The sequence below is a fragment of the Sycon ciliatum genome, chromosome 1 (assembly GCF_964019385.1).
Source record: "Sycon ciliatum chromosome 1, ocSycCili1.1, whole genome shotgun sequence".
Lineage (NCBI taxonomy): Eukaryota > Metazoa > Porifera > Calcarea > Leucosolenida > Sycettidae > Sycon > Sycon ciliatum.
In genome coordinates this window covers 21,756,340-21,900,518 of record NC_088643.1, presented here as the reverse complement: position 1 = coordinate 21,900,518, position 144,179 = coordinate 21,756,340, and the positions used below count along the sequence as shown (strand labels likewise).

The window sequence follows — 144,179 nt, the reverse complement described above, 5'->3', positions numbered from 1 at the left end:
AACACCTTGGGGCGGCATTCAAAAAATAAAGTGCTCAGTCTCCAATATAACACTGTGTAAATTCATTATTTGTACCGGCGAAAAACCCTGAAATGTGTGTGTCTGACATGAATTTGGCATGGCAACAAGCCTCTGAAATGAGGTTGAAATAATAATGGAAACAGTCTCCAATAAAGGAACATCTCCAATAATAGCACGGGGCGGAGGTACATTGAAAAAATAAAGGACCGTGCTTATATTAGAGATAATACGGGTATCGATGCATACAATTAAATTAAAAACATTCAATGTTTTCACATCAATATCAGACGAGGTAACCGCAAAATGGCAAGGATTTGCTCCTTCTGTCATTTCCTGATGCAAACTCGGACATCTTAGCATGCAAATGAGGCGCAACAAGGCTTTACTGCGACTTAGGTTTACCGCTTCCACAATTATCAGGCTCTTCATCTTACCATGAGTAGACGCAGAAGTTTCATTGCTATATTCAGAGTATGTAGATGTAGTTACTATCCGCACGCGGAAGTAGTATTCAGTCTGTGGCATCAGGCCGGTAACTGTAGCGGTTTGGACTTCAGCAGGGGAGTGGGGAACTCTGTTGACCTTCCAGGTGTCACCATTGTACGGCCTGTACTCTACATGGTACTGTACGAAAGTGATGTTTGAGCTGTTATCCATGGACCAGCTAAGGGTGATAGAGTCGAGTCTGATCTGCTTGCTGTCCACGGGGTTGAACACTGGTCCTTTTGGGCGAGCTACGACAGCACACACACAAGATTGAAGCAACAGCATGAAGTGCAGGCTCAACAGTAGTAAAAGAGAGAAATTCTTGAATTTGTATTGGTGCGATACGCACAAAGGCTTGCTGGTAGTTCAATAAAGGTTGCTGGTACTTTAACCCTTTATGGGCTGGCAAATTTGTACAGGACAGAAGCGACATGCGAAAATCAGTAATAACTCGAAATCGGTGTACATTAGCCAATACAACACCATACATTTTCGGAAAGTAGATAGGTTAAGCTGTCTAACAACATCCTCACCGCCACTCTCGCTACTAGCAGTATCAGCAAATCTATCAGATAAAATTTAATTGTTTTCTTTAATTTCTGGGATATCATCATCACTATCACTGTCTACTTCGAACTCATCGTCATCAGACTCGTCAAGTGGGTCGCCAGAACTGTCCTCGTCAGAGTTCCAGTTCAGAATCATGCCGATGGCATCGTCCACATCCATGCGGAGGACGTTTCCGCGTCGTGCCATGACAGTACTCATACTGCAATTTCAGTGCTGCATGCTTGCGCAAGCTCTCGATTTTTTCTTGTGCGGCCGATTTGGTCAACATTTTGAGTAGGGACCCCTGGCGAATTTAGCACCATTGGAAAGATATGGATTTCGTCTTTCGATTTGTGTAAAAATATCGCCGAAAACGTGCGGTGCCCCCAGAACAATTCGCGTTTCAAGTTTCGATCTCATTAGATCGAAACTCGTACAGTCCGTCCACAAAGGGTTAAGCATACCTCTTTAAAGGCTCTTTTGTCTTCTACCCTCGCAGACATTGCCCTCTGTGACCTTCTTGAGGGGCATACAGGAACTCAATATCCCTGCCATAGCTACTGGAATGCTCCTAGTTGCAATATATTTAATTAAAGAAACCAGCTGCCCAGGAGTTTCCACGCAAATCCCCTCTGGGGCAATTGGAGAGTGTCTGCCATTGTTAAAATTGTGGGGCCATTGATACAATATTTGCCCAAAAAATCCGGCCAATGCTGCCTGCATCGTAGTCGACTACCATGAGCAGCACTGGCCTGATTTTTGGCGAGTATTGTAGCAACATCAAGACAGGCGTGTAGCTGGCAGTGTTTCCAGGTTGCCCGGACCCCCTCCCCCCTTGGGCTGCAGTGCAGACACCGAAACCTTTGAAAACTGCAGCAAAACTCTCCTGAGTGCGTGCATATGCAGTCAGCAGAAGCACAATGCGACAGTGCGGTGCATGCTGCAAGCATGCACTTGAGTGAGGTGTGACACTATGCTCACGAGTGGTTTTTCCGTACCAACTAGCTGCACAACTACGGTCAATGCAAAAGTTCTCTTCCATGTTAATACAAAATTCTTAGAAGTGACTGAACCACATTCATTACTTGTAGTACTCCCTCATTGATTTGTTTCCGTCTTCTCTTTGTGGCTTGTTCATGATTGTATTTTCCTCTTCCTCCTTTTCTTATATCACTATCTTCATCATTTTGCAAGAATCGTAGCAATATGCCCAATGAGAAGGCAGATTTTGCTTGTGCTTCTGGTGAAGTAAAAATAAAGCCAAACAAACAACCACAGCACATTGTAGTAGTGTAGGAACGTGAAGTCCCAGATTGGGCCTCGCAGGAGCTTGGAATTTGAAGATACGCTAAAGATTTTTTGCTGGGCCTCTGCCCCTGCCCCCCCCCCCCCCCCCCCCGCCAGGGACTCGGCCCCCTTGACTGCCAGTGTATGACTCACAAACGCGGCGTGGAAAGCTCAGGAATTACACCCATACGTCTGATGATCCAGCTCTGCAGAGTCATGGTGCAGTAGCAGCGCATGAAATAACGGTCGGACATCGGACATTTTCCGACCATTTTTGGTCGTTGTCCGGACGAAATATCCGTGCGACTGACAAAGTGTCTGATCGATCCTAGACGAAAAAAATACTCCATAGACATTTCAATGCAAGTGGGCGCAGGCAAACTTTCGTTACCCGGCCAAATCTTGATCAAATTCAACAATCAAAGGGTCTACAAGTGGTAGAGAAAATTCTCCGCTATCGTCTCGAACAGGTCTGAAGTCTCTCTGATGAAGTTTGAGTTCAGCAGTGCATGAAAAAAAGGGATTTTCCCAGCTTGAGGACAGGCAGCACATGCCAGGACTGGCACCGCGGGATTGCGCAAAGCCACGGCAAGATAAGCTTCCACTCGCAAAAATAATAACTTGAGCAGCTCCGAGCTAGATTCAGCGGGTGTGAAATGGCTGAGTGAAGGAGACCGATTTCTTCTCAGATCTGAAATTGGACTCGCGTTTGGAGGGCAATGTGGTGGACAATGAGTAGTGATCTTGGCAAGTTTGGGCTCATTGCATTTCTCAAATCTAGGTCTTTCCAACGAGCCCAAGGTCGTCAAAAGCGGTAAAATAGAAGAAACGTTATGTTGGAAATTGAGTGCGCATTTTCAGGGAAGAAACTCCGTGCTGTCCTTCATCGTTGAGTGAGAAGATTGAAAACATCGACTTTCAAAGACATGTGTGGCACAATGTTATGTCCGGGCATGTCTGACCAATTGAAGAAGTGTCAGGACATTATATCAGAACGACCATAATTTCTCATCGCATGGCCTGCAGTAGTACTCCAAATAAGGCACAGTCAAGTCGTGGTTTTCGCCGGAATTCTGTACTGATTTCCTGGGGAAATTCTAAACCATAGAAAAGGCCTAAACCTGGCCATATCTCTAAATATTTAACAGCTGTGCCAATTGTTCCGAAACCTTCACATAACAATTCGTCATGCCCACGCAATCTTCATACAGTTTTCTTGACAAACTTGTTTGCTTAATATTCGAAACGCTTATCTGAAACTCGGATGTTGCACCAATAATAAATGTAGAAAGGAAAAGGACATACGGATACCAGTTAAGGTACGAGTTCTGTCAGTTTTGTGCCTAGTTGTTGCACTTTCTGACTGTATATAGTACCTAGTTCCAGTGGTGGACAGTTACTCGTATCCATATGTCCTTCTCCTTTCTGCATTGTATAATCGTCGTGAATTAAACCAAGAGTACACAACACCCAGGAGTGTGCAACTTCAGCTATGGGGTCTGCGACGGCAGAACTTCACATCACATGATAAACCTATACACATGTGCTGCACCCTGAGCATGATAGATACAGGGTTGTACGCAACCCTGCTTTGGGTTTAACTCTTTGCTGGTCACTTCGCACTATTTGCGAGCATAACCTGTTGAACCTTGGCACGTGATGTGAAGTTCGGCCGTCGCACCACTACATAGGGGGTGTGCAGGCAGTTGCACACTCTTGGCGGTTATGTACTCTTGATTGAACGTACAGCATCTCGAATGAAACCCGATACAGTAACACCGGTGTAATGGTGACCACTCGGATATGGCAATCACTTTTCCTTGTCACGGACGCATTCACATTCAAAACAGCTCGGATAAGACGACCGCTCGCTCAACGCGACCAACGACCACCCAGCCGCGACCGCGTTGCACCCTACCAGTACAATCATGTACATGTACCCACTGGACTGTGCACCACACATGCTAGGTCTACACATCAGCGCAGGAAGAAACAGTTCTGTCCGCAGATTGAGCATCAGCGCAGGAAGTGTAGGTGTACACGGTGCATGTACGACACTTGACAGGTCTGAGGCCCCAGGCAAATGAGTCGTGAACATAGTGTGTATGTGTGTGCGATGCACCGATCAAAATGATATTATCGCATGTACGTGCAGTGAGCGAATAAGTTCAAGTGACCCACTGAGCCTGGATAAGAAGACCACCTGGCCAAGGTGACCACTTTTCCCGTCCCTTGAGCGATCGCCTTAGACAGGTTTCACTGTACATTCAGATATGCCCCCCCCCCCCACACACACATGCACCCACAGAACATAGACGTTTCTCTTAAAAATTGACTCACGTGCAAAGCTGATGGTAGTAGCGAGGCTACTAGTACCGAGGAAGTTGGTCGCATGGCAAGTGTATTGCAGTTTATTTTGGGCCCAACTCTGAGCTGAAGGGACAGGGGAGGGTCCGCATGCTGAGCCATCGCGTTCAAACATAGTACGGGTCAGGTGAAAGTGCCAGGAGGATATGTTTTCTTGACAGGGAGTAGTCCAATGAATGCGTGGTTGTGGAACACCATCTCCGATACAATCCAGCCAGTAAGAGTCATGTGAAAGGATTCCAATACGGGTAGATACAGCAATTTCTGGCTTATCTGCATTCCGGAAAAAAGTGCACATGCACGCACGCACTCGCACACGCACACACACACACACACACACACACACACACACACACACACACACACACACACACACACACACACACACACACACACACACACACACTTAAATCTCAAGCCTTGCAGTATATATTATCAGCGACATAGGTTTTCCAATGCTCACTGGATTGATATCTGTTCGTTGCAACCAACCTTCCGTTTTTTCTTTCCTTTCTCTTTTTCTCTTGTATCTATTTTTCCACAATATCCTTTAACATGTTATTCACAGTGGGTCCAATGTTATTAGGCATTTTGCCTGTTTTGATTTCCACTATAAATAAAGTATACAACAACAACAACAACAACAACAACACACACACACACATGCACACACACATGCACACACACGCACACGCACATGCACACACGCACACGCACATGCACACACGCACACCTCAGACCTCAGACCTGCCCATCGCGAAAGCGATGATAGCGAACAGCTATGTTAGACATAGCAACTTGTGCTGGGACTACACCATTCAACAGCTTGCAAGGCTGATGAATTGACCGCCACTAATTTTAGCCTGGTATCCACCACACAGCTGATTGAAGTGGCTTTTTCTGGCCAGTGAATCCCAATTTTTAATTTTTTAATTTTTTTAATTTTTTTAATAATTATATATTTTTTACACACACACGCCACACCACATACTCCGGCATACACTGGCTGTTGGTAACCACCCAGGAGAATGAAAGAAGAGCTAGGAGAATGAGAGAGAGAAGAATGTGTGTGCGACCATAATCGTCGGGAATTGAACCCGCAACCTCTCGATTGGAAATCGACAGCACATACCACTGCACCATAAGGGACACGCACACAAGCACGCACACACACACACACACACACACGCACGCACGCACGCACGCACGCGCACGCGCACACACACACCAATTCCAGTTTTTATTATGCTTTGCTTGTAAGGAAACGGATGCCCTGGGCATGACCAGCAGGAGTGATTTTGGCCAAATTTTGCAGATGCGAGCTCCACACGAAAACATGCCAAGTGTGACCTTAGTGCGCTAAAGGTTCTCACGCTGTACAAACTTCAATGCACTCGGCCGTGCGATTTTCCTTTCCCTGGCTGTAAAATCAAGGTGGGGTGCTCTCACAAGACGCGGTGCTCTCGCAGTACTTTATGGCGTTGTCATTGTGTACCAGCAGCTGGCAAAGATGTACAGTTGAAAACAAGCACCGTCCACACCAAAAACGTAGCCGGTTGATAAATCCCGAGCACACAATTTTAACTTTGTTCAGCCTGGTTTAGTACTTCATCTATATGCACACCACAATGAACAGTGAAGCGATAACAAGGTTTACTTACATTGCACACGTAGTCCTTGAGTGGCATTGCCACCACTTGTACCGCACACAAAATCTCCAGTATTGTTACGCTGGACATTAGTCAGAACATGCTCCAAGGACGATGATCCATCTTCCTCTGCCACCAAACGACCCGTGCTGTCCCACAAATGTATCTTCATCGTGGAATTGTTTTCGACAATGCATCGCAAGGATGCATTGTCCCCTTCATTCACTACAATAGGGCCATTGGTTGGGAATTGTGGAGCACCTAGACGTTCAACAACCAGGCACATGTTCCAACAATACAATCAATCAATTAACCATTTCACCCGCAATGACATGCGTTCAGCCTTTTACATACTGCGCAATCTGGCCCGACTTCCCAATGACATATTTTAACGTGCATTGATCAGTATGTACAATATAGTATATGTACAAATCATCATAACTCTGCGAGGAATTATCGGATCGTAGCAAATGACAGCTCATTGGAAAGCCGGCGAGCAGAGCTTTCAGCTGATATGTTGTTTATTGCGATAGGACCAAGGATACATGAGCGCCAAAACTCGAAACATGGATGTCCTGAAATTTTCTTCAGTGCGGTACGCACTTTCAGCACAGGCGCGGCATACTCTCCCAGCTTGGGGGTTTCCCTGTCACACAGCAGATGCACAATGGGCGATTAAAGAGTAACAGTGTCCCCCACACTCTCTCAAATTCAAACCACAATTTTTCATGTCACTTTCTGGAAATTCCTGGAATTTTCAGAAGATCTGACCAATACCCACAACTGTCGCGTGCACTTGAGTCACAGCAACTTAGTTTTCTGCTCGTGAGCCATGCAAAACCAATGCAGGAGTAGCTGGCCAGCTCGCCCATGCATATGCCAGGCAGTAATTTCATCAATGTTGAGATATTGATTTCCTCTAACTCTCAAACAGTCCCAAAGTCAACAAGCTGCTGTATGCTGGTGTTCCATCGATACTTAAAGTTAACGTCTTTGGGAAAACTTCAGCCGTTCTCCGAGAGGTTGGGTTTCATTGCTGTTATTTCTTACCGTCTACTTCCTCCTCCCGCCTGGAGCTGCAATTGCACCCTGGAATCACTTGAAAGGTGTTTCTAGTTGGCTCTGATGAGCTAGTTTGAACTGCTAGATACATAGTTATAGGTATGCTGGTATGCTGGTAACTTTCACCCTTCTAGAATGCAGAGCAATGAAAACATTTGTGGCATTAGGCCGGTTTTGTGGTATTTGGGGGCGTTTTCGCGGACTTTAGATGCCTTCATTTTGGCCGATACTCCAGTAGACAACTGATAATTTGAATATGGTGTATCTCGGAGGTCCTCTGCTTATTTTGAACATCTTCAATCAACGATTTCCGCCTGTGCAATGTGCATACAAACGAGTTTGTAAATTTCGAAGAAGGTAGAAACGAGATAAGTCACATTTCAAAGTGCTTCATGAGCACGGATAATACCTTCTGCACAGAAAATAGCACCGATAATTCGAAATGGCTAGTAATGTGCTACAAGCACTTGTACGTGTTTGCTACGTCGCTGACATCAGTTCTCATGAGAGTCGAAGTTGCTGCACAAACATGCTATCTCTACTCAACATTTAAAAATCTTTTCAATTCTCGTCAAGGGATGTCCATGAAGCGTAGTGTATACGAGATGAAGTAGGGGGCAGCCTTATGAGACTATGGAAAACTGTCAACGACTGACAATTGACATTTAATCTACTCTATCAGACCTAAAGAAAAGGGAGTTTGTCAACTGACAACCGCTCTATTCAGTTGCTATTCACAATCGCCGCATGCGCTGGATGAAAAATTCTTTATTGTGACGTCGAAAAATTATCCTGAAATTCAAAACAAGCGAAGTGAGGTATTTCCATCCTTCTCTAGACCGGCATAGAGTGTCACCTACCTGGAAGCTGCACGGTAATAGTAAGATTGTGTTTGGCACGTGCTTCTGGATCAAAACTGAACTTGGTACAGACGTAGTTCCCAGCACTTTCTGCCGTCATATTAAACCTCAGTGCGACTTCAATAACACTAGCGCATTCACATGAGGGCAAACAATAGGACAAGAAAAAAATCAACAAAAAGCAAGCAATTCATCAACAGGGGCCACCAAAATGATGTCGTTCAGACATTTGCACATACATGTAGCCCACAAACACAACAAGACAACCAACCGCATGGCGTTCATTGCCGTACAGGCTACAGCTGCCACACTGTGAAGTGTGTGTTGTGCATGCATGCGTGTGCGTGCGTGCGTGTTGTGCATGCGTGCGTGTGTGCGTGTTGTGCAGCAGTAGCAGCATGGTAAAACGCCGAGCAAGAAGGATGTGCACACTTTTCACCAGCAGCCCCCATGCAAAAACGCTGCTGTTGCAGTTTGGTAACTGCTGCAGTTCTGCTGGCAGCTGCCCCTAAGCACGATTGAGGAGAGCAGTCTACCATGCATGCTTCAGCGACCGTTGAAACAACAGACCTCCTGTACAACCAACTCTGGTTCTGCTCACCTTGGGCGAGGCTGCTAGAAACAAGGCTAGACAGTTCTCCATTTCTCGAATTTGACATGTTTCCCGACAGTCAGGAGTCGAATTTTGAGGTTCCGAATTGTGAGTTTGCGAGCTGTTCTACAATGCGCAAAATTCATTTCAATTTCTCACAACCTTCACTAGCTGCTCCCTGTCCGGCTACTACGGGGAAACTAAAAGAGGCAGTCGAGAGTCTGACTGTGGGAAAGCCGCTGATGATGGTTAAACGATTCAAACAAGAAGCCAAATATAACTTTCAACTCTAGACTGCCTCTTTCCGCTCAACTTTCCCAAAGTCAGACTACTCCACATACACTCAAGCCCAGTACTATAAAACCGGAAAGTCTAACGAGTCACAAAGTCACGTTTCAACGACCAATTTTTTTTCTTTATTTGAAGAAATGTTATGGGGAGATGTCTGTGCATACAGATGGGTACCGGGTGGCCGGCCAGGTAGCCATCGTTAAACTTACTGCACGTTATCATGCCAAAATTACAAGAACGTTTAAAAAAATTTTGGTCATTAAACTTTCTGTTTTACAGTGGTCTAAAAAATATTTCGAATTTCGAAATGCACATCTCCACTGACTGCAGCAACAGAAACTTTGACATTATGCCTTATGTTAGAGACCATCCGCAAATACCTATTTTTCGCAATTGTGTAGTGCTCAGGGCGCGCAATTACTTGCTACCAACTACATGTAAATGCAAGCAGCTCGGACCACTCCACGCAAGAAGATCCATGAACATGTGCTGGCTTTGCAGTGCCTTGAAAATTAGTTCTCATGAAGGTGTGAAAATATCTGCTTGATACTGCATGTGTACAGAGTTTGGTTAACAAGTACTCCTTTTGTTTTCGACATCAGCGTAAATTATTTCACTTCACCATCTTGTCAAAGCATAGGCTTGTGGATCTTCTTATTAGCTCTTCTCTTTTATACAAGTAATGGTAGCTGCTGCAAGTTCTGACCCGTAGAGGCAGGATGTATTAGAGATCTCCTGTTTCAAGGAGCTTGGCATAGTGAGGGAGACACTCATCTCCTTCGGCTCTCCTGTCGCCTTTGCCTCCCCACAACCAAAGTATCCAGGCGCAGATTGGTCTCCTGTGGGGGGGGGGGTAATCTCCATTCAAATTGGGAACCAAACCCACAACTGTATGGTGGTTGGAAGACGGATGCTTTAACCGTTTGCCGTCCGCACACACCCCTACCCTATATCTCACGGTCCGCGTGATACTCGGCTAGACCGAGATTTCGGCATCCAAAGGAAGGCTGCCACCCTCAAGGATCAAGGTGCAGACCCCTACCCAATAATCGTGGTATATCATAATTGCACTACTGTTTCAAGACAGTATTCTTGCTACGGAATCATGGCCATTCCGTTCCTGGGATGCAGGAACACAAAGATGTTAAGCTTCCCTGAAATAGTAATTAGTTTGAGGGAGTTGCAAACATGAAAAATTTACTGTCACCACCGGGACTTGCACCAGATCGGAGTGCATTTTTTCAGTTTTTCTACGACGTTAAGGCTCGCCACGGCGGCATCGTATCTCCTAGAGACTTCGGACGACTTCGACATGATAGTCAAGGTTCTTCTCGAACCCCAGATGCTCTGTTTATGAAAATCGGTTATGGAACACCAGAGATATGTATACTAGTATGTGCACCTTGTGTGTCCTGCTTCCCATCCATAACCTTGGCAATGATGCAAATCCCAGATGTACATTCCACCAGTGCAGACAAAACCTTGCTTTCCAGATTTTCCTCAGCTTTCCGAAGAGTTGTGTCGCCATTAATGTTCCCCTGGCCAATCTGAACTGACCACATGTACCTACTGAGAAACACAGCATCTCAAACCACTCACGTTCCATTATCCTTCAACTCTACGCCACTACGTAAATAGCGTAGTTTGCCATCCTTCGACATGCCATACCAGGCTAACTCAAGATAATGATCAACGCTAGCAGACTCCACGCGGCAGATTAAAGCTACAGGTTCTCCCTCCGCTCGAGCAATCGTTGATCGTCTCATGTCAAGAAAACGAACTGAATCCGCAGAAAGCAAACAGGCAAGAAAACAATCAGGTGACCAAACAGTAGAACCACTGCTAACACACTGCAACTCAATCGGCCAATCACAAGATTACAGACTTGTTTCCATGGGAATTTTGGTCATCGCTGAAACACATGTACAGTCAGCCTCATGAATAACAACCCCGGGTATAAACAACCCCGGGAATAACAACCCCGGGTATAGCAACCCCGGGTATAACAGCCCCGGGTATAACAACCCTGGGTATAACAACCCCGGGTTATAACAACTCGCAAATAACAACAATCTTTTTAGACCTTGTGACCAAATTGACTGCATACTCTTCTTTTTACTTTCAACCTCACAAATAACGACATCGTGAGAATAAAGAATAAAACTACATGCCCGACATCGCGCAACATCTAAGCTGCAAACATTGCCCTAGCACATCTAGCTACAAAGCGAGCTGTGGTAAAGCCTTCGATTATGCGAGGAATTCCTGATTCTCAGCACACGGCCAACTTCAATTGTGCGAGGATTTCCTGATTCTCAGCACTCGGCTAATGTCAATTCTGCAAAGATTTCCTGATTCTCAGCACATGGCTAACTTCAGTTATGCGAGGATTTCCTGATTCTCAGCACGCGCATGGCCAGCAATCGAGGACATCTGAGAGTTGTAATTTTTGTACTCCTCCGAGGTGTGATTTTTGGCGTGCTGGGCCTAGCACAAGGAAGCCATCTGCAAAAAAACTGCAGAAAATGTTGTTGTTTGATCCTTTGGTGTAATCTTTGTTTCTAGTCGAAGCTAGTTGCTGTTTGGAGCAGAAACGCTGAAATTGACTATTTTCTGCATGTACTCATGCATGTACTCATGTACTCAGGCATGCAGTCTCACTCGTATTTTAGCTCTTTTTCTGGAATGGATGCTGCTCTGCGCCCCTTGGTGAACATTTCCTGCGCTCGTGGAGCAGCTGAAAAGGACCACTGGTATGTCTGGTTCCTGGTTTGAAAGTGGAGAGTCGACTTTTGTGCCTTGAAAAAGGAGTAGAGAGCGATAGAGGTACGTCTGTTGCTTATTTCTGAGTGCTCCTCGTACATTTTTGATCGTGATAGAAATTCTCAGACCAAAGTCAGACCAAAGTCAGCGCGATGATGGTCGTACAGTTTTCTTGTGGATATTTTAGTTGTTTCATCTCGTATCTATGTCAGTATCGTGATGGTGAAGTGGAGAGGGTGATTTTCTTCCTCTAGGCTTCGTTCGGCCGACTTTGCTTCGTCCTCGTTGAAAAGTGATCCTGAAAAAAAGGTCGATTCGAAAAATTATGTTGATTTTCAATGTACGTGATGACATGCGATTGCTGGCTATGGCCAACTTCAATTATGCAAGGATTTCCTGATTCTCAGCACACGGCCAACTTCAATTATGCAAGGATTTCCTGATTCTCAGCACACAGCCAACTTCAATTATGCAAGGATTTCCTGATTCTCAGCACACAGCCAACTTCAATTATGCAAGGATTTCCTGATTCTCAGCACACGGCCAACTTCAATTATGCAAGGATTTCCTGATTCTCAGCACACAGCCAACTTCAATTATGCAAGTGTCATGACCCGGATCAGACTCGTCGTGACAGCGACCATGCATTGAGTTCAGCAGCCAAAAGCTGGGCTCCGAAATATTCTAGAGTTCTGTAAGAACCATGATTAGTCCTGCGAAGGATTTGGCACTTTCGTTAGTTGAGCAATCATGGCTTACAACTCGTGGCCTAGAGTCGCAAGTGTTGTCGTACGTCGGCAACACCTTCAGTACAAGTCGTCAGCATTGTACTCACTACACTGTTGAGCTTGAGGGGACCCTGCTTAGTCCTGCAAGGGAGGTGATACCTTTGTTAGTCGAGCAAGCAAGGCCCCTCTTCTCGCGTCGTACGACGTAAAGGGTCCTGCAAGTGCTTCGCGCACTGCGGACTCCGTTATCCCTTTTTTGGGAGAGGTCACGGCTTGACCGTGAAGCACCCTACGGGGCAATGAGAGTAGCCAGTGCAGGCTGTCGTAATAAAACGACTCATCCGTGTTCCATTCCCGTGCATGGCACATGCATGGTGCGACGGCACAATGACAGCTGTCGCAAATCACACTGAGTATTACACGTGTTTGTTGGTGATTCCTGGTTAGCTGCTAGCTTTTTCCTACTCGAAGATGTTGCCGCCGCGAAATCTGGGGGTTTGTGTTCGTCCTGGCGAAAACCGTGTTTTGATCCGTTGAGGGAGACGAGAGATACAGTGCGAAGACGTACGATCTGTCCGAGAATCGGCGAAGAAGAAAGCTTCGCAGACGACCCGTAGTGGTTGGGAACAGAATGGAACATATACCAGTCGATGCCTGTCATGGTAGGGATGACTGATACGAAGTTTTAGCCCCATGCTCCCCAGCGCTTTTTAGCGCCCGACGATAATTACCAAATTTCATCGATTTTCCATGTGGATCAAAGCATAGTCTCCTCAATCTTCTCCAGTCGAGCTGAGTCTGGACGCTACAATGTCGAGACGCGAAAAGAGAACATGCATGAACACACAGGAGCATCACATGCAGCTGCATTCTGCCTTGACGAAGCTGAGAACAACACCAGCACCACGCATTTGGAAGACATTTCGAAGAAGACGAAGAACTACATATCTGCGTTCAAAAAAGCCTCTGCACTGTGCAGTATCATGCCAGTATGCATGCGTGCATGCGCGAAGCACGCGGTCCGCGGATCAACTTCGTTCAAAAATTATTGTGCCACACGGGTTGCATGATTTGTGTGCGATCATGGCCTTTCTTCTTGACAAACAAAACTGAAGTTTTTCGATCTTCAAATCGCCATAGCGTCCTTGTCATGACTCCAAATCAGCTGAAACTTCGCAGGAGGAATGAAAATGCCATGCTGAATCGATTGGTACCATTTTCGAAGGGTTTCCTTGAAAAATAAAATTTAGCCTGCACTCGCTAATGAGAGGGAAGAGCCTACGGGCAGGAGATGAAAGGTGACCCAATCAAGACAGCGTACAAAGGCGGCGTGCTCTGGCTGCAGCAACTTCCGACAGTGTACTCCAGGCCCCCGTCGCACGAAGAGACTCGGAGTCCTTTCATGTAATGTGGGTGAGCGAGCTCCCCGTATTGATTGATCTTTGTACTATATTCTAGTTTGGCTGATTGCACATATTGCACCACTGTTTGTAATATAGAAATAATCCTTACGCATTCTTGCCGCTGTATACTTTTGATCACATAATGTAGCATATATAAGGAGCTGTTTTGCTAACATTCATCCTCGATTCTCGGGGAGCTCACTACTCCTCTCGATTCTGAGAGAGTCACTCCGACTCTCTCCTGCTTTGGGTCGTTTTGACTCTACACACTTGATCTTTCGATCTAGTACTGCAATGGTTCAAATAAACACTGTTCAAGTGGAATTAGAAACCTGTCGTTCTGTGTGAGCTAGCAACTTGGATGCCGACTATATTGGTCGTCTACCTGGGTAGCCACTAGACTGATCTAAGCCAAGTCACAAACCCGCCAAAGCGCGGCCATGACACAAGGATTTCCTGATTCTCAGCACACGGCCAACTTCAATTATGCAAGGATTTCCTGATTCTCAGCACACGGCCAACTTCAGTTATGCAAGGATTTCCTGATTCTCAGCACACGGCCAACTTCAATTATGCAAGGATTTCCTGATTCTCAGCACACGGCCAACTTCAATTATGCAAGGATTTCCTGATTCTCAGCACACGGCCAACTTCAATTATGCAAGGATTTCCTGATTCTCAGCACACGGCCAACTTCAATTATGCAAGGATTTCCTGATTCTCAGCACACAGCCAACTTCAATTATGCAAGGATTTCCTGATTCTCAGCACACGGCCAACTTCAATTATGCAAGGATTTCCTGATTCTCAGCACACGGCCAACTTCAATTATGCAAGGATTGCTCAATGGTAGTACATACTATCCATATAGCTATGCCATCCTCATGCAGATGATCATGAGGATGCCAGTTACAGTGAAACCTGTGACTAACGACCACCCCTTGGGGCCAGAGAAAGCGGTCTTTAATGGCAGGTGGTCCTTAATTAGAGGTTTGCACCGCACAACCATTATGAATGTGAGACCGCCCGTGCCCGGCGAAGTGGTCTTTAGTACCAGGCTGGTCGCTAGTCACGGTGGTCTTTAGTTACAGGTTTTACTGTACTTGGCTCGGCACATCCTCCACCACAACGTGTATGATCTGACTTCTTTTCGGTAGTTTAGGTTTCGTTTGGATCGAGTAGGGTGACAATCGATCGAGAAAGACCTGAGGTCCGATGAGAAACCCACAAACACGAAAAATAACTTCTGGAACAGGAAGGAAAGGAGATGCTACTCAATCATGTTGACGAGTGAGATGAAGTTGTTTCAACAGATCGTGTTAGAACTCGGCTCAACCTCCATCGATCGTCTTCAAATTTGCTGGTGTGGTCCATCATGTTGAAGTCACTCACTGTATGCGGCTCTTAATCTTCTATCATGCGTAGACCAGTCCTGGAAATGCAAGAAGGTGACCTGTGTCAGCGAAAAACTGCGAAAATCAAAAATTCAAATTTCCTCCAGGCGGAGTGCGCACCCTCGTACCTAGGATGCTGTGGCCAGGACCAGGTCTATGATAACAGCAGTGTGGGCCTGTGCGTGGAAACATTGGATTGTTTTGCCTGTTACAGAAACTCGAATATGTCTGCAAGTATCACCATCAAAGCAAAAACACAAGACTGACAAACAGCTGTCTTACGTGTAATAGCCACTTCCACCCCGGTGCGGAATGAAGAAAAATGTGCGTCGCTGCGTGACAATATTCCACATGCGTAGGTATCCTGTCTTGCACCCGTCACATTGAACTGAAGTGTGACCTCGCCAACACTGCCACAAAGTACATCAAGGAGAATGAAGAAAAAAAACATAGCAATTTCTGCCAACGTGGTGGTTTCTCTCCCTACTCTGGTGCACCACGGACAAGTAAGTACAGATGAAAAGGCAGCAAAAACATACTGTACAGGGGCGCCGAACACGGTACGGTCACTACGGAATTGACCGTACCACTACTTGCCCCAGGTACCCATGAATCAATAAAATACACTGATCTGGGCTCTAAATTTCCAAAATCTCAGCAACCCCTCCCCACGAGTAAATTGTACTTCAGATGGCTGACCGAACCGCACTAAAATATCTTCTGACGGCCCTGCTCTATACCCTACAACAACCACTGTTAACAACATAGCTTACAACAACTGGCATGCAAGTGTTGGAACAACACCTCTGTTGTTCCCTCCGCTGGTCCAGACAACCTGGTAAAGTGAGATCGCCCTCGCTCTGCTTGCTCCTCTTTATTAGTCATTCAGAGTGGATGTTTTTAGTGGTGTGCACGGGTAGTTGGGTACCCGTGAGGACCTCGGGTAGACGGGTACAGAATGGTACCCGAAAACCCGAAGTCGCAGATGACATCATGTACAGTGCACGTGTACAAATTCATGTAAAGACTCCGCATGTCTACCCAGTGTGTAAGGGAAGGAGGGCGTTGTGGTGTTACCATGGAAACATTACCCGATCGGGTACCCATGCTACCCGTGGAAAACTTCCCGAACCCGATACCCGAAGAAAATGCTACCCGACTCAGCGCTAATTTTTTTTCATCGCTCCCCTTGAAATTTCAGCTGCACTTCTCAATTTGCAGCCGATCCCACTCGACCACACCATACTATTCTAAGACGAATACAACAGATGAGAAAAAGGTGGAGGACGCACTGCATGTGATATGCTGTCATCATCATCACATGTCATGGTGAACTTTGTTTGTTTGTTCATTTTATTTTATTTTTTTACTTCACCAAGTGAACAGGCATTTCTGCCTTCTCACCAGGTCCGCAGACCTAGTTCCAACAAAATGATGAAGAGCATGCAGAAGAGTAAATGAAATTTATAGTGTTGAAACGATCTCACCGGATACTCGTTAGCTCGCTCGCCAGAAACTCGGCTCGTTTGTGCGGCCAGCTCGTTTGCACTAACAAACACCGTACACTGTACTCCGTACACATGGCAGTACATGTCGACCGGGGAGTCGTGAAATATTTTACGACTCCCTGGTCGATCGAGAGTCCAGTCCCGCGCAAAGTGAAAATCACTCGCAGTTACAGTGACTGTATGCCTGCACGACACTTGAGCTGTTTCAGTTGTCGTTGCAGCTTTTTTGGTGGACTCTACTGATATGATGTCTTGTTCCGCATCTGCTGACCTGTCGCAGGATATGCTTCGGTCACCTCTCCATTCGAGTGAAAGTAAATAGTTACGCTCAGTCGTTTGGAAGTTTTCTCCCGCGATGCAGCGAAGACCAGGGCTACTTGCAATCTTTGCAAAACGGTCTATTCTTACAAAAGGCTACTCGACGACGGCGCTGAAAAGACATCTCGACACCAAACAGCAGTCCGAAGTGAAGCAGCAGCAACCCAAAATGCCGGCGGTGATAATTTGAACCAGCTGAAAAAAATCGAACTTAGAAAAAAAATTTATTCAAAAAATCATATTTGCCACATCAATGAAACTCGTTAGCTCGCTCGATAGCTTGCTCGTTAGTGGAACTGATCGCTCGTTTGTTATAGATACGCTCGTTTCAACACTAGAAATTTATGTAGAAGATTATTAAAATCATGCAGAAGATTTTATGAAAGGGGATAAAAATGATTGAATCACAAGACGTGGAGCATACATTTCATGAAGTATGGACAAAGAGCATGCAGAAGATGAAACGGAAAATGATGGAGAAGATGGTTAATGATTATGGACATAGTACTAGTTGAGTGTGGAAGGAGAGAAAAATCAAGCTTGGGTTGTAGATATAATTTGACAGAGAGAACAAAAGGAGAAAGACAGAGTGTGTGTGTGTGTGTGTGTGTGTGTGTGTGTGTGTGTGTGTGTGTGTGTGTGTGTGTGTGTGTGTGTGTGTGTGTGTGTGTGTGTGTGTGTGTGTGTGTGTGTGTGTGTGTGTGTGTGTGTGTGTGTGTGTTGTTTTGTGCTCCTTGGGAGCAGGTTACACTTTCTGAGCTCCGTGTTCTTGGCTTTCTCCCAAGTTTTCTGCCTGCCCAGGGCGACTCTGGCGTAGCCAGAGTCGACCCTGGAGCACCCTCGCACACTGCCAAGGTAGTGCTGCATGATTGGAGCGCGGAATCGCGATGTAGCTTGCAGGACAATTTACTTCGATATTGTCACTGCTGCGTCGGCCGTGGTCCACCACTCGCAGTGGAGTAGCTGTCCCTCGAGTGCTGTGAAGAATCCAAGCTCGAAGAATGCAGTGGTGGGAATTGCGGATTGGCTGGTGGAGTGCTGGAACAACTCGTTGTCTTCAGTGGAGTGGACGAGCGAGTGCGGAGAGGAAGGTCCCAATGGCGGAATGGTGGGAATTGAAACTTCAATCTTTCGTCGTCATGAGTGCACTGGTCAAGCGTTGTGGAAGTCTGTCGGATTTGTGAGGCCTTGCCCTGCCGCTTACATCGTCAACGTGGAAGAACTGCTAGTGGAGTCCTGGTGGGATTTCGGATGCCCACACTCCTTTTGCTTGGTGGATTCTTTCGTGGACAGTGTTTTTTCGTGACGTGAAATTTTGATTTTTTTTTCCTTCCTGTTCATTTTCAGTCGTTGTCACTGTAGCTGTCAGGTTGTTGTTACAGTATAGCAGCCGTCCGTTCTGCTCCATTGTTTCATCTGTTTTGCCAGTTCTGCTAGCTGATCCTCTTTATTTGCCACTGCCCCTCATAGTGCTCATGCTTGGGTGGAGGGCGGCGTGACCCGTTTAGGGTAGCTGTATCATAGTAGTAGTAGTAGTGTGTGTGTGTGTGTGTGTGTGTGTGTGTGTGTGTGTGTGTGCGTGTGTGTGTGTGTGTGTGAGAGAGAGAGAGAAAGTTACATTTGTTAGGTACCTCCTCCCGTACCTTTTCTAGCTGGCCTGCATGCACTTGCGTACTCACCTTTTGTCTCCTTTTGTTCCGTTGGCCTGGGTAGCTACTTGCGCGCCCATAATTGCCGTAGCTACCCAGGCCCTTTATCTTGCCGTTCAGACTTGCTCTCTTTCTCACTCTTCAATAATCACCATGTAGTCGTTTCGTTCGTCTTGGTCTCTTGTCCCGTCTCTAATAAATGTCGTTCCACCAACCTACCTGTTCCCGTCGTGATGTCTGGATAATGTGTCGTCAGTCGTCCTTTTTCGTATTCAACACACTTATAAAGACAGGTAAGTCTAACAAATGAGGACTGAGACCTCTACAACAGGGTTTTTACGCCTGAAAGCAGGTGCATGATTTAACAAGCAGGTTGTCAGTCTAGATTATATGCACAGATGGAGAAAAAATGCGCAGAATTTTTGTAATGAGATGAAAAGCAGAAATAATAAGAAAAGATGAAATGAAAACCTGCTCACAACCCCGCCCAGCCTTGCGAACTGGGTATGGTGGATTAAGAATCCGGGTTCAATGCTCGAGCAAGCGCTCTCCACTCAAGGTGTTCACAGCAACTGATAGGAACTCATATGGGGAAATTATAGAAAAGAAATAATAAGATAAAGAGAATAAATTTCAACGCACCTCAATAAACGGAGCCCCACATACAGTATCTCAGAAAAGTGGATCTTCCGACCAGTGTTTTTGTTGACGTCGCAACCAGATGATGTAACTGCTTCGTAGAGACGTCTTACTGCACAAATTACAAATAAATGTTATTCTTCGATTAGAAAACCCAAGCGCTTTCAGAGCCCTCCGAAGAGAGTCCGGGATGAAACCACGCACACCCACCTCAACCGAAAAAGAAACGACCTGCCACCCGTTTGCTCGGCATTGATCGGCCAGATCAGCACAAACTGTCAACTCCATCCAGAATACAATCCTACGACTCGTAGAGTACAGAACTATATCTGGTCTTAGGGTGGTAAGAGCAACACAGCTAGGGAAAGAAATCTTTGCACTAACTGAGTCAACAAGAAGTTTCCAGTCTGAGGCCGCTGACAGGAGATCAGTCGTAACCAACTTTCGTCTGGGCTGAACGCGAACTGGCTTCTCCCCCGCCTTGAAAAACGAGATGAAGTCAAGCTCATTTGAATTTTCGGTCTGTACGGTGTTTGCAGCAGTGCGGATTCGAATCTCCTCACGCATGTTCCTGACGATGACCCCGAGTACGTTGTCGTGCCTCCAGGTGTAACGTCCCTGGTCCAGCGCTATGCGACAAGCGCCAAGCACGTGGCGCGTAGTACAGGCCCAGGCACGGCACAAACTACAGTACGGATCCACTACGGTGTTTCCCCAACAGCGTAGGTTCATCGGAGAAGGTAGCACGTCGAGGGTTGATGCGAGAAGAAATTTCAAATCCTTACCAGTACCGCCGTACAAAAGGGATTTCCACGAGAGGTCCTGCCACATCACCGATGTCCACTCCAACCACTTGCCTTGCACCTGAAGAGTCTTCACCCTCAAAATCTGCTCCTGCGCGTTGATCTCCTTAAATGTTTGAAGGAGATCCTTCCTCGGGGGTTTGGAATGCTGCTTCGGAGCACGAGCACCCAACCCTGCACGATGACTTGACGATGACGGTGGACGGAGAGTCCCTGAACCGACTGATGCCTCTGCACACTCCAGCTCTATTGTCGCCGCATGCCGCTTTGTCAGCTTCGCATCCTTACTCCGACGCAGAGTGTACAGCGCACTCATGCGCGCGTCCCCACTCGATCGAAGAATGTGCCATTTGATGGACTGGCACTTTTCCACACCGTAGGAAGGTAGTGGAGGCGTAAGCCAAAGCGTTTGCGACTGCCAATAAAAAGAATGGCAGAGTTTGCGCATCGAGGTAGGCCTGACCATTTCTTCAGAAATGGTGAACACATAAAGTGCAGTTCACGAACAAAACCTTGTGTGAGTTCAAGAACCTGGAAAGACCAAGAAAGCCTGGGCACTACAAGATGATGGTAAAGCCATAGCTTGTGGTGGTCTTGAAGCCAAGAGCCATCTACTTTTTGCATGAGAGATACAGTGAGTTGACGGATGTCTTCCCGCTGGGTCTGCTCAGAGCAATCAGCATGCAGCCTTCGCCCCAGGAACTTGAACTCTTCGGTGTCAATGAAAGCGATCTTCCTCCCTGAGATCGTCAGGCAGGGATCGTAAGGTTTGTACCGGCCATCTACAAGCTTTGCTGCACTGCTTTTGCATTTGTGCGGCGCCGCCTGCATACATTGGGTCCACGAGAGAAAGTCCTCCGTGACCGCAATGAGTTTTTGACAACCTGCACTAAATTTGCTATGGAGGCCTAAGTCATCAGCAAAAGCTGTTTGGGACACTTGCAAAGGGGCAGATTTAAAATCATAGGAGAGGCAACTTAATTCAGGGGCTGCAAGTGAGTCCAGCAGAAGCTGGAAACAAATATTGAAAAGGACCGGGGACAAGGGGCACCCCTGGAAAACACCAATGTTGTATTTAAAGGTGGGAGTGTGTGGTTGTACGACGAAAGCGCAAAGACTGTCGTAGTAGGAAAAAATTAATTTCCTGAATTGCAAAGGAAGGCTGTAGTGGGTTAGAGCATAGTGTATCAGATTGTGGCGCACTGAACCAAATGCATTCTTCAAATCTATCCACGCAATGCAAATTTGGCGTTTTGCCGTCTTTGCATCACGCATCGCCTCATAACAAAGTGATGTATGCTCTAAAGCACCCAGCCTTTGCAGGCATAAATCCCTTCTGGTTGTCACCATCGAAGAACTTATTGCCTAGCATATGTTTCAAGAGGCGCTTTGCAACCAAGGTGAAAAAGATTTTCCCGGACGTGTTTGCTAGAGCAATAGGTCGGAATTTCGAAGGATCATCAGACACCTCCCCCTTGGCCAGGAGTGTGACACACGCTACCTGCCACTGCCTTGGAATGATCTTGCTCTCCCAAACCCGCCCAAAGATGGTGAAAAGAATGGATTGAAGGGAGGGACAAAGCTTCCAAACTATGTAAGGTATCTTGTCAGGACCCGGTGCAGAGGTGTTGCGACACTTCTTCAAAACATTCTGAAATTCAGTCCATGTAGGGGTCCCTCATCGACTGGGTGGGAGCAATCCCAGGGCTTCCCTGCACTGGGGCAGGATTCGTACAAAGTGGCACGATCCTGGTCTGCATAATGTATGTTGGAAGTACTCAAAGCAGGTAGTGTCAGAGAAAGTGGGTTTGACATGGTTGGTTGGTTCAAACAATTTCTTTCCGAAGGCATATGGGTCCTTGAGAAAGGCATCCTGGTCCCTCTTGTTATTGAAATCGACTAGTCCCCCCCCCCCCCTCACACCATTCTAATCCATACTTGATTGACTATGAGCCACCAAAGTAGTGTGGTATGCTGCTTTGCTGCTTCGAATTTAGTTTGACCGTACTTTTTTTCACAAGAAACACAAACCTCGAGAACAAAATACTGCATGATAGAGGTGGCTGCAGTTGCAGCTGTGGCGGTGAAACGGGAGTATCTCCGCCAACCTGAGGTCTCGGCTTCAGCGACATTTCGGTGCACCGAACTGTCCAATGGTCTCGCCGTCGCACCTATCTGCTCCGTTTGGATGTTATTCTTTTTCTTCAGCCGTCCAGGTAGGAAGGTCGTTGGCCTGCATGTTGGAAAGGTGTGTGAGCTAGGTGTCAAGTCATTGGACGTTACAGTACTCCTCGTCAGTTTGTGCCAATTATTTCTTAATGAACTGCAAGGAGGAGAAACATTGCATCACAGGCTACTCACGTGGAATTCTGCGTAAACTGTTGGTGGAACCCATTTGAGATACCATCTTGAAAGTATTGACTTGATGATGTCCATACCATGTAGGCATCCTGTATAGATGTGATATCGGCAATGCAGGTCAGCACTACAAGTTCTCCCTTGAAAGTGTCAATCTTCGACGGTAGCGGGTTGAGAAATCTTGACTGAGCTGGATTCCAAACAAGGCAAATAGATAAGGATACATCAAGTGAGCAATAAACAGGAGTACGTTAGGGGCGATCCGTAAATATAGATATTTATTCCCGTAGCTATGCAGAAGACGTTACTTCAGTAACGTCTGGCGCTAGCCAGGGTCCACACAGCTTTAATTTGGTATTTGTGTGTTTGTTTGTGTGTTTGTTTGTGTCACGCCTGGCGCTATCCCGTATCTGACGGCAAAAAATCATAGGGATGTTATAAATTTTTCAATTCTCCTATTTTTTCAGCCATATCCTGGGATTCGAACCCGCACTATCGCCCTACATGCATTCCCCCATACACTTCGCATTCATACCCATTCTTCCAAGTTGCTTCACGTTATGATCTTGCGTTTGAAAGCCCTATTCGAATATTGCGGGCAGCTGTATGTGGCCAGCTGTGTTTGATGGTACGGTACGGGAGACGGTGTCGTATTACCCTCGATCGTACCTGTCCCGTACCTATCCCTACCGTACCGTACCATCAAAGACGGCTGGCCACAATGCATATTCAAATAGGGCTTTCAAATGCAAGATCATAATGTGAAGCAACTTGGAAGAATTAGTATGTATGCGAAGTGTATCGGGGGATGCATGCAGGGCGCGATAGTGCGGGTTCGAATCCCAGGTTATGTCTTTAAAAAAAGGAATTTTTTAAAGAATTTATAACATCCCTATGCTTTTTTTTTGTCTAGGTCATCAAGGCAAAAAAGCATAGCGTAGGGCCCTGAGCTTCCAAGCTCTCTCGTTTAGAAACGAAAACTAGTCGCTTAGGGGGGAGGGGGTTGAGCGCCTGTTTGTTTCTCGAGTAATATAGATGCACAGTTTGTATGTGCGGGCATGCCCAGAAAACTTCATATGCCCAGAAAAAGAAAAAAATATATCAATATTGATGTAAAGTTTGCATGTGTTCGTCTCTCAGGTAGGGGGGGGGGGGGAGTGGGGTTGAAGAGAAATAACTAGTTTCGTTTCTAAATAAAAATCGGTATTTACAGATGGCCCCTTATATCCATCGAGTAAGGGAGCCTCGCACACACCCCAAGCCCATGCCTGACTGGAACACATGCATGGATGCGCGCCAAAGACACAGATACAGATACAGACATAGACACACGCAGAGAGACAGACACAGACAGATATACAGACAGACTTACACAGACACAGACACAGACACAGACACAGACACAGACACACAGACACACAGACACACAGACACACAGACACACAGACACACAGACACACAGACACACAGACACACAGACACACAGACACACAGACACACAGACACACAGACACACAGACACACAGACACACAGACACACAGACACACAGACACACAGACACACAGACACACAGACACACAGACACACAGACACACAGACACACACACACACACACACACACACACACACACACCTGTCCTGTTCCTGTAGAGCCACTGCCACAGGGGTCACGTGGGCCCCGGAGGGGCATCAGAGAGGAAGATGGAGCACGCAGCCTGATGACGCCGGAGATGGTGGGGCAAACGGAACCGGCGAGAACACACGCATACATGGCTGAACGAATTACGCTGCTGGGCAGTCGGGCGCGGGCCAGTCCTCGAGCACCGGTGACGACCGCGGCCTTGCACAGACCGAAAGCAGCGGGCACACACAGCACAGTGCGCAGCACAGCAGGCATCCTGCACATAGACTTGCCGGGGCTCGGGAGGCTGAGGCTGAGGTGCGGAACAGCGGTGAACAGCTAGACCACCCTTGCTGCGAAACCAACGCCCACAATCTCCACAGTGGCAAGCCCCTCGCTGCTCAGCAATCGGCTTTGCCCGCTCAACCACACATTTGTGGCGAGCACGATCTCCAGGGCGCGAGAATGACCGATTGCAATCCGCACATACCACTGGGTCAGGCTGAGGCACATTCTCCACAGGCTCGGCGTACATAGTCCGCCAGTCAGCGCGGGACTCACAGGCGATAGGGTACCATTCCTTGGTGAGGCCACGAACTCTTAGGTCGGAGACAACACAATCCTTCCAGCGCTTGCGAGGGCCATGTGCTGGGCGACGTGTGAGAAGTGAGCCAAACAGGATCTGTCTCGGCATCCGGCTACTGTCCATTCGGGCAACATGGCCCAGCCACTCTAGGCGACGCTGTGCGACCTTCACGCAGATGGTATCAGAGTCACCCCACATCTCCAACAGTTGGGCGTTGGTCGTGTGATTATTCCAGCAATCTCTGCGGGACACACCCAGGATGGAACGGATGCACCGCATATGAAAGACTGACAAACGTTGGAGATCGTGTTGCAATGGTGTCCAACACTCTGACCCATAGAGGAGGAGCGACAGCACACATGCATTAAACACACACCTCTTGATATGCAAATCAAGGTCAGGATTGCTGAAGATGGTTCCTTGCAAGGCGCCACAAGCACGAGAGGCATGCGCAATCCGAGCAGTGATGTCCTGTGTCGACCGGCCACCGCGATGAATGAGAGATCCCAGATACCGGAACTCCGAAACACATTCGATGACCGTGCCAGCTAGCTCGATTGGAGCGCAGTCCCCAGGCGAAACATCCCTACCTGCAACCAAGAACTGTGTCTTGGTAGCGCTAACTTTAAGCCCAAACTCAGCTGCGGTCGTGTCAAACACTGCAAGTGCCGTCTCCGCCCCTGCACGAGTCGTCGCGAAAAGTGCTGAGTCGTCTGCAAACTGTGACTCAGTCGCAATGGCAACCGGATCCGTCCTGGTAGGCTTGCGGTAAAGGTTATTGTCACCATCACAATGCCGGAACTCAAAACCAACACCGGGTACATCTCGGACTCGTCGCTGCCACACAGTCACCACCGCCCACATGAAGATGTTAAACAGCACAGGTGCCATGGTGCACCCCTGACGGAGACCATTCGTGACGCGGATAGGGTCAGTTGTCGTGTTCTCTACCCGAACCACCGCCGACATGTCAGTGTGAAAGGAACGGATCACGGCAAGCATGGGAGCGGGGATACCCGCTCGGGATAAGACTTCCCACAGGCAATCCCGAGGCACGGAATCATAGGCTTTCTTGAGGTCTATAAATACAAAGAAGCCTTTGCAGTCGTGCTCAATGGTCTTCTCGAGGAACTGCCGAACACTGAAAACCATATCTGTACAAGATCGGCCACGCCTGAAGCCACACTGAGACTCTGGGAGAAAATCCGCAGCCACGGACTGGAGACGAGTCTGGATGACGCTCGCCAGAACCTTGCCCACAACATCCAGCAGTGAGATACCCCGCCAATTATCACAGCGAGATAAATCCCCTTTCTTTGGGATGGGGACCAACGTGGCGTCCACCCACTCCTGCGGGACCACCCCAGCACGCCACACATCGCCAAACAGCTCCACAAGCTTGGCGGTGAGGTCAGGGCCACCCCTCTTCAGCATCTCAGGGAGGATGCCAGAGGCTCCAGCGGACTTGCCGTTCTGTAGGCGGGAGATAGCGCGGCTGACTTCACGGAGAGTCGGCGCCTCAGCAAGATGATCAGCCTCCTGTCGCTGTGGGATGTCGTCCAGGGCATTGCGATTCCATGCACTTGCCACGTTGAGAACACCGTCAAAGTGTCTTCCCCACCGGTGGCTCTGCTCCTCTGGTGAACTACAGATGTTACCGTTCTCATCCAGCACGGCGGAAGTGCGCACAGGGGCAAGGCCTTGGGTACAAGACTGGAGGTCATGTATGCACTTCCATACGACCGCTCCATTGAATCTCGACTCTGTGGCCGCCTGTGCCTTTATCCAGTCTACCCTAGCCGAGGATATGGAAGCACGCGCCCTGGATCTAGCCACCTTAAACGCTGTGTAGTGCGAGCAGTCGCGGCTCTGGCCACTACATAGCCAGTCGGTATAGCACCGATTCCGTTCATCTAGCAATGGCTGGATGGCTGACTCTGCCTCCCGAAACCAGTCTGGTTGGCGACGCCGGGAGAAGCCCAAGACAGACGCAGCAGACTTGTCGATAGCCGCCTTGACGTTGGACCATTTCTGATCTATGTCGTGCTGTTCTTGCCATGTATCTACAAGCTCGGTTGCAATGGTAGCTTGGTACCTTTCAGCAGGCGAAGGTGAGTCCGGGTCCGAGGTGCGCACCCGCAGCTGGGCAACATCATAACGGCGGCGCCGCACATTTGCCTGGTCGCGCTCCCGAACTAATCGTCCACACGGGAGTGCAAAAGTTAAACAGAGGAGTTGGTGGTCACTTCCACACTCAGCACTGCGCGCGACCGCAGTGTCCATACACCAACGGCGGTCCTCCTGGCGCACTAGAATGTAGTCGATACAGTGCCAGTTCAAAGTGCCTGGGTGCTGCCAAGTCCGCTTGAAGAGGTCTCGCTTGGGGAACCAGGTGTTACAAATACTCAACTGATTGAATGCAGCAAATGATAGCAGGTCAGCTCCTGAAGAGTTCAGTGCACCAAATCCATGCGAACCACGTACAGTGGACCACTCATCACCCTGCTCACTAGATCCAACTCGAGCATTGAAATCGCCAAGCACTACACAATGGTCAGTCTGGGGTACATCGTACAGAGTGCGTTGTAGATCGTCATAAAATAGTTCCTTGCATGCCCGCGACGCAGCAAATGTTGGAGCATAAACGCTGACCAGAGTGAGCCAAACATCCGGTCCATCAGCTGCACAGTACTTCAAACGTGCACTCACAATCCGAGAACTCACCGCGTTCCATACGCAGCCGCCAGCCCTCCACGCCGAAGTTGTATCACGATTCAAAACAAGAGCAACTCCCTCACCTCGACGTCGATTATCCTCTTCGCCAGGAGTGGGGCGGCCCGAACAGATCACAGTAAATCCGTTGACAGCGTAGATATTTTGTCCAAACCAGTGGGTTTCCTGCAGGCCTGCCGCCGCCACTTTCAGCCTTTTCAGTTCAGAAATAACTCGGTGAATTTTTTTGTCTTCCACGACGCGTCCAGAAACACAAGCAGTGTCGATGTCGCCGTCCCGCTCACGTTCCATGAGCCCAAACACAGCAGGCAACGTCTCCCTCTCCCTCTCTTCTCTCTGACAGATTTCATCGCGCGATGTTGTGGAAATCCGCTCGGGGGCTTGTCAAACCTCCGCGAGCGGCGACGTCGGGTACAACTAAAAGTGACGGCACCAAATTGCCGTCCCGTCTCTCAGCTGTATGCTTCCCTCCGTCATGCGCTTTCCCTGGCCTAGAGGCGGCCCAAAGAGGGCCGCCTCAGGCCTCCGTGAAGTTTACAAAGGTCGAGGACTTCCACACACACACACACACACACACACACACACACACACACACACACACACACACACACACACACACACACACACACACACACACACACACACACACACACACACACACACACACACACACACACACACACACACACACACACACACACACACACACACACACACACACACACACACACACACACACACACACACACACACACACACACACACACACACACACACACACACACACACACACACACACACACACACACACACACACACACACACACACACACACACACACACACACACACACACACACACACACACACACACACACACACACACACACACACACACACACACACACACACACACACACACACACACACACACACACACACACACACACACACACACACACACACACACACACACACACACACACACACACACACACACACACACACACACACACACACACACACACACACACACACACACACACACACACACACACACACACACACACACACACACACACACACACACACACACACACACACACACACACACACACACACACACACACACACACACACACACACACACACACACACACACACACACACACACACACACACACACACACACACACACACACACACACACACACACACACACACACACACACACACACACACACACACACACACACACACACACACACACACACACACACACACACACACACACACACACACACACACACACACACACACACACACACACACACACACACACACACACACACACACACACACACACACACACACACACACACACACACACACACACACACACACACACACACACACACACACACACACACACACACACACACACACACACACACACACACACACACACACACACACACACACACACACACACACACACACACACACACACACACACACACACACACACACACACACACACACACACACACACACACACACACACACACACACACACACACACACACACACACACACACACACACACACACACACACACACACACACACACACACACACACACACACACACACACACACACACACACACACACACACACACACACACACACACACACACACACACACACACACACACACACACACACACACACACACACACACACACACACACACACACACACACACACACACACACACACACACACACACACACACACACACACACACACACACACACACACACACACACACACACACACACACACACACACACACACACACACACACACACACACACACACACACACACACACACACACACACACACACACACACACACACACACACACACACACACACACACACACACACACACACACACACACACATACACACACACACACACTCACACACACACACACACACACACACACACACACACACACACACAGACACACACACACACACACACACACACACACACACGGAAGGTGGCTACAGTCATGCCTATCTACAAAGAGAACGGCAAGCCTGCGCAGCCAGCCACCTACAGGCCTATCTCCCTGCTGCCGGCTGTAGCTAAGATTCTGGACGCCATCATCGCCAAGCACCTCACCAGCTTCCTCAATAGGCAGGGATTAATTACCGACCACCAATATGGCTTTGTCTCCTGCAAGTCCACACTCGATCAGCTAATTGTCCTGTCTTCAAGAGTGGCTAAAGCACTTGACAAGCACACTGACTACCACGCTCTATTCTTGGATTTCGCGAAAGCGTTTGACAAGGTACCGCACCCTGTTCTTCACTTGGTTCACTAACTACCTCGGAGACCGGTCCTTCTGTGTCAAAGTTCTCTCTGCCAAGTCGCCGACCCACCCCAGTTTCTGCAACCGTTCCCCAGGGACTACTGATGTGCTTTTATTTGCCGATGACAATACTCTTGGGAGAGCAGTCGGAAGACATAACCAACAACCAATGGTCCACCCCCTCCAGGCCGCCACTGATGCCGTTTTGCAGTGGGCTGATTCAGTCGGAGGGTGCTTCAACCCCTCGAAGTCTTGCACCGCGCAGTTCTCTCCTAGAAGTCATGCAGAACATGCCCACCCTACTCATCCGAGCCCCGCACCTGAGTATGCAGGGAGATGATATGTCTGATGCAACAACCCACCGACATCTTGGAGTTATCCTGGACTCTAACCTTGTCTGATGTAACAACCCAACGACATCTTGGAGTCATCTTGGACTCTAACCTCGACTTCACCAGCCACATCGCCACCATCACGACGCAGTTCCGCCAGCGAGTGGTCCTGCTGATCCACATGTCCAAGAGTATCACACCAGCAGTTGCCAGCCGCTTGTACACTGGATATATTCGACCTGTGGTTGAATACGCCTCATCCCTCTGGCAATTTCAACTCTCCAGTGCTTAGGTTACTGCTCTTGAACGGGTACAGGCAAGAGTGGCTCGTGTGATTCTGCGGCAGTGTGGTGTGTATCCTCCTCAAACGGAGCCGAAAGCCTCGCTTTTCGCGCACCTCCAGTGGCCCAGCCTCGCATGGCGAAGACAATTCGATGCCTTCTTGAGCCCCACCACCTTGTCCATAGCCAGATGACGACCCTGGAGGACCTAGGCTACACAGTATCACACAGCGCCAGGCATCCCCGACATCTGCTTCCGCCTGCTAGAGCCAGCACACACACACACACACACACACACACCCATGCCACCTTTCTCTTTATCACCACTGCCACACGGAACTCCCTCCCGGCTGCCTTTCGTGCTGTATCCAGCCCAAAATGTTTTATCGCTCTTGTCCGCACCGCACCCACTTTGCTATCACCCGTTATGAGCCCTCTGGTTTCATTCCACGTAGAGTAGCGATGTCATAGAGCACTGTGTTAAATTACTACCACCCCGCATCTTTCTGTCTTTTCTTTTATCCTCCCGGTGGGTTTGTATACTTTCAAGTAAGACCATGATTAACGTTTTGCTTTGAGGGGGGGGGGGGGTGGGGGAGAGAGCACAGTCCACCGGGGCTTGTGCTAAGTTGTGGCCTGACAAGAACGGTGCAGTTTGGTTTATTATGGCCCTGTGCACTTTCCGCCGCCGTAGAATGCCACCTGAATTCTCTTATAAAATAGAAGAAAAAAAGCTATCAGTGCACCTCTTCAGTTCCGCCAAGAGTAGATAAACAAGAGTGTGCAACTCCGGATCTCTCCTGCATAATCTGCAGATACCCCCGCTCACGGCAGAATTTTTTGTTGACGTCACCTTTTATCAGAAGAACGCGCATTTTGCCGCAGAGCAGTGTGAGAGCACGTGCTAGGCACCAACCTTGTAGTGTAAAGCCGGCCAAGAGCACGAGGGAAAACTATCAGAAAGACTCGCAGCGCGTGCGTCGTCGAAAAGATTACGTCAACAAAAAATTCCGCCATGGGCCTACCCATCCGCGAGTTGCACACTCTTGTTTATCTACTCTTGGTTCCGCCTACACTCCAGGTGTCTGGTCATTTTAAAAAGTTTTTCGACCAAGAGTGGTACAAACAAAGTTATTTGCTTTTACAGGTGTTTTGTTGTGCGAAACTTTAGCCACTAATGATGTTCTCCAGAACAACGAAACGTCTGGAAAAGGTTTGTGAAAACTCTAAAACTGTTGACCACTCTCGATCGAAAAGGAATTTTACTTCTTTGCCTTTTAGGCCACACTTTGTTTTTTCTATGTTTCTCGTCGGCAAATTTTAACAAAAGGTATGCGGGCGGACGGAAAAAAACAAAAGCCAAGGAAAAAACAAGACCAATTTCTACTGAAAACTGTATACATTTTACTTGTATATGCGTGATTCATACAAGACACTGCGTATGACATGTATAGAGTACATTGTACAATCATGTACATGTAGTCCAATACATGATTGCACTACATTATCACATCAGCCCACGAATATCAGGCAAACTGCAACAATGAGAGTATAATGTTTGATGAATACGAGATGGCGAAGAGAACATACATTTATCTGCTATTTCATCAACAAACGTTTTCCCACTGGTCATTTTTGGTTTTGTTACTTCAACGTTCTTGTGTCCGCTTATCAAACTCTTGTCTCCACGCTGCTCATCTTTTCCTTGCCATGCGTCTATTGCTTGGATTTTCTGCCCACGACATCGTTCCACAGGCGCCAATTGCCACGGAACTCGTCCGACTTACGGTATTCCTGGGACCCACGAGGCTCAGCTCAGGCAGTGAACGACTGAAAGCTTCGTCATGGCAGCCTTATCGCAGAGAACGTATAGGACGGGGAACGCTCCTTTGCTGCTGTGGTGCAAACGTTTACGATTTTGATTGACGCATCTAGCTGCTGCAGCATGTGCAGTGTACACACATGTACGTAGTACACTGTATGAACTTTTTTTTTCTTCCGAAATTTCTGAAAACCTACGCGGGCGATGACGAGAAACATAGAAGAAACAAAGTGTGGCCTTACTTGCAGAATCTTCAGTTTGTGATTTTGGCATCCAGTGCACAGTACAGTAGATGAACACACAGTGAAACCTGTTTAAGGCGACCGCTCAAGGGACGAGAAAAAGTGGTCACCTTGGCCAGGTGGTCTTCTTATCCAGGTTCAGTGGGCCACATGAACATATTCACTATACATGTACCGGTACTGTCGGTACATGCGATACATCATTTTGATCAGTGCATCACACTGCGCACACCTACATGTACGATTATGTACATGATTATAGACGTGTTGTATGAAAGTGAAGCATTCTACTGTCGTGGACATGGAAATCTAGTCGATTGACCGGGGCCGGCGCCCTCAGCGCGTACAGACCGTTGCATGCCGTGTGCACAGTCATGTTGAGGCCGAAGCGACCAGCGTGCTGTGTGTAACGTGTACTGCTTACCCACGGCTGCATGGCCAGCGCCCTGGGGCCGCTAGACGGGCGACCGGATTTCCATGTCCACGACAGTAGGTGAGGTCAGAAATAGCACCGTGTGCAGCGCAGCCAGTGCACAGTTTGCATAGCATTCGTAGCTGAGTGGTATGTAATCCTGAGCTCATTTGAAACTAATTTTCTCCTCTTCAGTACGACAGTAGCATCGAGCAGCTGCACAAATACTTGCAATGAATTGCAGTCTAGCATCTACACCTGGTATGCAGTCTGTCCTGCGAGTACAAGAAATCAGTTGACATAATTATTCATATTCATTTTTACCTGTTCAGCATCGTTCGTTCCTCAGCTAGCTAGCTGGATCATCCCATGCCCAAGCCTCGTAGTTTCCGGCGCGGCTTTCCATCGATCTCTGTCGTCACGCTTACTCGCAGGTTGATAGAGTCAGACTTTGTTTCACCCCGCACAGTAAGTCTTTTCTTGGCATTTTGATTTTTCGCTTCGTTTCTTGTCATCTTCTCAGTCGATCGATGCCATGAGTGCCACTGTGAAGGCCAGGACCGAACATGATTCTACTCACTTCCCTCCTTGTGTAGAACTATTGGACATGGTGCCTGCATTCACCGGTACTTCAGATAATGATTTGGGCGAGGAATCATACCGAGACTGAGCGACCTTCTCTCTCTTTGTGAAAACACAAGGCCATCACGGTTTCACCACAAAGGCACAATCATGAATGTTGTTGAGTCGGAACGGGTACAAAGTACAAGCTGTTTGATTGAAAATTCAAGGCCAGTGTTCTACGCCTGCACACATGATGCTCAAATTCGAAAGCACTCCACGTGGCACTCCACGTGTAGCAAAAGACAAGTGCTAGTATAGTGCCTGTCTCGTACAGTCCATATGTGGACTCAAGTCTTCTTAGGCTGTGTTTACATGAGAAATTTCAACCCGGGTCGAGTTCAGCCCGGGTTGAAAGTCTGTACGACAGACAAAAGAGGTGAGCGTTTACATGAAGACAGTTGACCCGGGTCAAATACTGATATGCCGCGAAAAGTCCACTTCTACAGTCCTGTATGGTCACGTGAATCCGTTCGCGCGAAATTTGCATCTGCAGTGCTGTTCAAACCTGGCGCGAGATACGCACAGAAGTACGTTTGTACGATTTTCTTGACCCGGGTTGATTTCAACCCTCCCCTTGGGGGGAGGGTTGAAATCAACCCGGGGCGAAATTTCAACCCGGGTCAAGCGCAATGCGTCATGTAAACGCGCCATTCACTTTGTGCACATGGCGGGTTGAAATCTGACCCGGGTCGAACTCAACCCGGGTTGAAACGCTTCATGTAAACACAGCCTTACTTGGCTAGTAGTAGTACAGTGTACTAGACTTTATCACTCCCTGACTCACATAGATTTTTGCCATACCTACATATTAAAGCAGTCAAATATTCCTGCATATTTCACTTTAGGTTCTTAGGGCTATATTGACCGCTTATATTTGACTCCTTTTTTTGTGATTGAACACAGCCTTTGGCTAGTCGTGATACATCTAATATTGACTTCGTACTTGGTCAGTATAGAAAAAAGACCTCGGCTTCGCCTCGGTCTTTTACTCGGCTTTTATTTCCTATATTGACCTCGTACTCAGTCAATATTAGATACATTATTATGTCACTTGTAGTTTGCTACAAAGACTCATTACTTTTGAATGCGTGTTGTAGTCATGCATGCAGGGAAGTCCCCACTATCCCAGTGTACATGATTGCATGTGTGTACTACCAAGACATGTTGCAATGTTGACAAGACTCAAGACTCAAGAGTAAGCTCAAGAATCTCGGAGCTCTTGCTACTTTCAAGAGTACATAGCCCCCCACTCTTGCTACTAGTACTACCAAGAGTACATAAACCAGGGTGTGCAACTCAGGATGGTTCCTGTGGGAGCGTAATTCGTGCAGTACGTCATTTCGGACGGCATGGTAAGCTACAGGTACGGTGAAAAGTTTCGCAACCAGTCATGGTAGTGCAGGTCACTGAGTTTGCCCTGATTTCGTTTTTTTTTTTTTAATACGGATAGCCTGGTGAATTTACTTGTCGGTAGATGTACGCAGCGTACACAGTCACACAAAACACCTGTCCTAGAAGACCACTGAAACCAAGACCAAGGGATGCTATTTCCAGTGAAATGACCCTGGGTAAGAAGACCACCTGGTAACAGAGACCACGTTTTGGAGGTCCCTTGAGTGGTCATCCTAGACAGGTTTCACTGTAGTAGTAGTAGTAGTAGTAGTAGTAGTAGTAGTAGTAGTAGTAGTAGTAGTAGTAGTAGTAGTAGTAGTAGTAGTAGTAGTAGTAGTAGTAGTAGTAGTAGTAGTAGTAGTAGTAGTAGTAGTAGTAGTAGTAGTAGTAGTAGTAGTAGTAGTAGTAGTAGTAGTAGTAGTAGTAGTAGTAGTAGTAGTAGTAACAAACATAGACCCCTCTGCAGCACATGCAGGGCATGATTTACTCAAACCCAGATGCATAGCGAAACGTGCTGCACACTTACACGTTTGTATAGCAGTTTTTCATTTCGCGTAGCAGTTCTCCCGAACTGTTATCTTTCTTCAAAGCACTGTCTGAAATCCCGTCCACAAATGCTCGGCCAAAATCCCGGAGGGCACAGAGCGACGATGCATTCTCGCGGCAAACTCTGCAGTGGATGCCGATGCCATTGGATGGATCACTTTTAACCACGATCCAGTCCTCTTGGGGTCTAACTCGCACCTCCATTTCTCCACAGTACTTGATTGCACCAACATTCTCCTACTGCTACTAGAAAAGAAGGGAGTAATCTACTGGTGAACAATGCTGTATAAGTACCGGCAAAGTTTCATTTAGAAATCCTTGGCTCTCCATCTGAGTCCTACAGTAGACTATTGGTGAACTTCTGAAAAGCCAGGATTTACATGTGTATGTACAGCACTGGCAACTGAAATCCGACCCCCTGAGCGGTGGGTTCACATTCTTTGCGATGTGAGCGCACCGCTCTGGGGTCGGATTTCAGTTGCCAGCACTGTCGTACAGGAAAAAAATGTACGGACACTGAACTTGACCTCTGCTCAACTCAAACTTCGACCTTCTCCGGGTGATAACTTTGGTCTCCTTCGAGCAATTTTCACAAACATGGGCTTCCTGGAAAGCTCGTCGCCGCCGCGCGGTGACGAGGAACACGCTGGGCTAACATTTGCTGCCAGGAGGGTCAAAAGGCACACAAGGGGCACAAGGGGCACGCACTACAGCCCGGTATGAGAGCCCGGAATATCAACAAAATGACTGGGAACTAGGGGTAAAACGGTTACCCTTTAAGGTTACAAACGGACACCCGGCTTAACGGGCGGGTTATCGGGTACCCTTTAGCAGCCAATAGTAACAGTTAATATACAATAGCCTTCCGTATTTCGTGGGAGGAGGACATGCGAAGTCATGCAATTCACACCAAGTACATGTACACTACATTGCGACAAGCGCAGCATGGGTACTTACTGCATGGGCACTTACAGCATGGCCACTTACTGCGCTACATGCAAAACAGTCATATGTAGCAGCAGGATCGAACAAGCAACAACACATTCAAACTGTACATCGAACTGTACAACTGTACACGCCAGCTAATAATAGTGGTAATGCTGTACTGTGCTTTCAACAATAATAACGTACTTCCACATTTATGGGAATTTGGTATAACCCCACGCCCGTCATTGTTGTATATTCGATAATAACGTGGATTTCCCCAACAATATATTTTCATTTTTGCTATCCTCTCCCATGCCGTTGTACATAAGCGGCTTGCCGCGGATATGTCAATACTACTACTACTACTACTACTACTACTACTACTACTACTACTACTACTACTACTACTACTACTACTACTACTACTACTACTACTACTACTACTACTACTACTACTACTACTACTACTACTACTACTACTACTACTACTGTACTGTACCGTCGTACACGACTACTGTAAATATACAAATTTTCGGCAGCTATTTAATTTCGGCTATATTCGGCACCGACCCAAAACGCCTAGATTAAAACGCCGATGAAATTTTTCACAGCATCTGTCGCACTATACCATGCCCTCTACCCGGTACTCCACGCCGAAAATAAATCGCCGCCGAAATGTCAAAAATCGTGAAGTGCCGAAATTTTGCAGCGCCGAAATTTTGCAGCGCCGAAATTTTGTATATTTACAGTATTGGGTACTCGTTTGCTAACGGATCAGCAGCTCAACAAACGGGTACCCGGATCACCCCTTTCACCCCTACCGGTAACTACACCAAAACAGCGATACCCATCTATCTTTCATTCCCCTCCAAGTGCAAACATGTATGCTCACCACCACACCAGACAAGGCATTGTTGCAGGACGCTAATGTTTTCTTATGGCGAACACTTTTATGTGCATTTTTTTGTAATTTCGTGAAATCGGAGTCGTTTGGCAGTTTACGGTGTTTATACTATTTGCGAGGATGTGACAATACTAGTACACCCCTTTCATACAGTTCTTGTTTTTCTTGTCGTCAACTGAATTACTACGAAATCGACCACCGTGAATAATTTGTGAGTTTTAATACACTATTGGAATCAAACCCGGTTTGATGAACAAGATCAAGAGACACTTACCATGTACATGTACATGACCGAGTGAGAGCAGTAGACAGACTGCAAACAACAATCCCGACCGAACATCTCCGTTGCTGGCCGCCATTCCCCCTGCTTTTCTGGCTCACAGCAGCCTGCGCCTCGACCCACAGCACCGTCGCACACGGGCTATCGCTCAACGACCAGCGCTGCAGCGTAGGCGAGAGCAGTTCCACTGTACGGTTTCACTAGAGCTTACACTCCACGATGCTATCAACTGAGCAAAGGACGTGAAACGTCTATATGTGTACAAGACTTTTCTCCGATGTAGCCACAACAAACTCTTTCTCCGTGAACTGGTATTTATTTTATCACCCCTGTTACGATTTTAAAGTCACGAGAACCAAGCGGCCTTCATGGACGGGAATCTTTCGCGACACCAACATTGCAGTGTCCGGTGGGGGTTGTACATGCCCGCGCGCGTACGACCCTGCTGGCAATGGACGAGCCATGCCCCGTTGACCGTGTTCGCCTCTCGCCTTAACAATGGGCCTCCGTTTCGGTCTCCCTCATCTCGATATGGAGGAGGCTGGCCCACCAGGCACCCTGAGTGGAAGTCGATCCCCCAATACGACTGCAAGGGAATCGTTTGCAGAGCCCATGCCGGATGCCGTCCTCTGATCTTTCCCTTGTGGTCACAGTTTCCTCCTCCCCTCCCCACTCACATGAAGGAGGCGCCATCGCCTGTTTGTGTTGCGGCTGGTCACTCAGTCAGAAGAAGGATCCACGAGCGGGATTCGAACCCAGTACCCCTGTCTTTCCCGGACAGTGCCCTTGCCCTACTAGACGAGCCAAAGTCAAAGACAAATTTAGAAATGAAACTGGAAGCAGCAGGGCACCCGTTTTACAGTCCAGCAACTATTTCACCAGCTCTCGAACGGTCAGGATGTGGACGAATCACCTTATTTTCGGTGTTGTAAAATTTCGGTAAAAGCCAACCCCTGACCTTTCGGTGTAAGGATAAATTCGGTATGCATGGCACCAAAAAAAAAAAAAAAAAAAAAAAAAAAAAAAAAAACGCTCTTGCACTAATATCTCCGCCAAGGCCAAAAGGCTCCACATATGCATACATGTTATCAAGAGTGGATAAACTAGTTTATCTACTCTTGATGTTATGTATGTACAATGTACTACCGGTAGGCAGTATACAAGTAAGTTACAACTACACATGTAGTTGATTTTTTTAATTTGACAGTGATTTTCATGATTTTTACATATTTTGGTATTTCGGAAAATTTAGGTGTAATGTTAAATTAGGTGATCCAGGACCAGTACCGAAGTTACCGAAATTTAAATTACACCGAAATAAAGGTGTTATACAGTATACGGATTTAGGCTACCGGGGAATCGGGGATCACACACTCGTGGGTCCTTTCGGCCTTCTTGCAACAAAAGCAGAAAATGCGTTGCTCCTGTTCATGTTGCCATGTGACGACCAAGCCCAAACCTCAGACCTACCACCCTGCATGCTTTCCACTGGACAACAAATTTGTACGAGTTCAGTGGACTTCATTTGGGATCGGTACGCGGTTCGGCCAGTGCAGTAACTAATTATTTTATTACAGTGTTGTACGAGGTCATCTGCAATAATATTATGTAACGTGGTTGTAAATTTTCTATTTTTCTCCACTTTTCGGGACCATAATGTGTCAACTGTTGCTATGAAGTTGAAGTTTGGTCTTCTGTGGTACCCTCACCAAAAATCTGGCCTGGTCGGCCGTCTCTAAAGGTACAAAATGTCATCCTGCAGCAAGGGTGTTTTTGAGGCCATGAAAGTAGGTGTACTATTAATTCTAGTTATGTAACATTGCTGTGCTGTGCTGTGCTGTGCTGTCCGCAGATTGAGTAACATTGAGTAAAATAACTGTCTACACCCGGGAATGTCACTCACAGACCTGTGGCAAGGTACAGGCACCAGTTCTCCGAGTGTTGCAACGGCAAACGGCATTAATTTTGAATCGACCACATCTCGGCTACATAGGTACTACGGAAATTCAGAAATTGTGCTATTCTATTCAAAATTCGTCTCACTGCAATCGCCCTCCCAGGAAGCTCATCAGTATAATATTATCGTCGTGAGACGTTCTATCGAAACAGGAGTGGCAGGGACGGATGCCAAGGTGACAAACAGCAACGAAAATTGAGAACAATGGGAGTTATTGGCCATCCTTGCCCCTCGACTATAGTCGCTGTTGAATACTGCTGATAAACGAATGGATATATCGAATACAAAATAGTAGTTGAAAATACATTTCCCAACCACATATCACCACCATGAGTTTGGAACTTCGAGGCTTACCACTTTGTAACATTGCTCTATCGATTCTAGGGGCATACACATGACGACTGACCTGGGGGACATCAATATTGACATAATTTACTATTTTCATCCGATTCCTACCACTTGGGCAGGCTTCAACATGCCTTGTCGACCTTCCATGACGCCAATATTTTGTCAGCTGCAGCCTCGGTGGGAAAGCTTCAGACCGCCAAAAAAGAAACGTCAGGTTGGCCTGGAGAGACCCCAGCAATGCATAATTTACTCAATTTGTTACATAATGAAAAAGTTACATAATAGCAGATCACCTCGTAGTTCTCCACAATTCTACAAGCTAGAAATGTATCGTACCGGAACGCTGCGGGTACGTATCACTGCATGCTGCTGAGAGAGAGAGAGAGAGAGAGAGAGAGAGAGAGAGAGAGAGAGAGAGAGAGAGAGAGAGAGAGAGAGAGAGAGAGAGAGAGAGAGAGAGAGAGAGAGAGAGAGAGAGAGAGAGAGAGAGAGAGAGAGAGAGAGAGAGGAGAGAGAGAGGGAGGGAGGGAGGGAGGGAGGGAGGGAGGGAGGGAGGGAGGGAGGGAGGGAGGGAGGGAGGGAGGGAGAGAGAGAGAGAGAGAGAGAGAGAGAGAGAGAGAGAGAGAGAGAGAGAGAGAGAGAGAGAGAGAGAGAGAGGGAGGGAGGGAGGGAGGGAGGGAGGGAGGGAGGGAGGGAGAGAGAGAGAGAGAGAGAGAGAGAGAGAGCATTTTGCTGAGAATGCTCGTAAGCGACACTGGGCGATAGTTGGACGGAGAGGTGTGATCACCCTGCCGGGATTTGAGAATGGGGGTGATATTAGCGATTTTAAAAAGATGAGGGAAACTCGAAGATTGAAGAGAAGTATTGAAAATGGCTGATATAGAAGGTGCAATAACATTGGATGTGGCCTTCAGGATACTGGGAAGAAGACAATCGGGTCCTGGTGCTTTGCTGCTGTCGAGAGAGGCAAGTCTTGCCCTGACGTCTGTTACAGTGACTTGCTTAAACATACCAAATGCAGATTGAGGCGGGGGTCCATCTGGGATGTCGTACCTGGGGTTTGGATCAGTCACTATCATTCTTATGGAAGAAGGTGTTCAACTCGTCAGCTGCAACCGCAGGAGGGATGTGGGAACGACATCGATTAGTTATGTGGTTGATAGTGGACCACAACAGCTTTGGGCTCTGTTTATATTTTAGGCACACGTTCTGGAAATGGGAATTTCTGAGTCGACGGTAGAGATTGTTGCACCGAGTTCTCAGAGAGGTAAAACATCGCTGTAATGTAGTGTCAATGCAGCCACTGGCGCGATATCGACGAAAAGCTGATTTCCTCTGGCCGATGAGTGCCAAGAGCTCTGGGGTCATGAACGGGCAGTTCTTCTTGCGCGGTCTTGTGGGTCTACCAGATTGTTTGTACGGCGCTACCACATCTAGAACGGTGTTGAATTTACCCAACCATTCATCAAGCATTTGATCGACGTTTGTAGACGAGAACGAAGACAAGTTTGTATGCTCAAGCAGACCTATTAACTCTGGGAAGTTGATGTTCCTATAGTCGCGGGTCTTCAAGGTAGCATCGTAAGCAGGCAGTTGTGTATTGGACTTTACATCCAATGCTGCATAAACCAGATCATGATCAGAGAACTCGCAGGGAGACACTACTCCGTCTCTGACTGCAGCCAGATTTGTGAGGATATAGTCAATTGATGAAGCAGATGTGGGGTGGTCCGTGTCGCAGAACAAACTTTGTTCAGGAGGTTAAGGGGAAGAAGTTGCCTGTGCTTCTGGTGAAGTAAAATAAAGCTAAACAAACAAACAAGTAGCGACGTGTGTAAGCTTTGATACATTGGCCTATTGGTCTGGAATGAATCAATCTGAATGTTCAGGGCGCCTAGCAAGATAATATCCTCGCCCTGGATGTGGTGGACAAGCTCCTGAACACAGCTCCAAAATTTAGCATCGGCTGAAGGAGGACGATACAAACAGCCAAGAAGAAATGCTCTCCCAGTTATCTATCAACGTGTACATGTACATCCTTCAAAGCGGTGAACCCCTTGATAGGCGACAAGCCTCTGGGTCATCCTAATAAAGATATTATTATATTATATCTTTGCTGTAGAGCGCAGCCAAATCATCTCCATTCCATGGACCAGGATACTTGCTTTGCAGAAGTTTAAGTCAGAGCGGCTGTAAAAGGCAACTCCTCCTCCTTTCTGACACGGTTGGCCACTTGTACAAGAACATCTTGCAAGGTCGATCACATCGAAATAATGTAAAACCTATAATTGCTAATTTCTCATCCGATACACTGGAATCCAGCCAGGTCTCAGTGACTGCGAGTATGTTTAGGGCGTTATCAGCAATGAGTTTCTTAATGACGAAAACTTTGTTGCGCAGGCTGCATAATATTATGTTGATATGGCCGAATGAGAGACGGGGAAGAGGGTTGGGAGGTGGTGAAGGAGGATGTGATCTGGGGGTGAAGGGTGGTGCGAGTGGATTTAGAGAAGACATGTTTACTTAATTGTTGCAAGTGGAAGTGCTATCCTTCATGCCTGTTGTCTCCAAAAATGGGAATGATCTCACTTTGGAAAGTGTCTTGAATCATGTCCTACTTTCATAGTATTCTCAGGGTTCAAATAATTGGTGTGTCATTTTTTAACAAATTTGTAAAATAGCATCACAAACTGGGATATTCGATCATCAATGTTCTGAAGTTGATAGATATCACTTCAAGGAATGCTAGTGGATGAAAATTAATCTGTCAACTGCATTGTATGCTGCCGCAAAGCCGTGTTTTTGTATTTGTAACTAGTGGCTGTGTCGTACGGTAGAATTGGATAGGTAGCATAGCATCGCAGCCATGTTTTCGTTCTCACAGAGTGTATTCCGTGACCTACTGTTCTTCATTGTTGTCTTTAGTGATGGCAAGACGGCCTGACGTCGTCCAAAGGCCCTGCGGAAGCAATTCACTGCCCTCCTCGTCCATTCAAGGGCTTATTTTACACATTTTACACAAAATGGCAAAGCACCCACCACTAGTTTTACCGACGTGGCAGGGAGAATTAAATTATATGCACCAAATTTTCTGGTCAATGTTCATCTACGATAAACTGACTCTCATTTGCCGCAACCAATGTTTCGATACAGCCATCCGGAGCAGAGAAACAGCCAGAAGAAAAGCAAATTTTACACATTTGTTAAAAAATGCCAAATGTTAATAAAAAAGCCAAATCACTTGTTTGTTTGTTTAGCTTTATTTTACTTCACCAGAAGCACAAGCAAAATCTGCCTTCTCACTGGGCGTATTGCCACAGTTCTCGCAAAATGATGAAGGTGGTGATATAAGAAAAGGAGGAAGAGGAAAATACAATCGTGAACAAGGCACATAGAGAAGACGGAAACAAATCAATGAGGGAGTACTACAAGTAACGAATTGGAATTTGATGAATTTTTCATGAAAATAATGCAACAGATGCAAAGGTTCCAAGGTTGAGGGAATGTTGACAGTTATGTGTAAATGCAGAAGGAATTGTGATGGAGCGGACATCAGGCGGCAGGCAGTTCCAGTTCACACTACCAATGAACTGAACAGTGGATCGACCGGAAGGATCCGGCAAAAACGGGACACGAAGCAGACGTGAAGCCTGACCACGCGTGGCACGACCATTGCATTGGCATTGACTAAATCAAAGAAAGTGCGGAAAAGACTACTGATCATTTCAGCACCAAGACATCTGTGAACAAAAAATAATAATTTTTGCTGATATATCTGAGTAAGAAAAAAGCTTCTGTGAATCCCGCTTTCAAGTCGACATATTGATGATGGGGTGATAGAAGGCACTAGGCACCTGGAACACGGCGCGAATTCCGGATTTGAAAATCTTGACCAAGCGATCCAACAACTGCACTGTGAGGCAAGGATAGAAAGCCGTAGACGCATAGCAGAGATGGCTGCTGATCATGCTAATGAACCACAACCGTCTGGCTGATAAACTTAGAGCACGACCATGGCGCCAGAGCTGACCAATGGTCTGGGCAGTTCGCTTAGTCACGTTGTCCACATGCTGCTTCCATGACAGTTCGCAATCAATGACCACCCCAAGGTACTTGGCAGTAGGGGTAACCTTGAGTGCGTCTTGACCACAGAATACATCAGGAATGGCAGCTCTCTGTCCACGTGGCTGGATGACCATGACTTGCGTCTTCTTCGCATTGAGCAACAGCCTAATTTCAGCAAGCCAACGAACTCTAATAATTATGTTTTTATTTTATTTATTTATTTATGGATTCCCCAAAGGCGAGGCCTAAAAAAAGTCGAGGGGTCTCCGTTCATGGCTTACTGGGAATTATTATCTGCAAAACATATAGATTGAGAAGATGTCATCCGCAAACTCTTGGTGGATGACTTGTTCAGGCAGGATGGCATCTAAACGGTGGCACGTGTGCACTTCGTACCACGCATCTGGTTTGTAACTTTCTACTACTAGTTTCATGCCAGATGGCAATCTTCACTGGGCAACTGACTGTTCTGACTGTTCAGTTCAGTGCTCAGTTGTCTGAAGATTGCCACCTGGCATGAAACTATTACTAGTAGTAGTTACAACCAGGGAGTAGTACAATATATATATTGTACTACTCCCTGGTTACAACAAACCAGACGCGTGGTACTCTGTGACTCGTGTGTAGGGTCCAGCGGATAATGCCGGGATTATGAGACTATCAGAGCACTACACACACAACAGAGGCGAAAGGCTGTGTTAGCTGTAACTTTTAGTTTCACGCATCGGAGCGATCATCAGACAGCAGCATTTTGTCTGATGATCGCTCCGATGCGTGAAACTTTCAGTTACAGCTAACACAGCCTTTCGCCTCTGTTGTGTGTGTATACTGCTCTGTACATTCGTACATTGAGCGCTCTACTTCGAGCTTCCTGGACCGGCCTTGTTTGTATCAGAGCACTATGGAGCATTGGAAAGGAACAAGACGAGCATTATGTGAGGTTTGAGCGGCATAACGAGTTCCATAGTGGATAATGTCGGGAAATCTCAGGTTTTTGGCAACAATCGGCTAAAGCTCTAGGGGCAACACCATGTATAATAATAATAATAATAATAATCTTTATTTCAGGATTACCCAAAGGCTAACGCCTATCTGGGGATCTCTGTATTTTATCGGCCAGGGGCAGGGAGTCGTAAAATACGTATTTTACGACTCCCTGGTACATGGTACCGGGCCGGCACATGACTTTGTGATTCTGTGACAAGTAGCTACATCAGTACATGTACATCTGTACATTTGGATCATGTTACCTGACTACAGTCAACTTCGCTTATAACGACACTCGGCGGGGCATCAGAAAAGTGTCGTTATTCGCGAAGTGTCGTTATACCCGAAGTCTCATTATACGTATTACAGTTGGAAGGGACTTTGCTCTGGGCATGAAAATTCTGTCGTTATTCGCGAATTGTCGTTATATCCGCAGTCGTTATAAGCGAAGTTGACTGTACATACATGTGCTACATAAAGATAAAGTCTTTATGTAGCAATTGTAGTCAGGTAAATGTACAGGTGATGTAGCATGCCCAACGTTGCAACTGAGGCTGTTACACAAAATCCGTAACGATGATTTACGAGTTCTTTTTTAGAAATCATGGAGAGCCATGGAGGTCCGGAAGAGACTGGACGTACATTGTACGCGAAGGGAATATCAAACAGACGAAGAGGAGGTTTCCTGTTATGCTATAGGGCTTGAAAGTGCTACGTCACAGCATAGCAACAATTTCAAAAATTCAAAAATTGGATCCACTTGGATCCAGTTTTTGTATGGATCCAAGCACATTTCAAGCCGTCTTACTCTCAGCAAGGTGATGTAACCAGTGAAACTGACTGATTTGGCTACTGGGGGCGGGGTTACAACTGGTGGCGAAGTAAAAGTCACCCCTGCATACGACATGAGTGGGTTGCTATGCACCCACATACTGAGGCAATAGCAAAGTCACACCTTAGTGGATCCAAAATAGAAATCTGATGTCAACTTAGTACTCCCTGGCCGTTTTTGACGTCATCACTTTCAAGCCCTATAGGCTCTGGCCACAGCATCTCTAGCGATACTGAAGTAAACCTTGATCCATTTATAAATTTGGACCTGGATGAAGGAGCGGCTGCAAAAAGAAAGAGCTTGTTCCAAATAACTGCCTTTGCCGAGTCCAGCTCAGCAGGCTCGAAAAGAACTAGAATTTCTCATGGACGCAGTACCAAGTCGATTTGAGTGCTCAGCAGCGCGTGTCTTAAACTTTCCTGGTGAAGAACGTACAGTTCGCCGTGGACGATTGTAATGCAAGGCCTACAGTCAAGTGCTATCAGAAAAGAAGAATATATTGTGGCAAACCATTTGTCACCGCGCAACCTCAGGACAAGAAGACAGCATAAGCAGAGGATGTAGAGCGGCAAAGAAACTTCTGACCACGTGTTTTCAGGATTTCCGCAAATGGGAGGGATCTCGATCTGAGACCGTCTCCTGGGAACTGGCCTCACGTGAGCTGTTTCAGATGAAGACATTTTCCACAGAGTGGAAGCAGTGACAGCTTGTCTGCAGGCAGGAATACAACTTCCCCGATATGCTTCCAGCATCCAAATGATCACCAGCAATAATGGCTTCACCTCTCACTACATGGATAAGGCAAGGGAAAAGATTTGATACACCCACTATTCAGCCACAGCCCTGCATCAAAGTTGCAATGGGGAGCAGCCAATGGAGACGCGATCATGTCTTATAGTGCTAAGAAGTGGTGGAGCTCGTGAGAGATATTGTAGCAGCTTCAGAGGCAGATCGACTAAATGCATCCTTTCCTGGAAGTTTGACAATGTGCAGCCTTTCTTCCTTTTTTGTTCCAAACAAAGAGCATTATAGCCCTTGTCGAAGCATTATAATCAGCATTACAAGGTAGTTTTGGAGCATTATGATTAGGGCTCAAACGGTTAGTCCGATTAACCGGTTGCAGACCGGGTACGAAGAATTAACGGTTAACCGATAATGATAACGGTTACGCAGTAACTTTTCAGTCAATTTTTCAAGTATCAGGTCGTTGCAAAGTATGCACTTTCGCAGGCTGTCCCACGCGTACGCAATTTCTGGGCTGTCAACTCGGTCATATCTGGTCTCTTCGTGTGAGAGTATGTATGAGTGAGCATGCAAGAGAATGTACATGTGTGCGTTGTACTGAATAGGGTGCATTTTTTGAATGAGTATAGTCAAATATACGGTTAAAAAAGAGTCCGCAGGATTGCCGTGGCTTATAGGTTATAACCGTTAAACCGACCGTTAGCTTAGCAGTTAACCGTTAGGGGTAAAACCGTGACCGTTTGAGCCCTAATTATGATTAGCATTATACGAACATTTTCGGAGCATTATCCGCTGGACCCTACGAGGCGTGTGTGGATATTCATGACTGTGTACGCATACTTGCCAACCATACCGGTTTTCCGTCACTATTGTAGTGTCATGTGACTAGATGCATAAAGCCCATGCATACATGCATTCCGATATCATTCCCATCATCATGATCCACTTACATGATCTAGCATTCCATTCCTCCTTCCCACTTTAGCCCGTATGTATATATCTAGTAGATTGCATGTGTTCTAGGTCTTTTGTCTTATCGTAGTACAACAGTTAGAACTAAGGTCTTGGCTCTCTGGTTGGTCTGGTTAGACTAAAGTACGAAACACTACATGGTGGCAGCGGTCCAGAAGCCATGTCTTCTTCGGACCCCAGCTCAGTTCAACCCGCTTCCCGCGGATCTTCCCCCGCCGGTGGCGGAGGCAGCAATGGTGGTTCAGGTAGCTCCTCCGGCGGAGTGCCTTCTACGTCTTCTTCCGCGCCCGAGCCCGCCCAGGTTTCTCTTCCGGGGATGGTTCACCTCTCACAGGTGTCCCCTCCATCATCGTTCAATTTCCAGGCTGCAGATCAGTGGGACCGCTGGCTGCGTCGTTTTAACCGCTATCGTCAGGCGTCTGGTCTTCACACCCAACCGGAGTCGGTCCAGGTGAACTCCCTCCTCTACACGATGGGCGAGCAAGCTGACGACCTACTGGACAGCTTTCACCTACCTGAGGATGACGTGAGTAAATTTACCACAGTCACTGAGCGTTTCACTGCCCACTTCGGCAAAAAGAGAAATTATGTGTACGAACGTGCATGTTTCCATCAGCGCACCCAACAGCCCACGGAGTCACTAGATGCATTCGTAAATGATCTCTACCGCTTGGCAGATAGGTGCAACTTCAAGGCCATGCACGATGAGATGCTCCGGGACCGGTTGATCGCAGGGTTAGCAGATGCACGTCTTTCTGAACGCCTGCAAATGGATTCGGATATGACGCTGGAAAAGGCGCTGGCTCACGCTCGCCAAAGCGCTGCCATCAAGGAGCAACAAATGACGGTACGTGCAGCAGCTGATCAGTCGTTGTTTGCTGTCCGCCAGGATCAGGGGCGGCTGCGTTCTAGTCGCGATCGTCCTCCGCTGCGTGATGCTCCCAGCTCCTCGCGCCACTCGACTCCATCATCTGATTCTTGTCCTTGGTGCGGATACGAGTCACATCCCCGCGCACGATGTCCTGCAAGTCGTGTAACCTGCAAATGGTGTGGCAAGACAGGCCACTTTCAACGAGTGTGCCGCTCTTCGCCACCATCTGGTTCCTCCGGTTCTTCTGCACGACAGGGCACTCATCAGTCCCCGCGGGGCACATGTGTCCATTCTCTCTCCAGCCACAGTGATTCCTCTAGCTCGGCAGTGAGTTCTGCTGACGCATTTCTGGGCACCCTGACCCACGGCACAGGCTGGAATCTCCCTATGCTTCTGCACGGCAAGGCCATAACTATGAAGGTCGACACGGGTGCAGATGTCACTGCTATACCAGCTACAGTGTTCACGTCCCTGGACTTGCCTATCTCGCTGGCCCCATCGAACCGTACTCTCCGGGGCCCAGACAACACAAGCCTCAATGTTTGTGGCCGGTTTACAGCTGACCTGCGCACAGCTCACTCATCTCAGTCTCACTCCGTGCCCACCCAGGTGTACGTGGTCTGCGACCTCAAGCTTCCACTGCTCGGACGTCCAGCCATTGAGGCACTCGGCATCCTACCTGCTCCTGCTAACGTCCTGGAGACCACCTCTACCTCTAGTGACTCAGCTCCAGACTCTCGCTCTCCTGTTGCCGCTGAGTTTCCTGACCTGTTCTCAGGCCTAGGTACCTTCGGTCCTCTCCACACCATTCAACTTCGCGATGAGGCTCCTCCATACTCGCTCTCCACTCCTCGGCGAGTTGCTCTGCCCATGGAATCGAAGGTTATTGAAGCCCTCCGTCGCATGGAAGACGCTGGCGTCATTCGCCCAGTGTCCGAACCGACCGATTGGTGTGCCGGCATGGTCGTTGTTCCAAAACCAAACGGCAGCGTGCGCATCTGCAGTGACTTCACACGGCTCAACAAAGCCGTCAAGCGCGAACGGCACATTCTCCCTACCACGGACCATCTCCTCGCTCGCCTCGGTGATGCCAAGGTATTCTCCAAGCTGGACGCTAACAGCGGGTTTCACCAAATTCCGTTGGCGCCGGAGTCGCAGCTACTAACCACCTTCATCACGCCCATCGGCAGATTCTGCTACACGCGGCTCCCCTTTGGCATCTCCTCGGCACCTGAGTATTTTCAGAAACAGATGTCAGATCTGCTCAGCGACCTCCCTGGCAACATCTGCATGATGGACGACGTCCTCACATTCGGCTCCACCCTCGAGGAGGAGGTCGACAACCTTCGACCAGCTCTGGCTCGTCTTCAATCCGCCGGTGTCACGCTCAACAGCGAGAAGTGTCAATTTCATGCCACCTCGATCAAGTTCCTTGGCCACGTGATTGATGGCTGTGGCATCCGTCCAGATCCAGACAAGATCCACGCGATCCAGGAGCTCTCTCCCTGCTCCGATGTCCATTCCGTCCGCCGTCTGCTGGGCATGGCCAACCACCTAGGCAAGTTCATTCCGGACTTGGCCTCCATCACGCAACCTCTCAGGTCTCTCCTCGTCAAAGGCACCCCGTGGCAGTGGGGTGCTGAGCAGTGTGCCGCGTTCGACCGCATCAAGACGTCACTGAGTAACGAGCCCGTCCTGGCCAAGTACTCTCCCAACTACCACACCACAGTATCTGCTGATGCATCTTCCTTTGGCCTGGGTGCAGTGCTTCTACAACGCCAGCCCGACGCGTCCGTCCGTCCTGTAGCCTATTTGTCTCGCTCTCTCACACCAGCGGAAACGCGCTATTCGCAAATCGAGAAGGAGGCTCTGGCTGCAACGTGGGCCTGCGACCGGCTCTCACACTACCTCCTCGGCATGCCATTCACCATTGAGACGGATCACAAGCCACTCATCCCTCTGCTCGGTACCCGTGCTCTTGACGACCTCCCTCCGCGGGTCCTCCGGTTTCGTCTACGGCTACTTCGATTCGATTACAGTATTATCCACACTCCTGGCAAACAACTCGCAATTGCCGACGCTCTGTCTCGAGCTCCTCTGCGCAGCACAGATGCCGACGCTACTGCCACACTGGAGGCTGAGACCGCTGCTATGGTGTCGTACGTCACTGAGGCTCTGCCTGCCACTGCGCAACGCCTGGAAGAGGTTTCAGCATGGCAAAGCGACGACGATAGCTGTGCTCACATCATCGAGTACCTGCAGCACGGCTGGCCTGCTCCTAGCGATGCTCCTCCCGTAGTGCAGTTTCTTATAGAGCACAGCGCACATTTCAGCCTCACGGACGACGGCTTGATTCTGTATGATCAGCGTCTCTACATACCTCCCGCTCACCAGCAAGAAATCCTGGCTCGCCTTCACCAGGGTCATCAAGGCATCACCAAGTGCCGACGCCTGGCCCGCACTTCCGTATGGTGGCCATCGCTCTCGTCGGACATAGCTACTCTTGTCCAAACATGTGAAGAATGCAGTCGACACCGCTCTCAGCCACCCGAGCCTCTTCTCTCAACTCCACTCCCAGAGTTTCCTTGGCAACATCTGGCCGCAGACTTCTTCACCATCGACGGTCGCAACCACCTCCTCGTCATCGACTACTACTCTCGGTTCATCGAGGTCCTTGACATGCCCTCGCTCTCCACAGCTCGTACAGTCAGCCATTTCAAGTCACTGTTCGCTCGCCATGGCATCCCTGACTCTCTAACGACCGACAACGGACCGCAATTCACCAGTGCTGAATTTGCCCAGTTTGCATCCACCTATGGCTTCCGCCACGTCACCAGTAGCCCTCTCTATCCGCAAGCCAATGGCATGGCCGAGCGTGCTGTTCGCACGGTCAAGAGTCTGTTCCGTCAGGGCACTGATTGGCACCTCGCACTACTCGCGTACCGCAACACTCCCTTGGAGAATGGTAAGAGTCCAGCCCAGCTTCTGATGAACCGCCAGCTACAGTCACTCTTACCTCTCTCTCCAACACAGCGACAGTCGCATCCAGTCGATCAGAGCGACCTGCGTGCCGCGGATCAGCGCTTAAAGGATCGCCAAAGCACCAACCATGCCAGTCGCCATGCAGCCCGGACACTGCCGTCTCTGTGTCCCCAACAGCCTGTGTATCTACCTGATCGTGAAGAGTCTGGCCACGTGATGAGCCAACCAGCCTTGCGCTCCTACATCGTAGCAACCCCATCGGGCCAGTTCAGACGCAACCGGCGGCACATTGTCCCAATGCCAACGCCGCAACAGTTGCCGCCTGCTGGTCACTCTGCCGCTACTACCGATCCTGATCCCCCAGCCAGTCAACCTTCTACTCCGCCGTGTTCTGCAGTTCCCAACTTGCCATCGACCCCTCCAGCTCAAGACCAGCCTGATTAGTATGTCACGGCTCGCGGCCGTGTCGTTCACGCTCCCGATCGCTTCTAACTTTGGTCTCTCCAAACAACATACTCCACTCTTCTGTCTCTCCCTCTCTTGCTCGTTCTCTTTTCTAATGGCTTGCATGTGCCTGTGTGTCCTCTGTACACCCTTAGGTCTTTTCTTTGTAAGAGGAGAGGATATACATGTACAATGCACTATACTAGAATACTCCCTCGGACAGACTAGTGCTTTCAGAACTCTGTAATGGATCCCTTCTGCAACGGTCTTATTGTTTTCATTTTCAAAGTCGTCCAGTTAGGTATCTTCTCCATCTTCTTAATCTACTGCCATATTTGCTCTTACGACCTCAAAGAAAGGGAGGTGTAGTGTCATGTGACTAGATGCATAAAGCCCATGCATACATGCATTCCGATATCATTCCCATCATCATGATCCACTTACATGATCTAGCATTCCATTCCTCCTTCCCACTTTAGCCCGTATGTATATATCTAGTAGATTGCATGTGTTCTAGGTCTTTGTCTTATCGTAGTACAACAGTTAGAACTAAGGTCTTGGCTCTCTGGTTGGTCTGGTTAGACTAAAGTACGAAACACTACAACTATCGGCATACCGGGGCTTTTTGACTTTGATCGAAAACTACCGGTATAGGGCTTGAAAGTGCTACGTCACAGCATAGCAACAATTTCAAAAATTCAAAAACTGGATCCACCTGGATCCAAGCACATTTCAAGCGGTCTTACCCACAGCATGGTGATGTAGCCAGTGAAACTGACTGATTTGGCTACTGGGGGCGGGGTTACAACTGGTGGCGAAATAAAAGTCACACCTGCATGCGACATGAGTGGGTTGCTATGCACCCACATACTTAGGCAATAGCAAACCTACCTGTGAAGTCGGGAGTCCCCCAGGGATCTATACTGGGGCCTCTACTATTCTTGTTGTATATAAACGATCTACCTGACTGTATAGATGGTTTGTCACTATTTGCTGATGACACAGCCCTCATTCAGTTTGACGCTGACATTGCAAACCTGTGTACGAAGCTTCAGACTGGAATCAATGTTGTTCATGAATGGATGTTGTCATGGCGTCTGAAACCCAATATCTTGAAAACAGAAATAGTCTTTCTCCCTCAAATAGACCACCCTCCTACATTTACCCTTCCCGGACTTGATTCGGCTATTAATATTACTATTGTAGATACGCACAGGCATTTGGGTGTTGTATTTGACTCGCAATTGTCCTGGAATTCTCACGTAGATTTTGTATGCAACAAAGTTAGCAAATCTGTAGGTTGCCTGATGTCTCACTGCTCCCACTTGTCTCCCGAATGTATTCGTCTCTTTTATAAATGCTACCTCCTTCCTATCTTTCTGTACGGCGCCACTGCTTGGCATTCCCTGCTTAGTAAATCTGCTGTACAGACACTAGAAATACATCACAAACGTGTGTTGAAAATTATTTTTCGTAAACCCACTCTTTTCCCCTCTACTGATCTATATAGTTTGGCCTCCACCAGCCCCATCTCTATCCTGTCGCAGAGACAGTCATGCGTTCTGGTCCATCGTATTAAACTGAACATTGTCCCTGAACATCTCACCAAGTATAATTGGTTTACTTTCGCACGGGACACTCGCAATGGCATAGTACTTCCCAGAGCTTTGTCAACTATGTTTACCAAATCTCCTTTCTTCTCTGCATACTCGTATTGGCTCAAGCTGCCCATGGAAATGAAGACAATATCCAATATTAGACAGTTCATAGACCATGTTAAATGTCATGCCACGTTGTAGGCTCGCTCGCCTCTTTTGCTAGCTTATCTCGCCGCTCTCCGCCATGGTCAACATAGTGATACATTTCACCCCCTGATGCATTATTTTCTTCCGATTATCATCTTCTTTCCTTCATTCTTTCTTCTTCTTTTTTCTTCTCTTGCCATGGCTGGCTAACGCCCCCTCCTTTGCATTGGCTTCTGCCATTGGACGGTGAAACAATAATAAAGTCACACCTTAGTGGATCCAAAAATAGAAATCTGATGTCAACTTACTACTCCCTGGCCGTTTTGACGTCATCACTTTCAAGCCCTATTGGCACTGAACCATGAGTGTTCATAAAAAAAGGTTGTTTTGTGGTGTGACAAGGGCACATGCGGCCCTGCATTTCACAGAATCACACATGTAGGGGCGATCTGACAATAAAGAAACTCAAGTTTTAGTCCCCAAATGAGCAATGGGTTAGAAATGAATAAAAAGAAAGAAAAAAATTGCCACAAAATACGCAAAAATAATCAAAAATTGCCCAAAAAAGAGAAAATGGCCGAAATTGGCGAAAACCGGGAAAATATGGGAAATGAGAGAAAATTAAGGGAAACTGGGTGTGTGACTTGCTTTGGCTGGGTTGGCAAGTATGTGTACGTAGTCGTCATAGGCAACACTGTGTCAACCTCACCCTGCGAATAATCAGCCCATCTCCCCCGCAGCTCCATCTCTCCTTCCATCATGACCGAACATCAACTATGCCTAAATTGTAAAATAATTAGAGTAATATCCACTAGATCAAGACCATACTGTCCATACACCGGTATTGATATTTGCAATGGGAGTTGTAAGATTATAGTCTGCACAGACATGGCTGCTAACTTCCAAAAGTCATGACTTCGTATCATGCGTAACATGTACCGGTATGCAGCGTTTTGTGGACTACTCGTCGATATCTCCACAACGAGATACCTGACAAAGACTGATTCACTCGCATCTTCTGCTACATGTGCTGTATCAGCGTGAGAAAGAAATGTTCGAGCGTTTAAATAATGGTCTTGCAACGCGCAGCCTTGTATCACGCACTCTTAAGTTGCCCATGCTCAGAACTGCCTTTGCCCGTCATGGCGCTTCCTTCCAATGTGCTAAGCTGTGGAATGATTTGCACCCTCTAGCTCGCTGTGTGGATAACTCCGCCCGTTTTAAGAAACTGTTACCCCAATGCCTTGCTTTTTCACGCTAGTAATTATGACTTTCAGCTATGCAAAATGCGAACATGATCACCTATCCAATACCGGTAGTCCATATTAATTATTCATATCTTTTTGCATCTTTCCCTCGAGTAGGTCTATTGTTATTAGGCAATTGTCTGTTATAGTCACCACTATAAATAAAAATCCAATCCAATCCAATCCAAAAGAAGAAGGCGATTTCGAGCGTACAACAGTGCATTGTCATGATTTCTACCCAGCTTTTCACTGAAAACACTACCTCCAGCAATACGTCTTTGTCTTTCGCTGTCTGCATGGTTTATCTAGCCCACTTCTCAGCCTCCTATTCACTCCCCGCTGCACTGGCCCACATTCTGCTGCCACAACTCGGGGCCAAGCTACAGCTGCTCTTGTCTTGCCTGCCTGCCACTCCCGGTATGGTTTCCATTCCATTGCGTATCTTGGTGCCGACAGGTGGAATGCGCTGCCTCCATCTTGTCGCCTGGCCGAGTCGCCTGCTTTGTTTCGCGCTCACACAAAGTCTCATTTAGGGTTCCCAGTAAAAAGGCAACATTGCCTGTTGGGAAATCCCTAACAAAATAAGAAAAAATAATAATAATAATAATAATAACCTCCGAATCCTCTACCCTGCAGCTTACCAGCACTTATCAGGTGCATTGTACACAATTTTTTTAGCCTACATACTAGAACTGTAGTAAAATCATGTAGTTGTGCTCCTCCCTCCGAAAGGATGCCAAATTTTCAACCACCAAATTATGCCAATAATTATGCTGGCATAATCCGCCGGAGCCTACTGTGCGTGCAGTACGGTAAAGGACACAAGTTTGGACCACGGGAAGAGAGTGCATGCTTGTGCCTAGTTTTTTTTAGTTTTTTTTTTTACAGAATGCACAACTGGAGGGACGTCAGGCGTGGCGGAGACTGCAACACAGTTGGGGGCAAGTTGTTCCACTCGTCAATGATGCTGTAGGGGAAGCAGCGTCGCACGTAATCAGGAGAGGAAGCCAGGAGAACATTCTGTAGCTGAGACTCGTGGCGCACCGAGTGGTCGGACCGAGTTCGAGGACATGTTGGTGGAGGAAGCCGTGGTGGGACCAGCGACGTTAGGTGCGGTGGCCCTGCCAGACACATCAGTTTGTACATAATAGCTGAGGGCGGCGACCAATCTCCTTGCTGCCAAACTCTGGAGGAGGACATCAGGGCCAAGAATGTTTATGTGGAGGGCGCGTCTCTGTACTCGATCGAGAAGGCGCAGATGGCTTGAAGCTGCTCCCATCCATACCAATGGCGCATACTCTAGGACTGGCCTCACAAAACCTCTGTAGACGGTTCGTTTACCAGCACCATCGAGTACGCGAGCAGCTTTGCGCAGGAAGCCCAAGCGAGAATTCGCCTTGAGTGCTGTGCTGTGGAGGTGGGTCTTGAAGGAGAGGCCCGAGTCAAATGTGATGCCGAGGAGGTTTACCTCCGATAGCTCAGACACAGTGTGATCTCCAAACGTGAGGTCCATGATAGGCCACCTGTGCCGCTGATGGGCTACCGTCATGAGCGGTGACTTTGTGGGCTCAAAACCTGATCCGCCACTTCTTGTCCCAGTCATGGAGCGCATCCAGGGTGGCTTGTAAGCTTTTGTTACTGTTTGGGAGCAGTTCCGGTGATTCAATACAGGCGTAGATCGTTGTAGCATCGGCGAAGGTGGCCAGTGAACATCCAGGAGCTAGGCACTGCTCCGCATCGTTTACATAGATGAGGAACAGAGTTGGCCCTAGTATGCTCCCCTGGGGTACTCCCGACTCTATAGGGTAGGGGGGACGAACTCTGGCTATTCACAACAGCATGTAGCTTCCTGAGGGACAAAATAATCTGTCAGCCAGGTCAGGGCTCTGCCACGGATGCCGAGTGTCTGCAGCTTGTAGGTGACTCCGATGTGTGAAACCGTGTCGAAGGCGCCTGCGATATCTACCGCAAGAACCATCGAGCATCCTCCACTTCCAGTGATGAGAGTCCACTCATGATTCAAAGCAGTGAGGAGGTCGGCTGTTCCTACGCCTCGTCTGAAGCCAAATTGGCGTGCAGAGAGGAGGTGGTGGCGCTCAAGGTAGTTTACTAGCTGGTGATTAATGATTCCTTCCATGACCTTGGAGCAAATGGACAAGAGGGATACCGGGCGATAGTTTGCTGGCAGGGAGCGAGAGGCCTTCTTGTACACTGGTACCACATTCGCTGTTTTCCAAGCCGCTGGCTGGACACCGGACCGAAAACAAAGCGAGAAGAGAGTTGACAGGGGACGTGCTAATTCATGGCAGCATTCCTTTTAAAAGGACACGAGCTGGAATTTGGTCGGGGCCCGTAGCCTTCCCTGGGTCGAGTCTGGACAGGTGTTTACGGACAATGGGAACCCTGAAGTGCACGTCCATGAGCTGATATGGTGTAGGTGGAATATGGTCTGGAATATTTATATTTATTACAACATCTCAAGACTCGGTGGAAACACCGGCCAATGTTAAGAGAGTGGGTGATTGCCAACCACGGCGATACATAAAAGTAAGGGGAGGGAAAAAGAAAAGAGTAGCAAAATGAACAGCAACAACAACTCCGTAAAGAAAGATAATGTCAAATTAAAACAGTGGGACTCAAGTCGTCACCACCAAGGCTGCGCTTCTGCGAGAAATACATGTAGGTACCGAAGCACTCAGCCTTGGAGAGCGGGCTGTGGGATGTTCACGCTGGTTGGAATCAACAAGCGTAGGAATGTCAGAGTGTCGTTCCTTCCCGGCGGCGGCTGTAATGGTACTCCACCACTGCTTGTGCCGCAAGTTGCCTGTTCGAAGCTTCTGCTAGAGGTGTTCCTCCCAGGAAAATTGGGCTTGCTGCAGAGTTGACACAGCATTGGTAACTGCCTGGACATAGACTGCTTTCAGTGTCTCGCTGGCTTTTGAGCGGCTCCACCTCTTCCACGCTGAATGCTTGTGTGCGATCGCACTACTACATTCCGGCGTCCACCACCTGGGATCAGAAGCCCTGGTCACAATTTCCTTGTGAGGAATAAACCGGTGCATACCATCATGTACTCTAGACGATATACTAGCCCATGCGGTGTTAGGATCATCGCTGGCAGTGGACTGGTCATAGCTAGCCAGTCTGTGGAGCGGTAACACTCTCTGAGCCTTTGCCAGTCAGCCTTCCTGTAGCGCCACACAGTCCTGGATGACGATTCCTCACACTGGGGGAGCACACTCTGACTGGAAAAGTCCGCGGTGATCGTAGAGTGATCCGATCAGCCAAGAGATTTTCCTACTGTGGATGAGGTTGTTCCAGGCAGATCGGAGAGAACAAGGTCGAGGATGGCGGTTCCACGCGTAGGCTCAGTGACGAGCTGGTCAAGGCCGTAGATCTACGCTGCACATAAAGTTTCCAATGCGTCGCCTGCTGGGGTAGACCTGTTGCTGTTGAGCCAGGCGGTGCTGTGCACATTGAAATCCCCAGTGATCAGCAAGTAGTCTCGGAGATGCCGTGGACACCAGTACGTCGTGCAAACCTACCTGGTTGACACAGTAACACTAGCGACCGCGATGAGGATGATGAATGACGATGACGGCACCAACAGTCTCTGATCTGAAAATTTAATGGAAGAGATTCTAGCAGTTTTTAAAGTGAGGAGCGAATATGGGCGTGCGTTTCGCAGTCGGAAGTCTTCTGACCACAGGACAAGCGATCAGCTCCATGGCCGGTGACGTCCTTCACCATGGCCAGACCGGCAGCTCGATACAATCCGACACATTCCTCGCCTAGAAGAGGGCAGAGCTTACTGAGCATGAATGCTTCTACAAGCTCACAGGCCTCATAATATCAGCTCCATCGTATGAGCCCACAGTGACGTCGAAAAATCCATCCTTCTCCTTCTTTACCCACGCGCGCTTGTCCTTTGAACAGCGATTTACGGCAGTGCAATATTATGTCTGTTTCTTTTTGGGATATTGGGGCAAACGACTTGGCGTAGTCGAGAGCTTGCAGCAGGAGGTCTTCCGTAATAGACGGATAAAGTCGACAATGTCGAACACGATGAATGTTAATCTTTACTAAGCTCTCGACAGCCTTGAACTAGGTACCGGCGGATTATGCTCGAAAAGGTGGCAGATTCTGCTCGAAAAGCAGTGAAATTGGCAGAACCATACAAACCTTGTGGCGGGCAATTCCTCGAATTCTGCTCCATTTCTTTATCCACATACCAAACATGCATGAAACTTACCAGAAAAAGTACCGAATTCTGCTCCATTTCTTTATCCACATACCAACCATGCATGAAACTTACCAGAAAAAGTACCGAATTCTGCTCCATTTCTTTATCCACATACCAAACATGCATGAAACTTACCAGAAAAAGTACCGAATTCTGCCAATTTTTCTGCCGGCATTATCCGCACATGCCTAATAATTAAACCATGCTACTCAGTATCCATATCCAGGTGTTTTCATACATGTACCTGACGAAACTACAACTTGATGCTATTCATGAGTTGAGGGAGTTGAAAAGCGGAGAAGTATGAAGAAAAAATGGCTGTTACCATCCGTACTTTAAAAACCAGAGACAATCGCTATAGGCCAGTATTGCTGTTACCAGGGATACCACTGGATTTTGGTGTAGTGGCCATATCCAAGCAGAGACCGCACTACATTTTCTTCAGAATCTAAACTCACGTTTCCTGTGACACTTCACAGGTTTATGGCGGAACGCAGCCCTCAATGTACCCACAGACTCACAAACTACTTGATCATTTTCTTGTTTTTTTGTGTGACTGTTTAGTGTTACTTACTGCGTATGTACTGTACACCATAAATATTATGATAAGTCATTGCCTTACCTTCACTTCACTTCACTTCACTTCACAGGCTTCAGGCTTCAGTGAACTCCACCAGTCTACAACGCGATCTCAGCCGAGCCACTCCCCTTTTTAAAATTCTTTATTTCCACGATGGCCCATGGCCAATAAGGAAGATAAAAATTATGATTCAAATCAGTCCAGAATCATATAAAATCAGTCTAGCAAGTAAGGAAACCAACACATTGCAGGGGGGGGGGTGGCGTTATGATGGGGTACAGTGTGAGCTACTACAGGAGCATATGGATGATAGAATGAGGCTAGCCGCCATTGATTTAAAAGCATGCTTGCTATTTGTTTCACGCAGGTCGGGGGGGGGGGGGTAGTTGGTTGAAATTGTGAAGGGACAGGTTGATGGGTGAGTTGGTGTGTCGGTATGTGTGTGATGTTCTCAATGTGTATGTTCTCATATGTCGTAGTGCATATGGCTGCTCTGTAATTGATCGTGCAAGGTGAGGCTGTTGCAGGTGAACCCACACAGCGGCACGCCATAGTGAGGCCTACACTTAGACACATCTCTTAATTTTAAGACAAGTAAGACAACTACTTTTATGTTTATGTATCTATGTCATTCGGATCTTCCCAAGTTGTACATTGTACTGTTGAGGTACCGAATTCAAATAAATCAATACCATACCATACCAACTACACCGTATTACTTGTCAGACTCTCCAGACACGGTTGTTTTCAGTGCGCCGACAAAGCTCAACAGTGGAGCCAGTAGACAACGAATTTGAGGTACAGTACTTGAATACGTAAAAAGTTTCCTCGGAGACAAAAAATGCTAGAACATTCACGTGTAACTAACTTACTTCAGGCTCTTCGCCGGCAACATGTTGAACATTTTGCACAAGTATACGCTGTTAGCTTTTCGTCGGATGGAATACAGAAAAAAGAAAAGTAACAAGAACAGTGGATTTAAAAGTACAGCAGAGAAGTGATAGAACAAAATAATAAATTCTACTACTACTACTACTAGAACCGGCAGCGCAGCGAAGACTTCGGAAGAGTAGCCAAAGACAACAACGATAACTGAATGGCTGGCATTGAAAGAACGACAAGAAGGTGCAAGTGTGAAACAGCCTAGCAAGCGTGAAACGTGGTGCGCCAACGACAGAACCAATGTTGACGACCAGCCTACCTCAGCGCGCATCTGGTTGTACCGGCTAGGAAGGCATGGAAGCATACATGCACGTGTGAGAAACTATCAAGAATATTGCTCGTGTAGAGCCTGAATAGAGGTAACTAACTTTGTATTAAAGGGGAAGTTAAGGCAAAAATTAAAATTTCACCAGTTGTAGTCTTCGGGGTGCTGAGTCGAATGGTCTTGGTCCGAGAAAGCTGAGACGCTCCCTTCCTACTTGAATCCCAATCGAACTCGCGCACTTCCACCGAAACTGGGTGACTGCGCCCTACTAGATGGGGATTTGTATGCAAAATGTCACTAAAAGCGCCATTTCGTTCTTATAAAAGCACGGATGACCGCGATTGGCCCATATGTTGTAGTCTTTTGGACGCTGAGTCGACTGGCTTTGGTCCGAAAAGGCTGCGATGCAGCGTTCCTCCTTTATTCCCAATCGAACATGGTTGAACAAGCGGTCACGTGCTCCTGGGTGCCCAAATCACCTGGTCACCGCGCCAGCAGGCGACAACTAACTTTCACACCAAGGTTCAACTCGAGTTCAACTCGAGTGACAGGACTGCACCCAAAAAAGGTCAAACAGGCTAGTAAGTTGTACCCTGCAGGCACGGTGACCAGCTGACTGGTGTACGCAGGAGCACGTGACCGCTTGTTCAACCATGTTCGACTGGGAATAAAGGAGGAGCGCTGCATCGCAGCCTTTTCGGACCAAAACCAGTCGACTCAGCGTCCAAAAGACTACAACATATGGGCCAATCGCGGTCATCCGTGCTTTTATAAGAACGAAATGGCGCTTTTAGTGACATTTTGCATACAAATCCCCATCTAGTAGGGCGCAGTCACCCAGTTTCGGTGGAAGTGCGCGAGTTCGATTGGGATTCAAGTAGGAAGGGAGCGTCTCAGCTTCCTCGGACCAAGACCATTCGACTCAGCACCCCGAAGACTACAACTGGTGAAATTTTAATTTTTGCCTTAACTTCCCCTTTAAACGAAAGATGTTGCGACATCGGCGGTGATTTATAGTGAAGAAAGTGTCTGCTCCGAACGTCGGAGCTCGCGCTTCCTGCCGACTGACTTGACACTTGACTGACTCACGGCTGCGTCTGGTGCACACGAGAAGCCCGTCGAACCTTCCACTGGGCAAGCCTGCAAGAAAGCACCACTCCCTTCTCACCCCAAGTATCGACCAAGTAGCATAAAGAAGCATGAGGTGTTGCCAAACAGCCAGTTTGGATTCCGACGTGGTAGAGGAACCGCAGATATCTTAACGGCTCTCCAACATGAATGGGTCCACACTATAAGTACTGGCGGTTGTGTCCAGGTCCTCGCCGTGGATATTGCCGGTGCGTTTGACCGGGTATCGCACACAGGAGTGCTGTACAAAGCAAAGCAGGCCGGCGTCGACGGACGCCTGCTTGTATGGCTACAGGACTACCTCACCAACCGAAACATCCGCGTTGTGGTTGGAGGCCAGATGTCAGATGCTCAACCCATCCAGGCTGGTGTCCCCCAAGGCAGCATCCTAGGACCCAGCCTCTTCCTTCTATACACCTGTGACATTGAACAATGTTTAACTCCAGGGACGCAGCTGAGCAGCTTTGCAGACGACACCACACTCTACAGCTTAGTACAGCCAACTGACGATCTCCAACAGTCCACCGCCTCCCTCCAAGGGTCCCTCAACAGTCTTGAGGAGTGGGGCCGCAAGTGGCGTATCTGTTTTGAGCCAGCCAAGACACAGCGCATGACTCTACATCGCAAGCACGTTCCCCCCTGCACTCCACCAGTCACCTTTGGAGGTGAAGCACTCCAGGAGACAGATACCCTGAAGCTGCTGGGAGTCATGCTCGACCCTACTCTCTCCTACAGAGCGCACACTCGCAGTGTTGCACTGCGCGCCTCCCAAAGGCTGGGTTTCCTACGAAAGGCAGCACCCATCCTGGACGACCATGGTCGAGTGACGGTCTACAAGGGATTCGTGCGACCCCTACTTGAATATGCCCCACTGGCCTGGTCGAGCGCAGCCGCAACTAACATGGCCCAGCTGGACAAGGTTCAGCAACGTGCCCTGCATTTCCTGGGACCTGGAACCATCCTCCAAAGTCTTCAGCTTCGTCGGATGGTGGCAGCCCTGTCATACTTGTTCAAGCTGCACTACATTCCAGGGCCTCCCCAGGTAAAGGCCATGCTGCCACCAACCAAGCCCCCTGCCGTAGCTAGCATGTGCACACGGCAAAAACGTCAGACGCACCATGCCTTTCAGCTGAAGTGGACACCCCCTCGCACAGCCCCTGACTACCTCCTGCGATCCTTCCCCTTCTTCGCCATCACACCCTGGAACAACCTGCCTGCGGGCCTCCTGCTTCACGAGCCTCATTCAAGACGCCTCCAAACCTTCAAGGTCAACGTATGTAAGGATCTAATCCGAAAGAGATGGCTGTGGTCCACACAGTACCTGTGACGATGATATTGAGATTTGAGACCCATTTAGTATTTACCTCTCTACTACTACTTGCTTGTTATGATTATTGTTCTCTCTCTTCATTTTCCCTTCTGGTTTAGTCATTACACGTATTTATATTATTTGGTGCAATACTAGCGCCCCTTTCTCGCACCAAATTATTATTTTTGCTACCTGACCATGCAACCCCCCCTTTTTTTCGATGCCAGGTTGCAACGCTAACGCCGAGACCCCTGGTCGGTCGAGTTGCTCCCTGTACATCGGCACGTCGTCCCTACATCCCCTGTGTCTTGTCTTGTGTTTGTCTCCACATGTCTCTTTGTAGGGCTGTGTTCCCAATAAAATAAAAAAATAAAAAAAATAAAAAGTCGCACCGACCTCTTCTTCACAAGAGTTAAAGGGGAAGTGCATCGATTTTTCGAGTAGGGTCCAGAAGAAAGACACGATAAGCCAAACTTGCCAAATCGCCTATGCTCACGTTGCCATAGCGACCAGAGCAGTGATGACGTATGAAAGGCTTAGCTCCTCCACAGAGAAGGTCGATCACTGCATAAATTGGTCATTTTTCAATTGTCTTATTGTATTTACGATGTGAAAGAAGTGCTGTGTTCAATGCTGTTAGTGCCGTGAACTATTTATCGCCCTTCTCATGCATTTCCCTAGGCTGACTGTGCCTAGGAAATGGTTTCCTCCAGGACAAGATGCTTGGAATTCGCCATCTCTCCTGAGACATTTTCAGCAAACTTTCAAACCTACGACATTATTTCATTCGTCAATCTCCACCACCCGTCGTCTCACCTGGCTTCAGAAGATGTTACGAGAGATAGGAGAGTCGCCAGGAAGCATCTCATTCATCTTCAGGAGGTGGAAAGAGCAAACGGCATGGTCCTTGGTTGGGGAAAATGCTGAACGTCTGATTTGTCCCAACCAAGATTTCAGCATTTTGTTCGTCACTATTTTCGCTTGTCTGCTGGTGTCTCCGCACTCCAGCTTTCTCCTGTCGGTGTCACGTCCCAGTACACAACCGAGGGGACTACTAACAAACAGTTCACTGCACTAACAGCATTGAACACAGCCCTTCTTTCACTTCGTGAATACAATGAACCAATTGAAAATGACCAAATTCTGCAGTGATCGACCTTCTCTGTGGTGGAGCTAAGCCTTTCGTACGTCATCACTGCGCTGGTCGCTATGGCAACGTGAGTATACAATTGGCGATTTGGCAAGTTTGGCTTATCGTATGAAAGCGAGAGATATGCCATTCGAACCGATATCAAATTGTCTTTCTTCTGGACCATACTCGAAAAATCGATGCACTTCCCCTTTAACCTAAATGAACCCTGAAAGCCGCAACAAAGGTGGCAGGTACAACATTACACCTTCAAGCAGCCGAGCCAGTTGGCAACAGACCCAACACCATCAGGCCTACATGTATGTGTGCCCACTAACCGAACTAAAGGTAGCTGGCACACACACAACACCCCCCCCCCCCCCTCCACACACACACACACAACACCTCCCGCCCCTCCACACACATCCACACACACAACACCCCCCCCCCCTCCACACACACAACACCCCCCCCCCCCCCTCCACACACACAACACCCCCCCCCCCCCCATCCACACACACAACACCACCCCCCCCCCCTCCACACACACAACACCCCCCCCCCCCCCCCCATCCACACACACAACACCACCCCCCCCCCTCCACACACACAACACCCCCCCCCCCCTCCACACACACAACACCCCCCCCCCCCTCCCTCCACACACACGCAGAGCGCCAACCAGTGCACTTCCGTACAGGTACAAGTAGTTGGAATCATGTACAATGTAACATGGCAAGTGAAGAGGAGAACCCAAGACTGGCTAAGAGCGACGAAAGAAAGCAAGAAGAAGGAAAGTAGTAGTAATATGAAGGAATTCACTGCAGAGGAATAGATACAATAGATACGGTCTGGTACGTGTATCTGCCACATAAACCGGGTATAGATAGGAAAACAAACATCGGGCATTTCAATGAGGCTATTGGGGATAACAGGGGTCTTTCCTATAGCCAAAGCAGTATAATTTTTATCTCCATCATTATCTGACTGGAATATTACCTCGTGCTAAATTCTAGGATGTGTGATGGCATGGAAGAGATTCTTCTTCTATCTTGTCATATGCTAACTGTGACAGTTTACAGTAGAAGTTGAAGTATGGCATGTATTCGTGGGGTTTTCATTTCAAGCAGTTGGCCACGGACTTTGAAGTTTGAACCAACTAAAGCGTTCTTTAGTACGGGCATGAGCAACAGCACCACTCCAGTCTGTGCTGGCTAGCCAGTTGTTGTTCATGCAATGGGGAGGAAGACGGTTCAAAGATCTCCATAAGTCAAGCCGTCAGGTTACGGAGGAGGATGAGGAAGGAAGACAAATACACCTCGACACCTGTCATTCTCGCACAGTGCCACTGCTGATGTTGGTCGGATTAGCACTGCAGCACGGGACATACCAATAGCCGGACGCTATCTGTGACCTGTGAGCTTAGAGCTAGTGTTAAGGTCACGGCATCTTCGGCGGCGGTAATCACCTAGACGATAGTGTCCTGTTTCAGCGTGTCCGGTGAAGGGCTGTGTTGCTGCTGTGCCCTCGCCAGGGGTGCGAATGTGTTGGTTTGGTTGATTTCTGAGAAATCATGACCATCCGATATGTGCGTTGGCTGGCTCACTATCGGCGAGCTCTGGTACTTGGGTGGCGACGGGGAGTTCATTTCTTTGAACGGCGTGAGCGGCGGTGTCCTAGGCGGTGTGCTCGGTGGAGAAGGAGGATCAGGTATAGTTCCGAAGGCCGGCGGTGGTGACTGCTGCCGCTGCTGCTGCTGTGGTGTCTGCATTTGATTAGCAGACGGCTGTCGGGCCAAACTAAAGCTGGTGAAGGTTGTGGGCTGCACAGTACCTAGCTGCTCATCCTGGACGAGGTATTGCACAGCAAACACATACACAGGTATTGCACAGCAAACACATACACAGGTATTGCACAGCAAACACATCCACAGATTCCACACATTCAGAGGTATTGCACAGCAAACACATACACAGATTCCACACATTCTGACATCATAGTGTGAAATATCAAGAATAGAGTGTCTCCCTAAACCGGACATGCCGTATCTGGATATCTTTTCTACAGGGCACAAGAGGTTACGTATTGTGCATCTTATCGTCACGAGGGATACAATAAATAAATTATTGCCCTTGCTCGTGTGCAGTACCAGTTCCGATATCTGCACGAACACCGCCAGCCGTCAGTGCAGATCTCAACCAGTTCTGTTCTGACACATACTAGGGCAGGCCGGTATGCAGTAGATACGGAAAACATGTGCGTGCACATGCACTTGAGCTACTTGGGTGTGTGCTAGCTCATCCAGTCTCTCTCTCACTCACTCCCTCTCTCTCTCTCTCTCTCCCTCTCTCTCTCTCTCTCTCTCTCTCTCTCTCTCTCTCTCTCTCTCTCTCTCTCTCTCTCTCTCGCGCGCGCGCGCTCTTACATGTTCATCCTCCACCATAGCGCTGGCCTTGGACGGTTGCCGGATCGGTGACTTTGCCCAGCTGTTGTCCGACGCAGTACGCTGCAGTGAGAGACTGGCTGAGCTGCCATCGGTGTGCTCCGTAATAGGCGGCTTTTCCCTGCAGATAGGCGCGCGCATACACATGTACAGGCAGAATATGAATACAGAAACTATGCGGCACACACGTGTGCACTCACACAGCCTCCGGCTATCACGGAGATGGTGCTGTAGCACTGCTGATGTGCTCGCGAATGGAGTGCACTGGTGGTAAAGTAACTAACATGCATGTACGCACGTGTAGCTGGGCATTTTCCAAAATTCAAAGACTTGTAGTGCATAATCAGTGTTGCCAAGGACCTCTTAGACATTGCAGCAAGGTTCGCATTGGTGCAGTCAACTCCGGAAGGAGGCTAGTGAGTCCAAAAGCAGCACTTATCAACAAGGGACAAGTCTCTACCAAGGGACACCTCTCTACCAAGGGACACTGGGCTCTCAAAATCACGACACATCCCGGGCCACCACCATAACGTCAAGAAGACCGTGTGACAAGTTCATCTCTGAAATTATCACCGCGGCCTGGCCTGCTCCTGCCACGCCAGTTTCATTGCCCCTGCAGAAGAAGAATGGCGTGCATGCATGCACATGAGCCACGGCTTACCTAACACTCCCTGAGTACCAGCCGGACCCGGACCGCGTGGGCGCAGGAGCGCTGTTATCCACCTGCCACCCATCTGTGGAGCACACCACCAACACAGGGAACAAAACAACACATTATCCACCAGCCATTCCTCAGTGGAGCACACCACAAACACAGGGAACAAACAACACATTATCCACCAGCCATTCATCAGTGGAGCACACCACTAACACAGGGAACAAAACAACACATTATCCACCAGCCATTCCTCAGTGGAGCACACCACAAACACAGGGAACAAACAACACATTATCCACCAGCCATTCCTCAGTGGAGCACACCACCAACACAGGGAACTTAACAACACATCATCCACCAGCCATTCCTCAGTGGAGCACACCACCAACACAGGGAACAAAACAACACATTAGAGAGGTTCCGCATAACGTAATTACGTTAGTAAAAAACGTAGTGGATCTACGGAAAGTCTTACGTAAACTGCATGCGCATCTATGTTCCGCCATACGGAGTTTTAAAATCACGTAGCTGCCCTTGGCAACTCCGAACGCGGCAGTGTACGACCAGATCGACCTGGGGAGAGAGTCATAAATTTGTACCACAATCCACTTACGGACCAGCTACGTTATCAGAGCCCTATCTACGTACTCTACGTAGACAACTTTCCGTAAGTAGAGTGCAAACTCGCGAATTCACGGGTTTTCCCCGCCCACTAACGTAAAGTTGCTCAACTTTACGTAGTGCGGAACCTCTCTATTCATTGCGCGAAATCACGCGACACCTGTACATTTTCGATCTGCGGGATGAAGATGACGACGTCCATGCATCAGGTATCAGGGGGTAGTAAGATACTGGTATATTACTACTCCACGCCTCAAATCGTGCTGTCAAGCGTATGCGGGGGAGTGTAGCACGCCATCCCTTACACTTTCCAGCTCAGGGTTACCCTCGCTACCAATGGACGAAATTTCAGGGTCACAGCTTGCGCAACGGCTTTGTCCTGTGCGAATGGCCACTCGACATACTCAGCACAAATTTTCTATTGCATGCATGCACAAAATGTTCAACTTTCGTATTTTTGGCGACTTTACCACCGTCGTGGAGGCTGGTTGGTGAGGAGCAGGTAGCCATCCCTTGTGGAATCAAACACATGGTTCCACAGTGTGGCTGATTCCGCAAGAGCCAGGTCCATACGAGGAACATTCGCTTTGTCTTTTGCCATCGAAATAAGTCACTTTTCTTGTTCTCAATGTTTTTTACGTTCAACGTTTCTGAGATTTTTGAATTATTCACTTTTCATTCTTTCATACTTTATTTCTTCATGTTCACTGCCTCACTTGCCTTCTGATCTGGAGAATGTGACGGAGGTGACTGTTGGTTACTGCCTGGTATAACGGTTGTCGTGCTGTTGCTGTATTTCCGTCCTGCTCGCGACGTTGTAGATCACAAACAATTTGAAATCACATGAATTGTACTTACCGTCGTGCGTGCGGTATTAGGAAACACTGTGCAGATTAGATCGTCGCAATGTATCTATATGTGTGTCTGGTCATCCTGTGCCACGCAAGAACTCCAACCAGACGCATTCGTCCTCGGCCCTGTTGATCGATTGTCCACTCGTCTTTCCTTGAAGAACGATCGATCAAAAAAAATCGAGCTCGAGGACTTTTTGCAAAAAAACGGCTGAAAAAAGGAAGAAAAAAGGGTGCTCAGAATGAGATTCGAGTACACAACCATGGTCCCAGCAGTTTATGTGGATGTCGCTCATAGATGCGCGATTTCGCGCAATGATGATCCACCAGCCATTCCCCAGTGGAGCACACCACCAACACAGGGAACAAAACAACACATTATCCACCAGCCATTCATCAGTGGAGCACACCACCAACACAGGGAACAAAACAACACATTATCCACCAGCCATTCATCAGTGGAGCACACCACCAATACAGGGAACAAAACAACACATTATCCACCAGCCATTCATCAGTGGAGCGCACCACCAACACAGGGAACAAAACAACACATTATCCACCAGCCATTCCCCAGTGGAGCACACCACCAACACAGGGAACAGAACAACACATTATCCACCAGCCATTCCTCAGTGGAGCACACCACCAACACAGGGAACAGAACAACACATTATCCACCAGCCATTCCTCAGTGGAGCACACCACCAAAACAGGGAACAAAACAACACATTATCCACCAGCCATTCCTCAGTGGAGAACACCACCAACACAGGAAACAAAACAACACATTATCCACCAGCCATTCCTCAGTGGAGAACACCACCAATACAGGGAACAAAACAACACATTATCCACCAGCCATTCCTCAGTGGAGCACACCACCAACACAGGGAACAAAACAACACATTATCCACCAGCCATTCCTCAGTGGAGCACACCACCAACACAGGGAACAGAACAACACATTATCCACCAGCCATTCCTCAGTGGAGCACACCACCAACACAGGGAACAAAACAACACATTATCCACCAGCCATTCCTCAGTGGAGAACACCACCAATACAGGGAACAAAACAACACATTATCCACCAGCCATTCCTCAGTGGAGCACACCACCAACACAGGGAACAAAACAACACATTATCCACCAGCCATTCCTCAGTGGAGCACACCACCAACACAGGGAACAGAACAACACATTATCCACCAGCCATTCCTCAGTGGAGCACACCACCAACACAGGGAACAGAACAACACATTATCCACCAGCCATTCCTCAGTGGAGCACACCACCAACACAGGGAACAAAACAACACATTATCCACCAGCCATTCCTCAGTGGAGAACACCACCAACACAGGAAACAAAACAACACATTATCCACCAGCCATTCATCAGTGGAGAACACCACCAACACAGGGAACAGAACAACACATTATCCACCAGCCATTCCTCAGTGGAGCACACCACCAACACAGAAAACAAAACAACACATTATCCACCAGCCATTCCTCAGTGGAGAACACCACCAACACAGGAAACAAAACAACACATTATCCACCAGCCATTCCTCAGTGGAGCACACCACCAACACAGGGAACAGAACAACACATTATCCACCAGCCATTCCTCAGTGGAGCACACCACCAACACAGGGAACAAAACAACACATTATCCACCAGCCATTCCTCAGTGGAGAACACCACCAACACAGGAAACAAAACAACACATCCACCAGCCATTCCTCAGTGGAGAACACCACCAATACAGGGAACAAAACAACACATTATCCACCAGCCATTCCTCAGTGGAGCACACCACCAACACAGGGAACAAAACAACACATTATCCACCAGCCATTCCTCAGTGGAGCACACCACCAACACAGGGAACAGAACAACACATTATCCACCAGCCATTCCTCAGTGGAACACACCACCAACACAGGGAACAAAACAACACATTATCCACCAGCCATTCCTCAGTGGAGCACACCACAAACACAGGGAACAAACAACACATTATCCACCAGCCATTCCTCAGTGGAGCACACCACCAACACAGGGAACTAAACAACACATCATCCACCAGCCATTCCTCAGTGGAGCACAACACCAACACAGGGAACAAAACAACACATTATCCACCAACCATTCCTCAGTGGAGCACACCACCAACACAGGGAACAAAACAACACATTAGAGAGGTTCCGCATAACGTAATTACGTAAGTAAAAAACGTAGTGGATCTACGGAAAGTCTTACGTAAACTGCATGCGCATCTGTGTTCCGCCATACGGAGTTTTAAAATCACGTAGCTGCCCTTGGCAACTCCGAACGCGGCAGTGTACGACCAGATCGACCTGGGGAGAGAGTCATAAATTTGTACCACAATCCACTTACGGACCAGCTACGTTATCAGAGCCCTATCTACGTACTCTACGTAGACAACTTTCCGTAAGTAGAGTGCAAACTCGCGAATTCACGGGTTTTCCCCGCCCACTAATGTAAAGTTGCTCAACTTTACGTAGTGCGGAACCTCTCTATTATCCACCAGCCATTCCCCAGTGGAGCACACCACCAACACAGGGAACAAAACAACACATTATCCACCAGCCATTCATCAGTGGAGCACACCACCAACACAGGGAACAAAACAACACATTATCCACCAGCCATTCATCAGTGGAGCACACCACCAATACAGGGAACAAAACAACACATTATCCACCAGCCATTCATCAGTGGAGCGCACCACCAACACAGGGAACAAAACAACACATTATCCACCAGCCATTCCCCAGTGGAGCACACCACCAACACAGGGAACAGAACAACACATTATCCACCTGCCGTTCCCCAGTGGAGCACACCACCAATACAGGAAACAAACCAACACATTATCCACCAGCCCGATTCCTCAGTGGAGAACACCACCAACACAGGGAACAAAACAACACATTATCCACCAACCATTCCTCAGTGGAGAACACCACCAATACAGGGAACAAAACAACACATTATCCACCAGCCATTCCTCAGTGGAGCACACCACCAACACAGGGAACAAAACAACACATTATCCACCAGCCATTCCTCAGTGGAGCACACCACCAACACAGGGAACAAACCAACACATTATCCACCAGCCATTCCTCAATGGAGCACACCACCAACACAAGGAACAGAACAACACATTATCCACCAGCCATTCCTCAGTGGAGCACACCACCAACACAGGGAACAGAACAACACATTATCCACCAGCCATTCCTCAGTGGAGCACACCACCAACACAGGGAACAAAACAACACATTATCCACCAGCCATTCCTCAGTGGAGCACACCACCAACACAGGGAACAAAACAACACATTATCCACCAGCCATTCCTCAGTGGAGCACACCACCAACACAGGGAACAGAACAACACATTATCCACCAGCCATTCCTCAGTGGAACACACCACCAACACAGGGAACAAAACAACACATTATCCACCAGCCATTCCTCAGTGGAGCACACCACCAACACAGGGAACAAACAACACATTATCCACCAGCCATTCCTCAGTGGAGCACACCACCAACACAGGGAACTAAACAACACATCATCCACCAGCCATTCCTCAGTGGAGCACACCACCAACACAGGGAACAAAACAACACATTATCCACCAACCATTCCTCAGTGGAGCACACCACCAACACAGGGAACAAAACAACACATTAGAGAGGTTCCGCATAACGTAATTTTGTTAGTAAAAAACGTAGTGGATCTACGGAAAGTCTTACGTAAACTGCATGCGCATCTGTGTTCCGCCATACGGAGTTTTAAAATCACGTAGCTGCCCTTGGCAACTCCGAACGCGGCAGTGTACGACCAGATCGACCTGGGGAGAGAGTCATAAATTTGTACCCCAATCCACTTACGGACCAGCTACGTTATCAGAGCCCTATCTACGTACTCTACGTAGACAACTTTCCATAAGTAGAGTGCAAACTCGCGAATTCACGGGTTTTCCCCGCCCACTAACGTAAAGTTGCTCAACTTTACGTAGTGCGGAACCTCTCTATTATCCACCAGCCATTCCCCAGTGGAGCACACCGCCAACACAGGGAACAAAACAACACATTATCCACCAGCCATTCATCAGTGGAGCACACCACCAACACAGGGAACAAAACAACACATTATCCACCAGCCATTCATCAGTGGAGCACACCACCAATACAGGGAACAAAACAACACATTATCCACCAGCCATTCATCAGTGGAGCGCACCACCAACACAGGGAACAAAACAACACATTATCCACCAGCCATTCCCCAGTGGAGCACACCACCAACACAGGGAACAGAACAACACATTATCCACCTGCCATTCCCCAGTGGAGCACACCACCAATACAGGAAACAAACCAACACATTATCCACCAGCCCGATTCCTCAGTGGAGCACACCACCAACACAGGGAACAGAACAACACATTATCCACCAGCCATTCCTCAGTGGAGCACACCACCAACACAGGGAACAAAACAACACATTATCCACCAGCCATTCCTCAGTGGAGCACACCACCAACACAGGGAACAAAACAACACATTATCCACCAGCCATTCCTCAGTGGAGAACACCACCAATACAGGGAACAAAACAACACATTATCCACCAGCCATTCCTCAGTGGAGCACACCACCAACACAGGGAACAAAACAACACATTATCCACCAGCCATTCCTCAGTGGAGCACACCACCAACACAGGGAACAAACCAACACATTATCAACCAGCCATTCCTCAGTGGAGCACACCACCAACACAGGGAACAGAACAACACATTATCCACCAGCCATTCCTCAGTGGAGCACACCACCAACACAGGGAACAGAACAACACATTATCCACCAGCCATTCCTCAGTGGAGCACACCACCAACACAGGGAACAAAACAACACATTATCCACCAGCCATTCCTCAGTGGAGCACACCACCAACACAGGGAACAAAACAACACATTATCCACCAGCCATTCCTCAGTGGAGAACACCACCAATACAGGGAACAAAACAACACATTATCCACCAGCCATTCCTCAGTGGAGCACACCACCAACACAGGGAACAAAACAACACATTATCCACCAGCCATTCCTCAGTGGAGCACACCACCAACACAGGGAACAGAACAACACATTATCCACCAGCCATTCACGTCAGGCGAAATAGCACGTCATAGTACATTTGAGATCAGCGGGAAGAAGATGACGACGTCCACTAATTTAGTATCTGTGCACACGAATCTGCTGTGTGTGTGACTCTGTGTGTCAGCTATGATATCATCTTCTGTGGTTCCATGCCTAGCATGTACGTCTGAACCATCCTGCAAAGTTTGAATGACGTAGGTTGAGCGATCGCTCCGCGAAACATACTTTTTGAAATTCTCTCCATAGTTTATCTTCCACCATTGAAATTTTGAATTTCTTCAAAAAAAGTGCTGAGATGGGTGGCTTGCAACCTCGATATGGCTTGTTCCAGGCATGCTTTGGAGCCATCTTCTGTTGAAGTAGTGGCGGGGATCTGCCCTGCAACTGCTACAACAAAAAATGATTCGATCTGAGAAAGGGTGAGACCGCGAATCTCGGTTGAATATTGAGTATTTCAAGCCTTTTCACGACGAAGATGGAGTTCTTTTTGGAGATGGACGTCGCGGCAAGGGACATGGTGTCCGACTTCTGGCGTCTGGTGAAGCCAGGGATCATTTGTCCAGTCAGGTCGGCAGCCTAACCGTCGGTAAGCTTATGTTTGGATCCCGTTGTAAACAAGCCGTATTTGGGGTCTTGAGTGTGTGGTCGTGAGGGATCGAGGGAGCCTACAGACGGAATTGGTAGTGCTCTAGGGTCCGACCTAAAGTAGAAAGGAATTCGATTACAGATTTGGTACCGAAACCCACGTGGATGCCCCGGAAAAGTCGTCGTGGTCGTGGAAATACAGTCCAAAAACAGCAACGTGGTAGTGCTGGTTGTGAGCAGACTGATCAAAGTTCGAGTGTCAGTGCTGTCAGTGTGACAAATTTGGACGTCGCGGACGATAAAGGAACTGTTGCGCGTGCTGGTGAACACCTTGTATGCACCATGTCCTCCAAATTTGATTCGTATTTGAAACAGTATCGTGGAGCTCGCGATGACTTTGATGTCTTTTGGAGAAAGTTTATGGTGGCTGCTCAACTTCAACAATGGACAACAGAGGAAAAGCGAATGGCACAACTTCCGTTATTCTTGGATGGAGATGCCTTTTTAGTGTGGGATGAGCTCTCTGATGAGGATAAGAAAAAAGAGAACAGTGTGAAACAACGGCTGCGTGATGCCTTCACGCTGTCGACAGGCCAGGCGTATGGCCAGTTTGTTACGCGCACCCTTGGTCGCGCCGAGAGTGTGGATGCCTACGCTGCGGATCTGCGCCGGTTGTTAATCGCAGCCGGACATAAAGTCGAAGCGGACGGCAAGTCACCCATGCTCATCGAGCAGTTCATAAGGGGCTTGCCGTCGACAGAAGCCAACCAATTGACATCGAATGGTGACACGTCATCAATTGGAGCCTGCGTGGCATATGTTCGTCGCCTGCGCACTTCGGTGTCGCACATGTCGGGTGGTGTGTCAGCCGTAGCAGCGTCTTCGGTGAAGTCGTCATCCTCATCCAGCGGGCGAGGACGATCCAGTTCAGTGCTGTGCTTCGAGTGTCATGAAGTCGGGCATATTTCACGGAACTGCCCGAGTAAAGTTAAGAAACGACGAGATGGTGCTAGTGGTAACTCAGGTTGGCGTCTGATCTGTCACTTTTGCGATGCGGAGGGACACCTCAAGAAAGATTGTCCCGAGAGAGAAGCGTGGAAGAAGTCCCGCAGTAGTAAGACGTCAGCATCTGCTGCTGCTCCAGTTTCTGGTGAATCCGTTCATCACGTTCTGTGTGTGCCATCGACAAATGTTCGTCTGCCTCGCGTGTACGTCGATGCAAAATTGCCTGGCGGGGAGGAACATCGTGCTGTTGCAGTGGTAGACACGGGATCCTCCCAAACGTTGCTGTCTGCCCAGTTGGCTAAGGCCTTGCACTGCCAGCTGACCCCCTCCAATGCACAGATTTCTGCAGTCGATGGACGGCCATTGCCAGTCTTGGGCGCTACCAGAGTCACACTATCACGACAAGACTCGGCGAATGTTGTGCTGCCGCAGACAGAGGTGGAGGCGCTCGTTGTGGCAGATCTCAAGTCAGTGTGTGCAGATGTACTAATTGGCTTGACCCTGATATCAGCTGTGGGTGAGGTTCGCGTACGCTACGATGGCGATGATCTGGCGTCAGTGGTCTTTACAGCTGCTGAACCTGTCTGTGCTGCCGCAGCAAAGAAGCCAGAGCATCCACTACCGTATGTGTCAGTGGATGAGGATGAGGTCGGTAACGTCACACTTTCAACGAGTGATGGCAGCGTACGCTGGAATAATGTACTGAGCCGGTGGGAACTGACATGGCAATGGAATGATGGCGTCGGTCCTGAAGCCAGTGTTGGGTCGGGTATCGGAGAATACTCGCGCCATAAGTTGACGGCGGAGCAAGAGAAGTTGTTCCAAGATGAAGTTGATCTGTGGATCCACAACGGCTGGCTGGTCCCGCACGATACATCAGTTCATGGTCCCCCACAGTGTGTTCTGCCGCTCATCCCGCAGGTCCAAGAGCACAAACAGTCTACTCCAGTGCGACCGTGCTTGGATTACCGGTCGCTGAATCGTCTTGTGAAGTCCGAGCCTGGCAGAGAGGCCCCTATCTGTGGAGACAAGCTGCGCAAGTGGCGCAAGGCTGGTCCTGCACACGAGTATGTCCTCATGGACATCCGGAAGGCCTACCTGCAAGTTCATGTAGCAGAGCAGCTTCAGTGCTTCCAGATTGTGTTGTGGAAGGGCAAAAGATTCGTAATGCAGCGCATGGGTTTTGGATTATCTGTCGCTCCAAAGATGATGGACGCCATAGTCAAGTGGGTCCTGCGCGATGTTCCGGGAGCCGACAATTACGTCGACGATGTGTTTGTTGCGAAGAATCACCAGGTGGAAGCCGAGGCAAAGTTGGCAGAGTACGGCCTCGCAACGAAACCTGCTGAACAGCTGCCTGAAGCTCGAGTGCTGGGCTTACAGTTGCAGCAGGATGCAACCGGCGAAGTGACATGGGTTCGCCGTGATATCGATGTGTCTCTACCAGTGCGTATCACCAAGCGCAGTCTGTTTAGCTGGTGTGGCCGCGTCATTGGTCACTACCCGATCTGTGGGTGGTTACGTACAGCATGCAGCTTCGTCAAGCGTCTGTCATCCGAATGTGGCAGCTGGGACAGCGAAGTGTCTGACGTAGTGTACCAGTGCTGTCGTGATCTATCTGCTCGTCTGTGCACCGAGGATCCAGTGCGTGGCCAGTGGCATGTTCCAGTCAGTACCGGTAGAGTGCAAGTGTGGTGTGACGCATCTGACCTGGCGTATGGTGTTGTCCTGGAAGCAGGCGGTGTAACAGTGGAAGACCGCGCGTGGCTCAGGGCCAAGGACGACAAGCGGCATATCAATGTCGCAGAGCTAGAAGCCGCCATCCGAGCTCTGGAATTGGCTGTTGACTGGAACGTCAGTGAAGTGCACCTCCTGACCGACTCTAAGACTGTACACGGGTGGATTCAAGCTACATTACGGAACGCGTCCCGTGTCAAAGTGTCGGGTCTGCAAGCTCTTCTGGTGCAACGTCGTTTGGCTATCCTGTCGGACATGATCGCTGTTGCTGGGCTCAAGGTCACCATCGCGTGGGTGAAAAGTGAGCAGAATCGTGCCGATTGCCTGACCCGTGTTCCGCACCGATGGACAGCTCTCGCCAAGACTGTTCTCAAGTCTGCAGATGAGCGTCGCCATGAGGGTACGTGTGGTATCTCTGTTTCTGTGCCGTTGCCATCATTGTCATCGGTTTTTGTCTCACTTGACAAGATAGCTGCTGAACAGCAACGTGATGAATTGATTTGTGCCACTATCTCTGACTTGGTAGCTGGTAAGCCTGTGTCTGTGGCTGCATTCAAGCGTGTGCAGCATCAGCTTGTAGTCGTTGAAGGTGTATTGTACCGCAGTGTAAATGACCCGATAGATGGTGAAGTCGCAGTGCCCGTTTTACCTATGTCGCTCCGTGAAGAGGTATTGTCGTCTGCACATTCTGCTACTGCCCATGGCAATTGGGAGGCCATGTGGCGCAGTATCCGCCGTCGGTGCTATTTTCCCAAGCTAGCTGAGAGTTGTCAGCAGTATGTCCGAGACTGCAGCCCTTGTCGTTGTGCCAGCTCTATGTCTGCTGGCCCAGTTCCGAAAGTGCGTTCCGACTCGCCCAGCCGACCGTGGGAAGTAGTCCACATTGATACCCTTGAGTTGGGTGCGTGTCATAGTGGCAGGTATCATTGTGTGTTGGTCTGTATTGACTCTTTCACAAAGTGGGCAGAAATTATTCCGCTTCAGAGACATGATGCGTCCAGTGTTGCTGCCGGCCTGGTGGAGTTGTGTACCCGATGGGGTCCTCCACGTGTCATTCGCAGCGACAATGGGTCAGAGTTTTGTAATGCCATGGTCTCTGCATTGTTTGATGTCTTCGGTGTGCATGTTCGCCACGGCGCAGTTCGCCACCCGCAGTCGCAGGGCAGCGCTGAGCGCTTTAACCGTACCCTGCTGAATATGATCCGTAAGACCATTGACTCGTCGTCTGATTGGTTGACAGAGCTCCAGGTATTATTGTATTACTACCGTACTCGCCCCCATGCTGCCATCCAGATGTCGCCAATGATGGCCATGGTCAACTGGGAGCCATGTGACCTGATCGTAGAGCATCCTGTTGTCGAAGGTTCGCTTATGTCCTGGTCAGCTGAACTATCACTGAAGTGCGCTCGGATTCGTGACTTTGTCAATGATACTGTGGCCGAGTCTGATGCTGTTTTGGCTGAAGAGAGTGAGTGTCCGTTTGTCGTTGGTGCCCCAGTTCTTCTCCGTCGCCCAGAACGTCACCAGAAACGGATGACTCCATATGAACCTGGTTGGTCTGTAGTGCATATCGTGTCACCGTCTACCGTTGTCATCAGCAGCACCAACTCCAGTACCGGCCGGATTAGTGAGAAAACGGTCAATGTGGAACTGTTGAAGCCTAATGCGTTGCAAACAGAGCCAGCCCCAGCAGCACCTGCAGATGGTGCCGCTGCAGAGAATGACAGTGACAGTGCCACGTATGTCCGTGTGTTGCCAGCAGCCGAGCCCTCAGTTATGCGGGCATATGGCTTGCGTGATAGGGCTGCTATTGTACCACCAGCACGGTATAGTCACCAACTTTCCGTTGTTGGCCTGCGTGTGCGCATCTGTGTGGGTATGTGTGCGTGCGTGCGTGTGTGCGTATGTGCGTCTATTCAAGCCATGTGTATGTTCGTGACATCTTTGCCTTACTTGTTTCTGTTTTATTATTCTTGTGCTTTTATTTATAATGTCATCAGGCGGTGAGGTGTAGTATAAGTTTGTTGATGACATTCAGGTATTCATTGCATGAATGGTTATGTCATCAGGCGGTGAGGTGTAATGGAATTGCATGATTTGCAGTTCATTATAAAGTAATCAATCTTCTCCTTCGATCTTGTTCAAATAATTCTCTAAATGTACTGATGTTTTGACATCATAGTTTTTCGAAAGATTCCAATAATTTAGTTATCATATGTTGACTCGCTTTGAATCGCTGATCAGAGCATGATGATGTGATCTGATCATGCTGTGCGCCATTTTTGCTATGGTTCTTTGATGCGCGTGAGGGCATGAACCTCGCGGCATCAGGCTGGCTTTTGTGGATCTTTTTACTCTCCTTTTAGACTAATTCCTGTAAACAAGCCGTATTTGGGGTCTTGAGTGTGTGGTCGTGAGGGATCGAGGGAGCCTACAGACGGAATTGGTAGTGCTCTAGGGTCCGACCTAAAGTAGAAAGGAATTCGATTACATTCTGCTCTATGTGGTAGATCACAAACAATTTGATATCGCACAAATTGATCTCAGCATCGTGCGTACGGTATTTTATATTCAGAAAATTCCAAAGTGTCTGTGTGTGGCCGTCCTATGCCACGAGAAACTCCAATCAGGCTCCTATGTCCTCTGCCTTCATGATTGAATGTCCACTTCGTTTGAACAACGAACACAACAATCGAGGACGGCTTTGCAATGAAAAATACAGCTATACTGGAGCTGAAAAAACGGAGAAAAAAACGTGCTCAGGATGAGACTCGAGTACACGCATACTCTCCCCGCAGGTGAAACGCAAATTTTTGTGAAAAATGCGTGTCGCCGACTGACCAGTAATTTCGCCTGACGATCAGTGGAGCACACCACCAACACAGGGAACAAAACAACACATTATCCACCAGCCATTCCTCAGTGGAGAACACCACCAACACAGGGAACAAAACAACACATTATCCACCAGCCATTCCTCAGTGGAGAACACCACCAATACAGGGAACAAAACAACACATTATCCACCAGCCATTCCTCAGTGGAGCACACCACCAACACAGGGAACAAACCAACACATTATCCACCAGCCATTCCTCAGTGGAGAACACCACCAATACAGGGAACAAAACAACACATTATCCACCAGCCATTCATCAGTGGAGCACACCACCAATACAGGGAACAAAACAACACATTATCCACCAGCCATTCATCAGTGGAGCGCACCACCAACACAGGGAACAAAACAACACATTATCCACCAACCATTCCTCAGTGGAGCACACCACCAATACAGGGAACAAAACAACACATTATCCACCAGCCATTCCCCAGTGGAGAACACCACCAACACAGGGAACAAAACAACACATTATCCACCAGCCATTCCTCAGTGGAGCACACCACCAACACAGGGAACAAAACAACACATTATCCACCAGCCATTCCCCAGTGGAGAACACCACCAACACAGGGAACAAAACAACACATTATCCACCAGCCATTCCTCAGTGGAGCACACCACCAATACAGGGAACAAAACAACACATTATCCACCAGCCATTCCTCAGTGGAGCACACCACAAACACAGGGAACAAAACAACACATTATCCACCAGCCATTCCTCAGTGGAGAACACCACCAATACAGGGAACAAAACAACACATTATCCACCAGCCATTCCCCAGTGGAGAACACCACCAACACAGGGAACAAAACAACACATTATCCACCAGCCATTCCTCAGTGGAGCACACCACCAACACAGGGAACAAAACAACACATCATCAGCACACCGGCAACACAGGAAACACAACAACACGTGAAAGTCTTGCGCTTCAGGGACAAACGACTAAGTAGGAAGGAGGAAGGTGGCACAGAGAGAGAGAGAGAGAGAGAGAGAGAGAGAGAGAGAGAGAGAGAGAGAGAGAGAGAGAGAGAGAGAGAGAGAGAGAGAGAGAGAGAGAGAGAGAGAGAAGAGAGAGAGAGAGAGAGAGAGAGAGAGAGAGAGAGAGAGAGAGAGAGAGAGAGGAGAAGAGAGAGAGAGAGAGAGAGAGAGAGAGAGAGAGAGAGAGAGAGAGAGAGAGAGAGAGAGAGAGAGAGAGAGAGAGGAGAGAGAGAGAGAGAGAGAGAGAGAGAGAGAGAGAGAGAGAGAGAGAGAGAGAGAGAGGAGAGAGAGAGAGAGAGAGAGAGAGAGAGAGAGAGAGAGAGAGAGAGAGAGAGAGAGAGGAGAGCACCACTTTCTAGACTTCTTCTCCAACACACTCATGCTAGTTGTACAAGGCAGCAGCAAGCTAGCTATACACTGTGTACGCTACTACTCAACAGACACAGTGACCATGACGTTGTCTACATTACTGTACTTGGGAACATGGACAAATCAATCAAACGTGTCCAGGGTAACATAGGACGTCAGTGAGGGTAAACACCTAGAAAGATAGCAAGATTATATGGGGATGTATGACTCAGAGTCATTGACACGAACAGCGGAGTAGTGTAATGAACACACACCTGTCTTTGTCCTCCTCCTCTTGACATAAATCAGGTAGACGATCATCAGCATAATGAGCAACACGCCGAAACAGCTGGCGGCAATGATGGCGATGATGGTGGTCTTGTTGCTGTCACTGCCTCCCGATTTCACCACCGTGCTTGTGATTGTCATGGTCGGAGAGGAGACCTTCGGGGGAGCAGCTGCACACACATATGCGGCAAGGAGATGCGTGAGTGCATGTGCACACACATACACCCACACACACGTGCACACACACATACACACAGGCAGACACACGGGCAGACACACACGTACACACACGCGCGCAGACACGCATGGTAAAGAGCATCCTTCTGCAATCTGCAGGTACTACGAACGGAGTAGAGCATGGATTTGTGTGCACACGTTTAGACACACACGCACAGAGAGAGAGAGAGAGAGAGAGAGAGAGAGAGAGAGAGAGAGAGAGAGAGAGAGAGAGAGAGAGAGAGAGAGAGAGAGAGAGAGAGAGAGAGACACCCCCCCCCCTCCACACACACAGGCACACACACAGGCACACACACACACACACACACACACACACACACACACACACACACACACACATACATACCTATTTTTAACAGGAGAATAGTGCTCTGCATGTGCAGGAGTACAAAGCTCTCACCTTGTGTTCTAAATGCGCGCTCTCTTGCCAGCTCGCTTCTTCCAAAGTCATTGACCGCATATACGTTGACAATGTATGCCGTCTGTGGCTTCAGGTCCCTCAGGATATGCTCGCCACTGTTCTTGGTGATGTTAATCGCAATGTCCCCTATATCGGCTCCACCTTGCCCTCCATGCTTCAATGAGAACAGCAGTTCCGTTGCAGGGTACTCGTCCACGGTCAGATCCAAACGCCAGAAGAGCTTAACTTTGTCCGGCCCATTCTCTCGAAGCAGAACTTCCCGGAGTGGACTCGGCAAACCTGTGCAAGTGCAAAATTTCAGTGAAACCTGTCTGTCTTTAGAATTGAAAGACTCAACATGTAACCTGTCTTTAGAATTAACGGACCCATTATGCTGGGTAAACTAAGGCTTATTGGACAAACTTCAGTGAAGCCTGTCTTTTGTGTTGGGTAAACCCGGCGGGGCCTAGCCAGTGGATGTTCTACTTGTCCACATGGACGTGTGGTTGGCAAATTGGTTAGATCATTGGCCTTCCAAACAAGAGGTGGGTTTGATTTCGAAAGTGAGTGAAGATTATTTCCACCCCCAGGAGACCAATCTGGGATAGTGTACCTGACTTCGGCTGTGAAGGCAATGGCGACGAGGGAGGGGAGATGTGCACCGCTCTCAATACGTCAAACTTTGCGAAACCCGAGGTCTCCAACACCTCTTGCTCTCACAGTCAGATTTGACTATGGGCTATCTTTACCGTCAACTGAGCTGCCAATTACCCAGTGACCGACCACACAAATCTTACCTCTCCCGGTTTTGAATATCACCTGGGGTGTGAAACTGCGCGCACTGCCGTACTCGTTGTTGGCGCGCATGCGCATGCTGATGCTGGCGTCGCGCTTCAGTCCTTCAATGTTGTACTGACGCAGTCCTGGCGTCGCGGTCACGTTTGCCTCCTCCACTAGTGGCATGGAGTCCGTCTGCCACAGGATGGTATAGTGCGTGATGGGCACCAGTGGGTTCTCGTCGGTCAGACTCCAGACGATGAGCGCTGACCGTGCTCTGGGAGTCACCGCCAGCAGCACCACTGCGGGCGGATATTCTGCCACAAGAAAGAGAGAGAGGAGCGTCCCACCGGTTTGAATGCACAAGTATTTAGACCCTTGATTATTATAATCAAACTGTCATAGTGGGTGAATGAGGTCCATCTAGGCGTAAAAGGAGCCAACTTTGGGCAAAATCGGAAATTGAATATTTGGCCCGGCCATGTCCGGTGATATTTTAGTTGTTGCAGACATCGACTCTTTTAAGGTAGTCTTCCAGACTACATTTCTGTGTTCATCGGAATAGCATTTTTCTTTCACCTCCAATACAGATGACAGACACTAATGAGTATCACATGGGCTTCAAATAAAAAAATTTCATGGTTCGCGTCAGACTCGGTTTATCTATATAGATGCCGAGTTTTCCGCATCTGTAGGAACGCCACCACCCTTCAAGGATCAAGGCGCAGATGCAGCTCCTAAAGCGGTGGGAGGTGAGTAGATCAGCTCACCAGCATGTGGTCAAGGACCGAAAATCCCATTCACTGCATCCATGTTTTCCTCGTGCCAGGCCACGAGTTCCCAATTAACTCTGGGTCGCAGCACGGCTGGAAAAAATCAATCCGCTTCCAAGCAGGACTTGAACCTGGTAGAGGCGACGGTTCGATACCGGAACGGCTTGACAGCCAAATTTGAATAGACAAACCGATCATCAGCGTTGATTGTTCACTCAAAATATGTTTGTGGAAGGAAACTGGCATGTAGAAGTTTGCTCTGAGGCCAGAGTCAATCGAACTGAGCAACTCCTTTGTGTTGACCCATTGCCTCCAAGTTGCGCAATTTTTCGCTTCAAATCAGAGGTGGCTCCAAACCGGACATGTTTTAGAGTGCACGCCAAATTCACTCTGGGTCTGAAATTAGGTAATTGCTATCGCTCCACGACGGCCAGTACAGAGTAACAATAAGCCTTGTGTGTGCTTCCATTAGTTTTGATTGGTATGCGGTGCTTTATTGGCGAGAGGCAAGCCGCTGTTTACCTGCGACAAGAAGTCGATTTTTCGAAAGTTGTAAAACTCAAGTCGCGGTGGGAAGCAACACATCAAAAACTCAAATGCTTGGTATGGCGCTTCTGGTCATCGCAGAGCAATGGAATTTTGGCGCTGAGTAAAACACATCGTAGTCTCACTGTGACATACGTTTTCTAATCAAAATACCAAGAGAGAAAGTGAATATTGAGACCGTTCCGGTTTGCAACCTATGTCCTATTTGAAACCGTCGCCTCTACCCTCTGTTTCTCAATCATGGTCTTAGACCATCCCACTATGCCTGCCTGCGTCTTACTGCACCTAAAAACAAACAGCCCACTGAACCTCACACTGTCTGGACGAAGCAACTTACGGAACTCCGGCGTCGTAATGTCGTTGGACACGCTGGTCGGCCGGCCCTTGCCCTTGCTGTTGTGGACGACGAGCCGAAAGCGGTAGGTAGTCTGAGTGCTGAAGCCGGTCAGCACGATGCTGTGATCGGTGACCAGCGGCGGCGGCGTTGCCGTGTCGACGGGCGTCCAGGTCATGTTCTCGTCGTCTGTCTCCTTGTACTGCAACACCAGTCGGGTCAGGCTGGTACCGCCGTCATCCAGACCGGACCAGGTCACGCGGATCTTCTCGTGGCTGAGTGTGCTTGCCTCAAACGACGTTGCGTTGCCAGGCTCTGCGCGCCGGTGGCGAGTGGGGGTAGATATAAAAGTAAAGAACAGCAGCAGGGGGGAAAGTAGCACAAGGAAGACCCGTGTTTCAGCCACATTGCAATGAACCTAAGGGGGGGGGGGGAAAGTAGCACAAGGAAGACCCGTGTTTCAGCCACATTGCAATGAACCTAAGGGGGGGGGGGGTACAACCAGAGTCAGCAGTAAATGTAGCACAAGCAAGACCTGTGTTTCAGCCACATTGCAAAGGGGGGGGGGGGGAGGGTACAACCAGAGTCAGAACGAATTCACACCATATTCACCAGTGTGCTCCACCTGATGTCGTTGCTTACTTGTGATTGTTGTGTTGCCCGAAACTTCAAAGCTGCCGCCCATGGAAAATCCATTGTCAAAGGTGACTTTGAATGAGTACTGCGAGCCCTTCTCCAATCCAGATACTCTAACATCTCCCATAGTTTCTCCAGCACCAACAGTAACATTCTCTTGTAGTAGCATGCCTGTTGCGCCACTCGTCTGTCGTTTGTAGGACACCAGAACGCGTCTCAGTACACCGCGCTGGTCAGTCCACGTGTCCGGTAACTGCACAGAGCAACAGCACAGAGACACTCCGATATCAGGCAGGGATCACTGATACACCTCTTGCAGCTACACACTGAAGTGTTGCTCTGCAAACCGGAGAACATACTGCATCCATTTACATCAGCTTTCACACTGGGAGCTCCCTTGCCAGTTGGCGCACACACGCCAACAAGAATCCCAGTGAGACAACAGTTCCCTTACCTGCCAACGAAGCGTGATCGAAGTTGCTTCAGCCAACATCACCTCGACATCCTCAGGCGCCACAGGGTCTGCAGCAGATCAAGCATACACGCATGACAGCAGCTATAAAATACACAACCTGCCGATAGCAGTTAGCACAACAACAGCAGCACAGATGACCTGGTAAACACTGTGTCTGTTTGCAAGTAACTCATAGGCCTACATATGGCCACTCACACTCCTGCATACATACACTCACACACACCTGCACAAAGGCACGTACACACTGTCACTGCTCACCACTTGAACCTCCTCCCTCCACGTTTTCGGTTGCTTTCATTCACTTGCCGCGTGAACAGGCATGAATTTTCCTAATCATGCCGGGCAGCGCGTTTCAAAACTACATGCCCAGTCTCCCTGTGTTGACTTTCCAGACAATCATGTAGAAGTCCCTGAGCAGGCAGGGTACAGCTGGTCCAGTCAGCCAGCAGTACCCGGGTAAGACAAGTGCAGCCAGTCAACTAAGGACCACCTTGCCAGTTCAATACCCGGCAGATATGCCAGCAGTACAGCTTTCAACTTACATTCCATAGCAGTTTGTTTGCTATCGAAGCAAGGTTTGTTTGTTGACTTGACACAGCCAGGGTAGGCATAGTGGGATGGTCTAAGACCATGATTGAGAAACAGAGGGTACCAGGTTCAAGTCCTGCTTGGAAGCGGAAGGAATTTCCTCAGCCGTGCTGCGACCCACAGTTAATTGGGAACTCGTGGCATGGCACGAGGGTAACATGGATGCAGCTAATGGGATTTCAGTCTTTGACCACTTAGTGGTGGGTCTGATCTACTCACCTCCCACCGTTTAGGCGCTGCATCTGCGCCTTGATCCTAGAGGGTGGTGGCGTTCCCACGGCAGATGCGGAAAACTCGGCTTTTAGCCGAGTCTCGCGCGAACCGTGAAATTTTTAAAATTTTATTTATAGCCAGGGTAAAGCAAGATGCGCTGCTGCAGTCCTGATTGCTTCATATACTACTGCCGGTAAGGCCATGGACATGTAAGCACGTGACAAGCAAGCCATTCAAACCATGCACTGCCTTGTCTTTTCAACAACGCCGTTCTGAATGTGCACAGGGGTTTGTTCTTTCCCTCGTCTTCACGTTCATGCAAGCCTTACCAAGTGGATAGGTGCGCACAGCAGCCGTCTCGTTGCTGAAATCACTGTAGCCAATTGCATTCAGCGCTCGCACACGGAAGTGGTATTCACTCCATGGTGTGAGGCCAGTTATCATGCTGTCCAGGGCTGTAACGGTAGAGGAGGCGACTGGAACGGCGATCCAGGTGTCGTTGTCTCGCAGCCGCACCTCCACCTCGTACAGGATGATTGTGCTGTTGTGGTAGTTCGGCATAGGCCAGCTGATCATGACCGAGTCGGTCGTGACCTGCATGCTATCGACTGCTTTTAGGACCGGTGCGTCGGGTCGATCTACAAGAGAACAAAATCGAACGATCATTACACTCGTGCAGCGAACGTCCTCTTTGGCACACGCTCCGGCACGGACACCACCCCAGTCCATGTAGCTGGAGACCATTGCATACTACTAGGACCAAGTGACCAAGCACAGTGCCAGTGAGCTCTAGCATGCCTGATAAAATGTGCATGCATATGGTGGTGGTGTGTGCGTGGGGGGGGGGGGGGGTGCAACAGGAACCAGGGTAGCAATTTGCATCTCAAGTCCAGTGATATTGACACGCACTTCTCCCCCCCCCCCCCTCCCCAACACCCCGTATATTGCATGCAAGTGACATCATTCTGCGATGACGAATGAACTGTGCGCGCGCACACACGTTTGACTCTAGGGCATAGGACAACCTACGTTGCAGCGTGATGTGAGCATGGCTCCTGACACTGCTAACTGCATTGATCGCATGGCATGTGTATTGGCCCTCATCTCCAGTCATGGTCTGAGCTGAGGAGACGTTGGAGTGTCCGCGGAGTCCGCCGTGGTGCTCGTCACGTGCCCGTGTCAGCACCAAGTGGTTGACGAGTGTCAGATTGTGGCGGTGATGAGTCCAGAAGACATGCGGAGCGGGAACACCAATAGCGCTGCACGTCAGTAGGAGAGGGCCTTCGACAGGCAAGAGCTGCGATTGCGAAATGCCTGTGATTTCCGGTTTGTCTGCATTCCCGAAAAGAAGACAGTATATAATTATGCAGAGCGGTGAAACAATCGTACGATTCATTCCTCGTTCACCATGGAGACTGTATGTACAACACGGTTAGCATACCGGAATAGCACGAGCAGGTTGAACTACAGAAAATACAACAAACACACTACACAGGTTCACAATGGCGGGAAAAACTAAAGACATGATGTTGACATCAAATCTTATTATAAACAAAAAAATATTTTGTTCCAGTGATCGTGAACATGCGTGGTAACGTCCTCTTTGTGTGTTCGGCACTTTCGCAAGACAAGGGGAACTCTTACAATTGTCTTTGCACGATTAGGTAGTAGTCCTCACTAGCGGCATAGTAACTACAATCATGGCTGAAGTCATGCTCAGATGCACTAAAAATAGTAATAAAATAAGGTTCCTCACATTGTACAATTAGCTTCCTTGTGATGTTGACGTCACCAGCCATGTTGGTGGCATTGCAAACGTAATCCTCAGCGCTTCCACGTTGCACATTCGGTAGCGCATACTCCAAGGATGTTGTGTAGCGCTCCACCAGTAGCTGACCCTCACCGTCCCACCACTGCATCAGAGGCACGGGGAAGCCCGTGGAGTTGCATCGCATGACTGCGTCGGACCCTTCGTTGACAACAATATCATCAGTCGTAGTGATCTCTGGCTCAACTACAAGCGTAACACAACAACACAAAATGTACAGGCAATGAATTTGATCCAGTGACGTGCTGTTGGTTTTATTCTTAACACCCACACTTACGCACGCACACACGCACGCACACATGCACACACACACACACATGTACACGCACACACATACACACGCACGCACACACGCACGCACGCACACACGCACGCACACATGCACATGCACATGCACACACACACACACACACACACACACACACACACACACACACACACACACACACACACACACACACACACATATATATATATATATATATACACGCACACACATACACACGCACACGCGCACACACACACACACACACACACACACACACACACACACACACACACACACACGCACACAAACTACGATCAGCCAGGCCAGGTACTGGACAACAGAACCAATGCATGGTCTCTCACTACAAAGGATTTAACTGGAGGAGTGAAGAACAGGATGAGCAACTGGAAAGCTGCTGGTAGGTATGCTGAGGCTTTTCGCACCAATCCTCTTCAAAATCAGTCCTACAGTGACATTAAAAGGGAGCATATATTGTCACTTATAAAGCTTTCTGGGCGTTTGAGACAGTGACAGCGTATATGGAATGCAGCCACCTGCTCCTGGCAGCGGGCTTTACCTGCGATTCGCACACTTGTAAAGTTAGTCTCTTCAACTAGATCATCAAAGTCGCCAAGTATTGCGATTGAGTAGAGTCCCTCTCGTGCAGCCGTCATCGGAAAGCTCAGGTTCACCTGCATGACCCTGTCACAGGCAATAAACAAGGAAAGACCGCGCATCAATAGAGAAGCAGGCGTTTCATCCATGCATGGAGAAAACTCTTCTGCTCCGTACAACAATGAAAGACATTTAGAGAGGTGTGCTGCAGGGCTTCTACACACATCAAATCATGCCAGGCATTGATACCTAACAGGCACCCGCGCCATTCGATTACACGTCACCTGGACCACAAGTACATGACATTGTACATTATGCGGGAAGAGAGAGGATCAGATTGGAACATGTTGCAGCTTTTTTTTTTAAAGTTTCATGCAGAAGCAATCATCAGACAGTTTCTCCCTTTCATATTTGGAAAAACTCTGCACTTAGCGGCTTGAGGACTCCCTGGGAAGTTTTGCCACTGTGGCACACCTTTTCTATAAAAACCTGCCCTAACCAGTCGCCCTTGGTGCAGCGAAAACTTTCCTTCTATGACAGGATTCCGCTTGATCCGGGGTTGCAAGTTCGTTCCACAGCACTTTGGTGCATGACTCGAAATGCGTCCGGTCAGTATAGGATTGTGCTTGGTACAGGGTCCGGCCAACACAGGTTTTACTGTATTTGAATGTATGAATGTATGTTATCATCCTTCAAAGTAACATGCTATTATGTGTTGCTTTGCACCAAGAATCATGCATGAAACCTCAACCGTGCTAACGCTTCATCCAGAAGTACAAGTCGATGACATCAGTCATCCCATTGCTCTTGACCCTGCCATTTGGAAGCTATTGAGGCGCCAGAAACAAAACAACTCACAGTCCATTCCTAACGACGCTGATGTCTGCGGCATCACTGTGCCGAGCGATACTTGTCGGGTTTGTGCTGCTATCAGGTGCGTAGCGCCAGTTCAAGATGCCTCGAACAGCAGCTTGAGTTGCACTGATAGTCAGCACCACAGGCCCACCATCCACTTGAACAATTTCAATCGGTAGGGTGTTCAAAAATGCTGATGAATTCGACTGAGCTGGATTTCACAAAAGGGCATAACACGTCGACGAGGACACAACCAGGTGAGCAATTATCAGGACCATAGTTAGTATGCGCACCGCATATGCACACACATACACACATATACACACGCACACACTTACGCACACATACGCACATATGCGTGCACACACACATACTACCACTACTACTACTACTATAGCACGACAGCCCCATAGGGCCACATCACTCCCTTGTGACAGGGAGCCAGAGTCAGGGTAAGAGAGTCAATGCTGGCGAGCCACATGCCGGTTGAGATCTCGTGGAAGCCGAAAACATTTGTTGCAGAGCCGGCACACACACACACACACACACACACACACACGCACACATATATGCACATGCACTCGTACACACACACAGACATATTATATATATGCACATGCACACACACACACACACACCACACACGCACGCACATTCAAATACACACACATTCCCTGGCACGTGACAGTCAGCACACATGCACACCCCCCCCCCCCCCACCCACACACTGTTCAGAGTTGGATAACTCTGACTGTGCCCATATAAGTGATCCATACCTTTGGGAGAAATCCCCAGAATGGCATGCATACTTCAAATTGTTTTAACGGCATGGCCAATGGAAAAGTAGAGCTACTAGACCATCCACAGCTGCACCTTCAACACAATACAATGTCATGATTGTATCCTACAGGGTGACTGTTGAAGTGTGTCGCTGATCAGTGGGTGGCATGGTCAGTGGAGTCACTTGTAAAACAGTGAGACTGATCCAGGGTGCCGGTACTAGTTTCTCACCTGAGATCTGACTGGCCTCATACTGAATGCCATTATTCTTTAAAAACAAAAGCCCAAAATCACGATTGTATCCTACAGGGTGACTGTTGAAGTGTGTCGCTGATGAGTGGGTGGCATGGTCAGTGGAGTCACTTGTAAAACAGTGAGACTGATCCAGGGTGCCGGTACTAGTTTCTCACCTGAGATCTGACTGGCCTCATACTGAATGCCATTATTCTTTGAAAACAAAAGCCCAAAAAAACTCCAGTGACACCGATCCTTGGTGGAACTGGTTTCTCACACATCTACTGCAAGTTTCCAATCCCAATTATTCACAATGGATCTTGGCATGGTAGGAACAGGACGTATGCATCAATTTCCCCACCATCAGGTTTTGCGGGGCAAGTCCACTACAACCGTACACACCTTAATACCACCTCTGCATAAAAGGTCATGAACTTTGTGAGGTCATACACACAAATGTACTATAACGGGTTGTACCTGCCAAGTATGGGGTAACTTGCCCCGCAAAAAGGTGACGGCCATCCTAGATGCAAACCTCCCATTGCTCTAGGTGAAATCTGCATGCTTGGCATGAGAATGTTCTTGTTGACACGGCCGGAGGAATGAGTTTGGGAGTGGTCTGGGCAAGCTTGGGGGGGGGGGGCGGGGCTCTCCCCGGGAGAAATTTAGAAAATTTACGTGAAATAGACCGAATTTGGGCATCTCGAGAGGCTCCGGGAAATGCACAAAATCAGTCAAAGAACACAAACACAACTTGTTTATATCCACAAGTCGCACAGTACCGGTGATGGTAGCCGAGCAAGAGATTGAACACTGAGTGTAATAGTAAGGATCAATCAGAAGCCACACCACAGGGACAGGCTAATATGTATTATGTACTAAATGTAGAGACATGGCCTGCTGAGCGCTGTGCGACAATGTCTGTCGCTTATCCGCATGCCACGGTGCACACAACGCGCACTGAGATTGTCTAGCACATGTTGTAGACATTGAAATCCGCTGGGTTGAGAAGTCAAGCGGCCACGGCCACAGGGTGCTGGCCTTGCAGCAGCGGCGAGCACTGCTGGTCCATTTTTACAGTGTCATGGTTCATCAGTGGGTGTACGCGCTAAGGCAGTAAGGGCGCTCGGCCCCGGTTATTCCACCGGATTTCAATATCCACAACAGTACATGTATAGTGCTGCTCAAAGGCATACATGACTGCAGCACATGCAACAGTACATGTATAGTGCTACTCAAAGGCATACATGACTGCAGCACATGCAAGGCACGGGACGCTGAGAAGTAATTCCAATAAAACTAGACTACCTGATTACATTGTAGCATGAAAATAAGAACCACCAGAATATTTCCCCTTTCGTTTCTCTCGGCCACACATGGCTGCCCTATATTCTGGGTAAAGCGACCACTGAAACAAGACCGGTACAGCCCTGAGCAGTGCCAAACCTCCCAACTAGCGCAGGATATCCCCCCCCCCCCCACACACTTATTGATGCCTTCTGAAGTTTAGATGCATCTCCCCATGATTTCTGGATAGAAAACCTCTGTGCGTTGCTCCAATTTCTCGCCTAGTCACGCCGCGTTTGCTTGTCCTGCACATAACAGTTAGAGCAGTACTGGCAGTTCCCTACTGCATGGAGCAAGTCAGCGACTCTCCCCACTAAACAACAGTGGAGGTTTGCAGCTTCTAGGTTTGTACCGCTCATGCATGGTAGATCCCATACTTCAACATACTGAAGTACATTCTGATCTGTGTAGAAAGACAAGGTGTGCTGAGTGACTGCACTCTCTCTCTCTCTCTCTCTCTCTCCTCTCTCTCTCTCTCTCTCTCTCTCTCTCTCTCTCTCTCTCTCTCTCTCTCTCTCTCTCTCTCTCTCTCTCTCTCTCTCTCTCTCTCTCTCTCTCTCTCTCTCTCTCTCTCTCTCTCTCTCTCTCTCTCTCTCTCTCTCTCTCTCTCTCTCTCTCTCTCTCTCTCTCTCTCTCTCTCTCTCTCTCTCTCTCTCTCTCTGCTGTGTGCTCCCGGGGGCCCTACCAAAATGTATTGTTGTATTATAACCAGTTGGTAATACTGTCGTGGACATGGAAATCCGGTCGAATGACTCGGGGCCCGCACCCTCAGTGCGTACAGAACGTTGCACGCAGCAGTACACGTGTTGATCATATGCGAACTCACGGCTGCTTGGCCAGTGCACTGGGGCCGCTCGACCTCCGACTGGATTTCCACGTCCACCACAGTACATTGAGGACTGAGTGTGAGCAGTTCCTGCCTGTTGGCTGGCAAGTAACAAAATTCTAACATCCTACACTAATTTGATGAGGAAGGAAGCTCAAGTACATGGCTATAATATACTAATCATGCAGTTCCCTGCAGCAACACTAAGCTCTTGAAATGAGTCTGCAATCTGTACAGATGTTACCAGCTGAAACCACCAGCAACACTTGCATAGGAAGCACCAACTAGTTCAAGCATCTTCCAACCATTTGCAGCATGGAGAAAACATGGGCTATCCATTACAGGCTACCATAACACATTGAGCTAGCTCATCAGTACTAGCTGCTGGGCTGTGCAAACCCAACAGGAAGCGAACAAGCAGTTCCGAAAATGTCGACACTGCCAAATCAGCATGCCACATGTTTGTCACCGCCGGCTGCGGCATTAGCGCACAGACTGGCTGCGGCATTAGCGCACAGACTGTGCTGGTTGTCACGTCGTTCAGGGGACCATAATATATTCTTACTTCAGGATCAGGCTAGACAGCACCTGGCATTGCCTGATTACATATTTGCAATTTTACATTCTCCCCTGCAGCGCTACACAAATCATTTTCATCACTCATTGGGGCACACCGACCGTCCTCGAACTCAAAGCGTCGCAATGAGTCGCAAACCAAATGACTCCGAACCAGTGCTACACTCGATCGACACACGCAAAGTCCGGTGTCCGATTTTCAGAACGGGCACGCCTAAAACAAGGTCAAATCGCGATCAAACGGCGCAAGAGGCGTTTTAGAGCTATCCAGGCTAGAACCTGATTCGATGGAGCTACCCGGGCTTGTAAAGCAGATCTCGAGCATCATTCGAAATGTCTCTGAAAATCGATCGCGTAGAACATACACCGTAGAACAAGAACGGGGCGAAGAGAGGGTGGCTGCTGGACAGCGCTGCCAGTGCAACTACACACGCGAACAGGTTAGGACGAGTTGAAGGCTGTGCATGCAGGACACCTACATAATCATTGTATAACTAGTACTGTACTACTGGTACTGACCTAGTTCACAACAGGTAACTACACGACCTGAATGACTGGATCACGGTCGAAGCTCCGTCACATCTCTACAGCCCAACTACTCGTGTAGGTGCCGTGAAAACTAATCATGAACTACACGAAGATCTACATGATGCCACTGCCAGAACGAAGTACAAAGAGTAGTCAGTCTGCTCCCGTGAAGACAGGCCAAGTAACAGTAGTCTGATGTTATGTGAACAGTACGTGAGTACGTGAGCTGCTCGCTACATTTCGCCTGGAAGTGGAACGCGAGTGCGACTGGGTGGCATGGAGGCGGGGCTGTTCACAAAAAAATCCCAGAGGAAATCCTCAACGGCAGCTGTTATTCTCCCATCCCTGGATAACTGAGAGAACCTCGTGCACAACTAATGATTATCTTTGATACGGATTGGTGTACAGCTCCACAAAAACTCGATAGAAGTTACTCTGCCAGGCGCTCAGGTGACCATTTCACGTACAAATATCGCGGCGGCTTCCTAGTTTCATATCCAATAGTGGCAATACGATTAGGCACATAGTCATTGTCCTATTCTGTGGAAAACTGGCTCAAGCCAGATCAACATCAACGGAGCCATGGTACACAATGTAGCTAGGAACAACACTAACCTTCCACACTAACTACTTACTTACCATGCACTGTGCTCAGAACTAACAGCAGACCAACTGCAATCAGCTGCCCAGCAAGAGCACCTCCATTGCTGGCCGCCATTCTGCCTCCTCGTCTTGTTCAACACACGCAGCAACAGCACCCACTCAGCTAGTAACAGGTACACCGCCTCAACGCGCCTCACCGCCACAACGCGCGCCACTAGGATGTGGGCAGAGGGATATTTTTTTCCAGGTGTGGATCGATCCAGTACACTGGTGCTAAAAGTAACACACGGCCACGACTTCAGCACTTAGCCTACTCTTACTGTCTTAGGGCCAGGCCGCCTCACCGTCCTTTTCTCCGGCGGTCACTACACAGTAGATGTACGCAACGAATGTACAGTTTTGCCGTGGTCCCAACGACCCAAGCCTTTGCCAGCTCACTGCTATGCTTTGTTGATCATGGAACGTCGCTGGGGCAGCTAGGGCAGCTGGGGCAGCGCTAGTCAACCACACTAGTAGTACTAGTAGTAGTAGTAATACTAGTATTGTGGTGTAGACCAAGCAGGAGTTGTGGAGTGTGCTTAGTGGACTACAAATTGCACTAATGGTTTTCGCGAGCCTGTGAGGCTGTGCTGTGAGCTGCAGATCAATCAGCCGTGTCTACTGTACTCGGGGGGCACCACCTGCAAATGGCAAGAGCTTGGAGGCAACGCGTCAGGCGCTAGGCACGCCGACAATCGCCGAACGATACCACCCAGGCGACTCGCTCACGAACAGCGGAAACAGTTACACTTATGGCTAAAGCCGTGCACTGCAATGTCTGCAGAGAGAGTACAGCGAATCCGCAATGATCTCAACTCAAGGACTTCACTCACTCCGGCTGCAGTTCAACTAATACTGAACTAACTAATGTTGTTACTTCATGTTAGGTAAACCTTACCCTGTGACGGCTGCAGCATGCAGTGCTAAAACTCCAGGAAAGGCGCGCACGCAAACGGAAATAGAGAAAGATTTCGCCTACTGTATGCACTGACTACTGAGTACTGTAGCCTAGGCGCGCGTAGCGCCTACAATTATTTACAGTACAAAGAACGCTTGACTACTCCACTTGTGACAGTCATGTACTTGTAATCCGGGTACGGGTACGGGTAGGCAGTCTGAAACGGTGCGCATTGCTATGCGCAGGATCTAGGAAACAACATGTCGTTTTGAATGGTCAACGCGTGCCATGTGGACCGCTGCAGCGGCGCTGGGGCGATAAGGATCGGAGGTGCTTGGTCACTGGTAGACTACTATACTGGTCAGTGAGTTTGGGTTGGGAAGGTCTTGTTGTGATCTTGACTCTTGTCTAGACTTGACTGACTCTTGACTGTCTTGAGCCAGAACTAACTGTGTAATGAGTAATGATTATGTTACTTCATGGCAGATGCAGAAGTACAATCATGTAAACTAGGTGCACTGACTGACGTCTGTAGAGTAGTGTGGGTGACACGCGCGCGGTTGGTAGGTCAGACTCTTGAGTCTTGTCAATGCAAGACCTGAGGCTGAACAGTGAACGGCTGAATTCATGAAGACTGCAAGTCCGAAATGCGACGCGTCCGAAAAAAGCAGTATGACCTCACAATGTACACAGCCATGCGCCACAGCTGCACAGCACCAGGCGCATACAGCCTTACAGGTCACATACTTGACCCACTGGATCGGATTTCATTGAGCAGCGAGCTGCAGCGCAGTTACCGTGCTGCACGTGCTTTCTGTGTGTGTGTGTGTGTGTGTGTGTGCGTGCGTGTGCCAGCTACATGTAGTGTTACTGTTTGGTTGGTGGGTAGGTCTACGTACATGTAGGTCTACGTGCACTACTACTAGTACAATGTACTAGTAGTAGCACTAGTAGTAGTAGTGTTGTTGTTGTTGTTGTTGTTGTTGTTGTTGTTGTTGTTGTTGTTGTTGTTGTTGTTGTTGTTTATTTATTGTACATCGCATGTCAAACGGGCAGTTCTGCCCATTATGAAAGCGATGACAACCAGTAAGAATAGTCGGAAATGAAGAGAAAAAAGAAAATAGAAAAAAGAAAATGGAAGTAGAAATGGGTGTTGGGTCTGTTGCCAACTGGCTCGGCTGTTTGAAGCCTGATGATTGAATGAAGGTGTAGTAATGTTGTACCTGCCACCTTTGTTGGTTTCAGTTATCCATGAGTTGTTATATCCGGGGTTGTTATTCGTGAGGTTGGTTGGACGTTAGTAGATCAATTAGGATTGGACCAAAGCAAAGGACGAGTCCACGAATCCACAGGGAACACGTGGCCTGGCACGAGGTAACATGGATGCAGCGAATGGGATTTTCGGGCTTTGACCACTTTGCTGGTGGGCTGATCTAATCACCTCCCACCGCTTTATGAGCTGCATCTGCGCCTTGATCTTTGCATGGTGGCGTTCCTATGGATACTGAACACTCGGTCTAACTGAGTCTCGAGCAAACCGTGAAGGACGAAATACGGATAAAAAGGATTGGAAGCTCAGCATGGAGTGATAAAATTGCAACTCCACCCCCTCCCCAATGCAATGCATGCACATGTAGCAGGTTGTGGACGTTTGAAACGGTTTCCAGTGACAATACGCGCATTTATATATACACGTACTCTTTGTAGTGAACTAGATCTGCGCGTTATCATTGCAGTGATGCAGGGCCGTGTTCCATCGCCAATTAACTAAGGAGGCAGGCCATGATTCATCATAATATTTATTATCAGTTTGATCTCTGGCGAATGAAAAGGGAGAAAGTGTCACCTACAGTACTCGAGCTAGGGTCCTCGGACCTTCGTACGTGTCCAGTACATCATCATGTATTGTTATTTGGGCACTGAGCTCCTTGCGGATCTATCGTGGAGGCTTTCTTACTTGAAGTACAAATCAGCTTGTTTCAAGCACGACGGACTAGTACTCCCTGGGAGTTTCAATCAATGTTTCTTTCTTCCCAGTACAGTGCATTCCCATGCCTAGCGCAGCTCTCCCTCAGAGATTATGCCGACTGACAGGACACTGGTTTGACAGGCAGAGAGACGTGCCGCGTTTTCGCACCCTCCAGGAGTCCAGGAGTGGACAGGGTTGGCAGTCCTGTCAAAAGGATGTGCTGATGCCCACTGGACGGCTTGGCAGATCAGCGGCTTGGGTGGCATATTAATGTCATCACCACCACCATCACCGCCCGTGAAATTCTGGGCACAGTAATGAGTCATTGCCATTGTGTCTGCACACTTTATTGGTACATGTATCCCACATTAGCCACATGTATCATGTCGACCTACATGTACATGACTATGCACTTCATGTTGTAACACGCTGTCTGCATGCTCGCTTCTCACGAGCCTGCACGTAACTTGTGACGATTCCGTACCTGCCCGCAAGCAAAAAGTGGGTTTCCCCTGTCACCCTCCTTCTCTCCCTCAGTGTACGCCCGCCCGCCCTCTCACTTACGCCTGCCCACCCTCACTCCGCACTTCCACACACCCTTCATTGTAGCTCTGCTCCCTCCCTCTCACTTGCCCGCTCATCGAATCACCTATTCTGTGCTGCCCATTGTATTTTTAAGTTTTAACTCTGAGAAAAAGGGATATCCCACCAAAGGCAAAGGCCAAAGCCTATCTACATTGTACGTGTATACACCGGTAGTGCGAGTGCTAGGAGATCTGCTAATACAATGACTGTGTATCATGTAGTTATCTACATTTAATATTGTACTTTTTTCACGAGAAACCACAAACCTCAAGAGAAGAATATTGCATGGTAGAGGTGGCGAAACTGGACTGTATCGTTGCCGGCCTAAGGTCTTGGCTTCAGTTACACTCCAGACCAGTGCAGCAGGAAATATTAGGAACAGTAGATAAGAAGGAAGGGAAGGGGCAGAGTAGATCTACATGTACATGACTTTGTACATGTGTGTAGGCACATGACTGTACTGGTAACAAACTTGTATACGACATCATCACATGGCTAACAACTCTCACGGCCTGATGATGTTCTCACTGGGTCATACATGATACCCGCCCTCCAAACCCCAGTGCTAGTCTCACAAATAAGGAGAGACCGTCCCGTGTTACATACAATCATGTACAACCATGTACATAATCTTCCCAGTCTGCCTGGGTACAAAGTACATGTATGTTTACCAAGTGAATGATTTGAACAGCTGCAGACCAGTGACCATGGTGACGCCCGTCTAGATTCTAGGAATGTAAAAGCAGGCCATAAAAAAAATCAATGGATGACAGGCGAATAGAAACTCAGAAAAATCAGATAAGAGTAATGAGCCTAACTAGTAATGACGTCATGTGCTAATGATGGGAGCAGTATGCGGCGAAGAGCCTGGCAGGCATAGCTGGGTAAGGGAAATGGATTTTAAGTTCTGTATATAGAGCAGGGGTGCATGCGCTTCATAGCAGCTGAACAATTAGAAAAAAATGTGACTTGCTAGTAATCAGGAATCATTCGATCATCTGGCCTGGTGTACTGTCAACATTATTCAGCTGCAATAATTGGTACTACCATGCTACTATTGCCAGCCACTGGGCAAGGACAGCACACTGTGTATCAATGCTCTCAAACTGTATGGGCAGAGTTTGTACTTGTATCGGCAGCTTGGGCAGGAATGAATGCAAGCAGCCAGACAGCGAAGTGTTATTATGTCCAGGACTTCCAGGTTTGTCAGGATGGATTGGCTATTAATTAAACCAATTAGGACAATTCACAGCTATGAATTATAATCTGAACAGGACACAATGAATTGTATTCATGCTTATCAAGGATGAATAGCACAGAGGTGGTCACAGCAAACCGTCAAAGCAAGAAAACTGAGGAGTAGAGCGACAGGAATGACGAAACAAGTCTCAACACCAAGAAACAACTAGCGTGAAGGGAGAATGAGAAAGTTTCTGAATTGATGCAGACTATGATCAGGACTAATCCATCAACAAAATTCATTCCAGCTTTGGAGCATGGTTACCATGTTGCAATCACATGCACGCGTACAAGACTGCTACCACTGCGGAATAGACACATGGATGAGGTGTACCTACACGTGCTGTAGTTAGCGAGAAATTCATTCGATGGTTGCGCCGCTCACTGAACAGAGATATAGGCCCGCTCGAGCAAAGAAGTACACTCCGGCTGAGAAGAGACCTGCACAACATGTCCCGCATCGAAGAAACACAGAAACACAGTTGGCCTTGCTAGATGGGCTTGTAAGGATGTTTTCTTTTCTCCCTTTTTTTTACTGAAGTACACAACCACCGACCTTCAGACATGTCGGAATGTATAATGACTGGGTAGGACAACGGAAGTCAGGGTGAGACCTGACCGTACCGGCGATCTTATGTGTTATGATATCGGTCTCAGAGTCAGTGCAGTTAAAATGCACCAGGTTGGATCAAGAAAAAAGAAGAAGGAAGGAATCAGTGAGGAAGGAAGGAGTGAGATAGAGTGCTCATATGATTGGGGAGAGCAGCTACAAAGTCACGGCCTCATGTCCATGCTCAGCATATCACTGAATATGTGCAAAGACGGCATGTAGATGTACTGGTACTATGAGACTGACCAGGGAGCCTGGCCAGTTCTTGGCCGCATTAAATTCAAGTTCTAATGCCGGTCGTGTGCTGAATACACTGATTGCGATGGTCCCACAGTAACAAGCGTAAATAAAGTCCCTGGTTTATCATGGGAACAATCAATCCGGGCAGCCTCCTCAGAGTAGAACGTGGCATAGAAGGCTGCAGGCTCTGAACATTTGATTACAGGTAATAGAACGGCATATCATTCAAAATCTTACCGATAGGGACGGCGACCACTGGACAGAAGCAAACAACGGCCAAGAAGACAGGGAGAAAAATGGAATGGTCAGCAAGTCAGTTTTGTGTGGGTTCCAATTTTCCGCAATTGCTATGAAGCTGAAAATGCAGTCTGAGATAGTGTTGTCAGTCTAATCACAATGTAGGTCTCGAACAGTCCTCATTGGCTAGATATGTTGAATATACTGTGACACTATCCACCCTAGTTTTCAACAGTCCGGGACACCTGTCCGTATTGAAAGACTGCGACAGATTGATCCTCAGCTGCATGGTCACCGAAAAATGAGAGGCGGTGGACCAGTTCTTTTTAGACTGCAACTTTGAAGTACAGCTATAGTAGTGCATACTGAATGCAAACCTAAATTGTACCAGTACTAGATCTAAACAAGAAACAGGACGTAAAGTAATTGACAAGCACAGGCTGTGTCGGCATCACTCCATCTTACCTCCATACGGTGCGTAGAGGATTGTAGCCACCTACAGGGAACGAGCGCACACAAACCAAACAAACCGTCGATCAGCTGGGAAACGGATACCTAGAAGCAAATCTAATCTACTAAAAATGACCTGCGTTTCACTCGCATCAGTCCTAGTCTCAGTGCATTCCAGCAATGATTGTAAAACTTTGGAGTTTGGTAGCTGTAAACCACTATGTACTTTGTTACACGCAGCAGTACTAGCATTCATGTGACATTCAACATTGCAGTATCGAACAAAGGAAAGGTACATGTATCAGCTCAGGGAGAGAGTGAGGAAAAGATAGGGGGGGGAGAGTAGAACTGGTGAGCGTAAGTAAACTGAAGTCCATGGCATAGTGAAGCAAAGTGGATATAATGGCTGGTGATGCAAAAATATGTCTTGTCTCAGTGAGCTAAATATGGTGCGTCTGATCATCACCTCCACTGCCTTGCATGACTGGACTTTACAAACGGAAATTACATACAAACCAACAGCCGGGGAAAATGATTAATTAAATAAACTCGCCACATGGACATTTTATGGTCACCAGCAATTACTGGTGTATTGTATTCGAAGTACTTACCAAAACACCAATGGCCAGAAGGGTGCACACCAACCCAAGGATAATGAAAAGAATGGCACGACCCCGAGCAAACTTCATCATTTCTTCGCTGATTGGCATTCTGAAAATATTAAAGAAAAGAGGACAAACCATCAAGATCCTAAAAAAGCTGGAATTTCGAAATTGGTCATGGCTACAATAGCATATGCGAAATGTTGACAAAGAGGAGGTGCATAGATCAGAAGGCAAGCAGAACTATGGAACCCAAGTTTTTGCGTGTAGTGTCTGAGTCAACTGATAAGCACTGGCAATTTTAAAAGCGAACACTTCCGATAAAATAGTCCTTGAAGCGGACAATCACATTAGGGGAGTACACCTCTCAACATATCCACACATACACGTACGCACATATGTACGCTCGGGCACATGTACACACACACACACACACACACACACACACACGCGCACACACACACATACATATATATATATAATTACAATGGGGGATACTGTAGGATAGCAGTTCAAAATTGCAGCTTTAATCTTTTTGCGGAAGGCAATATAATTATACACACACACACACACACACACACACACACACACACACACACACACACCAGTACAAACAGTACAGCGTTTGCAGCTGTATGCAGAAATGCATCAACTCACAAGGAATGGCACCTCGAACACCGCCGAGAACTATACCCACGAGCCGTCCACTGCAAAATAAACAGAGAAAAAAGATGCAAGCAGCAGAGACACACAGTTACAAGAATGGATACCATTTGTCTACGATACTACAGTCAGTTTATGTTGTTAGTACCGCAGTGACCCACATGTAAGCCCATGTGCCTATAAGCGAGATTTTGCCATATTTGCTATTTTTTAAAGGTCGATTGGTGTCAGATATAGGCGCACGCGCTTGTAAGTGAGTTACCAGTGTGGAATTTGAAAAATGTGCACATGAAATCCTGTAAAATGATAATAATATTATCATGGTGGCATCAGTGTGTCACGGGGTTGAGCTCACCTATTATCCCATGCACTTATATGTGGGTGGGTGCTTATGCCCGGATATGCACATGCGCTTTAAAAATGCGCGTCACTACGGTAACCAGTGCCGGATGACCTACTCATGCCATGGGCTATCTCTACCCTTGCTCACTGCTATCATGCAACGCAATCGTGGCTGTGGGCACTCATGTGCCAGTCCAAGTGGCAATCTATTCAAGGAACAAGGAGGATGGAGGTGAGAAGACATGTTTTGCATAATCAAAACGACTTCGCACTTGCCACACACAAAGTACATGTGTATAATAAACGTACCAGTCCTTCTAGGATGGCAATAAACAGAATCAGCTGAAGCGACATGTTACGAAGGTTTTATTGAGATGTGAAGTGGTGAATAATACAACCTTCGTAACATGTCGCTTCAGCCGATTCTGTGTATTGCCATCCTAAACCCGTTGTCACCGGCTCGCTGCCTTTTCAAACTAGTCCTTCTTTTCTTTTTTCTTTCTTTTTCCAGCACTGGTGATTCAAGAACATTCTCTACTTGACTTATATACATAGCTGGGTAAACTTACAGTCTGTCCACAAAGAGAATGCAGTGTACTGTAAATATACACATTTTCGGCAGCTATTTAATTTCGGCTATATTCGGCACCGACCCAAAACGCCTAAATTAAAACGCCGATGAAATTTTTCACAGCATCTGTCGCACTATACCATGCCCTCTACCCCACGCCGAAAATAAATCGCCGCCGAAATGTCAAAAATCGTGAAGTGCCGAATTTTTGTATATTTACAGTATCTCATGATAACTGAAAGTCATTCACTTTGTTTGCACTGGGCCAAGTCATCTTTTTTGATACTTTTTTTTTCTTTTAAAACGAAGAGCACTCTATTGTGCATCCACCTCAATTTTGGCTGTGTTGTTCACAATTCCCACTTGTGAAATATATGAAAAAAGTCACACTGCATTCTTTTTGTGGACAGACTGTAGTGCCCAATCATGACAATGGACGAAGTATCACAGCATACATGTTCACCTACCCGCGTGGTGACGTTGCAGTTCCGACAAGTCACGCGATCCGTGGACGTGCCTCCACCCACACTGACGGTGCGCTTGCTGCATACGCATATACCCGCGCATCACGTTACGTGTGCACACGTTCACACATGTTCACACACACACACACACACACACACACACACACACACACACACACACACACACACACACACACACACACATACACACACATACACACAAACATGCACCCAGATCAATGATTAATTACTATAGTCACAAATCACAATAAGAATCACGGGCATATAATGAAAAAAAACCATTAAATCAATATAGCTTTTCGGCTGTTTCCTTTTCATGTATATAATCTTCTCCTTCTTTTACCATGGTTGGCTATCACCCACATCTTCCCGTTTTGGCTGCTATTGGAAGCCATAAGATGTTGAATAAATAAATATAGTACACGAACAATCGTCTCGCCAAATGAACCAATACCATAATATTCCGCCGGTACTAGCCGCAGTGGTGAATTGCAAAGGCGAGTTGATGCCCCCTCCTCCCTCATCTTAGCACCACTGTTGAGTGGACATGAAAGGCAATAATTATTATATTACCCCCCCCCCCCTCAGTGCACTGTGTCAGTGTATGTACACATACTACAGGACAATGCAAGTCCAGGAAGAGACAAATCAAGAAAGCTCAGAGAGGGTACGCTTTCCAACGGCCACCGTGCTCACAGCAGAGACTTCTGTGTGTGTTATTGTCGTGAAAGTGGACCACAAAGACTTGAGTTCAGCTCCCGATAGGGTTCTTAGTTTACAAGTTAATTTTACTGGTTTACTAAAAGTAGCAAAGTTTGCATGTCCACGTTACAACCGGCTATACAATTATACTGAGAATAGGAAGTTAGTTTCGCTTGTGCCAGGCCACCACCTTGCCTGTGATACCAGGGTGGCAGATGCAGCGCCTACTGCGAGGGTGAGGTGGTAACTCTGACAACCAATGCCCGACAAGGGGACGAACCTCGTTAGCTGCATTCATGTTACCCTCACTCCGAGTGAGTACCCAGTTGACCGTGGTTGTCGGCGCAGTTCCTTGCATGTATAGTGGTTCACGAATGCATCACCGCATTTGATAGCACAGTACATGCTCCCTGCTCCCAGCGCGGGTCTTAAACTCGGGACCTTGTGATTCGTAGGCAAGCCCACAACCACTCGGCCAAAGCGCTGGTTTACCAAGAACCCTATAACGGGAGCTGAATTCAACGTATTTAATACAGCGTGTCTGCCAGGAGTGCATGTACTTATTATGCCCAGACCTGCTTAGTAAGCAACTGGTCTTTGCAATTCCCAATCATGATACGTGACTTACCAGTTCGCCCTGGGGCAGATGATTTGCCGTGCAGTGGTGGAGCACGTCAGCAAGCAGTTGCACGTGCAGCGAACGTACTTCTTGCCTGCTGGAGGAGCGCCTACAGGCTATAACAGTAACATGCGAACCACACATTCACAAAGTACAGCACAGTGAGACCTGCAGCTAGCAACCACTGCAATAAGAGACAACACGCCTGTAGGGACTACCTGTCTGTGGGGAACACCTGTCTGTAGGGACCACCTGTCTGTAGGGACCACACCTGTCTGTAGGGACCACCTGTCTGTAGGGACCACCTGTCTGTAGGGACCACCTGTCTGTAGGGACCACCTGTCTGTAGGGACCACCTGTCTGTAGGGACCACCTGTCTGTAGGGACCACCTGTCTGTAGGGACCACCTGTCTGTAGGGACCACCTGTCTGTAGGGACCACCTGTCTGTAGGGACCACACCTGTCTGTAGGGACCACCTGTCTGTAGGGACCACCTGTCTGTAGGGACCACCTGTCTGTAGGGACCACCTGTCTGTAGGGACCACCTGTCTGTAGGGACCACCTGTCTGTAGGGACCACCTGTCTGTAGGGACCATACACCTACATGTATCACAATACCGCAGGAACGCGGCAGTGCTCGCTTACGACATAGAATGCCTGCACGTGGCAGCGCACGCACGCCCCCTAGGCTACACTCACCGTGGCCTCCTGGCACCGACTGCACGTCACCACGCGCAGACCAGAGCGGTCGGCGAACGTCAGGTTCGTCCGACACACCTGACACGCCACACGCCGACGGTTTTGCACGTCGGCGTTGACATCCTTGTCCTCCTCAGAGTATGGTGGCGGGGGCTGGGCGACCGTAGAAGGGTCTACAATGGCCACTGCAAGAAACCAAGCACGAAAGATGGGCAAGGAGGCAGTGAGTGTTTATGTTAACAGCATCATAAACGACTGTACTGCGACAGAATGTTTTTGCTACAGAGGCAAGTTCATGAAATGATTGAGCTAAGGGGGTCGTTGCAAAAGTTTACGTCACCCATGAAACGAACATTGTCTATTTGGTACTCCTTCATTATTTTCGAGAAAACTATATCATGTTCACCAGCATGATTGTCTGCATAATACATTACTACTATTGACCAGAGAAACCCAACCTCTGGAATAAAATAACGCGGCGTTACAATATTCATGGGGTTGGGTTTCTCTGGCCAGAACTGCACATGTACTGTATGAACTTCACCATCATCCATGCCCATTGCTAGGGTTTGGTGGCGGACAATAGGTGTAGAATCACCAGCAGAATCATATCTACGAGAGAATAGGTGTAGAATCACCAGCAGAATCATATCTACGAGAGAATCGTAAGTTTACAAGTAGCACGACAATCAAAATGAATCCGATCAAGCATGCACCATTGTCTAGGCCCGCTGAACATAACAAGGAAAACGGTGGGGCACAAGTTCTGCGAGTCCACCGACTAAACCAGGTTTCAACAGTCAGACGTGCACAAGGTAGCACCAGGCTGACAAGGAGTACTGAGACATTCCACGGCAAGGAAGTGAGCTTGAGCACTGCTCGGCAGTGCTAACCAACGGCCTTCCAACTTGGAAGGTTCATGGACATTAGCGATAATTCCAAAGAGGCCTTGGAATGTAGCTTGTGTTCGGCTTGATGGTGCTTACCTTCCCCTCTTTGGAATCATCACTAATATCCATGAGCCTTCCAAGTTGGAAGGCCGTTGGTTAGCGCTACCGAGCAGTGCTCAAGCTCACTTCCTTGCCGTGGAATGTCTCAGTACTCCTTGTCAGCCTGGTGCTACCTTGTGCACGTCTGACTGTTCAAAAACCTGGTTTACTAGGTGGACTCTAACGCATAACTTGTGCCCCACCGTTTTCCTTGTTTCAATTTAATATTTTCCTTGGCTCGCCAGCTGAGTACTTACTGCACACCTGAAGAGTCATTTTAAATTAACAATGATATAATTAATAGGGTAGATGTCTGTATTTCGTGTAAAAAAAAGGGGGGTGTGGCTTATACTCCAGTGCGCCTTATACTCCGGAAAATATTGTATACTAGTACCAAGAGTACATAACCCCCCAGAGTGTGCAACGCCGATCCAGCTCTGTGTAGGGTCTTGGTCGAGCGGAATCGGATCTTCTGATGTCATGCGTACACTTCACACCAGCGCAAGGCCGGTCTCGAGGCAGGGCACCATTGTTTTTGATCCAAGAGTACCCGCGACTCCCCGGGTTCCCCTCAGATGTGTACGGTATTATGACGCAAAGATCCGATTCCGCTCGACCAAGACCCTATGCACTAGTATGCAGAGCTGGATCAGGCGTTGCACACTCTGGGGGGTTATGTACTCTTGCTAGTACGTAAACAATAGTTACAATACTCAACATAAGAATTATTATTTTAAAAGGAGGCAGGGTTATGCAAGGCAAGGCTGACATAAAATGTCCAGTCTAAGATGCCATAGATGGGACACTGTTTTGTTAGCCCTACCTTACTCTAGTCTAACTAGCAGCACCGCGAATAACTAGCCAACAACTAGACTGGCAACTCAGTATTATCTATTTGCGGTTGACCCAGCACAACTACTGGATGTCTATTGTGTAGGTGCTGTACGTAACATTTAGCACTCGTCAACAATCTCTGAATAAATTGTAATACGAGCCGATGCCGATGGGCTCTGATCTGGCAAGTAATACTGAAGAGAACTGACAGCAGTTCGCTGAGAGTGTCCTCACGAGGCCCGCAAGTTCCGCTTCAGCTTCGTGTCCTCAGCGTGCCAAGCAAGAGCGATTCTCCTATCCTAGCTAACTAGCAGCCCTACACTGGCAACTGGTGCTGGAAGATATCGAGAGCAAGGACTGCCTAGCAGCGGCTTACCTTCTTCTGTAACCAGCGGGGCGCGCTCCAGATCAGCCATTTTCGTCGCAGAGTGTCAGGAAAACGTGGCTTCAAACACCGTCTTGCAGCGAGCAACACAACACGTTGTACAACGTAACCTAAGCTAGAATACCACGTCACAAATGCGGATAGACTTTCTGCCAAATCTTAGCGCGGATATGGATCAGCACACTATAGTTTTCACTTCAGCCTTCTTCTCCTTTGCTCCAGCACAGTAGCAGATCAGTTTACGACCAAACGCGAGATCAAGGCGAGACTGATCCGACTTGGCTTTTTGTTTACTTTTAGCGAATGTTCGGTATCGCAAGCAAAAGTACACCTCAGCTAGCTATAGCTTAGCCTTCATGTGACATCACGACATCATTGTGAATGTCATCGTCACTACGTCAGACTCACTATCTATCTGAGCTGTGGTCTCATGCCATGGTGCCTTTTGGTGGTGGGCCGGCAGAGCAGAGTCTAGAGCCAGCATGCAAGCACACATGCACAACCAATGGGCAATGGCAATGCACACAGAAATACATTAGCGAAATGCCATTCGTCATATCACATGATGGATATCATCAGATTCCGTGCATGCAGTGCATGTAGATCCACGTGTGCATGCTGTGTCAACACATCCAAGCATTCAGGATGCGGCGCTTTCTGCATCGTCCTTGACCTCTTCTTTGGACGTTTGGTCATTTCGAGTGCGTCGGCGCTGTCTGTTGAGTGTTGTCGAGCAGCTACATGAGTCACATGACTCGAGCTACAGCCGTACAGGTCAGTGTAAAGACAGTGCCACATCGCAGGCTAGGCTGCAAGCTAGTGCAGGCCACAACCAACACTGACAACACGGGAAACGAGTGTAGATTGTACAATGTTATGTAGGATATTGCAGACTACAATCGATCGTGTAGTCATGCAATGATGCATTGTGAGGGTCTCCTTGCTTGATACTCGCTTCGTCTGGAGGTTAGCTAGTTAGTAGTTGGCTAGGATGAGAGCTGCTGTCAGTTCAGTGAACTGACAGTACAGGTACTAGGTACATGTATGATGACATGTGTGCATGTCAATATCAATACGCATAACTACATGTATAACAGTGATGGCTTGAACCTGTCATCATGGGTCATGCTTGTCACACGTAATTGTTTGTGGGGATAGCGTGGGAGGGTTATTCAGAAAGTAGTGTCACTGAATCAGATTCGATCGACACTTAATTACTGTGCTTGACTTTACTCTTTAGACTAGTTCAGTGAAGCATCAAGAATCTGATGAGCAAGCACTTCAACTGCGGTAAGGCCGAGTAAAAAAAATTACTAGATGATCGTCCTTTTTTTTGGAAAAATCGGGGAGGGCGGGAGGATTTTATTTTTATTTTTTTACTTTTTACCCTCTCATGCACACAGTGTACACAACAACATCAAGGTTTTTTTTCTCTTTTTTTCTTTTTTTTTCTTTTTTTCTTTTTCTTTCTTCAGCAGATCGATACTGACGTTGTGATATACTAGTAGTATGTGGTCCATATAGTAAAGAAAGTATTAAACAAAGCGTGCACATGTTTCCTGCATCCGCGATCGGTAAAAAACCAACGATTTCGGCAAAAACTCACGATTTAAAAAATAAAATATTTCTTGGGGCGCTGACAAAAACTGGGGCGGACGGGGACGATCATCTAGCTTTTTTTTTTACTTGGCCTAATATTATTAATATTATTACTTCACATGTACATGTTGTTCACGAAGTGGTAGCTGGTTCAAGCAGGGAAGTAGGTCAAGTACAGTGAATGTAATGATAGTATTATAGAGTCATGTCTCATGACTGTACAACATGAAAGTATGTAATCAAGCACGCTCAGCTCAGGAGGTCATGATGGCTGAATCTTGCCCGAGCCTGCAGCCCAAGGGGCAAGGGCCGTAGGCCCGAGGGCTGCAGGCAAGGGCAAGATTCAGCCATCATGACAGAGAAGAGCGTGCTTGATTTGATTTCTTACAGCGCGAAGCAACATATTAGGGAAGGTCAAAGGTGGAAAGGTCGAAGGTCGAAAAATTATTCTCGAAATGACGTCAAACGGTTCTGAAACTCCCGAAATGACGTCAAACGGTCCTGATGGCCTGATTATGCCCGCGGCGGTAAGATCGCCTATTGGCCATGGCCCCCGGCAACGATCACGTGTCATGTAAGAATCATTAATGTTTTGTGCTTGGACAGCTAGCTATTGCCAGTATTGGCAAGAATATACTACAAGTAGTAATCAACTGTCTGGGATATACTCTTGCTAGTACTGGTACATGTACATGGTAATACCTGTTGTTGGTTTGACAGCATGAAACAAGGTGGAGGACACTGTACTAGTATTGGATTATCTAATACAGTGGTCCCTCTATAATCCGGCACCATTTGTGCCACGAAAATCTGCTGGATTAGGGAGGGTGCTGGATTAACAAATCTGATTTACTGCTGCAATGTGCATGAAGAGGACATTTTGGCTACTGAAAATTGTGCTGGTTTATCGAGGGTGCTGGATTATAAAGTGCCGGATTAGAGAGGGACGACTGTACCTAAAAAAACTGTTTGAGTGCACGATGATTCATATTGACCCATGCCATGGCAGGAGTCACTATACTCTTGCTGTGATGAAAGTACATGATTGTAATAAGTAGCCTATACTATTATGACACCTGACAGTATGAGTGTGAATCATTCTGGACCCATACATGTACATGTACATGTATGTAGCTGCAATGCATTCTTCGACACTACAATGTATACTGAGTCTGTACTAGTAGTAGTACTGTAGTAGTGATGTACAGTAGTAGGTTTTTTTGTCCCCACTGGTCAAGCGATCGCTGGTGCGCCTCCCGTGACGAGTCCCGTCTACGTCTCTCTAAACACGCATATTGATAATACCGTCTCTCTACTCGTACCCAATGTTTGAAGGCGAGAAGAAGCGAGCATACGGTGAAAGTGTCCTCGAAGTCGAGCATTGCTCCGTTACACCAGGGAGTAGTACAATACCACTCCCTCACGGCCTGGTCACACCGTCCATGTCCTGTGGTCACACCGTGCATGGGGCCCAGACGCAGCCTTAAAATACGTCCTGGCCACCAAACGCAATGCTGCCGGATTGTGGCTTGGCTGCGGTGCTGCCTCAGCCTGCCTGGCATTTTTTTTTTACAGGTGACGTTGTGTCCGATGATCACGGTCCCTTCGTCGTCCGGCGCTGCGTCACTTCGACCTCGCGACTAGCTAGCCTGTCGACCTCGGTCCAGACTGAGCCTGAGGCTCGTCTGGTTCGGCAGTCTGTGCTCCCACAGCCACTCTAAGTCCTGTTTCAGCACACGAAGCACAGAAGCCATAGGTTCGTAGACTAGTATCAAGAGTATAATAAAATTATACTCTTGGTACAGTAGTATCAAATTTTAATAACGGTGGGGGCCACGGTAATGTTATGAGATTATTAAAGATTATTATGTCAAAACAGTTCGCGCCTGGCGCCTAGTCGATGCATGGTTGGCGGTATCCGACATAGCAGGCTGGTACATCAAGTAGCGCATGGCACAGCAACGACATAGCTCACGTTTCGTCCCCGCTGGACTCATCAGGCAATCTTCTTCTTGGATGTCTTCATACAGAGCTTAACTCGGGAGAATGAAGTTGAAGACACCACTGCAGCTGTACTTATGGTTGATTATATTATGGTGGTGAAGACACACCCGGCAATATGGCGGTAAACACACGTCTGCCCACACACGCTCTCAAAGTGCTGGCACAGGGCTCTTCTTCTCACCACCACCATCATCAGTTCGCGCCTGGCGCCTAGTCGATGCATGGTTGGCGGTATCCGACATAGCAGGCTGGTACATCAAGTAGCGCATGGCACATAGAAGATGACACAGCAGCGACATAGCTCGATTGCGACGTACGTTTTGTCCCCGCTGGACTCATCAGGCAATCTTCTTCTTGGAGGTCTTCATACGGAGCTTGACTCGGGAGAATGAAGTCGAAGACACCACTGCAGCTGTACTTATGGTTGATAAATATGGTGGTAAAGACACACCTGGCCATATGGCGGTAAACACACGCCTGCCCACACACGCTCTCAGTTCTGGCACAGAGCTCTCCTTCTCACCACCAGGCACCACCATCATCAGTTCGCGCCTGGCGCCTAGTCGATGCATGGTTGGCGGTATCCGACATAGCAGGCGGGTCTTCTATGTGCCATGCGCTACTTGATGTACAATTGTACATGTATAGAGACGCTCCGTTTCCAGCGCGACAAACACCTCGCCACCAGATACATGTAGCAGGGTGAGTCAGTGTCGCTCATGCCATGGAGGTGCTGAACAAGCGCTGAGCACCGTAACGCGTTGGCCACTCACAACGTTATTATTATGGGGGTGACTTTATTGGTTTTGTGTTTGTATTATGCAGCATCCCGGGTCATTTAAGACCATGGGGAGTACTGCTGTTGTATGTGAAGAAAATATAATAAGGAAGACTGAGAAAAAAGAAAGAAAAAAGAGAGAAATACTGTGAACAGCAAATCTACAATGATGCATGTACAATCTATTATACAACTAATCTGCGAGAATGAGACTTAACACAAGCAGGTACAGTAATAGCAAGAGAGCTAAATCAGAAAACAAAATCCGTTGAAAAGTAACCGTCATCAAATCTGAAATCGAGCCCTTCAGCGACACAATAGCACTGAAGGCAGCAATATAATTCTTCTCATTCAACATCAGTGAAGCACCTTCAAAACCGGTGAATGGGGGCTGATGGTATTATTGTTGTCTTTGTTATTGGCAAGTGATTAATATTACGATCATAATATTATTTTCTGCAAATAGGTGCTTCAACTAATAGTTCGAACCATGGGCATTCGCAAACCAATGTAACTTATTAGGGTGTAATTATTATTTCATTTGAGTTATTGACCTGATGATGTCAACTGTGCCAAGGAGCGCCTCCTTTTGCAAGATCGATACACTGGCTCCGGCATCCAGTTCCCTCACAAAGTCAGCAGTCGAGGGGGTTAATCCACCTAATGCCCCCACAATTACTGGCACGATCTTGGCCCGCACCTGCCACATCTGCTCCACCTCACGCTTCAGGCCTTGATATTTCTGTATCTTTTCCACAGATTTTCGGCGGATGTTCCTATCCAGAGGGACACTTACGTCCACAAGGAACGCTTCATCTTTGCCCTTGATAATAATGTCGGGTCTGTTTGCTCCAACGGGCGCTGCTGTTGGAATTGGCACTTCCCAGTAGATTGACACATCCGTTTCAGCACTGTACACGACGTTGGTGAGTTGGTGACTTGTGTACTTATTCGAAATGTCCGATGCACCATACTTCCTGCACAATGTCCAGTGGAGATATTTTGCTAACCTGTTGTGGCGATTGATATAGTGACTCCCCGCACAAGCTGTACACGCTCCAATAAGGTGGAAAACCGTTTCCTTGTCCCTGCCACACATCCTGCAACTCGTTTTCGTTGACACACCTGTTCCTCGATTAAATATCTCTTGTAAGTTCCGTGTTGGGATAGCCTGGTCCTGTATGGCCATGACAATACTCTCTGTCGCCGGACGCAAAGCGGAAGACCGCAACCACGCAAAGGAGAGCCCTCGATCCAGCTCAGCATCCTGCAGCATAAGCCAAAATTGGCCATGCAGAGGCTTCTTTCTGATTGTCTCCTCCCGATGCCGCTGGTATCCCTGGCGTATTTGCTCCTTTGTGGCCGACTCCTCCATAACAATCTTTGCCAAATATTTCGCAGCATCACTGGAGACAGAGTATTTTGCTTTTTCATGATGGTACTGTTTTAGGAGAGCAATGGCAATGTGGTCGTGGTGGCCCTCGATGTATTTATTGATCTGGATGATGGATCGTTCATGTAGATCTACCACACTTTGGAATCCACGGCCGCCTTCGGCGCGCACCAAATGCACCCTCTCTCTGTCAGCCCGAGGGTGATGCCATCCCTTCTTGGTGAGCTTCTTCCTGAGCAAGATATCCAGCTGCTCCAATTCTACGGTTATTATTATTATTAACTTTTATTTTACTAGGGTGTTTCCCACAGACCTATGGTCTTCTTACGGGAGCCCCTAGGAAGGTTATGCATGAGCGAATAAATGAGCGGTAATCGGTACAAGTACGAACAGTGGAAGGCAGCATATTCCACCGGTCAGCAGCGAGATAGCCAATCCGAGAAAAGCCAGCCGTACTCTGTGCTGGGGGTAATGCCAAAGAAAAAGACACCTGGGATCTCGTAGTGGCAGTGGTGTGAGAGCTACAGCAGCGGCTGGTAAAGATTTCTTGAAGCAAAGAGCTGCATGTTCCGCTATGGATGCACCGGAACAAAAGAATGAACAATTTCAAATTGACGCGCACCGAAACATGATAAAGGCTGTAAAGGCTAAGAATGTGTGAAGCACTGGTAAACTTATCAAAACCAAATACTATTCTGAGGGATCTATTGAACAAACGGACATACTTATCATAGTTCATAGAACTTAGGGAATGGATATAAGCGCTGCTTGCATACTCCAAGGTTGACTGAATGACACTTAAATAGAAGGTACGCCGAGCATGGTATGGCAGAAGATGGCGGGATAAGCGGTATGCACCAAGTTTCCTGTTGACAGAGCCTACAAGGTTGTCTATTTGTGGGCCAAAAGTCAAGTTTTCGTCAAGTACAATACCCAAGTAGCGAGCAGACTGCGTGCGGGGAACATGGACACCATCAATGGTGACATAGGCAGACATCGGGACATCGGTGGTCTTGCGGTGGAGCAGTATGAACTTCGTTTTAGCCGGATTTAATTTCATTCGCTTTCCTTTCAGATAATCCGATAACTTAATAAGATCGCCGTTCAATTTGTCCACGACTTCTTCAGTAGTGTCACCAGCTGCATACATGTTAACGTCGTCAGCGAACTGAAGTACAGATGAGGCACTCACACATCCAGGAAGGCCTCTTACGTAAATGCTGAATAGCACTGGGCCCAACACAGACCCCTGCGGCACTCCTTGGCTGCACGATGCACGAATCAGATTGTCCGGCGCTATGAGCTGCTGTGTCCTGTCACTCAGGTAATCTTTGAACCATGCCAAAGCCGCATCACCAACTCCACAATTAAAAAGTTCGTTCAGTAGCAGCTGATGGTTGACGCTGTCGAACGCCTTCCTCACATCTGCGAGAACGACGCCAACGACCTTCTTCGAATCGAGATCCCTTTGCCAGCTGTCGATCGCAACAGCCAGAGCCTCTTCACATGAATGATGCCGTCTGTACGCAAATTGTTGTGGCGGGATGATGGTGGGGTTCTCCAGTAGGAGGTGAGTAAGCTGGCGATATACATGCTTCTCGAGGACCTTACTAGCAATGGGCAAGAGAGAGACGGGTCGGAAGGTTCCAGACGTCCTGTTTGATGATCAGCTGGCTTAGTTTTTCTCCACCTCTATCCTAATTACATCAGTCCCCAATTTCATTTATTACTGCTTTCTATCTGCATTCGCCACCTTTTCATTGGGCAGATCTGCCCGTTTGGTTTGCGAATTAAAATAAACACAACAACAACAACAACAAGTTTCGCGGCTCTGAGCGGTCTCCGCCTTTGAAAAGGGCTCTGACGGATGCGTGTTTGAACAAAGCTGGAAACTTGCTCTCCTCAATGGATGCCTTGAATATTGCACACAGTGAGCCTGCTAGAACTTCATGTCAATTCTTAAACAGGATCGAGGGTATTCTGTCCGGCCCCGGAGCCTTGTGCACGTTCAGAGTGCGAAGAATCTTCAAGATGTTGGTGACTGTAGGCTGCGGTATGGATAACATTGACGGCTGGCGATGTGGACCGAATGGACAGAGAAGTGGCAACCTATCAGGATCAGTGACAATTTGTTGGAAAACCTGTGAGACTCCTTTGTGGTCGATTCCTTCGCCACTGTCCTTAGCCTTTCTGCGGAGCAATGCATTCATCAGGACCCATTGGTTCCGGGGCTGTTTCTTCACCGACATAAATTCATTCTGGTAATACCTGGAGCGGAGACGTCTGTTCAATAGCGTTCCTTCCCGCATATTGAGCAGCACATGTACTCTCCTGATGTGACATCACTGTCGTTCTCCAAAAACGGCCAAAATTCAATCCTGATGGGGCCAAAATTCCAAAAAGTTCAAAGTGCAAAAGTCCAACCAAAATTCAAAAATAATTGAAAACATTTTGTGGATAAGCCTACAGAGTACAGTCCATTCATAAAAAGATGGGCTCTGGCTCTGGCGAGCTCCCGTATTTGGCGATTTTTCGTGATTTCATCGTACACAGTGCAGTGCTGCGAAATTTGAAATTTGAAAAAGGGTCCAAAAAGGGTACCTGAACTGGGGTTCGAACCGCACAATGCACTGTTGCAGACGGGGTCAAACGGCCTGGATTTTTATGGTTTTTCCCAATTCAATGCTTTGGGGGCAAAACCTGGCCGAAATCCTATTCTTGTTATGGCTTGCTTTTTGGAGAAAAAAACTTCAGAAACATAATTGGAAGAGGATAGGGGATTGCAGAAAAAATTCTAAAAAAACTCAAAGTTTGACCCATTTATGGCCAAAAGCTAGAAGTCCATCTTTTTCTGAATGGACTGTAGTGATCGGCGCGGACCAGGGAGTCGTAAAATACCATTACGACCATGTACCAGGGAGTCGTAAAATATTTTACGACTCCCTGATTACGACTCCCTGGCGCGGACACAGTGCACTACGAGTACGAGTAGTGGCATGCAGTACAGTCCAGTACAGTCAGCAGGTCAGTACCAGGACTGGTACTTTTACGACTCCTAGTCATGATGTCATAATTATAACACGTCGTCGTGACGTCGACGCGTCCATCCATACGTACACATAATTGTCAAGTGGTAAAATTAGTGATTTTTGCCAAGAAACAAAAAGGTGACATTTTCTACTTGTTTGATGATTCTTGAGCAAGTAACAATAGTTTGAGTTGTTTTTGTCCACATCAGTAATCCTTTCCAGTTGTCCTATCACGATGGGGAAGAAGAAGCGACAGTTTATTGACAAAAAGAATGCCCATTCTTATCGGGTGGTGCATAGAAGCCAGAAAGATCCGCTTCAGGCGGACGAGGAGAGCTCGGCGTATGTCCTGCAACCTTTTCAGAGCAAAAAGGTACGAGATATTCATCTTCACTCCTATGTTCACGGTATCTATCCCAGCTCTATGCAGTAACTTCCAGATAATTGGAGACTGGCAATGGGAATCCGTTTTGAGCTTTAGAATTTCTCTTGCCGATTTGTGCGTGATACACTCGACCCTACCGGTGGTCTAGAACTACAGTGATATACATGTTTGGAACATGCTAGTTGAGCTCATTCCGCCTAAAACATACCTGTCGTGATCTGAAGGAGCTGCCAGCGCTTGTGTGTGTGTGGGGGGGGGGGGGGGTATGTGTGTGTGCGTGTGTTGTGTGTGTGGGTATGTGTGCGTGCGCGTGTGCTTGTCTATGTGTGCAGCTGTTGGTGACAATGTGTGTGTTTTTGTGACAATGTTTATGTGTGTGTGTATGTGTGTGTACTGTAAACCCAGAAACCTTTGCGATCCTGAAACGTTCGCCATTTTCTCGATGGGTGTGAAATCGCGAAAGTATGTGGGTGCGAAACGCGAAACGGTGGACTCGAGTCAGTCATCAAATTGACTCCAATCGCAAACGTTTGCAGGCGCGAAAAGGTCTGTCATCGCAATTCACGAACTAAAACGGGCGCAAACGATTCCAGGTTTACAGTAGGTTTGCGTATTTGTAACCATGTGTGTGTGTGCGCGCGTGCGGGCATGTTTGTGGCAATGTGTGCATGCGCGTGCGTGTGTGTTTGTATGTGTGACTGTGTGTGTGTGTGTGTCTGTGTGTGTGTGCGCACGCGCATGCGTGCATGTTTGTGACAATGTGTGCATGCACGCGTGCACACGCGTGTGTGTGTGTGTGTGCGTGTGTGCGTGCCTGCATGTTCGTGTGTTTCTCTGGTGGGCTGGCTGGCTGTATGCATGTGTAAATCACCCGGTGTCAGAGGTATCAAGGGGCGCATCAGCCGTTGGGTGATCCAATGGCCAATCGAGTAATTTTCTCTGGAAGGGAGACCCACATGACCTGTTGTTCCTGGCAGTGACTCGTGAGCAAATATAACTCTAGTTGCGCAGGCTGTGTACAGTATTAACAGTACATTGTATATGTGTTGGAGGCCGCGAACTGTTATTGAAAGCAAACTGGTTTTGTGCGCTAGTCCTGCGGCAGTTGGCTGGGTGCGTGTGTGCCTTCGGGGACGTGGCTAGCACTGGTCAAGCTGATACACTGCCGGTTGGACTGGACGGGCTGCATTGGTTGGTTAGACACCCAAGTATCTGATTTAAAAATATGGTGCTAGTAGCTACCACAGTAGAACAGTACTGTGCCTGGTTGAGAATCGACTGGGGAAAATCCCTGGCCACTGCTCTAGATTAGAAGCAGTCCTTTGAGACTTGTGTAGTTAACGTACCTGGGAGCCAGGAGTGGACACATGCTGTTTGGCAGTGTAGGGCTACACATGTTCGTGTCTAGTACTTCCTACTGTCAGTGATTTCATCAACGTTTCCTACTGTCAGTGATTTCATCAACGTTGTCCGATGTGCTTCTGTTGTGTTTCTGTCCCCGTTTCGGTGCTCGTTACTGCCCCCATGCTGGTGTTGGCAGGGTGCTGCAGAGGCGTCCAAAGATGAAGAGCTTGACTTGTAAGTATGAAGTACCGCATAGGCGCGAAGAGAAGCCCCGGGGGCTCTATTTTTCCAGAAGACAACCAAAGGGGGGGGGGGGCTGTATTTGAGAGGGGGCTCTATTCGAGAGGGGGCTTTATTTTTCAATAGAAACATCAATTCTTCACACCTTTCAAGATGATTGTTTCTGGCGCAGTGTGTTCCCATTTTTGCATGTCTCTACATTTATCCCAGAGGGCCAGAGCGATCCCGTACCTCCAATATGGATCTAGTGATCCGCAAAGCACACTGTGTTGATCGTGCATGCCGTACATGGTTCATGTACTGCACTGCAACGTACGGACTGTGGGCGCTCGATTAGAGCCCTGGGCTTTTATTCGAGGCGGGGCTGTATTACTTTGAATGCTACTGAGGGACGGGCTCTATTCGAAGGGGGGGGGGGGGGGGGGGGCTTGTATTCGCGCGCGTACCGTGCATGTAGTCTGCTAGGTTGGCACAGGAACGTCAGATTGATTAAATTTTCCTTTGGAGGTGTTCATCTGGTCATGACTAGACTGTTCTGGAAGTGCACGCGCATTTGCTGGTAGTAATGGGTTGCAAATGATACTGGATTGACTATACAATGTGGTTGCCACGCTCCGGTGTTCCTGTTTACGTTCATGCAGCGATCCGCAGGATGTGCTAGCTGAGCAACGCAAGTTTGGCATCTACTATGATGACGGGTACAACTACCTGCAGCATCTCCGTGACCCTGATGCGGATGCCATGGTGGAGCTTGAGGAGACGATGACCGCCAATAAGCACAAGCATGATCCTATTCAGGTAGGTGATAGAGGTTTGGGAGTTTTTCAATTGCAGGTCCTTTTAGGCCCAAGTTTGAAAGCCGGAAAATAGGGCCTACAAGTAAATAGTTTGCATAGATCCTTTTCATGAAGCTATGTATGGTTGCAAGGAGTTATCCTATATTAAAAGGAATAAGAATTTTGCTAACAACGCGGACAATTTCTCTGCAAAAGACTGGTACATGTATCGGGAGTTATTCGACGGTCATTTTGGCAAACTAGCATGATGTCTTTCTAGGTTTGGCCTAACACTGTATTGTTATGTGACCCTCATGACAAAGATCTAAAAATACAGTGCATTCACATTGAATTGTAAGGGTGAAAACTTTTATAAAAAAAGTTAAACATGGCGAACTTCACCCAGTGGTCGAACAAGTTATTGTTGTGTACTGTTCCCTGATGATGCCCTCCTGGATGAAAATTTAGAAGAACTGAAGAGTGCTGTGTAGTCAGGGACGGATTGCGGGTGTGTGTACCATATTTTGTTGTGACACGCGGTGACGGCTGCAATGGAGTTACGCTGCACTTCTTATTGATCCTTTATCTTCAGTCTTATATACACACACACACACACACACACACACACACACACACACACACACAGGATAACGTTATAGGAGACCGTTTGCTTGTGACTTGAAAACTGGGTTGTGAATACTATTGATGTGTTCTTCCTGATACAATCCATTTGGAGTATTATTTATTACACTTGATGTGGCTATTGTGCAGTGTGGGTATGTAACGAGATTCATGTTCTCTGCTGTCCCTCCAGGTCTCGGAAAACCTTAAGCTGCCTGGCTCCGTGTTTCCCTCTGAGGCGGAGGAGGCTATTGGCATGCTGAACTTGGCAGCACCTCGACCAGGTAAGGTACCCTTGATCCCAAGTCATGCCGACTGATCATCAGAGACGCTGTTAGGCTCATAGTATTCTTGTGAAGACATATGCAATGTTACGAGAGCATTGTCCCTTTACCTGGCAACAGCTTGAGAGAGAGAGAGAGAGAGAGAGAGAGAGAGAGAGAGAGAGAGGGCGGGGGGAGGGGGGGGGGGGAGGTGAGAGAATAGACGGAAAGAAAATAGCAAAGATAAAATCCACATCAATTCAAAAACACAATTCAAAAACAATCTCAATCTTGTTCACAAGCTCAACAAGTCCATCAGGCAGGGACATCCTGTTCACATAATGTTAGCTCATTCTAGTAGGTAGTTGTTGCCCTTATGACGTATGGATTTGAATACAGATACGACGGTATTGAAATGGTGAAGCATCTCTCGAGTGAAAGCCCCTTCAAAATGGACATTAGAATGTGTTTGTGAATTCTTGGTTCTGTTCTGTTTCTTGTAAGGTCCTCGGTTGGATATGGATCCTGACATTGTGGAGACTCTGGACGAGGATTTCGAAAGCTTTGTTGACGCTGAGAATCCAGATGATTTTGAGGATGACTTTGTGCTTCTTGTAAGTTTACACTGTGTCTCTTTGCAACCTGTATAGTAAGGCAGGCTACGGTTTGCTAAGTCCACGGTCTTCTGGACGGTTTGCGAGTTGTGGGAGCATGCTGCATGTATTGCATTCCTGGCACTGAATGTCAGTACTGCACTGTACTGCACTGTACTGTACTGTACTGTACTGTCCTATCTTGTGTAGGCCAATGGTGGCGAGGTGCCTGACCCGGATGCGGTGCTTGATGGAGATGCAGCAGCAGAAGATAACGAAGATGATTGGGAAGATATGGACACGGATGAAGAAGAAGATGGCGACGACGACGATGATGATGATGAGGAGGAGGGGAGTGATGGCGATTACGACCCAGACTCAGATGCAAGAAGCGACGTTGCAGTCGGTGACGTGTACAACGATGCATATCATCGTATGCAACTAGGCTTGGACGACGTTGATGATGGTCGCTCGCGGTTTTCAGGATATTCCGTCACGTCGGCAGTACTGCCGAGGAACGAAGGTATGTCTTGTGACCAAGATATGCCGGCCAGTATTGTATGTTTTTTTCTAAGATTCGTTGATACGTGTGGAGAGTAGATTACCGTATTTTCCAGAGTATAAACCGCACCCGGATTTTTTTGTCACGAAATACAGATATCCACCCTGTCTATCACCGTTAATTCGACCATCGTAGTATAAGCAGCACCGGCTTTTTTTGGATGAATTAAATGGTGTTTAGAGTAACACCATGTGATGCCACATGGGTTTGTGCAAGTCCTGTCTCTACATTATAATAGCTTCTGTGATCTTTGCTCCGGGTCATTGTGGGAACTTTGTCAAGTTACCTACTACTGTACTGACTAATCCTGCACTATGATCAGGCTCTTTGATGCTGTGTATTCACGCCATGAGTTGCAGTAGTTTTTACAGTGTGTCACGAGTTGGATCATATCGCAGTTCGCCTGGTTTGAAGCAAGCCTTCAGTACGGTGGTGTTTTGGCTATCGTCCTAGTTATGAAATTAGCTCTCCTTTTCTGTCCTCTCTTGGTCGTTAGGCCTCAAGCTTCTGGATGCCAGATTTGAAGAGGTACGTTCAAGATGTAAACTTGGCATTACATTTATGTTGTTTTTCTGGTGTTGTTTGTATGATTCTGGTCCACTGGGTTGTTTTATTCGGCCCTTCTGTGCGCTGATTGAAAGACGGGTCAGGTGACATGCTCTTGACTGTAGCCTAGTGTAGGCTCCGGCGGGTCTGGGCCATGCGTCGTTTGTGTGAGCATTGTCACCTTGTTCCAGTGTACTGCCAACCGCACGTGCTGGTGGTTGTCTTCATGTCAGTGGTAATCACCATGTGCTACTGGTGTGTGTGCGTGCGTGTGTGTGCGTGTGTGTTTTGGTTCACTGGCATCAATACGTACTATTCATGTGTTTCTGTCGTAATGTCTGCCAATGCAGGAGCTGAGGAGGTGGGACGAGGATGAGTACGAACCCGGCACCCATGCCCACACACTGCCTCCGGAGCGTGTCCAGCAGATGCTAGAGGAGTTCAAAGAGAGCTGCTGTAACCGCCCGCAACTTGAAGCCCTGCTGACATCGGATTCGACAAAGGACACGGAGGAGTATCGTCGCGCCATGGCCGCCATTATTGAAAAGTTCCGGTTTGAGAAATCCGACGGTGAAGAGGAACCAGAGGAGTTGGAGATGGTGACTGTACGAGCCAAGCCACAGTTTGATGTCATGTCCATTCGAAGTGAGTCCGTAATACTGTCTTGTGACTTTGTGAGGCATTTTGGATGCATCCCAGGCTTGTGCTCTTGAAGTTCAGCATGCTGATACATGTACATGTGCTGTTGTCACCGAAGGATGTACCCAGAGTGCTGAAAGTGCTCAGATTCAGCAAGGGCAGAACGTTGCTCTGCTGTCCTACTGTGTACTGCGGCATCACACGAATTAACAATGGCTATGCTGCTGCTGCTGCTTCGTTGTTGTCTGTTCCGTAGGTACTTCCACCGTGGGACGGCGGCGTAACATGCCAGCCATTATTCCTAATCCGGTAAAAGAGAAGAAGAAAGGCTCCCAGTCAGCACAGGCCGGAGGAAGTACCACTGTAAGCTGTCACTACCCTTCTTTGGCCGTGTGCCACTGCTATTTGTAGTCAATACAGAAATGTACACTTGAGCACAAAAAGAACCAAGTTTCTAATTGGGACTCCGAGTTTCACGTTAAGGTTATCATCAGCCAACAATTGCTGTGAGCGGCTCTGCACTTTGTGTGCATTGAGCACTATCACATCGACAGTGCCTACCTTTGTGTAAAACTGTAAATATTCAATTGAAGGAAATATGTGTGCTAGAGAGGGGAGGACCTGTCTTATTAGAGCACTTGGAAATTCTCTGAACACACTCATTTAGTCAAGCTGGTCCTCGGCAGTTAATGCAGAATTTTGCCCACCCAAAGTCTGAGCATTGCCACATTTTCATGCGCATCCATTGTTCTTGCTGTGAAAGACGGCTTCCCGTTATATTTCTGTTCTATTCAGTGGTGTCTCTGTTCCATTGGTTTTGTCGCTACAGGATGTTGCTGCGGCGGCTGCACCCACGCCGGTCGTTTTGGACAAGAAGACTGGACTGCCAGCAGGCATACTACACGAGAAGCCCAAGAAAACGGTAGAGATGGACGAGGACGTGGAAGGTAGGTGGGATCCTTGGGGCGGCTGCTGGTGTGCAACCAAGCTGCATTGCAATCAGATCGTAGCCTAGACCGTTCTTTTTTTCTTGTATACAGTCTGTACACAGTTGAGTCACCGTGTATACATTGGTATGCTGTGCTTGGTGAAATTCTAGGCTGTTCGTTCTTCGGCGCTCCGTTCTGCGGCGCCCGATGGTACTGTTGTGCTCAGCGAACTTCTGCTTGATCACCTACGAGTACCTGTGCTGACATTATTTTTATTAACATGCCTGCGTTGCGGTCCTCTCTGTGTTGTTTCCTCAGCGCCGCCACCATTGTGTTGTGAGCGGCGGAGAGACGAGACGCGGGAGGAGAAGAAGCTGCGCAAGCAGGCGACCAAAGAGCACCGACGGGTAAGTGCTGCCTCAGCCTGAGTTCAGTCAGAGCATGTGATTCACTGGCTGTTAGTCAGGCATGTTGTGCTGTGCTGTAGTGTGGCCTGCTACTGTTGATCAGGCATGTTGTGCTGTAGGACTGTAACCCAGTGCTTTTGTTTTGAAAATAGGATTTACTATGACATAGTAAATCCTATTGTTTCATCATGGATGCGGTCCAACCAGCTTTCATGTCATGATTGTGCATAGACGTTGAAACCAAAAAAACGATTAAGCGTCAACGGACATGTTAGTAACATTGCCACCCACGCTATGGCTGCACTGTTACAAGAAGTGGAGGACATGTGCAGTGTCGACTGACCCATGCGTGTAGCTGAACGGTTTGTAGGTTGCTCGCAGCCCACCCCGCTTGCCAGGCGATGTTGGTTTTGGCCGCCAATCCAATGTTATGTGCTATGGTACGCAATGGATGGGGCACACAACACTTCAGCATATCATGCACCGCTAATCGTGGAGTAATTACTGCAATGCCATGGTTTCATTGCAAGTTCCGAGACATTTCCAGGCTTACGCCGTTTGGCGTTGCCCCGAGACCTCTTCTGACTGGTGTGCCCAGAAGAAGGGACATGCCCAGAAGAAGGGACGTGCCCAGCGCTCTACTTTCTGGCATAGGCCCAGACTCTCATCATTCTTTTGTTTTCACCAAGATCAACGGGGTTGTGTCCAAGCTGCAACCAGGCCTAGCATTGTCGTGTCCTAAACAAGGTGGATAAATAGTTTTCTCTCTTTTAATTTTAACGTCAACCAAGTGTTCACCATTGCCATCGATTGCATTACTAGGAATGCAAGTGCACTGGTAGACAGACAGCAGCACCAGGTGAGCATTTTCTGTATTTGTGTATTGTGGCTGTGTCTCTTGCTGCAATGTGCCTCAGGATCGGCGAGTGGAGAAAAAGGCCAACAAGCAGCACTTCGTACACAAGCACCAGGCCGAGTCTCTTGCATCGAAGGCCGTGGAAGGGATTCGAATGTAACCAAAGCATGTGCTGCTTCTTAACCCTGCCACATACACACGTCCTATGCAGGTTTGTACTCTGCTCCATATATTCTTTGTACATAGTGTACATGGTTGCGTTGTTGTCCTTGTGTTGTCATGATGTTATACTGTCTATAGTTGTGATGAAGTCTTTGTACAGCTGCTCTTTGGTGATTTACCCCTGGTCATCACCACACTCTCTCCTTGAATCTCTGTCCTTTCTATACTATAGCTTTCGCATTCCCTGTATATACCCCTGTATATTGCTTTAGAAAATGTACATACTGCTCAGCCAGCTCCATGTACTTAGCTGCTTTTTGCAGAATCTCTTCTGTTCCTAGTTTTGTGTGACTTTTTAACCCATCGTCGGCCTGGAGCCATACAAGTTAATACTTACAGTACGTACCTTTCAATAACCCGCTGAGTTGTATGTGAATGTTCGCCCGATGTCAGTTGCTCTATGGATTATCAGCATGCATGGACTGACTATCAACATGCTATATTCTGCAAGTACAGTTACCGTATGTCAGCGCCTTTAAAGCCATGGCCTTATATCCGAAACACCGCTGCTTTCCTAGCTCTTTTGGATGCAAAATGACTCACTACGCCATGCCATAATAAAGTCCACAGAGGAATTTCAATCTAAATCCACTTGTTCACCCAAGTGGGTATAAGCAGAAAAGAAAAAAATATCTGAAGGGAGACGGCAATCTACTCTGTCTAGTATAGTAATGCATCAAAGGCCCTAGGCCTGTGGGACTGCCCTATTCAACATTTAATAATAATAATAATAATAATAATAATCTAAACTGGGATACTGAGCCAGTAATAAATGTAAAAAAGAAAAGAGACACATGAGAACGAGTTATGCCGCAACTATCCACGAGTCACTGTAACAAGAATGATGATAAACGGTCAGAAAGTGCGATAATATGGCACAAAACTGACAGGCTACTGAGACACTCAGCGACCTGAGACCTAGCTCTAACACATATCCAGTGCGCGAAACAACAGCCTTCCAACTACTTACTTGGAAGGTTCATGGCTACGTAGGACCGAAGAGGGGAAGGACACTTAGGTGAGCGCAGCGAAAATGTGCACAAGCTAAGTCCCGCGGCAACAAAGAATGCCGACTGTTAGGACGATGACGAGACAAGTTAATAACATGACAATGTGGTCTGACTACAGTTCGAAGCAGCAAAGCAACACACCACCCAACTTGGGTGGGTCAGCAATATCAGAGATAAAGGAAGGGGGAAGCTTTGCGAAAAAGCTTGTACAAAACCGGACGCCAATATCTAACGGTACTCCTCATGCATGACACTATTGTGGACGACACTCGTCTATTGTTACATGCCAAGTATGCTGCCTCATCAGGTTGTGCGTTCGTCACTATCAAGTCGCCTGACACAGATGTTGCTGTTCTCGCTGCTGCATTCAGCCATGCCATACCAGCACAGCTCTACTTCCTCACCGGAACTGGTGCCAAAGTTCGACGACTTGACATGAAGGCTGTCAGTGAGAAGCTGGGCATAGACGTTTGCAAAGCTCTCCCCGCCCTCCATGCATTCACCGGGTGTGATACAAGTGCCTTTGCATATCGTGGGAAAAAGGCAGCATTGAGTATTGTGCAAGGTGATACATTGGCCGGCACAGCTGCTAGAGAAGTATTCACCAGCGTTGGGCAGCAGTTTCAGTCATTGTCGACAGAAAGCCTAGCCGCCCTGGAGAAATTTGTATGTGCATACTACAAGGTACCCCATTGCTCTAGCGTTAAAGGGGAAGTTAAGGCAAAAATCAAAATTTCACCAGTTGTAGTCTTCGGGGTGCTGAGTCGAATGGTCGTGGTCCGAGGAAGCTGAGACGCTCCCTTCCTACTTGAATCCCAATCGAACTCGCGCACTTCCACCGAAACTGGGTGACTGCGCCCTACTAGATGGGGATTTGTATGCAAAATGTCACTAAAAGCGCCATTTCGTTCTTATAAAAGCACGGATGACCGCGATTGGCCCATATGTTGTAGTCTTTTGGACGCTGAGTCGACTGGTTTTGGTCCGAAAAGGCTGCGATGCGGCGTTCCTCCTTTATTCCCAATCGAACATGGTTGAAGAAGCGGTCACGTGCTCCTGCGTACACCAGTCACCGTGCCTGCAGGGTACAACTTACTAGCCTGTTTGACCTTTTTTGGGTGCAGTCCTGTCACTCGAGTTGAACTCGAGTTGAACCTTGGTGTGAAAGTTGTCACCTGCTGGCGTGGTGACCAGGTGATTTGGGCACCCAGGACCACGTGACCGCTTCTTCAACCATGTTCGATTGGGAATAAAGGAGGAACGCCGCATCGCAGCCTTTTCGGACCAAAACCAGTCGACTCAGCGTCCAAAAGACTACAACATATGGGCCAATCGCGGTCATCCGTGCTTTTATATGAACGAAATGGCGCTTTTAGTGACATTTTGCATACAAATCCCCATCTAGTAGGGCGCAGTCACCCAGTTTCGGTGGAAGTGCGCGAGTTCGATTGGGATTCAAGTAGGAAGGGAGCGTCTCAGCTTCCTCGGACCACGACCATTCGACTCAGCACCCCGAAGACTACAACTGGTGAAATTTTAATTTTTGCCTTAACTTCCCCTTTAACAGCGCCCGCTATTGAGCATTTCAATATTCACGGTATGTTGTCATTGTACATGTACAATTGCCTACCCTCTTAACTATCAAAGTACCCAGAATGAATCCCCAATGCTATAATTATTATTATAGGGGTGGCTTTATTGGTATTGTGTTTGTATTATGCAGCATCCCGGGTCATTTAAGACCATGGGGAGAACTGCTGCTGTATGTGAAGAAAATTATAATAAGGGAGACTGAGAAAAAAAGAAAGAAAAAAGAGAGAAGTACTGTGAACAGCAAATGCACAATGATGCATGTACAATGATGCATGTACAATCTATTATACAACTAATCTGCTAGAAAGAGACTTAACACAAGCAGGTACAGTAATAGCAAGAGAGCTAAATCAGAAAACAAAATCCGTTGAAAAGTGACCGTCATCAAACCTGAAATCGAGCCCTTCAGCGACACAATAGCACTAACGGCAGCGATATAATTCTTCTCATTCAACATCAGGGAAACACCGTCAAAACCGGTGAATGGGGGCTGATGCCTGTATTATTGTTGTCTTTGTTATTGGCAAGTGATTAATATTACGATCATAATTATTTTCTGCAAATAGGGGCTTCAACTAATAGTTCGAACCATGGGCATTCGCAAACCAATGTAACTTATTAGAGTGTAATTGTTATTTCATCTGAGTTATTGACCTGATGATGTCAACTGTGCCAAGGAGCGCCTCCTTTTGCAAGATCGATACGCTGGCTCCGGCATCCAATTCCCTCACAAAGTCAGCAGTCGAGGGGGTTAATCCACCTAATGCCCCCACAATCACTGGCACGATCTTGGCCCGAACCTGCCGCATCTGTTCCACCTCACGCTTCAGGCCTTGATATTTCTGTATCTTTTCCACAGATTTTCGGCGGATGTTCCTATCCAGAGGGACACTTACGTCCACAAGGAACGCTTCATCTTTGCCCTTGATAACAATGTCGGGTCTGTTCGCTCCAACGGGCGCTGCTGTTGGAATTGGCACTTCCCAGTAGATTGACACATCCGTTTCAGCACTGTACACAACGTTGGTGAGTTGGTGACTTGTGTACTTATTCGAAATGTCCGATGCACCATACTTCCTGCACAACGTCCAGTGGAGATATTTTGCTAACCTGTTGTGGCGATTGACATCGTGACTTCCCCACAGCACAAGCCGTGCACGCTCCAATAAGGTGGAAAACCGTTTCCTTGTCCTTTCCACACATCCTGCAGCTCGTTTTCGTTGACACACCCGTTCCTCGATTAAATATCTCTTGTAAGTTCCGTGTTGGGATAGCCTGGTCCTGTATGGCCATGACATACTCTCTGTCGCCGGACGCAAAGCAGAAGACCGCAACCACGCAAAGGAGAACCCTCATTGACACACCCATTCCTTGATTAAATATCTCTTGTAAGTTCCGTGTTGGGATAGCCTGGTCCTGTATGGCCATGACAATACTCTCTGTCGCCGGACACAAAGCAGAAGACCGCAACCACGCAAAGGAGAGCCCTCGATCCAGCTCAGCATCTTGCAGCATCAGCCAAAATTGGCCATGCAGAGGCTTCTTTCTGATTGTCTCCTCCCTATGCCGCTGGTATCCCTGGCGTATTTGCTCCTTTGTGGCTGACTCCTCCATACCAATCTTTGTCAAATATTTCGCAGCATCACTGGAGACAGAGTATTTTGCTTTTTCATGATGGTACTGTTTTAGGAGAGCAATGGCAATGTGGTCCTGGTTGCCCTCAATGTATTTATTGATCTGGATGATGGATCGTTCATGTAGATCTACCACACTGTGGAATCCACGGCCGCCTTCAGCGCGCACCAAATGCACCCTCTCCCTGTCAGCCCGAGGGTGATGCCATCCCTTCTTGGTGAGCTTCTTCCTGAGCAAGATATCCAGCTGCTCCAATTCTACGGGTCGCCAGTTGATGATGCCAAAGCTGTAGGTGAGCAGTGGCACCGCGCGTATGTGTTTACTGCCTTTGCTAAATATCCAGCCGTTAATCCAGACTTGAAGATCGCATCTAATCGCTTTCCATAACCCTCACGAAGCTTGCTCTTTAATCTCACCATGCGATGCGGCAGTGCAGCCGATTCAATGAATCCGACGTATTTGTACAGTCATGTTATCTTCTTGCAGGGTGAGTAAAGCCATGCCCAACAGTGACAGTCAGTGTTTCCACAGGCTCCGCATCACTTGACTCAAGCACTCCCCGGTGTACATGAAGCGTGGCGCACTTCGAAACACCAAACTCCAGGCCAATTATTATTATTATTATTAGAAAGGAAAAGGACATAATTATGGAAACGAGTTAAGAGTAACTCTCCACCACTGTAACTAGATAGTATATACAGTCAGAAAGTGCAACAACTAGGCACAAAACTGACAGAGTACTGAGACATTCGACGTCCTGACACCTAGCTTCAACACATCTCCGTAGCGCTAACCGACAGCCTTCCAACTTGGAAGGTTCAAGGTTATGGAAAGACCAAAGAGGGGAAGGCAAGCGCAACGAAAACGAGCACAAGCTACAGTCCCAACCGAACAAAGAATGTCGATTGTCACTGGACGATGACGAGACCAGTAGGCGATTTGACAAAGCGGTCTAACTACAATTCGAAGCAGCAAAGCAGCACACCACCCAACTTGGGTAGGTCAAAAATATCAAAGATAAGTTAAGAAGGGGGAAGCTTTTCGAGAACGAATTGTGACTCGTACAAGCCGAAATCTAAACTCCCACAGTACTCCTCATGCATGACATTGTGATGGACTAGTTGACTACAAAACAAAAATTGATACCCGAGTTTCAAATTGCACACCTGATGAGCCGTCACGAACCATACGGCGAAACGTACGTCGTGTGAAACAACTTGTTTTGTAGTCAACTAGTGCATCACAATGTCATGCATGAGGAGTACTGTAGGAGTTTAGATTTCGGCTTGTACGAGTCACAATTCGTTCTCGCAAAGCTTCCCCCTTCTTAACTTATCTTTGATATTTTTGACCCACCCAAGTTGGGTGGTGTGCTGCTTTGCTGCTTCGAATTGTAGTTAGACCGCTTTGTCAAATCGCCTACTGGTCTCGTCATCGTCCAGTGACAATCGACATTCTTTGTTCGGTTGGGACTGTAGCTTGTGCTCGTTTTCGTTGCGCTTGCCTTCCCCTCTTTGGTCTTTCCATAACCTTGAACCTTCCAAGTTGGAAGGCTGTCGGTTAGCGCTACGGAGATGTGTTGACGCTAGGTGTCAGGACGTCGAATGTCTCAGTACTCTGTCAGTTTTGTGCCTAGTTGTTGCACTTTCTGACTGTATTATAGTATCTAGTTACAGTGGTGGAGAGTTACTCTAAACTCGTTTCCATATGTCCTTTTCCTTTCTACTTTTATTATTGGCTCAATACCCGAGTTTCAAATTATTATTATTATTATTAAAAAGGCGACGTGGAGACAATAATCTTAATAATGCAATGAATATAACTAAATGCGCACTCATATCACAACCATGGGGACGAATCATGTATTCCAGAACGTTTTCTTGTCACAATTATCAATGGAATTCGTGACTAAAGAGAATGATGAAACTACAATAGGATTTATACACTTGCAGTGGAACAGCGAGGATACAAGCATAGTAAGAAAAAATAGCACAAACCTAGGAACAATTTGCACAGGTAATAAACTATAGGTGAGGTGAGAAATGATAGGAAATTCAGCAAGTGCAGTGTGACAATGGACATGCATGTGTAAGTGTGTGTGAGTGCGAATTTACTGGAATAGCGTAAGTGCGGTGACATTTTCTTTTTGTTTACAAAGATTTGGATCACGAATGCGAATGTAGACTGCTTCTAGAACTTTTAACTGCTTGAAACTACTTGCAGAACGAACAACACTGAACCAAGAATCATCATAACTTTCACGACACACGGGGTTAGACAACAAATGCAATTTAATTGCCGATGTATTCTTCTTCTTCTCACCGCCTCCGCCTTCACTTGGTTTCTGACCACTGTTCCACTGCAAGTGTATAAATCCTATTGTAGTTTCATCATTCTCTTTAGTCACGAATTCCATTGATAATTGTGACAAGAAAACGTTCTGGAATACATGATTCGTCCCCATGGTTGTGATATGAGTGCGCATTTAGTTATATTCATTGCATTATTATTATTATTATTATTATTATTATTATTATTTGATAACCGCAATCAGTAATACAAGCTGGATCGACATTTGTGTACACTGTATTCATGTATTGTAAAACTGTGGAGACAATGTGCAATAAAACGATGAAAAATGTGAAGAAATTGTGTAGAGAAAGAAAGGGATTCAAACAAGTTTTCGTACAACACTCATCAGGAATCATCGTTGTACTAAAGGACACTGAAACAAAAATTGAACTATTATAGAAAATCTAAGTTAGAGAAATAACACTAAGAGCAACAACAGTGAAATTTACAAGTGTGAATTTTAACAATCAAAGCGAGAAATGAACAAAGGAGAAAGGAAGGAAAGACAACGTGATAACACATAACAGCAGTACATTACACCTAGAACATTAACGGCCAAGCTTGGCCGCACTAAACACGACACGTTACTTGAACAATTTCAACCCAATTATACTATCTTTCTGTACACACAAATTAGGCTTGTACAGACGCTGATAGATAGCTTCCAACACTTTTAACTGTAGTCCATAACCATGACGACCACGGCACAATACAGTGAACGAAGAGTCAGAATACGCACCGCAACAATCAGGACTAGCCAGCAGATGATTGTACACTGAAGACTTGCTACCACGAAACCTACGCACAACACTAACACTCTCACCGGCACTCTCACCATCACTCCCATCACTGCTCTCCGACTCACTGCTCCCTCCGCCGTCCGTTCCATCCTCCGCTTCCCCTGCACTCTCTCTGTCTCGTCCATCCCGCCTGACCGGGTCCATTGAACCCAACTCGGCCGTCCCCCTGCTATCACGTCCCTCCTTTCGCCCTCGTCCGCTGAGTGCGTAGCTTCTGTTGTAGTTGGCTGTTGATCGTCTTGGTCTTTCAATTATGGGCTTGGATTGTGGATTAGTTGTGGTTGCTGTAGATTGCGTTGTTGGTGTTGGTGTGGGAGTTACTGATATGCAAGGTGGGTCTTTTTGAGTCGGCACTTGTAGTGTTAATGCAGCTGTCAGTGTTGCTCGCGGTCTGCCACTGGCAAGCTCCACCGCCGCAAGAACCGATGGCGGAGGATCAGGAGGAGGCAGTGGGACCGGGACCGCAAGCGGCACCGCCTCAGCCAAAGCCGCCGGGGGCACTGACGAGGGAACCACCGACGGCCGGAGCAAAGGCGGTGACACAAGCCGACCCGATGAGCCACCACGCCCATTCTCCTCCACCACCGCCACCAACGACGGCGGAGCAAGCACAGTCTGAGAGCCAGGATCCGCGGGTTGTGTAGGCAACGGCTGTGTGGTTAATGGTTGTTTTCTAGGTCGCCCTCGCTTCGGTCTTTGTTGTTGTGCGCAAGGTGGAAGTATGTGACGTGGTGTGTGTTGTTTGATGCGTGCGTTCAGGTGCTGAACTCCGTTTCTCAATGCTCCTTTCTGAGAACGACCAGAAACAACGAATAAAACTTATTACCAAACATGACAAGACATATAACTGGCTCAGAAGGAAACGTTACGGCCAAGTTAACATCGATCCCGACACAACAATAATCAACTTAACCCCATTGGAATTGACTACTGTACAGAAGGAGCTCCTTTGCCGTGGCACTGATTTTGGCGTTCCCCCATCATCAAAGAAAAAGGAAGTTATCATGACCGAGTTCGAATTGTTTTATCGAAAGTTATTACGCTTTACGCCAATATCAGAGGCCCAACAATCAATATGCGCTGCAAAGATCCGAGCTGAGGCTGAGGAGCATGCGGACAAACTTCCAGACAAGCGATCGTTTTCCTTAGGCCAGGAACACATGAAAGCCCTGCGTGACTTCCGCAAAAACACTGAAATTATCGTCACGCGCCCGGACAAAGGGCGGGCTACAGTTCTGATGCTCAGAACTGATTACATAGACAAGATGTCTGTCATCCTAAATGACACATCAAAGTTCCAGACCATCGGCCCGGTTGAAAGTTTTGATCGAACAGAGAAAGTAGAAAAAGAACTAGTAGCTTACCTAAAGAAACTGAAAGCCGACGGAGAAATATTCTCCAATGATTTCGATCGCATAAAACCGACAGGCACGCTCCGGCCTAGGCTATATGGCTTACCAAAAATACACAAGCCCACATGTCCAGTACGTCCCATCCTTTCTATGACGGCCTCGCCGCAGTATTCTATTTCCAAGTGGCTGTGTATTTACTTACAACCAGTGCAGGACCACTATTGCAAGCGCACTGTAAAAGACAGTTTTGATTTCGTCGAAAAGCTCCGCAACAAGCCTGTACCACCCAACGCACACATGTGTTCGTTTGACGTCGTCAGTTTATTTACTAATGTGCCGATTGAAGAAACTGTTGACATCTGCATGGATGTTTTGTACCGTAATGATGACATTGACACTCCTTGGATATCTGAAAGTGCGTTTAGACGATTGTTGTTGCTGGTCACAACTGGAGTTGAGTTTTCGTTCAACAATGTCATGTACAAACAAGTCGATGGTGTCGCGATGGGTTCGCCCCTTGGTCCAGTATTGGCAAACGTGTTTGTCGGTTACTGTGAGTCGAAGATTGATGATTCATTGTGGCCTGACCTTTATGTACGTTTCGTGGACGACTCATTCACATATTTTAATAATGAGGAGCGTAGTAACGAGTTTCTGGACGTGTTAAATGGTATTCACCCTGCCCTTCGTTTCACATGTGAGCATGAACAGTCCAACAAGTTGTCATTTCTCGATGTGCTGGTGGAAAAAACGAGTAGTGACGTTCTGACAACCGTTTATCGTAAGCCGACGTTTACTGGTCAGTACATTGTATATGACTCTTATTGTTCGTCTCAATATAAAGTAAACTTAGTGCGTAACCTTGTAGACCGTGCGAAGCGTATTTGTTCGTCCTGTAAGCTGCAGGAAGAGCTTGACTTTCTCCGGTCAGTTTTCGTTAAGAACGGTTACCCTGAGTTTTTGTTGCAGAAGTTGTTGAAAGTCGAACAAACTACTAAGGCTCCTTTGTTTGGTCCTGCTCGTTGTCCCGTCTATTTATGTTTGCCTTGGAAAGGACAGGAGTCGACTAAAGTTTGTAGTGCAGTCAAGTCCGTTGTTCGTCGAACAAACTATGCAGTACACTTTGTGCCAGTTTTTACGACGATGCGTGCGTTTACGGTGCGGAAGGATGTCCTACCAGCCCTTCACCTTAGTCATCTTATTTACAACTTTGAATGCCGACAATGCGCTAGTCGGTATGTTGGTAGGACTGTTCAGCACCTGAACGCACGCATCAAACAACACACACCACGTCACATACTTCCACCTTGCGCACAACAACAAAGACCGAAGCGAGGGCGACCTAGAAAACAACCATTAACCACACAGCCGTTGCCTACACAACCCGCGGATCCTGGCTCTCAGACTGTGCTTGCTCCGCCGTCGTTGGTGGCGGTGGTGGAGGAGAATGGGCGTGGTGGCTCATCGGGTCGGCTTGTGTCACCGCCTTTGCTCCGGCCGTCGGTGGTTCCCTCGTCAGTGCCCCCGGCGGCTTTGGCTGAGGCGGTGCCGCTTGCGGTCCCGGTCCCACTGCCTCCTCCTGATCCTCCGCCATCGGTTCTTGCGGCGGTGGAGCTTGCCAGTGGCAGACCGCGAGCAACACTGACAGCTGCATTAACACTACAAGTGCCGACTCAAAAAGACCCACCTTGCATATCAGTAACTCCCACACCAACACCAACAACGCAATCTACAGCAACCACAACTAATCCACAATCCAAGCCCATAATTGAAAGACCAAGACGATCAACAGCCAACTACAACAGAAGCTACGCACTCAGCGGACGAGGGCGAAAGGAGGGACGTGATAGCAGGGGGACGGCCGAGTTGGGTTCAATGGACCCGGTCAGGCGGGATGGACGAGACAGAGAGAGTGCAGGGGAAGCGGAGGATGGAACGGACGGCGGAGGGAGCAGTGAGTCGGAGAGCAGTGATGGGAGTGATGGTGAGAGTGCCGGTGAGAGTGTTAGTGTTGTGCGTAGGTTTCGTGGTAGCAAGTCTTCAGTGTACAATCATCTGCTGGCTAGTCCTGATTGTTGCGGTGCGTATTCTGACTCTTCGTTCACCGTATTGTGCCGTGGTCGTCATGGTTATGGACTACAGTTAAAAGTGTTGGAAGCTATCTATCAGCGTCTGTACAAGCCTAATTTGTGTGTACAGAAAGATAGTATAATTGGGTTGAAATTGTTCAAGTAACGTGTCGTGTTTAGTGCGGCCAAGCTTGGCCGTTAATGTTCTAGGTGTAATGTACTGCTGTTATGTGTTATCACGTTGTCTTTCCTTCCTTTCTCCTTTGTTCATTTCTCGCTTTGATTGTTAAAATTCACACTTGTAAATTTCACTGTTGTTGCTCTTAGTGTTATTTCTCTAACTTAGATTTTCTATAATAGTTCAATTTTTGTTTCAGTGTCCTTTAGTACAACGATGATTCCTGATGAGTGTTGTACGAAAACTTGTTTGAATCCCTTTCTTTCTCTACACAATTTCTTCACATTTTTCATCGTTTTATTGCACATTGTCTCCACAGTTTTACAATACATGAATACAGTGTACACAAATGTCGATCCAGCTTGTATTACTGATTGCGGTTATCAAATTGTTGTCTCCTCGCCGTTTGTTCAAATTATTATTATTATTATTATTATTGTCAGTCAAGTGTCAAGTAAAGTCGGCGGAATAGCGCGAGCTCCGGTGTGGGGAGCAAACCCTTTCTTACAAATCATCGCCGAAGTCGCAACCACTACTTCGTACTGTTGTGCCCAGCGCGGGCTTGCGACTAGTTGGTTTGGAGGTGACAGCGTTGCGAATGACCGAGGGTCCTCAACGTCTGGTCTCACCGTCCAGGAGCGACACTGACTCACGCTGCTATCTGGTGTTCACGAGGTGTTTATCGCGCTGGAAGCGGAGCGTCTCTGTAAGTTTGTATCCCTGGTGATGTTTGTACCTGGAGAGCACTATATAAGTGGTGCTCTTCGGGCACAATCTTCCTCAGCCTACTCAAGCTCAACTGATGAGGGGTGAATTCCCCGAAACACTGTGTATTGAGCAGGGAGTGGTGCTTTCTTGCAGGTTTGCCGAGTCGAAGGTTCGATGGACTTCTCGTGTGCTCTGGATGGCAGTCGTGAGTCAGTCAAGTGTCAAGTAAAGTCGGCGGAATAGCGCGAGCTCCGGTGTGGGGAGCAAACCCTTTATTATTATTATTATTATCAAATTTTGATAGGGCTATAGGATAGGGCTATAGGAAGCATAGCCACTGGACTTGTCTTACCATAGCAAGTCTAAATAAGTTGATATTTCCTGAAACACTCTTACAATGCCAATCTAGCCTTGGTTGCCATGACAACACTGTGTAAATAGTGTCTGGGCCATTACTCATAAGTCAATGTAGCACCACCAAAACGAAAAAAAAATGAAACGTGCGAATGCAATACATGTACATGATACCAAGAGTAGATAAACATATACTCTTGATGATACTGATAGCTCTTGTGACGTCTTGTCTTACTCTACATGTATCATTTGCACCTGTCAAACCTTGGGCTTGGTACATGTACACCCCAAAATAAATGGGAACGAAAAATCATTTTCAGCTTTGGACCTGTGGACTATGACGTTTCCTGGGACCGGCGCTGACTCTGCAGCAGATCTGCCGATCGCGATCGCGATCACGGGCGTTCTTTGGAGTCGACGGGATCTCTCTTCCGACGTTCCTGTGACCATGGTGACCGGCGCTGACTCGCCCGTTCACGCTTATTTTGGAGACGACGGGATCTCTCTTCCAAAGTATGTTTTTGCTGACGCATCCTATCACCTATTCGGCAACTAACGTCCATTCTAATTGCATTTCCTCCTCGTCTCCCTATTTCTTTCCAGAAAGTCTCCCTACGGCTCGTATACACCAGGAAGTCGTATACATAATACCAAGAGTAGTTTATCTACTCTTGATAATACGACGAATATTGTGGCCAGCTAGCTGTGTTTGATGGTACGGTACGGTACGGGACAGAACTGGAAGCCAGCTGTTTGTGGCCAGCTGTGTTTGATGGTACGGTACGGGACATATACGGGATAGCGCCAGGCGTGACACAAACAAACAAATACCAAATTAAAGCTGTGTGGACCCTGGCTAGCACCAGACGTTACTGAAGACGTTACTGCAGCTGGCCACAAAGATTTGAAGAGGTACGTTCAAGATGTAAACTTGGCGTTACGTTTATGTTGTTTTTTCTGGTGTTGTTGTATGATTCTGTTCCACTGGGTTGTTTTATTCGGCCCTTCTGTGCGCTACTTGAAGGATGGGTCAAGTGACATGCTCTTGACTGTAGGCTCCGGCGGGTCTGGGGCTCTGGGCCACGCGTCGTTTGTATGAGCATTGCCACCTTGCTCCCAACCGCACGTGCTGGTGGTTGTCTTCATGTCAGTGGCAATCACCATGTGCTACTGGCGTGTGTGTGTGTGTGTGTGTGTGCGTGTGTGTGTGCGTGTGTGTGCGTGTGTGTGTGTATGTGTGTGTGTGTTTTGGTTCACTGGTATCAATACGTACTATTCATGTGTTTCTGTTGTATTGTCTGCCAATGTAGGAGCTGAGGAGGTGGGACGAGGATGAGTACGAACCCGGTACCCACACACTGCCTCCGGAGCGTGTCCAGCAGATGCTAGAGGAGTTCAAAGGGAGCTGCTGTAACCGCCCGCAACTTGAAGCCCTGCTGACATCGGATTCGACAAAGGACACGGAGGAGTATCGCCGCTCCATGGCCGCCATTATTGAAAAGTTCCGGTTTGAGAAATCCGACGGTGAAGAGGAACCGGAGGAGTTGGAGATGATGACTGTACGAGCCAAGCCACAGTTTGATGTCATGTCCATTCGAAGTGAGTCCGTAATACTGTCTTGTGACTTTGTGAGGCATTTTGGATGCATCCCAGGCTTGTGCTCTTGAAGAGTTGAAGTTCAGCATGCTGATACATGTACATGTGCTGTTGTCACCGAAGGATGTACCCAGAGTGCTGACAGTGCTCAACACCACAAAGGCAGAGCGTAATACACAACAGAACAACAAGATATATGTGGCATCCATAACGTCAGGCCCCACCAAGAAGGAATACACCGGTATGTCGGCGCCACCGTTCAAGTCACGCCATGCCAACCGCATGACAACAACAAGATACGAGAAGTACTCCAGCAGCACTGAGTTCTCCAACTACATCCCAGTAAATGGCCGACTACATTGATGAGCGTCTGAACTTCGACCTGGTCTCCCTAGATTTCTGCAAGGCATTTGACAGAGTAAGCCACTCAACTCTCCTCCGTCAAGTCAGCAAATTCTCGGACCATAAAGTCACTGCCTGGACTAAAAGTTATTTGCAGGATCGAAGCATAGCCGGGAAGATTGAGTCATGCATGTCAGTGCCCAAAGTCACCAACTGTGGTGTTCCCCAGGGATCGCATCTGTCACCTCTACTGTTCGTGATCTACATTAATGACCTACCAGAAGCCATACATCACTCGCACACCTTCTTGTTTGCGGATGATGTCACTCTACTTTTGCCGTACAAAGGCAAAAGCCAGTCCTGGTATCCAAGCAGACATTCATGCATGCCAAAACTGGGCCAGGGAAAGAGGCGGAGAGTTTCCACCCTCAAAAACTAATGTTTTAAGCTTCCGTTATAAGCCAGCGGCAGCATCGTCACCAGCACCAACATCTGCCACCTACACTGTGGAGGGTCTACCTCTTCCCAGTATTGACATCCTCAAACATCTGGGAGTTCGCTTCAGTGCAGACCTAAACTTCCGTCAACACTACCTTGACATCAGTCGCAAATTCAAGCAAAGAGTAAGCCTACTTTGTCACATGGCACATCGTCTTACACCGCAGGCCATGATGCTCCTCTACAAGTGCTATGTTAGACCTGTGATTGAGTATAGCGTCGTAGTGTGGTCCTTTCGTCTTCGTTCAAGCGACTTGACTGAGCTGGATAGAGTCCAGGCCAGGTTTGCAAGATCCTACCTTAGGAAACGCAAAATCCGAATCGACTTTAATACACCCAAGCAGGATCTTAATAAAAAGCTAACATTGAATCCCTTCTTTACCGCAGGCAGTTTTTTACTTAAAAGTATGCTTAGTTACCGGTACCATGCACAAATTTATTTTCAAGTATCGACGTTGCCTAGCTTCATTCCATTTCAATATCACGCAGAGTGCGAGACGCCCAAACAAAATTATTCTCCCTAAAGCAAAGACCACATCAAAATCGTTGTTTCTCTTCCAAGCCTCCCTCTTATGGAACTGCCTCCCACCAAGACTAACTGCAGAACCATCCATTATTGTTTTCAAGAATGAGCTTCGCAAACTCGCTTGCAAACATAGTGCTTCGCTCTCCGGTATGCCTACGCCATGTACATAATCCCCCCCCCCCCCTGTGTGCTCCCCAACGCATTCACGCTGCACAAGTTTCCACTTTTTTTTCTTCTTTTTTTCTTTTTTTTTGACATATCCGCGGCAAGCCGCTTATGTACAACGGCATGGGAGAGGATAACAAAAAATGAAAATATAATATTCGACCCTAAACTCATTGTTTAGCCCAAACCGTTGTGCAGACTGTTGTTGAGGATCCGAGGAGGAACCTCCATCCATGGCCGTCACCCCATGGTCCCATTTTCCACTACTTTCACTTTAGCTCATACATGTACATGTACATCCTTCAAAGCGGTGAACCCCTTGATAGGCGACAAGCCTCTGGGTCATCCTAATAAAGAAATTTTTATTTTTATTATCTGGAACCTGAAGAAATCCAACGCCCAATATGAAGTCGAATGGAGGATAAAAGATCGCGCCCGGGCATACTCCAACACCACGAAGCGGTGCTCTCTCTGTACCAGAGAAAAGTATCACATCCTCAACACGCTAGGGTCACCATCCAGCCTCAACAAGTGCTCTGAAATGGTGTCCAAGTGCCGACACGAGAACAAGACTTAGTATCTCCTAAAAAACCACGGTGTCACCTAAACATGTCTCCACAGCCTCCTGCCCACACAATTCACGTTCACACACCTTGCTCATAACACCCTGCCCACACCAGCTATTTACACTGCGCTAATGTCACCCTGCCAGCTCTACAGCCTCCTGCCTACAACATCCACACGCATTGCTCACCACCTCCTGCACACACCAGCCACACACTCCGCGCTAACACTGCACTGCTAGCCCCTGCCTTCAACAACCACATGCACACACTCTGCACACAGCTAGCCCCCTGCCTAAAATACCACCGCTAGCCCCCACAGTCTCACACAGCTTTTTATAACACCCTCTCCTGGCATATTTATACCGGCATGGTCGGCACCCGATCTTCATGTTGCCTGATGATTGCATGAAACTTAAGTAGCAGCAAACAAGCCTTGATTGTCCTTGTTGTTCTGTTGTGTGCTGCTGTCACAAAGGATGCGCCCAGTGTGCTGAACGTGCTCAGATTCAGCAAGGGCAGAACGTTGCTCTGCTGTCCTACTGTGGACTGCGGCATCACACAGATTTAAAACTGCTGCTGCTGCTGGCAGTGCTGCTGCTTCGTTGTTGTCTGTTCCGTAGGTACTTCCACGTGACGGCGTAACATGCCAGCCATTATTCCAAATCCGGTAAAAGAGAAGAAGAAGAAGAAGAAAGGCTCCCAGTCAGCACAGGCCGGAGGAAGTACCACTGTAAGCTGTCACCACCCTTCTTTGGCCGTGTGCGCGGCTCTGCACTTTGTGTGCATTGAGCACTATTGCATCGACAGTGCCTGTGTAAAACTGTAAGGAAATATGTGTGCTAGAGAGGGGAGGACCTGTCTTATTAGAGCACTTGGAAATTCTCTGAACACACTCATTTAGTCAAGCTGGTCCTCGGTAGTTAATGCAGAACTTTGCCCACTCAAAGTCTTGAGCATTGCCACATTTTCATGCGTATCCATTTTTCTTGCTGTGAAAGGCGGCGGCGTCCCGTTATATTTCTGTTATATTCAGTGGTGTCTCTGTTCCATTTGTTTTGTCGCTACAGGATGTTGCTGCGGCGGCGGCTGCACCCAAGCCGGTCGTTTTGGGCAAGAAGACTGGACTGCCAGCAGGCATACTACACGAGAAGCCCAAGAAACCTGTAGAGATGGACGAGGACGTGGAAGGTAGGTGGGCTCCGTGGGCGGCTACCGGTGCGCGACCAAGCTGCATTGCAGTCAGATCACGCCTCGCGTAGCCTAGACCGTTCTTATTGTACAGTTGAACGGAACACTGAATTGAAGGAAGTATGTACCGTATTTCCGCGCATATAAAGCCATGGCCTTATATCCGAATATAAGGCCACCACCCTCACTTATAAAGCCATGGCGTTATAAGTGAACAAAATTCAATAAGGAGGAAGTTGGATCCGGCGTTAAGGTGGCAGACTACCCAAAAATTCGCTGAAAAATCGAATTTGTAAATTCATATTGAGTGCAACGTCAGTTGAAAGAGCATGAATAGCTGCAAATTCTCTGAAAATTGTGTCCCGATATGACCAGCCGTTCAAGAGTTATGGCCGAAAATGTGCCCTTGCAAGGAAAGATTTTTTTGTTGCACGCTGTCATTTGTTGGCAGCACTGTATTTGAATGTGAGCAGACCGTGCGCAACTAACTTGTCGTATCATGGAGATGCACGAAAGTGTACAGAATTTTGCTCCAAGTCCAAAAAATCACGTGTAAGCGTCTCTCACTTTTAGCGCCATGGCGTTAAAACCGAGGCTATTTTCTCCAAAAATTTGGTCCAAAACAGCGATGTTTCACCTATAACGCCATGGCTTTGTATGCGCGGAAATACGGTAATTAGTTCTGACATAGTCATTCGCTCGTCGCCTCTCCGGGTTTACATGTAGATCCACTTGTTGGTTTGACTGAGGCGAGTGCGGAATGTCACGCACTTTCTTTCGTTTGTCTCCCAAGAGTCAAGACGAAGCCTCATGAAGTCCGCTGCTTGTTGGTAGCTGACAAGACCGTGAGAAAAGGCGGTGCTGATTGTGATCAAGTCAAGACGACGAAATAGTTGATAATTGTAATCATTTGAAAATAATTTGAGGTGCTTTGTTCGTCTGACACCAACAAAATATGCTGCGTGGAGGCGATTTATTCCCGGTACAAATCAAAGACTACAATGAAGAATTTTCAGACACTGACGTGACGTCCGTCCTATGGCTTAGTCTAATGTTGTAAGAGTACTAGTACCCGAAATAAGATGGATTGTTTGTGATCGTGTGGAACAAATTTGACAAAACCAGTAAAGCGTGAATGCCACATGTAGAACAAATGACATTGAGTTAGTAGTAGGCTAACTGCTGCAACGGTTTGTCTTTCAGGTCTATGAAAGAAGGAAA

At 47.9% G+C, this 144,179-nt stretch overlaps 7 protein-coding genes across 7 annotated transcripts in view; 3 read left to right on the top strand and 4 right to left on the bottom strand.

Moving 5' to 3' along the window:
* Window positions 1–6,619, bottom strand: part of LOC135821845 (titin-like) — a 117,224-nt gene extending 110,605 nt beyond the window's left edge. Inside the window, exons 1-3 of the mRNA XM_065334871.1 lie at window positions 6,372–6,619; window positions 4,684–4,983; window positions 456–755 (exon numbers count right to left, since the gene is read on the bottom strand). Coding sequence (XP_065190943.1) covers window positions 456–755; window positions 4,684–4,983; window positions 6,372–6,531 — 760 coding nt within the window. The 5' untranslated portion in view covers window positions 6,532–6,619. The remainder of the gene's footprint in view (window positions 1–455; window positions 756–4,683; window positions 4,984–6,371) is intronic.
* Window positions 6,620–22,726: 16,107 nt separating this feature from the next.
* LOC135821772 (uncharacterized) lies at window positions 22,727–27,959 on the bottom strand. Its single transcript, XM_065334792.1, has 4 exons — window positions 25,312–27,959; window positions 24,840–25,176; window positions 24,088–24,094; window positions 22,727–22,917 (listed from the first exon to the last, which is right to left on the bottom strand). The coding sequence occupies exons 1-4, from the start codon at window positions 27,957–27,959 to the stop codon at window positions 22,727–22,729; spliced, it is 3,183 nt and encodes a 1,060-aa protein (XP_065190864.1).
* Window positions 27,960–47,880: 19,921 nt separating this feature from the next.
* LOC135821696 (uncharacterized protein K02A2.6-like) lies at window positions 47,881–52,017 on the top strand. The gene has a single exon (XM_065334712.1). It carries the CDS (start codon window positions 47,881–47,883, stop codon window positions 52,015–52,017), a length of 4,137 nt encoding a protein of 1,378 aa, XP_065190784.1.
* A 13,289-nt stretch (window positions 52,018–65,306) lies between these two features.
* On the bottom strand, window positions 65,307–96,662 carry LOC135818055 (receptor-type tyrosine-protein phosphatase S-like). Its single transcript, XM_065331378.1, has 15 exons — window positions 95,719–96,662; window positions 90,792–90,999; window positions 89,896–90,020; window positions 88,979–89,236; window positions 88,252–88,554; window positions 87,552–87,860; window positions 86,401–86,468; window positions 85,953–86,199; window positions 85,314–85,625; window positions 83,678–83,974; window positions 82,881–83,180; window positions 82,231–82,413; window positions 67,710–67,782; window positions 67,031–67,169; window positions 65,307–66,451 (listed from the first exon to the last, which is right to left on the bottom strand). Exons 1-15 carry the CDS (start codon window positions 95,795–95,797, stop codon window positions 66,074–66,076), a joined length of 3,279 nt encoding a protein of 1,092 aa, XP_065187450.1. The 5' UTR covers window positions 95,798–96,662; the 3' UTR covers window positions 65,307–66,073.
* A 3,278-nt stretch (window positions 96,663–99,940) lies between these two features.
* On the bottom strand, window positions 99,941–109,165 carry LOC135818044 (type 2 phosphatidylinositol 4,5-bisphosphate 4-phosphatase-like). Its single transcript, XM_065331368.1, has 9 exons — window positions 108,832–109,165; window positions 106,633–106,817; window positions 105,943–106,049; window positions 104,595–104,670; window positions 103,209–103,258; window positions 102,561–102,660; window positions 101,965–101,995; window positions 101,500–101,517; window positions 99,941–100,853 (listed from the first exon to the last, which is right to left on the bottom strand). Exons 1-9 carry the CDS (start codon window positions 108,869–108,871, stop codon window positions 100,774–100,776), a joined length of 687 nt encoding a protein of 228 aa, XP_065187440.1. The 5' UTR covers window positions 108,872–109,165; the 3' UTR covers window positions 99,941–100,773.
* An 8,632-nt stretch (window positions 109,166–117,797) lies between these two features.
* LOC135818022 (protein LTV1 homolog) lies at window positions 117,798–126,515 on the top strand. The gene is made up of 12 exons (XM_065331350.1): window positions 117,798–118,016; window positions 119,569–119,606; window positions 120,254–120,410; window positions 121,203–121,293; window positions 121,777–121,886; window positions 122,076–122,388; window positions 122,924–122,955; window positions 123,324–123,618; window positions 123,869–123,975; window positions 124,442–124,559; window positions 124,860–124,948; window positions 125,866–126,515. Exons 1-12 carry the CDS (start codon window positions 117,879–117,881, stop codon window positions 125,962–125,964), a joined length of 1,587 nt encoding a protein of 528 aa, XP_065187422.1. The 5' UTR covers window positions 117,798–117,878; the 3' UTR covers window positions 125,965–126,515.
* A 15,579-nt stretch (window positions 126,516–142,094) lies between these two features.
* The window catches only part of LOC135818033 (protein LTV1 homolog), a 5,822-nt gene continuing 3,737 nt past the window's right edge, over window positions 142,095–144,179 (top strand). The window contains exons 1-2 of the mRNA XM_065331360.1: window positions 142,095–142,500; window positions 142,838–142,958. Coding sequence (XP_065187432.1) covers window positions 142,414–142,500; window positions 142,838–142,958 — 208 coding nt within the window. The 5' untranslated portion in view covers window positions 142,095–142,413. The remainder of the gene's footprint in view (window positions 142,501–142,837; window positions 142,959–144,179) is intronic.

Coding starts and splice junctions, on each gene's coding strand:
- LOC135818044 (XM_065331368.1), bottom strand. CDS start 108,871: ATGGCTGATCTGGAGCGCGCCCCGCTGGTTACAGAAGAAG. Junction 106,818..108,831: donor CCCGCTGGTTACAGAAGAAG/GTAAGCCGCTGC, acceptor GGTTTCTTGCAG/TGGCCATTGTAGACCCTTCT. Junction 101,996..102,560: donor TTCTGGCCATTGGTGTTTTG/GTAAGTACTTCG, acceptor CGTTCCCTGTAG/GTGGCTACAATCCTCTACGC.
- LOC135821772 (XM_065334792.1), bottom strand. CDS start 27,959: ATGGAACGTGAGCGGGACGGCGACATCGACACTGCTTGTGTTTCTGGA. Junction 25,177..25,311: donor CTTGATTTGCATATCAAGAG/GTGTGTGTTTAA, acceptor TGTGTCCCGCAG/AGATTGCTGGAATAATCACA.
- LOC135821696 (XM_065334712.1), top strand. CDS start 47,881: ATGTCTTCTTCGGACCCCAGCTCAGTTCAACCCGCTTCCCGCGGATCT.
- LOC135818055 (XM_065331378.1), bottom strand. CDS start 95,797: ATGGCGGCCAGCAATGGAGGTGCTCTTGCTGGGCAGCTGATTGCAGTT. Junction 86,200..86,400: donor CGATCACGCTTCGTTGGCAG/GTAAGGGAACTG, acceptor TGCTCTGTGCAG/TTACCGGACACGTGGACTGA. Junction 83,975..85,313: donor CATTACGACGCCGGAGTTCC/GTAAGTTGCTTC, acceptor TTCTTGTGGCAG/AATATCCGCCCGCAGTGGTG.
- LOC135818022 (XM_065331350.1), top strand. CDS start 117,879: ATGGGGAAGAAGAAGCGACAGTTTATTGACAAAAAGAATGCCCATTCT. Junction 119,607..120,253: donor AAAGATGAAGAGCTTGACTT/GTAAGTATGAAG, acceptor ACGTTCATGCAG/CGATCCGCAGGATGTGCTAG. Junction 124,949..125,865: donor CGACCAAAGAGCACCGACGG/GTAAGTGCTGCC, acceptor AATGTGCCTCAG/GATCGGCGAGTGGAGAAAAA.